Source organism: Ischnura elegans, chromosome 13 (assembly GCF_921293095.1).
Source record: "Ischnura elegans chromosome 13, ioIscEleg1.1, whole genome shotgun sequence".
Taxonomy (NCBI): domain Eukaryota; kingdom Metazoa; phylum Arthropoda; class Insecta; order Odonata; family Coenagrionidae; genus Ischnura; species Ischnura elegans.
In genome coordinates this window covers 16,414,086-16,558,264 of record NC_060258.1, presented here as the reverse complement: position 1 = coordinate 16,558,264, position 144,179 = coordinate 16,414,086, and the positions used below count along the sequence as shown (strand labels likewise).

Sequence of the window (144,179 nt, the reverse complement as noted above, 5' to 3'; positions counted from 1 at the left end):
ACAATTAGAAAAAAGGGGAAAGTTATGCGTACCACATAGTATCCAGGGGTTGGTCGAAATTTTGCAACGGGAACATACTGGGAATCTATTATAGAATTATGGAATTTCTTCTATTGTTAACAATGTTAAAGTTTATAAATACCTGCGCATAAGGTAAATGATGATTGAAAATTGGTAGTACGTCAACAAAACGTTGAAATTTTGGGTAATAAAACGTAATATTATAAAAAAATACCACCAGATAACAAATATTCTTTTTTCTAACAGCTCTAAAACTGAAATGTGTCGCTTTCATTGCTATTCTGAGTCAGAAGATGAAGATTTCTCATGTTCAAAAATATTGGTTTCTCATATCAGAAGTTTTTTCAACTAATCTGGTATTCTCTTTCCCTTCAGAGGAAAAACCCTTCAGAGCAATAAATAAAAGGATCTAATTTCAGCAGAGGCCTATCGTAAGGGTCATAGATTATGGTAAATTTGGACATTCAAGTGACATGTTTTTCACTTTATCTTCTTATTGTGCCATTGTGCCATTCTTACAGCGCCTCGTTGGAAAACATTCAAGTGGGATGATTCGCATTTTCACAATTCCCGATCCATGAATTATAACTTAATGAATAATTGGTGGCATGTGATACCATGGATACATTTTTACGTAGAGTTTTCCTGTTTTTAGGTATTAATCTGGTAAAAGCGCACCATTTACTTGAATTTCAGGGGATGCAGCTCTCAAAATTACTGAGAAGCGTGTTATAAGATCGTCCGGAATTCCTAGAAAATGATTTTGAACTCTATAAGGATTGTAGATTAGTAATTAATTACCAACTGGAAGATAAATTAACTCGGAGGCAGGAAGCCTCGTGGCTTGGCCATAAAGCCATGTAATTGGCTACTTCGACCAATTTTCTTATTACTATAAACTTCATAAATCTACCATTCACTCTGGTAATATGATCCCAATTCCGAAAATATTGACGAATCAACACTTTTCGAATTAAGGCCGCAAACAATTTTCTTTTATTTCTCTCCCCCTTCCAAAAAACGATTTTACGTGAAAACTCTAAAAAAATGATTCAATCTTCTTCAAGGACCCCATTCTAATTGCCAAGACCGTTAGATGTAAATCTTTCGTCAACTAGGTAACTGCACTGTGAAGGTTCCTGCGGTACATACTTCGAAAATGAACATTGAAGGGATACTGATGATGATTACTCTTATAGGAGTGAACGAACCAGTCGCTTAAGCATTAATCAAACTATCACTTTTCCCGTCGCGATAAGCGATCGCTCCAATGATCATTTTTCTGATTCACACGGTCCCTCCCGCCGTCGCCATTTCGCATCACTTTCAATATCACAGCTCGTTGCCATGGGACCCGCATAACGGAAATATAAATAGCGTGTTTATGTTTATCTACATCGTTCCCACGATTGTCAAACTACGCTGTGGTCGCTCCATACGGGCATGCGTTCTGATTGGCTGATATGTCGTTTTAGGGACGGTTTTATCGACGGAAAAAGCGACAAAGGACGAGTGATGAAAAATAGTGATGGGAATCCTCATCACGATCGCGAAAAACAATTGCCGGCGTTGTAATTATGGGGTAAACATTAAAAAATACAATAGTAAATAATTTGAAGCTCAAGATAACACAACGCGCTAGTGTCACAAATTCTTATCCTTGAGTCCGGAGCTCAAAATAAAAAAATATCAAAAGAATTTTTTTCAAATACCTATTGAATAAGATGATGATTAGAAATTTATAAGTGCATCAATATTGATAAAAAGGTAATAGATAAAATATTATCCACATGAATAACTTAGATAAGTGCACCAAATCACGTAGAAACATGTAGGAATTGAGATAATGTTATCTTATGATATAAAAAAGATGAAATTGTGGTTCTGCTTATATTAGGCAACACAGGTGGCCCGGCAAGGAGGAGGACGCCCCCATGTACCCCCCACATGAAATCACGGCCACTGAAAGGCGATACAAGTCTAAAATATTAAAAATTTTGGCTCTGGGACATAGTTTTTGCCTTAAAAAAAGGCACTTACGCATATCCAGCCACCAGTGTCGTATGTTATATCAGAAGGTATCATCGTAAGTGGTGTTATTAGAATTTCTTTACGTTTTTCCTCGCGCACTGGAGCTTTCGTGGTTGTTGGCTATTCAATGAATGGATGCCTTATCATCCCTATACCCAAAACAGCTGGCTATTGTCGTAATTCACTCCCTGCGCTCATACTTATAGTAGAGGAGTATAACATCAGACAATGACAAACAAAGCATTTAGAAGGGGGCTGAGTAGAATTCCGTCAACGGAAACAGCTCAAGTTAAGTGGGGCAACTTACAGGTACACCTTCTTACACGTTATTCACGCCTTGGAGATAAAAGATTCAAATCTCGAAGATTTTTACTCCTGGACGACGTTTTTGCCTCAAAAAAAAAAAAAAAAACATTTCGGAAGCCAGCTATTAGTGTCGCATGTTATGTCAGAAGGTATATTCGTAAATGGTGTCATTAGAATTTGTTTACGTTTTTCCTTGCTTACTGCAGCTTTCGCGAATGTTGAGCATTCAATTAACGGCTGCCTTATCATCACTCCCCACAACCGCTGGCTATAGTCGTAATGCCCCTGTCCTACGACAACGGCAACACCTCGAGTCAAGTAGGGCAAATTATAAGTATACCTTCTTAAACGTTATTATCGCCGTGGAGATCCAAACCTCAAATTTCGACGATTTTGACTCTGGGACATCAATTTTGCCTTACGAAAAGGCATTTCAGCTATAAGTGTCCCATGATATGTCAGAAGCTATCTTCGCAAATGGTTTCATTAGAATTTGTTTACGTTTTTCCTCTTGTTCTACAGCTTTCGTGGTTGTTGACTATTCACCTTATCGTCCATCCCTAAAACGGCTATGTAGTCGTAAATCACCCCTCGCTGAGTTCCACGCCAGACAATAGGAAGCTAAGCATTTAAAAGGAGGTTGAGTAGTCTTCCACCAACGACAACAGCTCAAGTCAAGAAGGGCAACTTACAAGTATACCTTTTTACACGTTATTCTCGCCGTGGAGATACAAGACACTAATCTGGAAGTTTTTGACTCCGGGACGTCTTTTTTATCTTAAAAAAAAGGAATTTCGGCTATTAGTGTCGTATGTAATAATATGGAAGGTATCTTCGTAAATTTCATTCATTGGAATTTGTTTACGTTTTTCCTCGCGTTCTTTAACTTTCGTGGTTGTTGACTGTTCGATGAACGGCTGCCTTATCGCCCCTTCCCACGACTGCTGGCTATAATACTAATGCACCGCCTTAGCTCATAGTTTTTTAACTGAGTACCACTCCAAAAAAACAAATCGATTTGCAGCAGACTGAGTAATGTAATGCCAATGGCAACAGCTCATGCCAAGTAGGGCTACTTATAAGGGTACCATAGTGAATAAGTGAAGAATGAGTGAATAAGACCACATTGTATCCACATTCTTGCCGCGTCGCCGTACTCTCCGTAGCTGCGGGCGAAGTCGACCGCACGATCGAAAAAACGATATAAAATTCGAGACTGCAAGTTAGTGCAAGGTTTTACTTTGGATCCACAATGCAGAAGCTTCATAGAACGGCGTGGTATTAGTCACTTGGCGGTAGTCCGTGGCAATATCTACTTTTTCTCTACGTTTATGCAAAACAAATGGGCTGAATACAGGCTCCGCCATTTTGTTATATATCTATGGTTATTGATGAATCGAAATCTTTAAAATCCTCTTAAATTGAAAAAAAAGAAGTGTCAATTAATATCGTATAACAGTTTTTTCGATAAAACTATTCGTGAAAACACTGCACGAGGATGAAGTTGGCAGTTTTCAGAAAAAATCGAGGGTGTACGTTTTTCTCTAAATTTGTTCAACTTTGACCTCACATAGAAGGTGGTATCCAAAGGTAGTAGGACTGATTTAAAAAAAATTGATTTATTAAACATTTTGATACATAGACTTAATGATCTTCAAAATAAGCCTTTTGGGCATCCACACACCGCTGGTAGCGAGTCTTCCAGGTCTTGAAGGCCTTCATGAAGTCTTTCTCTGGGATGCTGTTCAGCGCCCTCGCCCTCGTCCTCACCGCTTGGAGCGCTTCCACCGTGTCGAAACGATGCCCATTGAGCTGCCTCTTGATCCTGGGGAACAGGTAGAAGTCCGGCGGTGCCACATCAGGGCTGTAGAAGAAGGGTGAGGCAGCGTGGAAACGTCGAATTTGGCCAGGAGATCCCTCAAAATCCACGCGCCATGGCACGGTGCATTGTCCCAATTTTTATCGTTATGTAAATTGATAGTATTTGCTATTAATTGATACTAAGCACTATTATTAAGGTTATTTAAAATTCAGTTTATGTTGAATGGGAAGGTAATGCTTAACTTAAGTAGTACTTGAAGTACTTAACATATTAACGTATTAGAAATTAGCACTGAATGACTTGAGTTGATTGATTAATGTACATATTCATTCAGTCCTCAGTTAATGTTTAAATATTCAGCAATTATGCATGAATGGGTTATCACCTCGACCTGAATATTAGGAATATGACACTGATTTTGAAAATTATATGAAATACATTTCAATGCTTCAAGGCAGTCGATTAATAATTTTATGAATTATTTTAAATAAGTATCATCATGTTATGGCTAATTTTAATTTTCAAACATTCTAAACGTATTAATGTCCGATATTGTTACATGTATCTAAATGTACACGTTATAAGCATGTAAATACTTATGGCCGAAAAATATATCCTGGAACATTATTATGTAGCAAAGAAATTATAAAACATTATTGTATACCAGTCAATCTGCGTAGAATTTGAACGGGCCCGCAACAACTTACTTAAAAAAATGCAAACACTAAATATAATCCGTCTGTAATTCATCCCATAAATGATTATCTAAGCACAAAAATGCATTATTGAATAAACCTATTTAATTTTTTAAATATTATGTAAACTTATAGCTTAAAAGTCTTTATAAGGATATATAAAAAGTTAATAAACACAATTACATCACACATTATTATATAGTAGGTTTTCCACGTTGAATATGAAAAGAGTTGCGCACTAAGACTTATAAATTAATTCCCTATTAAATTAACACCCACACGTCGCACATTGGGGCCAAATGCTTAAAAGGTGGTCATAATTATTAAATATCATGTAATGTGTTTCAAATTTTGAATATAATAGTTTTCAAAGTCGCTAATTCCCAATATGATATTGAAATGGAGGAAAATTTTTGTTTTTTATACAATTCTATCCCACTTTGCAGCGTTTCGGACATTTTGAGTGCACAGGCGATCACTTACAGTTCTGATTACTTTTCTCTCTTCAAGCGGTATAAGTTTATCAGTAGATAACCAGCACCATCTCCAATAAGCAAGGGACGAGGGGGTGGGCAGCTGCCAATATCGTAAAAAAGCAGAAATCGCAAAAGTCTCTAAGCAAAATCAGTACTGAATTGAAAGAAAATATTCACCAAATTTTCTGTAAACAAACAAAAACTTATATAAATTATTATAAAAAAAGCGAATAAAATAAAACTATATTTTCAAGGATATAATTTCATAAATCCCATGGCTTGCTTTCTCCCAACCTAGTTATTATCCATGATACGCCAGTGTAGGCATTGTTGCTATGGGTACGCCTAAATTTCATTGAGGGTATTGTATAAACGTAATTCTTCAAAAGACACTGTCACACACACAGCACTATGGTTAATGGCTATCTTATAAGGAAGTTCATGTGCAACAGTTTAGGGGGCGGTAGCGGATAGAGAAAAAACTCCAGGGGGGGCGCAAAATATTTCTTGAGAACTTTTATGATTCGAGATAATGTTATTTTATGATATAAAAAAGTTACAATTGTGGTTCTGCTAAATTAGGAAATACAGGTGGCCCGGCACGGAGGGTGGTGCGCCCCCCTGCACCCTCTATATGTAATCACTGCCACTGATTGGGGAAACAAGTCTGAAATCTTACTGAAAGATTTTGGCTCTGGGACATTATTTTTTGCTTAAAAAAGGCATTTTGACACATCCAGTTATTAGTGTCGCATGATGTGTCAGAAGGTATATTCGTAAATGGTGTCATTAGAATTTGTTTACGCTCTTCTCTGCGTTCTTTAGCTTTCGTGATTGTTGACTGTTCACTGAACGGCTGCCTTATCATCCCTATACCCACAGCGGCTGGCTATAGTCGTAATGCCCCTGTCTTACGACAATGGCAACACCTCGAGTCAAGTAGGGCAACTTATAAGTATACCTTCTTAAACGTTATTACCGCCGTGGAGATACAAATCTCAAATTTCGAAGATTTGACGCTGGGATATCATTTTTGCCTTAATAAAACGCATTTCAGCTATTGGTGTCGTATGATATATCAGAAGGTATCTTCGTAAATGGCGTCATTAGATTTTGTTTACGTTTTTCCCAGAGTTCCTCATATTTCGTGGTTGTTGAATATTCACTGAACGGTTGCCTTGTCGTGTCTCCGCACAACGGATGGCTATTTGTCATAATGCTCAGCCTTAGCCCATCCTCCTTTAGCTGATTACAACGCCAGACAATGACAAACAAAGCATTTAGAAGGAGGCTGTGGAACCTTCCGCCAACGGTAACAGCTCAAGTCAACTAGGGAAACTGAAAGGCAGACCTTCTTACGTGTTATTCTTGCCGTGGGGATAAAAGCCAAAAATCTCGAAGAATAATGCTCCATGACGAAAATTATACCTTAAAAAAAAGGATTTTTGAATACAGCTATTAGTGTCGTATGTTATTTTAAAAAGTATCATCGTAAGTAGTTTCATTAGAATTTGTTTACGTTTTTATTCTCGTACTGGAGCTGTCTTGGTTGTTGACTATTCACTATTCTCCTTATCTTCCCTCCTCACAACTGCTGGCCACATTCGCAATGCAACCTGGGGCGGATCCAGGATATTGTTTCGGGGGGGGGGGGGGGGTGGAGGCACAAGGATACCACGTCATACAAAACGAACGAAATAATAATGGGACCGTATTAAAAATCTAGCGAATATTTAAGGGTCTGGGGGGGCACGTGCCCCCGTCCCCCCCCCCCTGGATCTGCCTATTTATGCACCCCCTACACTAATATTTTACTTAATCTATCTTGAATCTATCTAATTTATCTTTCAATGCTTAATTTTACGAATCGAAATTATTTTCCCCACTATTCGCTACCTCATACAATTAAAACTGGAATTTTATTAAATTATAACACGGGCAGTCGACTTGAACTTCTTTGCTCGTAATCAAAGCATTTCTCCGAAAAGCAACAAAGTCACCGAACAAATATGATTCACCACAATCGTTTATGCAATATCCATGAAAAAATATGCAATATTTATCATGTGGTATTTATTACAAATTGTTGACTCTATAGATAAGAAAGTTTTTCACTCAATTAAGATTCAGTTTATCGGCACATTTCAGGGTCTATCAAAAATTTCAGTGAACATATTAAAATCAGCTGATACGAAAACAATAATAAGTGAAAAAATAGCACTTTCCACATATTTCACTATTGTTAGATTCCCTTTTTAATAGATGTTCCATCCAGCCTCAAAATCACCATCAAGACCTCCCTCTGCTTTTTCCAAATCTGCAGCTGAAATATCGATACTATTCCATCAACATATATTAAATCACAGCTGTGACGTTGTCACCTTTTAATTTCCTTTACAAAGAACGATTTACTGAAGTCAGTGAATTATATAATTTAAAATCAGCATAAAAAACGAAAGCTTCTAGTTCATCCAGTGATTAATTAACTAAAAACAAACGGACTTCGAAGCTCCACACAATTACGAAAAAATGAAACATATTTAGGCTTAAATGATTTCTTCGTATCGTATATATCTCAAGTTAAACAACAGTTCGCATATAGGTAATTTATTAAAACATTTAGACCCGATAAATCGTCATTATAATAATGAAATTATGACCTATCCCACCTGTCTGAAGCCATTGTGAAAAATATCACAAACACAACAAACAGCTGATTTCTTAAATTAAATTTCCAAAGCGTATTACATAAATCCAAGGTTTTAATATCTTTTTTAAATTTTTTAAATGAAATTATTATTTATGATCGCAAGTCAATTATCCGTGGAATACAGAAAAATACATAAAATCTCTTCTCAATCAATGGTTGCGAAAAATGTCCAGAAAGTTATTCATACGGGAAGAGGCGGAGCTTCAAAAAAGCTCGTGCAATAAATACTACATGTGGTTGCGAGTTGATATTTCATGTAGTTAATTATTTCTTACATATATTCATATTTTAAATTGTTATTATTCTGAGTATTTGAATTCATGAATCACGATACTATAAGTTATGTAACATTCGGATTGAAATAAAGTATTCTACATATTTGTGTTATCAGTGGCTCAACTTGGGATATGTTTTGGGGGGTATAGAATGGCCTGAGGTAACTGTCCTCCGCCCCTGGCTTCGGGGGGCACCGGGAAAAGTTTTGAAAAATGATATGCCCGTAATGCATATTACATCATTTTGTCCAATGAAATTTAACATAAAGCCGATGCAGTTATTATAAGTCAAAACCAGAGAAAATCTTTAAATATTTTTTTTAATTTGTGGCTTTTGGGGTGGGATCTATCATCCATCATCCCATAGTTACGCCTCTTTGTGTTATAACATATTATAAAAATAGAAATTTACTCTTCTGTGAAATGTTTGGATGGATTTTTGTCCCTTGCTACAATTCTTAAGGAGAGCAGCTTTACTTTGGGCTAATATCCTATGAGCAAATGCCAAAAGTGAGGAATTGCGAAAGTTGGAAAATCATTACCAGGCGATTAAGATCTCAACGAAAATAGATACATACATATTGTCTATTTTCATCTATGAATAGAAGTATACCAAAAAGATGCCAAGTACACATCTATTAGAGGTGCAGGTGACGAGGATGCATCTCCGAAAGTGCGTTTCAAAACGCAATTCATGATCTATTGTAGCGATTTAACATTTGATTAAGGGTCAAATTTTCTGGTTCATTACTCGAGCGCTGGAGGAGTTGATACATTTTTTTGACGCGTCGAACGATGTCTGGCGACTTTGCCAACTGCATGACATCAGCAAACACACGTTCAACCCAGCTGCCGTACCCCCCTTGAAGATTTAAAGTTATTAGAGCTTAAGCCTAGGGATGGTCGGATCGGATACCTCGGATCCAAATATCCGCGGATATTGCCCTTCATCGGATACATCAGATCCAAAGTCGCGGAAGACATCGGATCTAGATCCGAAATTTTATATAATAGTTTCAGTGAATGCAACGCGCAATAAGGGTGGAAAGAGTTACGATTCTATATTCGAATGCGCCGTCGCATGCGATTCTTCTCCTACTGAGGAACCGTTTTCTTTGAAAGCTCTCGCAGAGGTTAATAGAGGTTAAAATTATGAGAAACAAGAGTGAGGAAAATTTGAAATTTGAATGCAGTCGATGGCAGTGGGCTAGTCTTGAATATCTCTAGAGGGGGTCCAAAACCAGAGGGGAACATTTTTAAAGAACAGGGTAAAAAGCAGAGGATTTGAACTAATTTTAACACCCTTCAATATCGAAAAAAGCTTCATTTTTCAAAAGAAATCTATTGTAAATTCATGATGATCCATTATTGCGTTTCCTTTCACGAAGGAAAAATAATTCTGTTTTTATATTTCGGGGGGTCCGGACCCCCCCGAACTTTTTCCTCTCTCTACGCCACTGATTTATCCGAAGATTTTTTCCAATTTCCATTTTATATCCCAAGCGTAACAGTAGAGGTTCTGAGCATTTAATTATGTTTTTAAAAAACATCTTTCAAAGATGATGTTTAATTCATAAAAATATTTTAATGTGTATGAAAATCTAATTCGCATTTCTTTGGTTCCATGTACCCAGAATAAACTTGAATAATTACTTCGTTTAATAGCAGGAATTTGAAAATGCATTTGGATATGAAAATATCCGATCCGAAAGATCCGGCTCCGAAATTGAAGGATCCGATCCGAATCCGGATCCGATAAAAATCCTGGATCCGTCCATCCCTACTGATACGCAAGATAACGAAAGTTGCAAAAGATTGTTCCTCTCCTAAAGTAAAAAAAATAATCTTATTACCCCAGCGGGAAACAGAAAAGCGTCACACGGTCATTTCCCAGCTTTCATACTTCTCCATCGCGTTTTCGCTCGCTTGAAAATTATCACTTTTCATTTAATAGTGAAAAGTATATATCATCAATTGAAAATCTAAAAACGTGAAATGCATACTCCAAGAGTTATACCCTTTCTATTCGGACATTTAAGAAATAATAGGAAAACACCCTATTTCTTATTTTTTTGCAATTTGGAACGTTAGACTGACTGCTTAACTCAGTGGTTTCGAACATTTTTTATTCTCTTGCGATCACATCCAGGTCTGATCAGCATTCTCTCTTCAAGGAGTAAAAGTTTACCAGTGGATCTCCAATAAGAAAATATTCAATTATAAAAATACTCAATAGCATAGGCGTACACGGGCTTACTCAGCGAGGGGCAGGGGGGAGCAGCTGCCAAAATCGTAAAAGCTAAGCAAAAATTGCAAAAGTCTCTAAGCAAAATCAGTACTGCATTGAAAGAAAATATTCAACGAATTTTCTCTAGACAAACGAAAAAATATATATATTAGTATAAGAAATGCTAATAAAATAAAACTATATTTTCAGGGAAACAATTTCATAAATCCCATGGCTAGCTTTCCCCCAACCTAGTTATTATCCTTGGTACGCCGGTGTAGGCATTGTTGCTATGGGTACGCCTAAATTTCATTGAGGATATTGGATTAACGTAAATCTTCAAAAGACACTGTCACACACGCAGCACTAGGGTTAATGACTATCTTATAAGGAAGTTCACGTGCAACAGTTTAGAGGCCGGTAGCGGATACAAAAAAAAAAACTCAAGGGGGGCGCAAAATATTTCTGAGAACTTTTATCGGAATGAAAAATAAGTCTCATGCGAAGTTCGAGAAAGTTTCATTTAAGCTGATTATATACATACACAAGATAATGTTATCTGACGATATAAAAAAGTTACAATTGTGGTTCTGCTTATATTAGGAAATACAGGTGGCCCGGCAAGGAGGGGGGTACCCCCCTGTACCCCCTTTATGTAATCACTACCACTGCGTGGGGATACAAATCCGAAATCTTAAAGATGTTGGCTCAGGGACGTCTCCTATGACTTAAAAAGAAAGGCTCTTTGGCACATCCAGTTATTAGTGTCGCATGTTATGTCAGAAGGTATATTCGTAAATGGTGTCATTAGAATTTGTTTACGTTTTTCCTTGCTTACTGCAGCTTTCGTGAATGTTGAGCATTCACTGAACGGCTGCCTTATCATCCCTCCCCACAGCGGCTGGCTATAGTCGTAATGCCCCTGTCTTACGACAACGGCAGCACCTCGAGTCAAGTAGGGCAACTTATAAGTATACCTTCTTAAGCGTTATTATCGCCGTGGAGATCCAAACCTCAAATTTCGACGATTTTGACTCTGGGACATCAATTTTGCCTTACGAAAAGGCATTTCAGCTATTAGTGTCGCATGATATGTCAGAAGGTATCTTCGTATATGGCGTCATTAGAATTTGTTTACGTTTTTCATCTTGTTCTACAGCTTTCGTGGTTGTTGACTATTAACCTTATCGCCCATCCTCACAGCGGCTATCTAGTCGTAAATCACCCCTCGCTGAGTTCCACGCCAGACAATAGGAAACTAAGCATTTAGAAGGAGGTTGAGTAGTCTTCCACCAACGACAACAGCTCAAGTCAAGAAGGGCAACTTACAAGTATAACTTCTTACACGTTATTCTCGCCGTGGATCTTCGTAAATGGTATCATTGGAATATGTTTACGTTTTTCCCTGCGTTCTTTAGCTTTCGTAGTTAAGGACCACGGCTGTTCAACAGTACAGGAGAAGTTTTTCTGCAAGCATTTGCGATATATTTTCTTATTAATGATGTTAAATATGATATTAGTAGCTATAAAAATGTATCATTCAGCCAAAACCTTCAAATTTACGCAATATTGCTTTTCCTTTGTTTTTATTTAAAGTCATTTTCTAGTGATTTATATTTTCGGTCGAGGTCTTTTCAGAAAAACAAATGAAGGTGACATACGGGTCCTTTCATGTGAACTGTGTGACTGTTTTTGCTTCGGAGTTCTATAATGAAATCGAAGAATTTCGGCATTTGCCAGCGTTTATGGCATCGTATTAATGGATCCTAAAAATTTGGAGTATCATAAGAAATGCTTGACTCTTGCACAGTTAAGGAATGCCCTGTCGAGGATTGAGGGTTCCTCTGTTATCCTCGTGCAGTACCTAGCAGGGGTGCCGATGTACAAAAAATATTGGGGGGGCCAAACCGGGGATCTTGTCCCAGGATATTTTATAAGTAGTAAGTTTTAAGTTTTTTTTAAGCATTTTAGAAGAGTCATATGATAAACATTAGAACCCTGATAACTCGAATCCTGATATCTGGACACCCCGGGGAAAATCGACAAGCATGACAAATTTTTTCCTCAAGCCCAAAGGTAATTTTTGAGGGGGTTCGGTCCCCCCTTTAGGCCCCATGGATTCGGCGCCAATGTACAGTAGCCACTTGAGTCACATTCATTTTTTAATTGCATCTCCATTCATATGTTGTGAAATACTTTTTTCAACAACGTCATTGTTGTTAATTTAAATTTGGATAGTCTAATCCAAATCGTTAGTAAAACAGTGAAATGCCAGTTTATTAAATCTCAAATGATAATGAGATGTCTTTCTCATTGAGTAATAATACGACTGTAGAGAACGATCCAAATGGAGTTCATTTGCTTGAAGCTATTATTATTAAATGTTAGGGATTGCGAGAAAGGAATGCATAGTTTATACTATGCTTAGTTTACATCCATTCTTAATTCGTCACATTAATTTTATGCTTCCATGGGCTTGCACGAAATATCCACAATCAGTGGTTTGAAGTTGCTATGCATTATGATTACTGTTTAAATCATTTTAATTAAGTCAAAATTTTGAAGTATCCCATTATCCATGCTAGTATTTTTGTCTCATAGGACTGATTTTTGAGGATACCGTCTAAAAAATATATTTGACAGTGCAATACTCAGTTATGGCCAATTCTGTCGTAGCTAATTTTGTTTTAAAGTCATCAATTCCTATCAAATCTCATTACCTTCCTGTGTTTTTCATAGGAAGGAGTAGTTTTCCTTTAATTTCTGAATATTTTCAAATGATGTGCTGTAATTGATAATCTTTCGGATACTTCTTTATCCAGGAGTTAATGAATAATTCTCTTGGCCTTCATAAAAAAATTATATAACACGGAACTGTTCGACTAAGCTTTGATATGCTAATGAATAATTTGTACTAGTTGACAATAAATATTAATTTTTTCATATATATTTGATTTTAATTTATGTTCAACAACCTTAAATAACCGATAACCTACTGCCCTGAGGCCTTCGTGGCGCTTCCCTTCAAATAAAAATGCCATGAAACTGCCCATTCCCTCCATAGAATCAGTTATATGATGCGAACAAGATTACAGGAATTGAACTGAAGCAAAAAGACTTTATATATATGAATGGAAACTGAGTTCGTGTTTGAGTGATTTTTATTTTGCGGCAAATGCTGTGCTGCCGACGCTACTGCCATCTGAACTTATCGCAGGCGAAACTCTTCCCTATCGATGACGTAATGCGTGAGCAGTGTTCACTCATGGCAGTTCTTGCATATTTCACCGCCGTTCACGCGTCAGGGTTAGAAATGTTACAGGACAACCATCTATGCTAAAGTGGAGGCTGAGAATTCCGACTGGCTTGCGAAAGATAATCCCATGGGAGCAAATCCCATCATTAGCGTAAGGAAAGTTGAAAGCCCGTATTGTTATTTAAGGAAATTTAATTTAGAGAAAAAATTATTTTCTGTTTGAAGTATATCTTCTCATTTCTTTAATAATTTTAACCATTCGTTTTCCCTCATTGACTTTTTGATAATTACACAAGCGACGTACTCGTCTAATTTGATTCAAGGAAACTAAAATTACCAATTTTCAGGCTTGCAAATAAATTTTATTTTAAGAGATTTATAGATGGATATCTACTACACATCTATCAGATAAAGTATAATCATCTAAGAGATCTCTGCATATAGATAAATAGTTATCTAATATACATTACCGTAGATATCTGTTAGACATGCTGCTATTTTTACAATAACACATCTAAAAGATATCTACGCTATAGTCTATTAGATAACTATTTATCTATATGTAATTATGTATTAGATATCTAATAAATATTTTATTTCTGGACTGGAGTAGAGGGCGCACAGTGGAGTTAAATCGAAAATAGCTGGACAAAAATTGGTGTAGAAGTAAACTTTAATAAATTGAGGAAATAATGATTTAGATTTGTGTGTTGTAAAGATGCAATGAAACCTATTAAGGATAATACAGTCCATAGTATTGTTTACGAGGCCGATAACAATTGGAAAAAAGGGGAAGGTTATGCGTGCCACATAGTAGCCAGGGGTAGGTCGAAATTTTGCAACGGGAACATAGAGGGAATCTATTATGGAATTATGGAAATTCTTCTATTCCTAACAATGTTAAAGTTTATACATACCTACGCATAAGGTAAATGACGATTGAAAATTGGTAGTGCGTCAACAAAAAGTTGAAATTTTGGGTAATAAAACGTAATATTATATAAAAATACCACCAGGTAAAAAATATTCTTATTGATGAAATCTTCTCGGGAAATCACCCGGCTGATTTCCCGAGAAGATTTCATCAACAGCATTCGCCGGGAAAGAACCAAATCCTTCTTCAAATATTCTTATTTCTAACAGCTCTAAAATTGAAATTTGTTGCTTTCATTGCTATTCTGAGTCAGAAGATGAAGATTACTCATGTTCAAAAATATTGGTTTCTCACATCAGAAGTTTTTTCAACTCCTCTGGTTTTCTCTTTCCCATAAGAGGAAAAACCCTTCAGAGGAAGAAATAAAAGGATCTGATTTCAGCAGAGGCCTATTGAAGAGATCATAGATTATGGTAATTTTGGACTCTTGTGTTACATGTTGTTCACTTCATCTTCTTATATACCATTCTGCCATTCTTACAGCGCCTTGTTGGAAAACATTCAAGTGGGATGATTCGCATTTTCACAATTCCCGATCCATGAATTATAACTTAATGAATAATTGGTGGCATGTGGTACCATGAGTACATTTTTACGTAGAGTTTTCCTGTTTTTAGGTATTAATCTGGTAAAACCGCACCCTTTACTCGAAGTTCAGGGGATACAGCTCTCAAAGTTACTGAGAAGAGTGTTATTAGGTCGTCCGGAACTCCTATAAAATGATTTTCCACTCTATTAGGATTGTAAATTCGTAATTAATTACCAACTGGAAGATGAATTAACACGAAGGCAGGAAGCCTCGTGGCTTGGCCATAAAGCCATGTAATTGGCTACTTCAACGAATTTTCTCATAACTTCATAATTCTACCATTCACTCTGGTAATATAATCCCAATTCCGAAAATATTGACGAATCAACACTTTTCGAATTAAGGCCGCAAACAAATTTCTTTAATTTCTCTCCTCCTTCCAAAAAACGATTTTACGTAAAAACTCTAAAAAAAATGATTTAATCTTCTTCAAGGACCCCATTCTAATTGCCAAGACCGTTAGATGTAAATCTTGGCGAGCAACTTTCGTCAATTAGGCAACTGCACTGTGAATATTCCTGCGGTACATACTTCGAAAATGAACACTGAAGGGATGCTGATGATGATCACTCGTATAGAAGTGAACTAGCCAGTCGCTTAAGCATTAATCTAACGATAAAATTTCCCGTTGCGATAAGCGATCGCTCCAATGATCATTTTTCTGATTCACACGGTCCCTCCCGCCGTCGCCATTTTGCATCACTTTCAATATCACAGCTCGTTGCCATGGGACCCGCATTTCGAAAATATACAGCGTGTATATGTTTATCTACGTCGGCTGTGGGACATATTTTTTGACTTTAAAAAAAGGCACTTACGAACATCCAGCCATCAGTGTCGTATGCTATGTCAGAAGGTATTATCGTAAGTGGTGTTATTAGAATTTCTTTACGTTTTTCCTCGCGCACTGGAGCTTTCGTGGTTATTGACTATTCACTGATCACCTTATCGTCGGTATACCCACAACAGCTGGCTATGGTCGTAATTCACTCCCTGCCCTCATCCTTATTTTAGATGAGTACAACGCCAGACAATGACAAACAAAGCATTTAGAAGGAGGTCGAGTAGAATTCCGTCAACGGCAACAGCTCAAGTTAAGTAGGACAACTTAAAAGTACACCTTCTAACACGTTATTCACGCCTTGGAGATAAAAGATTCAAATGTCGAAGATTTTTGACTCTAGGACGAATTTTTTGCCTTAAAATTAAGGCATTTCGGAAGCCAGCTATAAGCGTCGCATGTTAATGCAGAAGGTGTCTTCGTAAGCGGTTTCATTGTAATTTGTTTACGTTTTTCCTCGCGCACTGGAGCTTTCGTGGTTGTTGACTTTTCATTGAACGGCTGCCTTATCATCCCTATACCCTCAACGGCTGGCTATAGTCGTAATGCATCCCCTGCGATGTGTATCCTTCCGCCAGGGAAGCATTCCAAGTTAAGTGGGGCAACTTACAGGTATAACCAAGGGGGCGACAGAACTGCGATATATCGTATAGAAAACCTCTTTCGATTCGATTTTTCCGGAGCCCCAGTGGTCCAACGGCCTACCCAACATAGAGGCGCTGGTATAGCCTGTTTTTCTGAGCAGTAATGAACTGGGGGCTGCCATATTGAATCTCGATGTAAACAAACGTGATATTGAGGCTTATTGATAGTCATTAGTGTTAACTGCAGACTTTTTTTTATTGCTTACAGTGTCCCTTACGATTTTGGAATGTGCTCGATGAAGGATACGAGTCTCAATGATCTTGGTTATTGCTAAATTGCGTGGGTATGAAATGTATTTGGTGATGAAAATGTGAGTAATTCTGTTTCCTTCATTATTCCATTTTGATTTCAACCTTTGATTAGCTAACCTTTTCTCATGTTTTCAAAATTTTATGGTGTCTTGTATTCCTTATATTTCAATATGTTTTTCATTGTACTTGCAGTTTTTCTAGTGTTCAAACTACTCATTTATCGCTAGTGCTATGCTTTCGTTTGTTTAATGCTAATCATTTTGTTGGTTATGTATGTAATTTGCTATTTCAACTCTGTCCTTTTACTGTTTAATTGTCATTAATTGAGCATTATTCATTAAGTGTTCTACGATGTTTACATTTCTTAAAACTTTAATCTCTTTCATTTTGAAGTAAGAACTTAATTTCTACTACATTGGTATAAAATATTCTTCACTTTTCTCGTTTTCTACTTTTGGAATACTTTCTTTCGTATAAGTGATGGATATTAACTTATAAGAACCTTTCATTTTAAGACTCCTCTGCCAAGATATGTTGTATATCTTAATGGGTACTCATCATGAACAACTTCCTACGAAATAATGTCCTCCTTTCATAATTAAATAATTATCTTCCATGAAATGATATCCAAACTTGCATGCTTATTTCTAGTGAAGTATTGTTATGGTCTATGGTTTCAGGATTAGCATTATTTTCCCTGTACCAGAGCTATTGCAAGATACATCTACCTCAAGGAAAATTGGGTCACCCTCTTTGTCTGTGGAGTGTTTCCTTAAGTAATGGAATCTTTCTCCTATTACGCAAAGGCTGCTCATCTCATGTTGTCATTGATATTTGTTGCTTGTGCATCTCATGTGCTTGTAGAATGGTTAACTTCGTCAGATTTCATCTCTAGTATGTCATATTGAAATTGTTATTGTTGTATTTCTTTTGCCAGTTATTGTATCAATAAATACTAATGTCCACTGAAGTAAGTTTCCGAGATCATTATTCTTACCAACCACCAGTTGACTTTGTACATTAATCTTGTATTATGGTTACTGCTTTAGTAACCTGGGGAAGTTCTTCAGGAAGATTTTCCTACATTCACTGCTTTTAAGTTTCTCGCAATTGCAGTATCATTATTAGGCCTGGATAGCACGCTCTATCGTGACGCGTAAAAAAAATTGAAACACGCGCCGAGATGTGCATTCAAACTTCGCGGCAGCATTGGACCACTGGCATAGATGGCACTGATGTATCAAAACCTATACGTATTATCCTTATGGGTATGTCGCCCCCTTGGTATAACTTCTTACACGTTATTCACGCCTTGGAGATACAAGATTCAAATCTCGAAGGTATGGCAACATTACGTCACTTTTGTCTTGAAACAGGCATTGCAGCTATTAGCGTCGCATCTTATGTCAGAAGGTATCTTCGTAAGTGGTATCATTAGAATTTGTTTACGTTTTTCCTCGCGTTCTGCAGCTTTCGTCGTTGTTGACTGTTAACTAAGATCTTTTCGCTGAGTACCACGCCAGATAAAAGAAAACAAAGCATTTAGAAGGAGGGTGAGTATTTCGTCCGTCAACGGTATCAACTCTAGTCAAGTAGGGCATCTTACAGGTATACCTTCTAAGACGTTATTCACGCCTTGGAGAAGCAAACCTCAAATTTCGAAGATTTTGACTCTGGGGCGTCATTTATTTCTAAAAAAAAGCCATTTCAGCTATTAGTGTCGTATGATATGTCAGAAGGTATCTTCCTAATGGTATCGATAGAATTAATTTACGTTTTTCCTCGCGTTCTTTAACTTTCGTGGTTGTTGACTGTTCACTGAACGGCTGTCTTATCGCCCCTTCCCACGACTGCTGGCTACAGTCGTTATGCATCCCCTTTGCTCATAGTTTTTTAGCTGGGTACCACTCCATACAAACAAAGCAATTTGCAGCAGACTGTGTAATATTATGCCAATCGCAACATCTCAAGACAACTAGGACTACTTACAAGGATACCATAGAGAAAAATGAATAATGAGTGAATGAGACCACATTTCATCTGAACGCTTGCCGCGTCGCCGAACTCTCTGCCGCCGCGGGCCAGAACCGGAGTCGACCGCATGCTCGAAAAAACGATTTAAAATTCGGGGTTGCTAGTCGGTTTAAGGTTTTACTTTAGATCCACAATGTAGAAGCTTCATAGAACGGCGTGGTATCAGTCATTCGCCGGAAGTCCTTGGCAATATCTTCTTTTTTTCTACGTTTATGTAAAAAAAATGGGCTGAAAACAGGCTCCGCCATTTTTTTATACCTCTATGGTTATTGATTAAAGAAAATCTTTAAAATACCCACAAATGGAAGAAAAAGCAGTGTCAATTAAGATGGTACAACAGTTTTGTCAATAAAACTATTCATGAAACCACTGCACGAGGATGAAGTTGGCAGTATTCAGAAAAAAATCGAGGTTGGTCGTTTTTCGCTAAATTTGTTCAACTTTGATCTCACATACAGGGTGGTATTCAAAAGTAGTAGGACTGATTTAAAAAATTGATTAATTGAACGTTTTGATACATCGTCATAATAATCTTCAAAATAGGCCCTTTGTGCATCCACACACTTCTGGTAGCGAGTCTTCCAGGTCGTGAAGGCCATCCGGAAGTCGTGTTCTCCGGGATGCTGTTCAGCGCCCTCGCCGTCACCGCTTGGACCGTTTCCAACGAGTCGAAACGATGCCCCTTGAGCTGCATCTTGATCCTTGGGGAACAGGAAGAAGTCCGGTGGTGCCACATCAGGGCTGTAGAAGAAGGGTGAGGCAGCGTGGAAACGCGGAATTTGGCAAGATCCCTCAAAATTCACGCGCCGTGGCACGGTGCATTGTCCCAATTTTTATCGATATGTAAATGGATTTTATCTGCTACTAATTGATACTAATCACTATTATTAAGGTTGTTTAAAATTCAGTTTATGTTGAATGGGAAGGTAATGCTTAACTTAAGTAGTGCTTGAAGTACTTAACATCTGAACGTATTAGAAATTAGCACCGAAGGAGTTGAGTTGATTCATTAAGTCCTCATTTAATGTTTAAGTATTCAGCAATTATGGATGAATGTGTTATTACCTAGACCTGAATATTTAAAGATTTAATATCTGAGCGTTTTTGACAACGGTTCGGTCTGGTCGCACGCGTGTGATCCGATTTCATAGCCGTGTGAGCACTTCCACGTAAAATCTTGCATTTACAGTTTTTCCAGGAGGTACAAACTCTTTATGGACAATTCCACGGCGGTCGAAAAATGCAATCAACATCGATTCCACTTTCGATTTCGACATTCTTTCTTTTTACGGGGTGATTGTACGGCGTGCCACTCTTCGCCCTGCCGTTTCGTTTCCGGGTCGTATTGGAAGACCCAGGTTCCATCTCCGGTGACGACATTATCGAGAAATCTTTTGTCTCCTTACAAACAGTTGAGAATTTCTTGGGAAAACTCAACACGCAGTTATTTTTGCTCTCCACTTTCGGCACCATTTTGGCGCACACTCTTCTCACCGACAAATCCTCTGTGATGATGCGTTGGACTGTCCCGTACGAAAGATCCAGCTCTTCACTAATTAATTTAATACCAACGCGTCGCACATTGGGGCCAAATGCTTAAAAGGTGGTCATAATTATTAAATATCATGTAATGTGTTTGAAATTTGGAATATAACAGTTTTCATAGTCGCTTATTCCGAATATGATATTGAAATGTAAGGAAAATTTTTATTTTGCCAAAAAAGAGGAATAGGGAAATTGCATACTTTTTGTAGACAGTGTGCTGACATGCTACAGTAAATACTTATTACCGCAATATACTTTTTCCGCTTAAAATTCAGTTTATACACTAGAAAATGACTCCCAAAAGTCTCTCGAGTTTCGCGGGCTAAAAAATACCGCCCCCACTAATATTACGCCGTGACGTCATAATTCAGTATGAGTCCAAGATCCAAGCCTAGCAACGTCGTAGCTGCAGGTTCGGAAGAGAACTGAATTTTAAGCGGAAAAAAGTATATTGCGGTTATAAGTGTTCACTGTAGTATATCAGCATACTGTTTATAAAGAGTATGCAATTTCCCTATTCAGTATATACACTAGAAAATGACTCCCAAAAGTCTCCCGAGTTTCGCGGGCTAAAAAATACCGCCCCCACTAATCTTTGGCCGTGACGTCATAGTTCAGTAGGAGTCCAAGATCCAAGCCCAAACTCCAGGTTTGGAAGAGCCACGTTGCGTTTAAAGGAGAACGTGGGTGAAATAAGGAAAAATTACAAGTGGTGCATTGTTCCTCTGTGCAATAACACCCCAGAAAAAGATTTTCGTCTGCATTCCCACGGAGGAAATTAGAAGAAAAGCCTCGATGTCTGCCGCCTGTCGGGATGAGCGTTACGGAAAAATAAAAGTATAATAAACGGAATGATAAACCCGTGTGCTATGTGAGCGAAGATAACTCTTATATAAATAATATTTACATATTTCATCGACTGAATAACTTGAAACTGAGATTTTTCTATAATTCGGCCGCCGTAGAATAAAAACTTCGAGATACTTGTTTCTCGATGGGTACGATGCACTCGAATTATTTATGGCACTTGTTCAATTTCAGTTACGGAAGGACATAGAAAATTGCATGATGTTTAAAATCAAGGGAGGAAATATGAAAATAAAGAGCAACGTTGATCCTCATGCATTCGAGTGCCAGCCAAGAAGACAGCGTTTTCTCCTACCATCGGCGTCAAAATAATGTGCCGCTGTACTTTTCAAAGTTATATCTTGGCTAAAGGGATAAAGTAAGTATCCATTTAAAGGTTGTCAGGACATCGTATAAAGTAGGACTGAAGTGCACCACAGGGGAAATGGGGTGTTTGAGGAAAAGTCAACCCCAGGGGTGCCGACTTACAAAAAATATTGGGGGGCCCAAACCGGGGACATTTTTTCCTCATATCTGTAACGAATTTATGGGGGGGCTCGGGCCCCCTCAGGCCCCATGGAGTTGGCGCCACTGGTCAAACCCAAAGTTGCCCAAAGAATGTGCAGTTCTTTCATGTGTTGCTCTTTCCCCAGTTAAAACCAAATAGAAATTGGGTTGGGATGATATTTTCATCACGGATTCCAGTGATGGTGAGAGTGCAGCTGAAGGTTATCCCACTAGGATTTCCGATACGGAATTTTTAAGTGACAACGATCGCAATGACGATGAGCTCGTCTTGAGAGTAGGTTCCAGGATTGTGTTGGAAATTCGTGCATATTATCGCTACTAAATTGAAAATAAGTAATCTGGCTCGCTCAGATTCCAGTATTAAAGAGCTTCCTGTCGCCTTCCAGGCAAGGTATTGGTCGTCTGCATTCCCAGATTCTTTAAGTTGAAAGCATCATTGACTGCTTCCAGGTGAAAAATAAGTTCATCATAACACTCTCGACCGGACTGCCAAAAGAATACGCATTTCATATGAGTATACGCTTTCGCAAATATTACTTGCAAGTCTCACTTTTTTATGAACTATAAAACATTTCAGATGTACATCAGCTACCTTTTCATTTCTCGGCATCGACTTTCGGCGCCGACGAAGTCTACAGTTTCACTTAAATACCCTGCGGTATCATGATGGAATCAGTAACAGGAAGCTTGCTAGGATCAGCCTAAGATTAACCATATTCCTTCACCTTTACGCAATCTATCGCTTTCAATGGAGGAGAAATAGATCAAATAATAGCCCTGAAGTCACAATGAACGACTCCGATACGTCTGCACTTCAATAAATGAATCATAACCACGCCGTCGCATGTATTCAATTCAAGTACTATGGCCGTGCCGCCGTGCCTCCTCGTACTGAACTATGACGTCACTTTTCTACCAGCCAATCATCGGGCGTTTTCGCTCCTCACTTGCAATTGAAAATTCTCGTTAACTTTGATGCATTAGATATCGCAAACCACGTCATAAAATAATGAAAAAACTTTCACCGAGGTATACAAACATATATTTTTATATAATTTTGGAGCTATTGATTATATCTGAAATATATGCAAGTTCCCTATTCTTGTGGTAGAAATTGAATCACGACCCACCAACCTTTCAAGTTTCAAGTACCAAGGTTCAAGTTTACATGCCCACTAGCAATCATAGAGAGGAAGAAGTAGACGAGGTGTATGAACAGCTCGAAGAAATAATTAAAGACACACCGGGTAAGAAAAATCTGGTAGTGATGGGGGACTGGAACGCCTCAGTCGGTGAAGGGAGGGATGGAAACGAAATAGCAGAATTTGGATTAGGAATTCGGCACGACAGGGGAGAGAAAGCAACAGAATGTTGCAGGAGAAACAAATTATTCATCACAAACACGTGGTTCGATCATAAAGGGCGAAGGTACACGTGGAAAAGTCCAGGGGATGTGGGGAGATATCAAATAGACTACATTATGGTAAGACAGAGGTTTAGGAAAAGTGTGAAAAACTCGCGCAGCTTACCTGCAGCGGATGCGGATTCGGACCACAATCTAGTGCTCATGAAATGCAACGTAAGATTCAAAAGACTTATGAAAGTTAGGAAGGGGAAGAAATGGAACGTAGAAGCCCTGAAAGGGAGTATGAGGAGAGAATATCAGGAACTAGTGGACATTAGTATGCGGGACATTGACAGCACCAAGACTGTTGAGGAAAGATGGGATGATATTAAAACGGGAATAGTCAAAGCGGCGGAGAATTCAATTGGCTACATTGACAGCAGAAGGATAAAGAAGCCTTGGGTTACGGAGGCGATAGTAAAAGAAATGGAGGATAGGAGGAAGTGAAATAACGTGGACACAGAGCAGGGCAAATAAAATGTATAGGGGACTAAATAATCGATTACGACGTGAAACTAAGATGGCAAGGGAGGCTTGGTGGAAAATACAGTGTGAGTAAATGGAAAAGTTCCAGAAGGATGGAGAAGTAGGCGCGTTGTACGCCAAAGTTAAGTCGCTATCGGGCGGCAAAAGAGGGCAAGTCATGTCTAAAATTAGTGATAAAATGGAAGGATGCTAACCGAGTGAAAAGAGGTACAGAGTAGATGGAAGGAATACTTGGAGGATCTGATTGATTTAAGGACAGGCCGATAAGATTGACTTTAGAGGAGAAAAGTGCAGTGGAGGAGAATTATCTTGGGCCGGGGATATTAGATGCGGAAATAAAGAAAGCCATTTGTGATTTGAAGGCTACAGCCTATAGGAAAGTAGTATTATTCTTTAATAATTTGTACGACACTGATAGCTGAAACGCCTTTTTTTAAGCAAAAATGACGTCGCAGAGCCAAAATATTCGATATTTAATTATTTTGTCCCCACGGCGAGAATAATCTAAGCCTAAAAGTTTCCCTATTTGACTCAAGCTGTCGCCGTTTGTCGGACGACTATTCAGTCTCCTTCTAAATGCTTTGTTTACAAGGTGCTCTGCGAGAAGAGGATAAGCGCGCACCCGTTACCGCTACTCCGCCGTTGCGGATAGGGTCGCTAAGGTGATCGGTAAACAGTCAACAACCACGAAAGCTCCGGAACGCGAGGAAAAAAGATCAGAAAAGATTGCCAGAATGCTCAGAAAACACAACGTAATTACACGTTTCAATTGCGTGGCAAAGATATCAGACATGCTACCCGGAGCGAAGGACAAACTACCTATGGACCTTTATGAGGGTATATATCGAGTGCCTTGTTCGTGTGGTAAATATTACATTGGCGAGACCTGCTGATCAATGAAAGTCCGATTGCAGGAACATCGGAGGGCTACGAAAAACAAGCAGCACCAACTCTCAGCCATATCTGAGCATGCTTGGAGTGAACCTGGGCATAACATCCTCTTTGAAGACACCAGGATAATTGCTAAGGAGAATAAATACTTCCCTCGCTTTATCAGAGAAGCTATTGAGATAGCGAAAACGCCCGCAAATTTCAACAGAGATCAAGGCTACAGCTTGCATACTGCATGGAAGAGGATTCTCCGACCACCAACAATGAGAGATGGACAACCGGCCAATGAGAGAGCAGCAGCGGATCAGCAGCCGCCGCCGCCTATATAAGGCGGAAAATTTTATGCCTATAAAAGGCGGAAAAATTTTCCAAAAATTTTACCTTCGACCTGAAGACGCCGACTGTAATGCCGGCGAAACTGTTGTCTTCAAAAATACAACAAACGCGGTGAAGAAACCCGAATAGAATGGAAAGTTCATCTAACCAACGCCGCGAAAATCTTCGAACCTACAAAATTCTAATGATACCGTATACGAAGATACCTTCTGACACAACATACGACATTAATCGGCAAAAATGACGTCGCATACCCAAAATCTCCGAGATTTGGGTCTTGTGTCCCCAACGGCGAGAATAACATGTAAGAAGGTGTGCCTTTAAGTTGCGCTACTTGACTTGATCTGTTGCCGTTGACGGAAGACTACTCACCCTCCTTCTAAATGCTTTGTTCGTCATTGTTCGGCGAAGCACTCGGCGATCAGCGCAGTGGTTTCATTATGACCAGCTAGCTGTTGTGGGGACGGACGAATAGGCAGCCGTTCATTTAATAGTCAACAACCACGAAAGCTAAAGAACGCAGAGAAAAACGTAAACAAATTCTAATGCATGATACCATTTACGAAGATACCTTTGAGTTGACCAAACGATTACGTATATTCTCCGATGTTAGAAAACGCGGACTAACCATTTCGAGAGGGCGGAGTTTTCGTCTTAGCATGACTGCAGTCACGAATATTACAATAGTCCATTACAATGACAATGTCAATTAGACAATTAATGGAATCCGCTTGAATGCAGTACTGAGCCCCAAGAGACTCTTCTTTCTCTTGGTGCGGAGCATTTTTGGAGGAAATTCGTTAAGAAGGGTCTCGCGGAACCTTTTCCGACCACTCCCCACTGGGACTCGGCATTATCTCGGACTCTGAGAGTAGTTGTGCTCCCTCCTTTCTGGGTTTACGACCATACCTGCGACATTGGTTTGAGGTCAGGGGTGCCGACTTAGAAAAAAAATTGGGGGGGCCCAAACCAAGAATCTTGCCCCGGGAAATTTTATAAGTATTGGATTTTATGTTTTTTAAGCATTTTAGAAGAGTTATATGATCAACATTCGGACCCTGATAACTTTAAGCTCGCTATCTGGACACTCCGGGGAAAATTGACAAGCCTGACACATTTGTTTCTCACACCCATAACGAATTTTTGAGGGGGCTCGGGCCCCCTCAGGCCCCATGGAGTCGGCGCCACTGCTTGCGGTCAACTTATGTATTGCTTATATGTATTTAGCAAATGGATAATTGTTGCTTGCTCGTAAATTGCAGACTTTGAATTGAATTCCTCATTTTTTTCTGAGCATTGTAAAAGTTTAAACGAAGCTTGAAGGTCAATATTAACGCATTGAATGCAGCAACAATTTTCATATTGATGTTTATATAGAACTCGAGATATAAGTTAATATATATCGTAGAATTTCGTTTAAAAATTGTGAACACTGCTCAAAAGACAAAGAAATCAAATTTTAGTTTATATTTCTTGAGAAAAGAAGAAATATTTATTTCGTGAAATGACTGGATAAACAATTGTATGACCACTGTCCCTTACCAATAAGAGGGGTTATAATAGACGAGGGGTCCGGATACCTGCTCCCGGATTCCGAGGGTAAAGCCGAAACCCCGCAGCGTTGGGTTCCGAAACAAAGACGTCGTACACCCACGACCGTCATAAAAGAGGGAGCTAGGAAACGTATATATACGGCTTTCGTAGTCCTGGCCGGGATAGTCTCACACGTAAATATACGGCTTTCATCTCTCGGGTCAGGAAACGTCCTCACGTATATACACGTCTTTAGTAGGGTAAAAGGCTAATCATGACGATATTTTTTTCACACCCAAATTTTCACGCAAAATTAAAGCCGTTTTGCATTTCGATATTCCTGTGGTCTTACTTATATCGCGATATTTGATTCGTCCAGCATCATGTCTTGAATTTTGTCAATCACTTTAGCGTTATAGACACTTCCTCAGATCGTCAGGAACAATGTTTATTTTTTATGTATGGACACGTTTTCATTGATTAATTCAATATTAAATATATTCAAACACAGGAGCGGAATTTCCATGAGCTCTATTCAAGTTAATTTGATATTTTTCGGCGTCAATTCTTTCAAAATCAAGCGTTTGATCACCGCACAAAACTCAATTTTATTCATTTTTAAGAACAAATGAGAGCTGTTCACCACAATCAACAACAACAATGAAAGTATGTGATGGATACAGCTGAAACTTTAACAGGTGACTAGGCATGAGTGAGTCTTTATAGCCAATATTAATTTTATATACTAGGACAGTATTTCTTTGAGATTCTAAGGACTTATTGAAACACACTCGTACCTACTTACATAACATACGACACTAATAGGCGGCTTACGAAATTCCTTTTACAGGAGAATGACGTCCTAGAGTAAAAAATCTTCGAGATCTGAGTCTTTTATCCCCACGGCGAGAATAACTTTTAACACTAGAACCGCTGAACTTTCCAACCCCACCAAAACCGCGGCATGGGACTTTTTTGTCCCATTGACAAAATACGTTGATCCTGTCATGTTTTTTTGTGGTTTGTGTGAACAAAACACGTGTTTAGGTAATGTTTAAAACGTTTTATTCAGTATAACTAGGAATACAGTAAAGTTATTTTGACAGCAAAAGTGTTGTTTGTCAAGCTCAGACCCAGTGGCGGCTCGTGAGTCAAATGCTAGGGGGGGCGCACTCCACCGGGGGGTCATAATTTTTTAATATTTCGTGTATTTTATTAAGTTTTACGGCAATCTAGGAATTAAATTTTGTGATGCCATATGTTCCGTTTTTTTCAACAAAAATACCTAGTTTTCCTAATAAAGCTTGATTAATAAATACTAAATGCCATAGACTCTCGGTCATACGGATCGGCTTATTCCGGACTCTCGATTATACTGATCAATGATCTTGAAGAATAAAAATTTACTTGCTGCGATATTTTGCAAATACAAACGAAAATACGTAACTTTAGGTTTTATCGCATACATTCTTCGTGCGGATATGCCCGCAATACACTTCTGTTGTTCGTTTTGCAATCATAATACGTTATTTGTCAAATCTATACAACATTTGCAATGATTTGAGTAGCAATGACACTTGTAACACCTGAGGAGGGAGGGGAGTGTCACTGAATAGGGTGGTTTCCTATTATTTTTTTATTGCCTAAATCGAAAGATTATTACTCCTGGAGTACGTATTTCGCGCTTTTAGATTTTTAAATGACGATATCTATTTTTCGCGATTAAATGAAAAGTGAAAAATTACAAGCGCGCAAAAACGCGACGCGTAAGTAGGAAAGTCCGTGCGACGCATTTCTGGTTCCCCCTCTCTCCTTGTGAAGTGACCTTGATCGAGACTCTGAGCGCTGATAGGACGCAGGGTGCTAGCGGATAGCTGAGTACCTTGTTGAATGGTAGCGCTTGGCTTAAAAAAGGTTTATTAATACCTTATCAAACGAAGAAAACTTTCCGACCTTAGCCAGTTTTAATAGGTGATTATTAAGACATGTTTCCCTGAGCTCTGTGCCTCATGCATGCATTGGTAACCTCAGACGACGTATAACTCCTATCCTCTCGTGTAGAAACTAGGTCCCTGTGACGTCGCGCGGAGTGGAATCGCATGGGCGCCAATCTGGCCTTTTTCAAATGAGGATAAAATTTGACCCTTGCCATTCGTCTAAACCTATATTTCAAAAACCAAATAATTTGTGTATTATGAATACACTAATGGTGGGTAACGAATCGCAATCAATGCCTATCGTTTTGTTTGATGAAGGAAACTACCCTATTCCACTAGGCAACAAACACTACTAGAATGCGCGCGCTTTGCTATTGCAGATGTAAACTTTGATGGCGGTGTTCGCGATGATTCTTGAATACAGTATGATTTAAAATCAATAATTAAACATTTCTCACACATTTTTAACAAAATCTGAAATACTCACATGCCTTTAGTTATATTGCAGAAGTCTATCCTTCTTTCCTTTTGTCCAGCAAAGTGATCAATTACACGTTCGTTGAAATCAGCGCCGGACAACAATTTCTTTCCGATTGAACACATGGCAAGGGCCCTAGTCCATAAATAAACCAGGGACTTAATAAACAAGGGACGACACAAAATGGGCCGACGAAAAATACGACCAAAAAGAACAAGGTGCCTGTACACAGAATTGGGACAATTTTTCCCTAAATTTCCCTAAAAAAACGAGCACTGTTGATTAATTCAAAATTGTCTTCTTGAATGTACACACAGCACTAAGAAACTTCTTAATCGGCAATTACGCACAGTTAACTCCTCGAAAATGATGTCTGAACTATTTCACTCCGTTCTTTCCGAGAGTCTTGCCGTTACTATAAGGACGACTCAAGGGAGATAGAAGTCGTGGTCCACTAATGCTGATTCAGCTGAGGGACGAATTTAAGGTCAGCAAAGGCATTCAAGCAAACAAAATACGTCACGGACCATCTCCTTGAGTCTAAGATTCATATGTGGTAAACACACGAGACGCCAACGGGTCGCATTTGGAATAACCATGACTTCGAAATCATTGCCATGATATAATAATATATAAATTCTAGATCGTAAAAGAAGACGACTCTGAGCCACAGATGGGAGCTGTAAGGATCTCCGCACTGAACTCTTGAAGCCACATGAACTCTTCGAAGCCACTTAAATCAGACCCAAGTGGACATTTTCCGTCAGACAGCTACCGCTCTGCCGCTGATGAATTAGGTGAACATGAACTAATACAACAAGGACGGCTAGAAAAATGATGAACCTACACACAAAAGGTGCATTGTACGCGGCACTTCTTGACATTCATTGGATGACTCTATTTAAAGTCACGTTTTACGGTTTAAATCATGTTTAATCCTTCACCCTATCACGCACGCACCTATTTCTTAAATTATAAATCAGTGGGGATTGTTAACTGATTTTTCCTAATACTGCAGGTCTTATGATAAATTAATCTGAAAAATAGGTACCGCATTTCTAATCATCGGGAAGATATGAATACATTGTTAAGGCCTAAATATTATAATATTAGTTTCCCAACGGTTCTTGAAATTCGTAATAATAACAGAACTGTGGCAAATACTCGAGAATAGTTTTCCTTCGTCAATACGGCCTTTAACTGGTTGGATTTTATGTGTTCCGGAATTCAAACACCAAAAAACGCGAGCGTAATGGGATAATTTATTTACTGTAGCAATACCTACCAGCAATTAAAAATTAAAATCGTATAACTACACCCAGTACAGTGACCATTCTGATTCCGTAGGTCCCTTTTCTGTGGCAGCACCAAGTAGACGCCAGATTATACGCCCGCCGGCCTGCGCAGCGATGTCAACTCACTCGTCACTCTGCGCAATCTCGGACGACGTCCCAAGGCTTCCGTAAGGCACTATGTTAGACGCGTCATAGCACCAGCTGCCCCCACCACTACCACTCTCCATATAACTGCATGGGGATGGATTGGGACGTTCTGGCCAGCGCCCCACGGCTACAAATACGAACTTCTCGCGCTATTTCTTTTCGTTTTTTCCAACACTTTCGATGTATGGGACTGAAAAACACTTTCATTAATCAATGTATAATTATAAATTAATGGATATTTATTTTTTTTACTTTTTCAAATATTTGGGAGGGGCGGCGTCCGAGAGTCCTTATGGGCAAACCGCCACTGCTCAGACCTGCAGACGCGCCGGGCAGAGGTGACGCGGCTGGCGCTGTGTGAGTAGGCGGCCGGCGCAGTGCACAGATTATTCCCTTCTGCGCTTCTAACTGGCAGAATAACGGTATCTGTGCATTGATCCCCTTCTTAATAAACTGCTATTATGTTAAATACGAAATAAGTGTAGAAAAAAAAACTGAAATTGTATGTTTTCCCCACATGGGACAAAAAAGTCCCATCCCGAGGTTCTAGGTAAATCGTCGTTTTTCTCGCGAACCAAACATCGTACAATGTTTTCAACATAACCATTCGAAAGAGCATAAAAAGTGAGTAAAATTTAGTAAATTTTAAAGGGATTAAACCACTAGTACATGAATGGCAAACATTTGCAAAGGGCGATGGGAAAAAAGTCCCGTCCGCGGTTCTAGTGTTAAGAAGGTATTCCTGTAAGATGCCCCACTTGACTTGAGCTGTGCCGTTGTCGGATGACTACTCACCCTCCTTTTAAATGCTTCGTTTGCGAATGTTCGACTATTTACTCGGCGAAAAGAGGATGAGCGAAGAGAGTGCATTACGACTGTAGCTAGCCGTTGTGGGTAGGGACGATAAGGCAGCAGTTCAGTGAACAGTCTACAACCATGAAAGCTGCAGAAGGCGAGGAAAAACGTAAACAAATTCTAATGATACCATTTACAAAGATACCTTCTGACATAACATACGACACTAATGGGAAAAAATGTCGTCCCAGAGTAAAAATCTTCAAGTTTGTTGCATGATTCCCACGGAGAGAATAACGTGTAAGAAGGTATTCCTGTAAGATGCCCTACTTGACTTGAGCTCTGCCGTTGTCGGATGAGTACTCACCCTCCTTCTAAATGCTTTGTTTGCGAATGTTCGACTATTTACTCGGCGAAAAGAGGATGAGCAAAGAGAGTGCATTACGACTGTAGCCAGCCGTTGTGGGGAGGGGCGATAAGGCAGCCTTTCAGTGAATAGTCAACAACCACGAAAGCTAAAGAACGCAGAGAAAAACGTAAATAAATTCTAATGACACCTTGTACCAAGTTACCTTCGGACATAACATACGACTTTAATAAAAATCAGTTTGGATTTAGACATGGATTTGGAACTAAAGGTGCTCTAATGTAGCTTGTGACCGAAGTATACAAGTCAGTCAATTCAAACTTGCGAACTATTGGGTTATATCTAGACATAACCAAGGCATTTGATACACTCTTGCACAAATTACTGCTAATGAAACTGGAGCAAGCTGGAGTACGTGGATGATCATTGAAGTGGTTCGTAAGTTTTTTGTCGACGATATCACAATGTGTAAAAGTAAGTAATTGTTTCAGTGAATATGTTACTATGGAGACGGGAGTACCACAGGGCTCTGTTTTAGGACCTATTCTGTTTTTGATTTACGTAAACGTAAATTTATGTGAAAATAAATTCATTGGTGAACTCACATTCTTTGCTGATGATTTAGCACTGTGCTACTTAGCTCCCAATTGGAGTTATTCTGAAAAATTTGTTAAAGATCATCTACGTTTCTTGCGAAAATGGTTTGATTTCAATGGGTTAGAGTTGAGTGAAAAGACGAAGTTAATGTGCTATGACACATGCAATACAAGTATTTTTAATTTTAAACTTATATTTCATTATACAAATTGTTTCAATTGTGTCTGTAATGTCCAGTTAGTGATAGAGTGAATGAAATAAAATACTTGGGAGTAATTTTGGACAGTAATCTACGCTGGGATAAACATTTATTTACTGTTAATAAATGCCTTAGAAGTGCTTTTGTCCAAAGTTTACTAACTACGAAACAAATGTCCACTACCGGTCCAAAAAACCATTTATCATGCTGTTGTTCATTCTAAAATTTCATATGGTATAATCTGCGGGGTAGTGTATACATGAGCACGTTTAAGTGTGGACCGATTTTTCAAAAAAATAATTAGGGTAAAATTGTCTAAAAATAATTATGAGCACTCATTTCCGTTGTTTATGGCCCTAAAATGTTGCCACTAAGGCATTTGTATTTATCCAATGTGTTTAAATTGTTTTTTTTACCAGAAGTGGAAATATGCCGAGTGGATGTGATAAATATAAATATAATTTACGGAGCGAATCATTTCTAGTAGCAAACAGACCTAAGTCAACATAATATAATGCTGTTTACTTTACATGGGGCCTTAACAAGTTATTTCATTTACTTCCCGCTAGAATTAAAAAAAAATAAATCCTCAAATGCGATGTGAAGACTTGCTAAAGACTGTCTTTTCTCGCTAGAAATAATTGAAAACATTTTTTAAGTTAATTATTTGAAACACTCGTGTATCATCTACTGCATTGTTATTTTTTATCGGCATATATTTTGCTATTTGATGGTGAATGTAATTCTGCTCCTATTTGAACCTTGGAGACCACTTAAAGCTCCTTGTCTTTGTAATTTTTGTATTCAGATTTGAAGACAAAATTTAGGAGTAAATAAATTATTATTATTATAGCTAAAATGCCTTTTCTTAAAGGCAAAAATGACGTCCTAGAGCTAAAATCTTTAAGATTTTAGACTTGTATGTTCACGGCGAGAATAATGTGTAAGAAGGTATACCTGCATGTTGCCCTACTTGACTTGAGCTGTTGCCGTTGGAGGAGGACTATTCACCCTCCTTCTTGAATTAATTAAATTTGGCGAGATGCTTTATACACTACTACACAATATTCATGGCTACATCAAAGGACGAAAACACAAATGTGATATGGAAACACTTATTAGAAATTCTGCGCCAAGTAATCTACGAATATATTCCGCAAAAACTGGAATGTGATAAAAAGGAACCATGCTGGTACAATAAAGATGTCAGAAGTGAACTTAGGAAACAGAGAAAACTAAACAACGGATACAGAAAGTCCATTACGTAATGTAATAAATCGAAGGGTATCTTGAAGCTGAGGAATGTTACCTTGAATAACGCTAAATAACCAAGAAATAAATGTGAACTGCAATGCGAAAGTTAAAGAAAAAAGTACTTGGTGAATTACTCGAAGAAAATCCGAAATCTAGGGGCAAGCTCTGGTCTAGAAGGGGGAAAGCCATGGTCTATGGGGGGTGGCAAGCCAAGTTGTGACATTTTAGCATCGAAAAGGTGAATGAAACCAACATTTTAAGAATAGTGTAACAGCGCTTTATTAGTTTATGAAATTATTTCGTTGAAAAAATAGTCTTATTTTAGTTACATAACACATACTGATAGATACATATAATTTTTCGTGGGTTTAAAGAAAAGTTGTTAAATACTTTCTTTTCAATTCGGTACTGATTTTGCTTAAAAAATTTTGCGAATTTTTCTTTCTAAGGGGGGCAGCTGCCCCCCCTGCCCCCTCGGTGCGTACACCCATGCTTGAAACCAAATTAGATGAGTACGTCACTTGTCTAATACTCAATAGTCAAAGAGGGAAAACGAATGGTAAAACTTGTATAGCTTATAAAGAACAAAGAAGATGTAATTCAACAGAAATTTATGTTTTCCATGAGTCAAATTTCCTTAAATAACAATTTGGGCTGTTAAAGGGAACACCAATAGCACTATATCTGCTCAATCCATTTCTGCTGATCCTTCATCTCCTTCTGCTGTATCTTTCTTTCTCCTATAACCAAAGGAAACAATCCTCTGTACCTATTATTTCTACTGTATGGGTACCTTTTTCTCAACTTATAACCAAACTCTACAAATGAGGTACCAAAATGCACAGAATTTATCAGAGAACATGCGACGGCATATCTTACTTCCTAAATATTGCTATTGTTTCCTAAAATTAGTTTTAAAAAAATAATCGATTAAAAAATATCGTTTCCGACAAGGTGATTGTCCTCATCCCAAAAATACAGTTAACGCCGTCGGATCCCACCATGCCTTTTAATTCGACTCGCAGACAATTTTCCATTAAAGTTTCCTAAGCGATGACAATTAACAAGGCTTAGGGTCAGACTTTGCAAAGAGCTGGCTTATTCCTGTCTGACCCTGTATTCTCTTAGCCAACTTTATGTAGCATTCTCTAGGGTAAGATCTTTTCAAAATATTTTTGTAAATATTAAGGAAAACGATAAACAAGTATTAACAGAGGATAGTGTAATCACTTCCAATGTTGTGTTTAAAGAGGTCCTCTGACCTCAATTTCTACATGAACATTCCAATTAAATTCGTACATAAGACCCTGACTTTTTTTTCTAATTTTAAAATTAGAAACGCGCCTATCCCTCTGTGGACCTGCATTGAAAAGAGCGGGGGAAGCCCGCTGGGAGCGGGCGCATCACGCTCGTTTTGGATAAAAGATAACTATTTGATACTTCATTATAAATATTTATTTAATATACTAGAATTTATTTATACAATTACTCGTGGAATAACTGATATTTAATGGATTATTTATCTGATAAAATTTGTAATAGAATATTCCATTACATATGTACAGAAATATTCACTTCATCTAATAAAGGTCTGTTTTCGCTGGGGCGTCCCGGTCGCAAGACGGCTGCGGCCCGACAACATTGTTTTGAGCAGAAAATACATTTCAGTAGCTGTTTGCCTTTCGAGAGGTTGGCTTGGATCATGGTGGAAATGGACAACGATTTTCTCCGGATACATTGAGCCTTCGCAATTAACTTTGGGGATATTTTTTCAATTTTAAAGCCGTGATTTTCACGAAATGGCTAATTTCATCGTCTTCTTATGTCTTTTATTATTTCCAATCTCTTTCTTGTTCAATCTCTTTAAAATATTCAGCCATCCTTGAAGTAATTATTAGCTGCCTTTGAAGTCTTCCTCAATTCTGTGTATAATCGAAGTCTGGGGTTAGCGCTCTTGAATCGTCTGAATTTCGTCTCTTGTTCACAATTTTTCTAGCAATAATGGTTCAGAGGTATTTAGGCCTAATAGCTCAATGTCGATGCCATTTTGACGTTTTGACGGAAGCAGCAGAGCCTGTCCCGAGCTTTTGCTTTCGCTCATATTTTAAGTAATTGCCCCTTACATTCTTCCACCTTTTTCACAGTCATCCCCTTCATGATAAAAGAAAAAATATCAATTAGGCAACTAATAAAGGAACAATATATTTCAAGTGTCTAGCTACAGGAGAAACCTTTCGGTCACTCAGCTTTGCTTTTCGTATTTCGTACAGTTATTAAAGTGTGATACTTAAAGAAACACTAAAAGCATTGTGTAGCCGTTTAGTACCTTTGTATACTTCCTCACAAAATCATAAGACTTTGAAGAAGAATGCTTTGGATTTTTGGGAGAGATGGAACTTTCGAAATTGTGTGTGCCCCGTTGACGGAAAATACGTTAGAATATTCTGCCCAAAAGCCAGCGGATCATTGTTCTTTAACTACAAGGATTACTTTTCTATTGTGTTACTATCCATGGTTGACGCTAATTGTAATTTTGTTGCCGGAGATGTTGGATTATATGGAAAAGAAGGAGGCTGTGGAACATTCTATAAATCAAAATTTTCCCGCCAGATCAAAGACTTCCCGTGTGTCATAATCTTTTTGCCCCATGTTATCGTTGGAGATGAAGTGTTTAGATTACACAAACACGTAATGAAGCCATATAAAAAAGAACATCTCGGGCGGAGAGAGCCAAGATTGTATTAAATAACAGGTAAACTAGTGCTAGTAGGGCAATGAAAAATGCATTTGGGCTGCAAAGTCAAGCGTTTCTTGTGTTTTATCCACCAATATCGAATACATCTTAAATATGCGAAACATTGATAATAACAGAATACTTTCTGCATAATTTATTGAGGGATGGTTATTGGAGAAGCAACAGCGCCCACAATATGAGTTCGATGCTAATGTAGACCGACCAGCAAACATCGCCCTTCGGGAAGAACTGGGGGCTTCGCTGGATCAGAAGGTTTTGATCTGAGAGAGACATTTTAATGAAGTTTTTCAATGAAGAAGGAGCTTCAATCTGGCAGCAGGAACGTGTATATCGACTCATGAGCATTGACCGACCCATTGTATATGAACGAAGGAAGTGAATTATTTCAGTGCCAATGATATAAACCTATTAATAAATATAAAAGAAAAACATTTTCTTGCTTTTTCCCTAGTTTCTATGTAATCACAGGCCTGGTATTCTACTTTATCGCGTAATATTTCAAATATTTATCCTGATTGTCGTAAAGAGGTGCATATTTTCTTCATTATTCTATCAGGCTCTCGTCTCAGGCAGAAAATTTTGTAGCCATCGCTCAGCTCACGGCCTAGTGCACGACTGCCCGCAGCGACGTCTGCGTCTCGACTGCTTCACGAACAGTCGGGCCGCAGACGTCGGCGGCCAGACGTTGAACGCGACGGCCGAGCCGCGTCGAAGAAACCTCTACAATGTTAAAAGTACATATAATGAGTCAGTGGCGGCCGGCCGCAGCAGTCGGACGCAGCCGCGGGACGCACCAGCGAAACCAGACCTGGATGGGCGATAAGGTGAACAGTCAACAACCACGACAGCGGCAGAATAAGAGAAAAAACGTAAACAAATTCAAATGAAACCACTTACGATGAAACCTTCTAAAATAACATACGACACTAATAGCTGTATTCAGAAATCTTTTTTTTTTAAGGCATAATTGACGTCATAGAGCAAAATTCTTCCAGATTTTCGGCTTTTATCCCCACGGCAAGAATAACATGTAAGAAGGTCTGCCTTTAAGTTGCCCTACTTGACTTAGGCTGTTGCCATTGGCGGAAGGTTCCACAGCCTCCTTCTAAATGCTTTGTTTGTCATTGTCTGGCGTGTACTCAGCTTATAAAAGGATGACCTAAGGGGGTGCATTACGACTATAGACAGCCGTTGTGCGGAGACACGATAAGGCAGCCGTTCAGTGAATAGTCAACAACCACGAAATATGAGGAACCCTAGGAAAAACGTAAGCAAAGCTAATGACACCATATACGAAGATACCTTCTGACATAACATACGACACTAATAGCTGACATGCCTTTTCTTAAGGCAAAAATTATGTCCCAGAGTCAAAATCTTCGAAATTTGAGGTTTGTATCTCCACGGCGATCATAACGTTAAAGAAGCTAGTTTAAAGATTTACTTATAAGTTGCCCTACTTGACTCGAGGTGTTACCGTTGTCGGAAGACTACTTAAAATCCTTCTAAATGATATTTTTTTCATTTGGTGGTTCTCGGTTGAAAAAGCATGAGGGAAGGGGGTGCATTACGACAATAGCCAGCGGTTGTGGGGAGGGATGATAAGGCAGCAGTTCAGTGAATAGTCAACAACCAGGAAAGCTCTAGTACGCAAGGAAAAACGTAAACAAATTCTAATGAAACCTTTTACGAAGATACCTTCTGACATAACATGCGACACTGATGGCTGGATGTGTCCAAGTGCTTTTTTAAATGCAAAAATGATGTCCCAGAGCCTAAATGTTTAAGATTTCAGACTGGTATCACCACGCAGTTGCGGACACATATAGGGGCTGCAGGGGGGCGCCCCCCTCCTTGCCGGGCCACCTGTATTGCCTAACATAAGCACAACCACAATTGTAACTTTTTTTATATCATAAGATAACATCATCTCGAATATTTATATGATCAGCTTAAATGAAACTTTCTCGAACTTTGCATGCGACTTATTTTTCATTCCCATAAAAGTTCTCAAGAAATATTTTACGTCCACCCTTGAAGGTATTTTGTATCCGCTACCGCCCCCTAAACCGTTACACATGAACTTGCTTATAAGATAGCCATTAACCATAGTGTTGTGTGTGTGACAGTGTCTTTTAAAGATTTACGCTTATCGAAGATCCTCAAAGTAATAGGGAAATTGCATACTTTTTATAAACAGTATGCTGATATACTACAGTAAACACTTAGTACCGCAATATACTTTTTTCCGCTTAAAATTCAGTTTATACCCTAGAAAATGACTCCCAAAAGTCGCCCGAGTTTCGCGGGCTAAAAAATACCGCCCCCACTAATCTTTGGCTGTGACGTCATAGTTCAGTACGAGTCCAAGATCCAAGCCCAGTAACTGCAGGTTTGGAAGAGCCACGTTGCGTTTAAAGGAGAACGTGGGTGAAATAAGGAAAAATTACAAGTGGTGCATTGTTCCTCTGTGCAATAACACCCCAGAAAAAATTTTCGTCTGCATTCCCACGGAGGAAATTAGAAGAAAAGCCTCGATGCAAGCCGTCTGTCGGGATGAGCGTTACGGAAAAATAAGAGTATAATAAACGGAATGATAAACCCGTGTGCTATGTGAGCGAAGATAACTTTAATATAAATAATATTTCCATATTTCATTGACTGAATAACTTGAAACTGAGATTTTTTGATAATTCGGCCGCCCTAGAATAAAAACTCAACTTCACAACAAAAATCGAGATAGGTGTTTCTCGATGGTTACGATGGACTCAAATTATTAAGGTACTTGTTCAATTTCAGTTACGGAAGGACATAGAAAATTCCATGATGTTTAAAATCAAGGGAGGAAATATGAAAATATAGAGCAACGTTGATCCTCATGCATTCGAGTACCAGCCAAGAAGACAGCGTTTTCTTCTACTGTCGGCGTCAAAATGATGTGCCGCTGTACTTAGCAAATTTATATCCTGGCTTCACTACATGCTATAAAAATGAACTATACGTCATTTTAAAGGAAAATTTATCCTAAATTCCGATTTATTTTATTACAAAAAATTGAAAAATGTAGACACGGTCAGTGCAATAAATGACTCCGCGCACCGAAAAATTAGCCGTTTTGTCAATTTCATGAACTTTGCAACTCAACCTAAGGAAAACTACTACGTCTACAGCATTCATCTTCCACATTAATTTACACTCATCAGTGCGAATTAATAAAATGGCTTTTGGGTATTTTTATAACTTATATTTTGTTATAAATAAATGAAAATATTTAAACATTATCTTGTCCCATAGTTTACCCCGAAAGATAAAGGAAGTTGTAAATGGAAAAAGAATGGAATCCAGAGGTGGTCACAAAAAATGAATCGCAGCATTCTTTGATTTTATTCTGCGCCGTTGCTTGCTTTTCAAAAAAAAGTTGAGTCACAAGAGGAATGTTCCGCGGCCTTTGATTTGGAAATTATGGAGATAAGAATGGACATGTGTGGATCAGCAATTTCCATTTAGTTGGTTGTCAGGATAAACCAAGGATCCATTTAAAGGTTGTCAGGCCATCGTATAAAGATAGGACTGATGAGCACCACAGGGGAAATGGTGTGTTTGAGGGAAAGTCAAACCCAAAGTTGCCCAAAGAATGTGCAGTTCTATGTTGCTCTTTCCCCAGTTAAAACCAAATAGATATTGGATTGGGATGATATTTTCACCACGGGTTCCAGTGATAGTGAGAGTGCAGGTGATCACGGTCATCGTCGAAAGTCATCCCTCTAGGATTTCCGATACGGAATTTTTAAGTGACAACCGATCGCAATGACGATGAGCTCGCCTTTAGAGAAGGTTTCAGATATATCGTGAGAAAAGCTCCCAAAATGTATTAAAGACTCTGTTTGGAAAACATGCACATTTTAATGCTAATTTAGGAAGTATTTCATTTAAAAAGTAACTTATTAACACCTGAAGACGTTGTATTTATTATATTGATCGAAGTGCGATTGACCGATTCTTTCTGCAGAACAGGAAGTGGCTTCGGGGTTTTTAGTCACAAGATGGTAGATTGTGTTGGAAGTTCGTCTATATTATCGCTACTAAATTGAAACATTAATAGTCTGGCTTCCTCAGAGCTTCCTGTCGCCCTCCAGGCAAGGTATTTTTAAGTTGAAAGTATCATCGACAGCTTCGAAGTGGAAATAAGTTCACCATAAGACTCTACCGGACTGCCAAAAGAATACACATTTCACATGAGTATACGCTTTCGCCAATATTATACGCAAGTCTCACTTTGTTATGAACTATAAAACATTACAGATGCACATCAGCTACCTTTCCATTTCTCGGCATCGACTTTCCGAGCCGACGAAGTCTACAGTTTCACTAAAATACCCTGTTATCATGATGGAATCAGTAACAGGAAGCTTGCTAGGATCAGCCTAAGAATAACCATATGCCTTCATCTTTACGCAATCTATCGCTTTCCATGGAGGAGAAATAGATCAAATAATAGCCCTGAAGTCACAATGAACAACTCCGATAAGTCTGCACTTCAATAAATGAATCATAACCACGCCGTCGCATGTATTCAAGTATGCAACCTATACTATGGCCGTGCCGCCGTGCCTCGTACTGAACTATGACGTCACTTTTCTACCAGCCAATCATCGGGCGTTTTCGCTTCTCACTTGCATTTGAAAATTCTCGTGAACTTTGATGCATTAAATATCGCAAACCACGTCATAAAATAATAAAAAAACTTTCACCGAGGTATGCAAACATATATTTTTATATAATTTTGGGGCTATTGATTATATCTGAAATATATGCAAGTTCCCTAATGCCCCGTTCACATTACCATCTTTCTTAACCAGCGTAAGATGACGTCAGAACCAACGCGCGTTCACACTCAACCATGGTTAGACCGTGGCGACATCTGATGAGTGGTAGAGTAATTCCAAGTGAAAAATGAATTGACAAGAGCGAATAACTCAGAATAACTTGTTGGAAGGAAATATAGAATGTGCAGGGAAAAGTTCTTGTGTTAATTGCAATGATATTGATGATGAATTTAAACATATGTGCATATTATGAGCTGCTTATGAATTAAAAATTGCATTCCAGCGTCGACAATCATTGTTCCTTGCTACGTAGAAGGTAATTCAAATGTGTTCGTCCAACTAATCATTTCATCCATAGTGTGGCTTGCATTCTTCTACTGCTCTATTTAATACGAATGAAAGCGAATATTACTGATAATTAGGTTGATATCAACAACATATACTACTACTTGCCCTTGATTCGGATGTGTCGACAAATCATTGATGTAGGTGAAGAAAATCGAGGACCTAACCTTGAGACTCGAGCCTCAATTTGAGACACTTGTGATTTGGGATGGAGATACACTTTTCGCTGCATTACATTCTTAGCTATTATTGTTTTCTGACTTTGACAAAGGACATGATCCACTCTAATGCTATACCGTAAATTAAAACTCTTTTACCTCTTCTTCAAATGTGGACGAATAACTTGCAGAAATGTGACGATTGTTGAAATTTAACTTATGAAATATGAGAGAGAACGTGGTAATTTTTGCGATATGTGGTATCACCCGACGTTTCTAAATTTATTTTCTTTCGTTACATCTGACTAGCCGTTAGCCTGATACTTTATATTGATATGGGAAGAACTTTTGTTCAAGGATGAACATAAGTGATCTTTTTCAAACTGGGACAAAGAACTCTTACCAAAACATTAAAATCATTGTGACCTTCGGATTTCTATTATGGTAGTATCGCACATTTTACTTAATTCTAGCAAAATATTAATATAGATTATTCAATCTATCCGTAACAATTCAATACGAGCTAATAGCTAATTCACTACGAACTATAAAGTATATCGCATAACTTAAATCAGGTTTAAAATCTCATACTATACAACACATTACGGAATGAATCAATAGCACTTTCCTTTGAATTAATTCTGACGAATATAATTCAACAATAACGGCCGTCTCCTCTTCGAAACTTTATTTTCTGTTTTCTTTCCTCCTATCCCACTTCGTTGCTGCTTCGCCTTCTTCTTTTTCTAACCAGCTTTTAACCAACTTGCGTTCACACACGCATGAACTACCGCCAACCATGGTCGGAAAACGGTGGTCAGAATCCCAACCACGGTTAACGGGAACTTGCGTTCACACCTCGTTTTGTAACCATGGTCGGGGCTAACCGGCGTAAAAAGGACGTAGTGTGAACGGGGCATAATAGGAAGGGTGCGATTCATAGACGACACTGAAATTGCTCACTTTACAAAGTCTCACTTTACGGTAAAGTGAGACTTTAGCTAAAGTTCGTTTCAGAGTCGTCCCAAGGATCTCACTTTATAAAGTGGAACTTTAACTCCTAAAGTCTCGATCATGCATTGAAATTTTTGAGTGTTGGCAATGAACGCTGCGAAAAAGTGAAGAAAAAGATGACACACGATATTAAATGCGTACTTGTTTACATGTTTCTGGCGACTGGGTTTTCGTGTTGTATTTTGCTAAGATTTATTAAGCTGTATTTTCTCGTTTTCTCATTATGTGCAAATGTAAATGAATACTGCGTCATTGAAAGCTTTTCCCCATTAGCTTTTTTGTACGTTAATGACTGAGTTGGCTGAATAAAAGATCACTTTTAATTAGCTTCGTGCATTGGTAATGCCCTTCGATGTTCCCAGCGAAGTAAATATTCAAATGCTGATATTTTCACGTCATTTTATGATCATTTTCTATGATTAACTGCATACGGTTGTTTGGACTACATGTTAGTTGAAGTTTGATGGTGTACGTTCAATGAAGGTGGGTGAAATAGTGAAATTCTCTCGCGTTAACTTGAAACTACCAATTAATTTGAAGATTTACCGATCAGTGGTTGTCTCAGTTGGACGCATATTTTGAATGAGGTATGGGTGTTTGTTGAATTCTTTTGTGCTTACCAATATTTTAATTCTTGGAATGTTGACCTAAGGGGTTATATATTCTAGAGAAATGGACGAGAATGTACAGTCAAGAATATCTATATCATCGAAACCAATGAATGAATGGCCACGCAATGAAACATGTTGAATGTGAGAATGGACTTATATCAATAAATATCTCTTTGTCCACTTTAAAAAGATGCCTCGACATATGTGAATACCTAACCCGAGTATCCATTCACGAATTTTGCAGTAAAAAATGTCAGTGAAGTCTGTGATGCTGTGTAAATAACATTTCATAACAATCCTACATCCTCGAGAAAACATTGTTTTGCTGCTAATAATATGGCTATGAAGGAAAGTACGTTTTACTTTTTATTGCTGCCTTTCATGACGAGAACTTATATCATCATTGTAAACATGCAAATGCATAGTCGAAAAACGAAACAGAAACTCGACTCTAGTTTCACAGATACAATCACAGAAACATGTTAAGCGTGATATGGAGGTATACGGAAAGAGTACATTAAGCAAATATTGAATGAAAATGCTTAAAATGCAATGCAAGGTATAGAAACTAGTATTTGGCTGGCCAAACGATATGAAAATCAAGTCTTTGTTTACGAAGGCTATTGACGCCAATGTAAACAGAATTTTGCTATCATATTCAAGTAGCTTTAAGGAAAATTCTAGAATATGAACGTATAAATAACCTAAGAACTTAACAATTAACTTGTATATAAAATCAACATAAATTATGTCAACCTGTTCAACCACTTACTGTGTTGTAATTATCACACGACCGATAGAGTTAAACTTCAAAATATAAGAATTGGGTCATCTCCATCAATACCGACTCGATATATATTCAGGGAAAAGACATATATTACTTGTATGGTTATTTCTTGAAACGCGCCACTTTGCTGCTGTGTTATCACAAAAAAATTAGTTCATATTCATTTCCGTAACCCAAATATCTTCATATTTCAACTTCAATAACAGCCGGTGCAGCCATATTTATTCATCCGTAAAGGACACTTTAGCCCTAAAGTGAGCTCCGGTTGGGCACTTTACGGTAAAGTGACGATTCGGCCATTTTTCCTCTAAAGTGGCGTTTATGAAACGGAAAAAGCAGACTTTAGCCCGGCTAAAGTATACTTTAGCCTAAAGTGCTGTCTATGAATCGCACCCTATGACTAACTCAAATCAAATTTTTCCCTTCTATTAGATTTCTCCACAGAAAAATCCAATTCCATTCGTTCATCTCTATAATATTGCCTTTGGGCACTGATAATTACCATAATTAAATTGTTTACTCTTTTATGCAACAACCCATCGTAGATTCAATGACGCTATCCTTGAAAATTAGTTACAAATGTTATAGCCCGGCGTACCCAGGATAATATAAACTAGGGGGGGAGGGGTGCAAGCCATGGTATTTATGAGATTATTTCCTTGAAAAAAAAAGTTTTATTTTAGTTACATATCTTATATTATCATAAATCATTTTTCTTGGATTTAAAGAAATTTTCTTGAATACTTTCCTTTCAATTCAGTATTGATTTTGCTTTAAGACTTTTGCGATTTCTGCAATGCTTGGCAATGCTGGCGGCCCCACGAGGGGGGGGGGGGGGGGGGGGCGCCCCCTGTATCCACCACTGGATAGAGGTATATCTACTAGATGTCTAATAGGTATCTTTTAGGGTGCGATTCATAGACGGCACTTTAGGCTAAAGTATACTTTAGCCGGGCTAAAGTCTGCTTTTTCCGTTTCATAAACGCCACTTTAGAAGAAAAATGGCCGAATCGTCACTTTACCGTAAAGTGCCCAACCGGAGCTCACTTTAGGGCTAAAGTGTCCTTTACGGATAAATAAATATGGCGGCACCGGCTGTTATTGAAGTTGAAATATGAAGATATTTGGGTTACGGAAATGAATAGGAACTAATTTTTTGGTGAGAACACAGCAGCAGAGTGGCGTGTTTCAAGAAATAACCAGACACGTAATATATGTCTTTTCCCTGAAAATATATCGTGTCGGTATTGATGGAGATGACCCATTTCTTATGTTTCGAAGTTAAACTATCGGTCGTGTGATAATTACAACACAGTAAGTGGTTGGACATATTGGCATAATTTATGTTGCATTTGTACACAAGCTAATTGTTAAGTACTTCTGTTATTTATGCGTTTATGTTCCATGATTTTCCTAAGATACTTGAATATGATAGCAAAATTCTGTTTACATTGGCGTCAATAGCCTTCGTACGCGAAGAATTGATTTTCATGTCGTTTGGTCAGCCAAATGCTAGCTTCTATACCTTGAATTGCATTTTAAGCGTTTTTATTCAAATTTAGCTTAATGTACTCTTGCCGTATGCCTCCATATCACGTTTAACATGTTTCTGTGATTTTGAAACTATATTGAGTCGAGTTTCTGTTTCCTTTTTCGACTATGCATTTGAATGTTTATAATGATGATATAAGATCTCGTCATGAAAGGCAGCAAAAAAATTAAAACATACTTTCCTTCATAATCATATTATCTGCAGCAAAGCAATGTTTTCTCGAGGATGTAGGATTGTTATGAAATTTCATTTACACAGCATCACAGACTTCATTTACATTTTTTACTACAAAATTCGTGAATGGATACTCGGGTTAGGTATTCACATATGTCGAGGCATCATTTGAAGCAGACAAAGAGATATTTATTGATATAAATCCATTCTCACATTCAAAATGTTTCATTGTGTGGCCATTCATTCATTGGTTTTGATGATGTGGGTATTCTTGAATGTCCATTTCTCTAGTATAGTATATAACGCCTTAGCTCAACATTCTAAGAATTAAAATATTGGTAAGCAGAAAAGAATTCAGCAAACACCCATACCTCATTCAAAATATGCGTCCAACTGAGACAACCACTGATCGGTATATCTTCAAATAATTGGTACAGTTTGTGGTTAACGCGAGAGAATTCCACTATTTCACCCACCTTCAATGAAAGTACACCATCAAACTTCGCCTAGCATGTAGTCCTAACAACCGTTTGCAGTTAATCATAGAAAATGTCGTGAAAATATCATCATTTGAATATTTACATCGCTGGAAACATCGAAGGGCAATGCACGAAGCTAATTAAAAGTGAGCTTTTATTCAGCTAACTCAGTCATTAACGTACAAAAAAGGTAGTGGGGAAAAGCTTTCAATGATGAAGTATTCATGTACATTCGCACATAATATGAGAAAACGAGAAAATGCAGCTTAATAAAATCTTAGCTAAATACAACACGAAAACCCAGTCGCTAGAAACAATTGTAAACAAGTACGCATTTAAAATCGTGTGTCATCTTTTTCATCACTTTTTCGCAGCGCTCATTGCCAACACTCAAAATTTCAATGCATGATCGAGACTTTAGGAGCTAAAGTGCCACTTTATAAAGTGAGATCCTTGAAACGACTCTGCATCGAACTTTAGCTAAAGTCTCACTTTACCGTAAAGAGAGACTTTGTTAAGTGAGCAATTTCAGTGTCGTCTATGAATCGCACCCTTAGATATACATCTAGTCATAGATGAAAATAGACAATATATAGATATCTATTTTCCGTGTGGTCTCAGTCACCTTAAATGATTTTCTAACTTTCGCAATTCCTCAATTTTGGCATTTGCTCTAAGAGATTTACCCCAAGTAAAGCTGCTCTCCTTTGGAAACCCGATTCCTTGAATAACAGGAATATACTTCTCTTCAACATGAAAAATCGAATACAGTATTGCATACATATGTAGGTACTCGATTGGGATGGAATTTATCGTTTTATAAGATTAATTTCCATAAATTTCCTCAAAATGGCCTACTTGTAACGTCTTTAGATACTGCTAATATTTTAATTGACTTATGTGAGTGAAAATAAAATAAAGATGCTAATAAAATGAGAGACATTAAGGTACCCAGTTAAATCTATTTGAAAAACCGCCTTAGTACCAATCTTGTTACGGCCGGATTGTAACAGGGGCTATAAGCAAGCCCGCAGGTATTTGTATTTGAATTCCTTGCAACCTGTGTGTACTATGTAATTGAGATATACTTTTATTTCAATGTTATGATAGATTTCAAACTGTTAAATATAATTTGGTCTATAATTTAAAATTTCAAATGTTGATGCTCTGTCTTAAAAAACCTGAAGCTTCACGTTCATCATTTACAGGTTGGTACGATGCATGAAGTGAATTTGGCTCTAACTTGGGTTCCTGTAGTCTAGTCACGATTTATGTATGCACTGCTTATTAGAACAATTTTGCTTTGATTAAATCAATGAATGTCTTATTTGTGAACTGCAAAAATGGAGTCGACTTTCAAATACATACTGTGCAGACTATGCCTTTGTGAGAGTGCGTCATTAATGGATATATTCGAAGAGAGCTACGATCATGGCTTTGTTATCAGCGAAGTTATCGAAGATTTACTTCATTTTAAAGTAAGTTAGTAGACTCAGTCACTGAAACGGTAAGAGTTATAACATTTTTCTTTTGGCTCGTTGGGGCGAGAGGTGCCGTGGGTGAACACTTTTTCGTACATTCCGTGGTACTTAACGAGTCCTCGTCCTCGGCGAGATTACTTTTTACGTAATATAGGTGATACGAATGTTTCGTCACACGCTTAAATGTGAGCATGTATTAACTTTTTTCAAAAATTTTCCTCTTTGCTTGTATTCGTGACTGAAATGGCATGTCTAATGAGACAATTGCTACAAATTAAAGTAGCAGCCGTAATAGCTTTTTGGGATGTGTGAACAAATGAATTTGTCGGCATTTATCGGTGGATGTATGAAATTTACGTGTCATTAAATTTGACGTGACTTGTATCATTCGCTACGATCTATTTAAAAGCCATGCTCCATCCTGCCTCACTAATATATTCTTCATTTTAAGTGGGAGCCTACCTCATCGATATGAACGTAGTGTTGTAAATTCAAATACTGCTCGTGACATTTTTTTAGGTATGATTACTTAAGTCTACTTTTTAGGTTGCTTCGTAGTTGATGTCATCATGTTTTTTCTACGTTTTTTATGTCAAAGTCCACTTTATTTTTTGTAATTCAGTCTTCAACAGATAGTCATTGATAACTTTAGGCACCCTCTTAATGAAGGTTACACCACATAGTCACTATAGTGGGAAGTTTGGAGTTGAAATAATGTCTGGATACTCATGCATTGTGTTTGTCTTCCACAGGTAATGAAACTTCGTGGACTGCCTTGGTTAGTCTGTGCAAGATGCTTTGAGAAACTAAGAGAATTCCGTCTCTTCAAGATTCAGTGCATTGACTCCAAAGTTGCTTTTGAGAGCCGTTTCCTCATTGACGGGAAGCATGCCATCAACGACCAAGTATGTGCCCTGAGGAAGTGAGACATTGTATACAATTACACATTATATTAGCGATACTTTTACACAATATATTAACGATACTAATACACATTATATTAATGATACTAATACATATTATATAATAATAATAATAATTTTACAGGCTCAAGCCCTTTTACAAATTACAAATTAAAATACAAAATTTCACAATATCGGTACGAAAAATTTACATAATATCAAAAAGCGTACAAGAGTAAAACAGGATAAATGCATTACAAAATTAAAACAGATAGTCAAAAGTCAACCGACAATAAACCATCGCTACATACATACAGAAGCCCATACGAAGGAATGACACAGACTAGTCAATAGTAGGCAATAAAAAATGGGTCTGCAAGGAACTTCTAAATGAAAACTTTGACTGATGAAAGAGATCAACACCCGAGCATTCACCATTAAAATCTCTTACTATCCTGTACATTGGTAAATAAAATATGTAATTGCAACTACACCCATGTCTCGTATAGCGCAAGGGATGCGTTCCTTGGGGTCTTTGCGCTATACGAATTTGCGTTATACGAGAGCGTTTTTACATTGAGAAGATAGGGATGCGTTCCTGGTAGCATAGGTCTTGGGTATTGAATTTCCTCTAAAACATATATATTCCCATAAATAGCCTTAGAAAACATTAATTGTATAAATGTTTATAGTTTAAAACATCTTTAAAGATAGTATGCACGCATTTGAAGACTTTTATTCACGTTAAAAAAAATTCTTACGTGCTTTGAAATTCCCTCCTGTCGTGCGGGTGGGCTAACATCTGCTATCTCAGGGGATCGTAATGCATTGCCGGCAGTTGACGATTTTTCAAACCAGTCTAAAAACATCTATTGTGTCACCCAGGCCCTTTTGTCGCTCATCGAAATGACAGGCAAATGCTACTTTGAATGCCATTTCATAGCTAGCGGAGTTTAAGAATGATAAATCATTTTAATTTGAAGTCCTCCGAGTCATTAGCAGCTACGTGAAACAGTCTTTAAATGCCTTGAAACCTGACCCAGGTTTTCCTTCCCTGAAAATGAATGAAGAGATTGCATTCTTTTCCTAAACAATATCGTCTCGTCAACACTAAAAACTGGTTGAGGGGGAAAGGAGCCGCTTTCAATCACAGCTTGCAGTTCATCAGAAAATGTTGCAGTGACTGCGCTATCAACACTTGCAGATTCACCTGATATCGCCACACTGAAAATACCTGCTTCCCGTTTAAATTCTGGAACCAACCGGAGCGATTACCACTCTTGTCTTTTTGTACTGATTCACTATGAACTTTCCGTATGTGTAGACCGCTTGGTTAAAGTTGGTGCGGCTGAGGTCACTGATGTTTTAACTTTGTCTTAAGTCAGAATAAGGCATCGTGCGTTTAAACTTCCGCACAATATCGCTTTGACGTTCTCCATTTTTAAAGCAATTGACCTCTTTCAATTCCTCTTCTAGGTTTACAGTTTTTCTTGATAAATTCTTGATTTTTTCTATACGCATTCCTATTTTTTGCCATATTCTCTTGGTTTTTACTCTGACGTATGGCTCTATCGACATCACCTTCTACTGCTGAACTGTATTCTTGAGACGCAGAGGGCCTACGACTGCGGGGAGGGAACGAAGCTATTGTGTTTGAGACTCTACAGCGGACCCTCTTATATGTTGATGCTATTCATGCGCAACTCGGCCACCGCTCCATTTCTCCCCCGTGAATACCGATGACCTTGAAGGCTTTAGCGTAGACTCTCTACCTGGAAGTCAATCGCCCGATAACCTATGACGACAAAAATTACGTCTCAACCAGTATTGCTTAAAAAAACTCATTTCCACTAGCCCCACGCTTAATTAACGATCTAAATTAACTCATTCTGTTAAGGAGACGAGATAAATTACTTCGGTAGGCCGGCTATCTGGACCCAATGACGAGTATTACTTTTGGCCATTGCACAGCAATGGATTTCGATTAATATATAAACAAAAAAGAAGATTTGAGGCAAGTAATAATATTAATATGCGTAAAATGATAGAAATTTCGTGTGTATCTAGCGCAAGTTCACGTTTTATCACGAGAGAGTTTAAGATTTTTGATTAGGCTACACTGCGTTGCAATGTTTCCCTGAGGAACGACTTTTCGCTATATCGAAATTGCGCTAATCGAAATTGCGCAATACGAGACATGGGTGTACTATATGGGAGAGAGAATGAATTCTGAGATCTTGTGTGCAATGCAGGAACACTTATATCAATAATACCGAACAAATCAGCACATTGGACTTAGTTATTTAATAAAGCATGTAGGAACATTAAACCCAATTGTTTTCTCCTGTTATGAAGTGTATTGAGATTAAGTAAATTTAACAATTCATTGTATGATCCACTCTTTCTATCAATCCTAAATCTAAAAGCAACCAGTCTTAAAAATTTATTCTGGACCCTTTCAATAGCAGATTCACATTTCAAGTAGTATGGATTCCAAACCAATGAACAGTATTCGAGTATAGATCTAACTAAAGTGATATAAAACAATCGGTATACAAGAATATTGTTATTAACGATACTATCACACAATATACAGTAAAACCTCTATGTAGTGAACCTCTTTACATCATAAACCTCCATACATCTTACCACCCCTACGGTCCCGTCTGATTTATATGTAAATTTATTGGCAAACCTCTTTGTAGTGAACCTCTTTATATAATAAAACCTCTACTTATCATACCAAGGAGATACCCCCGAGACGGCCTAACTACCTCCGCAAATTGTACCGAGACAACAATAGACCATTAATTGCAGCTGCGATTACGTACGTGGAATGACATTTTCAGCAATAAATTTTTCACTCTTTTTTTTTCTTATATACCGTATTATACAGTAATTTTCATGTTAATCATTAGTTGTGGCCATTTTGTTCAATATGAGAGCATACCTAACAGTAAATAAGAAAAAAGGTATCCATCTATCCTAATCATTTTAAGTGACTGTTGAATTTAGAGAGATCACATCATTTCTCTCGAATCATGGTAAAATCACGCGATAGCGTTCGCTTTCTCTAATTATTAAATAATAAATATATGTTCACTGATGCATGCATGTGTGTTTAAACACATAAATATAATGGTTTGAAAGACGATAGTACCTTTCATTTCCAAAGGATATGAAAAAATGGTGCCTATCACTAAAACCTATCTATAGTGAACCTCCATGCATTGAATTGCCCAAATTTTGGTCCCCTCCATTACGATTTGAAGAGGTTTTACTGTATTAACCTTTTCGCTACGAATGACGAAATTGTGTGGCGTGACGTTTCTCAAAACCGGGAGACAAAAGCAGCAAATTTTCGTCGGAGAATTTTCTACGCATGCGATCAAATGCCAAAAATATGCGTTTCCTTGCTCTCAGCCTTTAACGACGGTCAAAGGAATGCAAAGTCTTAGTTTCGGAACCCAGCAAAGCGGGACTCGAAGCAGTACCCTCGAAATCTGGGAGCAGGTACCCGGACCCCTCGTCTTATATTACCCCTCTTTTTGGTCATCTAACTGTTCATTCAGTCAGTTTGCGAAATAAATACTTGTTCCTTTCTCAATAAATATAAACTAACAATTGAAATCTTTGTCTTTTGAGCAGCTTTTACAATTTTTAAACGAAACTCTACGATAAATGTTAACCTATATCTCAATTTCAGTATAAACATCGACATGGAAATTGTTGATGCATTAAATACACTAATATTGATGGTAGAACTTTGTTCCAAATTTTACAATTCTCAGAATAAAACGAGGAATTCAAATTCGAAGTCTGCAATTTACGTGCAGGCAACAGATATCCATATAAACGATTTTAATTTATCCTGGTGAATGCTTCGGACGAATATTTCTCGGTTTTGCAGCCAGGTTAATGCTTTTATACAAGCCGACGTTTTGGGAGACGACTTGTCTTCCATCCTCAAGGCTGTGTTACTTTATGGAAGTCCGATTTCACACTGAAAAAACATAAGGGTTGAACGCGAAGGATTTCAAAAGACCTACAGCCAATCGGACGACACCTGAGCCGCATTGTTGTCCTCGGTAAACGGTCGATCCAGTTCAGTGTGAAATTGGACTTCGATAAAGTATCAAGGCTTTGAGGATGGGAGGCAAGTCGTCTCCCAAAACGTAGGCTTGTATAAAAGCATTAACCTGGCTGCAAACCCGAGAAATATTCGTCAGTTATACATATGGCTAATTCATATTATAAACCCTGAAAGGAGGGAGGACAACTACCCTCGGAGTCCGAGATATTGCGGAGTCCCTGCTTATAGGAAGGGTCGAAAAAGGTTGGTGGTGAGAGTGCGTGAATATCCGCGATACCCTTCTTAACGAATGTCTAACATAAATGCTCCTTGCAGAGGGGACGGAAGAGTCTCTTGGAGCTCAGTACAGCAGTTATACATATGTACTAAGGAGAGAACACCACAGTCTTGTAAGGGCTAAGTGATATCACAGTGTATATTGTACATAAATTTATAACTTTGGTTGCATTTTGACAAAATTGTGACCATTCAGCTGTGCTTGACCAAACTAATGTGTAACCAAGTAACACTTATGCAATCTAATATATGTGTTAATTTATTCCATCGGATAACACCATTTTACATAGCTGATCAAATGAAGGATTCAGTAACGACTGAAACAATTAATCAAAACTAAATCTACAACAAGTAATTACTTCACAAAAAAAGTCTAAAATAATCAAGTGACATCATGTAAGAAGAACAAGTGCATGATGGCTGTGATTAGATGGATAACATGAGATTTGAAAATTTTTACGCATATTTATCAATCTTCCTGATTTTCAATCTTATGTTATGTATGCATAAAGCTTGTATGCTTTGCATTTATATTTTCCTCTCTTTCTCCGAATGTAGGTTGAAATCCGCCGAGTGCGCAAGGAGGACTTGGAGGCTGAGCACGAGAGGGCGTTGTACCCACAGGTAAGAACAGTTACGGTCTGGCGAGGTCGGCTGGGTGGCGATTGCCGAGAGCCCTGAGCTTATGGGGTACCCACAGCTCTCTAGTGCCTATTGAGAAGCTTATGTGGAGGGTGTAATGAAAAAAACACTCAGATTACTTGATACAAAGATAAGATAAGATAATGTTCGTACGCAGGTTTCCGCGGTGATTACTTGAGTTCAGCATTCTTTCGGGCTGCATCCGCGTCCGTTGTCGAAGAACCACAACAGTTTCGCCGGCTCTCCTGCCAGCGTCCTCAGGTGAAGGATGAAGTGGAGCTTTTAGTCCTCTCTTATATAGGCAATTTTTTGGCGCCAATTCGGTGGATTTCTTTCGACCAATCAGGGAACGTCCTCGTATTTGCGTCGAATATACCTTTTCCACGCGCTGTGCAAAGGATAGCCATCCTCCCTGTTAAAGTTCGCTGGTCTTTTGACTATCTCAATGGCCTCTCTTATTATTCTCGGGAAGTACTTGTCTTCTCTCGCAATTATTTTGGCGTCGTCAAATAGAATTGAATGTCCGGATTCACTCCAGGCGTGCTCCGCGATGGCAGAGGCTTTGAACTGTTTGTTTTTGGTCGCTCTTCGGTGTTCGCTCATACGGGTGTTCAGCGCTCTGCATGTTTCACCAATGTACCATTTACCGCAAGAGCATGGCACTTGGTACACGCCTTCGGAGAGTAGTGGTGAAATTCTGTCCTTGGGCCCGGGTAGGATGTCAGCTATCTTAGTGATGCAGTTGAACCTGGTCACTACATCATGCTTCCTCAATACTCTCGCGATTTTCTCAGACGTCCCTGCGATGAAGGGGATGGTGACATAAGCCTTCGGATCCGGCCTGGTGGCATCTTCCCGAGAATAATAAGAGAGGCCGAGTACTTCCCGAGAATAATAAGAGAGGCCATTGAGATAGTCAAAAGACCAGCGAACTTTAACAGGGAGGATGGCTATCCTTTGCACAGCGCGTGGAAAAGGTATATTCGACGCAAATACGAGGACGTTCCCTGATTGGTCGAAAGAAATCCACCGAATTGGCGCCAAAAAATTGCCTATATAAGAGAGGACTAAAAGCTTCACTTCATCCTTCACCTGAGGACGCTGGCAGGAGAGCCAGCGAAACTGTTGTGGTTCTTCGACAACGGACGCGGATGCAGCCCGAAAGAATGCTGAACTCAAGATAAGATAATATTTATTTGCCTTGCGATCAAAAATGTCGTGATCGACACGATCAAGGTGAGAGACTTGAGTGGCTGCGTCTCCCGGAATCGGGTTTAGGGCACCAAAGAATTGAAAACCACGCGAATCAGATCACAGATAAGTTTTATGACTGAGGTTGGAGGTGATTTTACAAATGTAACTGCGACGTGCAGGCACACCCCGTCGCTCTCGTGTCTACCCACAGACTCCCCCAAATTCCCGTGCTCGTGTCGTCAGGGCACAGGTCAACACCTCCAAGACCAGGGGAAGGGTGGCTTCACTCCACCCACCCTAGGAAATGAGCAACTCATCTTCGTCAGCGAGACAATGACCATATGTCCAGAACATTTAGACGTTTATGACTGGTCGATGAGACGCTGACTGCATATGCCTCGACGACCGATGGCCCAAATTTATGAGCGGGAACCCTTGCCTTCGACAAATTTGGTGACGAGACGACAGTACTCTGCTCAAAGGATCGTCTCGCAACCTTGGGACAAAGACATACAATGCACATTGGAAATATCTGAACCTTCGTCATACACATTACAAAAAATAAATACAAGGCAACCTCGATATAACGACACCCCACGGTGCACTAATAAACACTCGCTATAGCGAATTGTCGCTTTACCGGAGGTGGAGCAAATAATAGCCAATATACCTGTTGCGAACAGATATACAGGAACAGGAGTGGTGCGGCGACAGATAAACATCTATCCGATAAACGTAAGCATAAATCCAGACGAAAGGCGATGTTTTTTTGCATCACTAAATTTCCTTACTCAAATAACGACTAACTATTCAAACAATTTATAAGCGCCGCACTGAATAAAAATCATGCAAAGCATTGTTTCGTCAATCATTATATTTATCGAACGACGGTTTACCGCATAAATGTGAGACTGAGCACTCCATTAACTTCATTTCTAACAGATCGCTAGCAATTACAGAGGTTAAGGAGTCTTGATGAAAGTCTTCCGGCTGTGAAACCCTCGCTATGGCGAGAGCAAACACCGAAAGGGCCTCGTAAAAACGAATTTTTTAACACGCTTATTATAGGGTCAATTGACGGTGCATCGGCTATCTCTCGTAATAGCGGGGGTGTCGCTATAGCCCGTTCTCGCTTTAACGAGGTTCCACTGTACACAATATGACACGCAGTCATTACAAAAATGCAAAATGAAAGCAGTATGTACAATGATATAAGGAACGTCAAAATCAGGAAAAAAAAACAATAAGACTACCCATACAAAGATACATTCAGTTAAAAAAAAAGTAAAAACCATTAATTTAATTATGAGTGTACAGAAAGAGAAATTTAAGTTAATAGGAGTCACCGAAGAACTCATTCCCTGAGGAATACATTTTATCTAAAAGAAACATTTTTAGGCTACTTTTAAATTTTATTATCGACTCTGTTGGATGAAGCTCATTAGGAAGTTTGTTGAACAGATGGAGACCCACGTTAGGTGGCCCCAAGGCCAAAGTATTTTTGCGATTAGAAAATGAAATGTTTCCATTAGTCTCTTTTGTTTACCACATACTCAGTGTGAAAATATTATATAAAAATAGATGCAAGTGTGGAAGATGAAAGACTACCTGATGCTGTTTTGAAAAGGTTATTTTGTGTTTTTTTTTAATTTCAGTGCAGTTTCAAGGAACAAATTCGCTAAATAAAAGATGATCGAACCGTAATACATTTTTAAATTAAATCAGCTGTGAAATACTCATTTTTTAGATCATTTTTCTATATATTATTTAGATTTCTTAGATTATATATTACTAAAGAAATTTTTTATTAACTTTCATTGAGTTTTCAAGAGCCAGAATAGCGTCAATATCCATTTCCAGGAAATTGAAATTTCCTAAAATTTTCCCTCAGGTGATGAGGGCCCTTATTTACGCCAGACTGCCCCTGAGTAAGACTGTTGTTGTTTTGCATTTGGGCATTGTATTGTTTTGCTATAAATAAACTGTCAATGCAGTAAATATGCAATACATATTTAGAGTAAATGTAGTGTTGGTGGAAAGGAGAGTTGCGTGGAAATTTATCTGGATTTACTTTGGCAATAAATATCTCAGGATAAGACCGAAATGGAGGGCAGGCTAAGGATATGGGATTTGGTGAATGGTACATAGTTTTCCAGGGGTATGCATTGAAACTTCGTCTAGTATCAGTGGCTCTAGACTCAATGGGGCCTAATGGGGCCCGAGCCCCCCAAAAAATTCGTTACAGATGTGAGAAAAAAATGTGTCAGGCTTGTTGATTTTCCCCGGAGTGTCCAGATATCGAAATTCGAGTTATCAGGGCTCTAAGGTTGATCATATGACTCTTCTAAAATGCTTAAAAAACTAAAAACTCACTACATTACATTCCGTTTAATGGGTCCACCGGTTACTTGGGGCAGCCGCTTAATTGGGGCAGATCTTGAAGAACAGAACCCAATAGAGGAACATCCCAGAGTACCTATTCTCCGCTTAATTGGGACAGCATGCCGCTTTATTGGGCCATGAGTTTTCCTCCTTTGATTTACTCTTATTTTTCACAAATGTTCCTATTCTTGCCCCATTTTGAAAGCTCTTGTTGTTATACTATCCGCAAGAGGATAGGACTTTTCTTTAATAGGACCTGCGGCTGTGAAAAATATTTTTAACTAAATTGTTATAATTCTTAAAAATGATAATAAATTAACTAAACTCGTTGATTTTTTAACCCTTTCAACGCTGAGGCTATTTTTTGTAAGGCTTTCCCCTAACTGAATGCATTTTTTTGGGTTTTTCAGTAATACTGTACCTAAGAAACAATTATTCTTCAGGAATTAAAAAAAAAAAAATTTTTAATGCTAAAAATTTAAATTTTTTCAACGGACGTGAATTCACGTCCTCAGCCATACGCTTGAGCCCGCTCTGAGTTATGCAGGGTAGTATCAACGCCCCTTTACGACCATATATCTCTCCTAAGTTTTTAGCTACCCCTATTGCTGGGAAAAAATGCAAAGCCTTTCAAATATAGTAATGCAATATGAAGTCTTATTTTTATTTTGATTTAAAATTCCATAGTCATACTTTATCAATTTTGTAATTATTTTGCAAATGCTGAAATTTTTCTGCTAAAAATGCGATCTACTATAACGGTTACTACAACGGCTAAATAGCTATTTCTCGCACTCGTTCTTATGTTCTGTCAAATAATAGAATGAAATATGTTGTAAGCTATTTTGACATTTGAATCTAATATTTTTTTAAATTTCGTTACGAAATTTTGCAGCAAGAACTAACACTCCCCTTCGGCGGGGGACATCGATCATTTCGCCGCTATACTGCGAACTGATCATCAGTAATTCTCTCTTGTCTTTCCACTTCATGACGCAGACACCGTCATCAGTGTAGGCATTCACAACTTCCCCCTTCTTTAATTTTTTTGAATTAATTTGGGGAGGATTACCCTTCCGGTTAGTTCTCAAAGTTCCGGTACAATAGGTCTTCCGCTCCAGTAGTTGGTGGGCCAAATTGACACTGTTGTAATAATTATCCATAAATAATGAATGGCCAGCATTAAGGTGACCCTCCATTAGTTCATTCACAACAGTGTCAACGTGGCCTCGGCCTCCTACATCAGCGTCACTAGATCCTGTGTAAACGATAAATCTGAGAACTAAACCGGAAGGTTCCATTAGCATATAAATTTTGATTCCATATTTATGTTTCTTCCCCTTCAAAAACATTCGGAAAACAAGTCGCCCCCTCCAGAGAAGCATAGACTCATCAACGCAGAGTTTTTGCGTCGGAGTCACGGCATTACTTACTGAGTCATGAAAGAGGTCTATTAGGGGGCGAATTTTATATAGTCGGTCATTTGGCTGAGGCTGACCAGGTTCTGGGTTTTTCGCAAAGTGCAAACATTGCAAAATACCCGAGAACCTGTCACGGCTCATGCATCCCTGAAAGCAAGGAAAGTTAAATGGGAAGTCCTTGCTCCAGAAGTCCGATATCCTATTTAATCTGATTGTCCCCATGTGGTACAGGACGCCTAAAAATACAAGGAACTCCTCCTTCGTCAAGGATTTCCATTTAACAATCCTTGCTTTCGGGGCTACATTCTGCGCCTTCAGCTCGTCGGCAAATCTAATTGTCTCTCTCACAGTCAATTCGAAGATACTGTCAGTCAGTAAAAGATTAAAAAAGTCGGGGGGTTGGTCTCCTTGAGGTGAAGCAGTCATACCAGGGGTCTGGGTAAATGGAATGGGGTCTATTGTCGGTCTGTCAGAAGTCCAGGTGTAGGTGGTCTGTCTTAGTCTGGCAGTGGTGGCTTGCGAAGAGGTGCTCGGGAGGCCTGAATCTGGGGATAGCAAGTCATTACCCTGCGAGGGATCCTCTTCCTCCTCCGAATCATCGTCATCACTCCCGCTGTAATCCGTTTCATCGGAGAAGGTACTATCTTCTTCCTCACTGTCATCTTCCTCTTCTAGCAGCCTTCGGAGTTCCTCCGTGGAGGTTATTACTCCCGAAGCTGCCATTCTCCTCGACTTCGGTGGAGGAATGTCCTCCGGTGGAGGAATGTCCTCCGTATTATCCTGAGGATCAGGAGTACGCGGGGGACTGATTTGAGAAGTCGAGGGTTGAGGACTCTCCCTAAGGGTGGATTGCTCCACACCTCTTTTTTTTCCTCCCCGAGTTTTAACCATTCTGAAACATGATAAATGAAAGCATAGTATGATGGCATACTTTTATGGACTAAAAAAACATTTTGGATAATAATATAGTTTTCCACTATTTATAAGATCTCGATTAAAAAAGAAAGACCTGATTTTAGTAACATATTGGTTCAATGATGAATGAATAAATTAGCTAATATAGCAAAATCTTTGTTTATTTAAAAAAAAACTATGGCGAGTTTGGTGTCGTTTTCCATCATTTTAAAAAAAACTTTCTAAATATGGTATGTATAGCATTCATTAGAAAACATTTAGCTTGTATCGCTATGCTATTAAATGCCGAAGAATAACTCAGATCTACTCCACTCCCATTGTCATAGGCCGGGGTAGGGTGTTTGCCTGCGGAGGATCATAAGGGTCGGACCTGCAGGTACCCGGAGACCAGCGGCCGTCCCGTTTTACACAGAGCATGGGCAGAGCTATTTACCGCCGGGAGATGACATGCATTCCGAAATATTCTCAGAGGGAATCCCCGAGCCAGTCGGTAGACCATTGAACTCTGCTTCATAATAAGAAAATATCCTCTGACGCTGTCCTGCTTGAGGGTTCTTCCGCCCCAACACCCTCATCCCTAATGCTTTTCACGTGGCAATAAACCCTCTTTGTGTCTGCAAAACTTCCGAAAGCAGGGCCAAGAAAGTCGCGCGGCACCCCGGCAATTGATCAAACAAAAGAATATACGGAGAGAGTGAAAGGTATCTGAAAAGAGTGAAATGTCGAAGACTGCTAAAGATATTGCTAGCGACCACTTCAACTCCAACTTTCAAAACATCCTTTTCTGAACAGCCAAATCTCTAAAGGGAATGACAACACTCCCACAGATAATTCTTTTTCTTGATTTCCTGATTATGCAGATACCAAGAACACAAAGTTATTTTCATTCGCAATGAATAAAGATATTTTGTTACGCAGAAAGCGAGGACCGCAAAATTTTAACAAGAATACCAAAATGTTCTTTGATATCGTGTCTTATTTTTTATGTTTCCAGCATTATGACAGTGGTAATTAATTACAAATAACAGCAACAACACTTTCAACCTTCAGTAATGAAGGCAATATATGCTTATACTTACTAGTAATAGGTACGAGTTTACAAAGAAAAATTAACAATTTATGCATGAATTTGTAATGCACTGGTCCGAGGATTAAATATAAAAATTTAGGAGCGCATAACTGTCATGTGAAAAATAAAATAAATGAAAATGTTACTTGAGCAAAAATAAAAAATAGCTACGTTTCGCAAAAAAATATTTTGAAGCCAAACAAATATAACATAATTATGTAATCGTTAACTCACCCACATTGAAGAGAGACGAAGGAAACAAAGAAGATCAAAACACAGGATCGGGATGTTTACAGCTCCTGAATTCTGCAATAAATTCTTTGCTGCTGCAGTGTCTTGTGTAGGGAGTAATAAGAAGAAATAATGAATACACGGTACATGGGCGTTTAAAATAAAAATAGGATCTATGCACAATAAATGATAAAAAATGCATTCAATGCTTCATCGCCATATTTCATCGCTAGTTAGTGAAGAATATTCTAAGAATATTTTGGATAACGACAATTTATCGCCGTAAAAGTCGAAAAAAAAAAAAAAACTGAAAATTTTCATTTTCTTTTTACTTGAAAAACATAAACCTAGTTATCAAAATACATATCTATAACACATATATCAACGCACAATTAGGTAAATAAAATGCAAATCACGCATATTTACAACAGAAAATGAAATGGAACAAGGAAAAAAAAATGTTTACGTACCTCCAAGTGAAAGCGTCTTCGACCGTAATATTCACCCCAGCAAGAAGAACTGACCTTCCCCAAGCGATGGTAGGGCTGTAACTGATGGCTGTGAGCCTGCAAGAGCCCCTCCGAACGACTTGGACGCAGTGGTGCCGCTATTAAAGCCGCCGGGTATCGGACGTGAATTCACGTCGGGCCGCCATTAGCTAGGAATCGCTGGACGTGAATTCACGTCCAGCCGCATGGAAAGGGTTAATCAACTTAATAGTTTCATAAACTTATGTTGCATTATAAACATTCTTTAGTCTTCTTTCTATCATTTCAATGTTTTTTATGCCCTTATACAGGATAGTTTGCCTAATTGGGGTAGCTGCTTAATTGGGGCAAAGTGCACAAGTCCCGATATGTTCCAATTAACCGGAATTTACTGTACTTATAAAATTTACCGGGACAAGATCCCTGGTTTGGGCCCCCCCGATATTTTTTGTAAGTCAGCACCCCCATCTAGTACTGGGTAGTATGTAGACGTAATTTTTGACTTTCTTTCCTTCTTCTTTATTTGCAGGTTGAGTTGAGTCGCATCAAAGTGGAGAGGGGAGAGATAGAGTTGGAGCAGGAATTTTATCCACAGGTGGGTGGCGCACTTGCGTAATGAACCTGATGTTGAAATGAACATTGTGGCATGCCATCTTTTGCCCTTCTGTTCACCAGCATGTGTCCACAGACCCTAGAAAACTTCAAAACCCTTGACCATTATCCACGAATTTTTGAGAATAAAACACGATCTTGGGAGAAAAAATTTTATCCAATGTTGAATGAAATAAAATAACTTTGTTTTATTCCACACTTTATTGAAAATAGAACGACCCGGGTTTCAACATCTAGTGTTATCATCAGGTTCAATTAGATGGGTGGCATGCTCTTAAATAGGTAAACATGGGTGGAAGGGGGGGGGGATCAGAAAAGGGGCGGGCGGGAAGGAACATTGATGGCAGGTAAAGCTGCTTTTTGAAGAAAGGAGTGGGGGAGGCGTTGGGCTGGCTTGCATGGGATAAACGACAAGGATAAAGGGGGATAAAGGGGGGAGGGGTTCTCAAAGTGTTTTCAAAGACATGAGGGAATCAAGGTTGAGGGTCGTAGGGGGGTGGTAGTGTGACGTTTAGTAAAGGTGACTGGGAGGGGAACATATGGTCATTGCAAAGTTTAGTGGGGCAGTTCACAATTTCAAACTGTTCTAAAAAGTCCATTTTTCTCCCCTTGTCAATACAATGTAAAATCCTGGGTTCAAAATTACACCAATGGTACTCGTCACACAAATGTCTTGCTATTCCAGAGGATTCGTCATTATTTAAAAAATATCGTCGATGTTCTTTCATTCTCAACGTTAAAGTTTCTCCCAGTTTGTCCAATATATTTAATCTCACAGGTATCACACTTCAACTGATAAACACCACTTTTTTGGAGATCGTCATACTTGTCTTTTGTATTAAAAAGGATTTTACCCACTGTCACAGGATTATAAAGTGACACTTTTGCATTATGAATTACATTACACAATTTGTATGATACATGGGGTATGAAAGGTAGCTTGCACCAGCGTGAAGGATTTTCAGTATTAACTTGAAAGGAAGTTATAAGATTCATGGCTTGTTTTTTGTTACATCTTTCGAAAAAGTTTATCGATAAAATTTGGGTCGAAGCCATTTTGTTTAGCAATATACTTAATAGTATTTAATTCCTTCGATTAAAATTGTCTTGAGACATTGGGATACTTTTTAGCCTGTTCACCATTGATTTTAGCGAAGCTGTTTTATGAATACGGTGATGGTTAGAGGTCATTGGAATAATGGCATCCGTAAACGTAGGTTTACGGTAGATTGAAAACTCATGTCTTCCCGTGTCAATACAATGTAAAATCCTGGGTTTCGCCTGAGACCATGTCTTAAATTTTATCCAAATCGCAAAAAAAATTTTATTAACCCCTTTGCGCTGTCATGACGAGTCTCACTCCTGCATGCTTACGCTGCGATTAATCTAGGCAAAATGGGATTCATTTGTTTTCTTAATAAAAAATACAAATGGACACATAAATGCCTTTATTATCACATTCTAATATAAAACACGAGGCTTATTATTTCAATTAAAATTCCCTTTGTAAAACCTAATTGGTTTCTTTAGTTGTTGACAAGGAATGCTTCGTGTTTACTTGGTCGTCTGCTCCAGCATTTCAGACGACGATGAGCTGCGGGAAAAAACTCTCGATTAATTTTAGAAGATTACACAATGGGAAACAAATCGTAAATAAAGAAAAGTGTTGTTAACGATCGTCGATAGGGTATTTTCCTTCATCAAAGAAAACGAAAGGCATTGATTGCGATTCGTTACCCACCATTAGTGTATTCATAATATACAAATTATTTCGTTTTAGAAATACCGGTTTAGACGAAAGGCAATGGTCCATTTTTATCCTCATTTGAAAAAGGCCAGATTTACGCCCATGCAATGCTACTCCACGTGACGTCACAGGGACCTAGTTTCTATACGAGTAGATAGGAGTTATACATCGTCTGAGGTTACCAATGCATGCATGAGGCGTAGAGCTCAGGGAAACATGTCTTAATAATCACTTATTAAAACTGGCTAAGGTCGGAAAGTTTTCTTCATTTGATAAGGTATTAATAATCCTTATTTAAGCCAAGCACTACCAGCCAGCAGGGTACTCAGCTACCCGCTAGCAGCCTGCATCGTATCAGCGCTAAGCCTCGCCTCAAGGTCACCTCATAAGGCGGCAGCGGGAACCAGAAATACGTCACACGGAGAGATATCCCGGCATTCATACTTAAGCGTCGCATTTTCGCGCGCTTGAAAATTTTCACTTTTCATTTAATTGCGAAAAATAGGTATCGTCATTTAAAAATCTAAAAGCGTGGAATACATACTCCAGGAGAAATAATCTTTCGATTTAGGCAATAAAAAAATAATAGGAAACCACCCCATTGTATGTTTCATATTCAAATCACAAACGTGTAAGAGGCGGCTGTTGTATTCCTTGCTTTACCCCTTTGCGCTGTAATGACGAGTCAAGCTCGTCATGAACTTTCGACGCAAAACCGTGCAATGACGAGTGTATCTCGTCATCGGATTTCCATAACTTATGTTCAACTTCAACGAATGCGAAGCGCATGATGTAACACCGGAATCACTACGTCATCACTGCATAGAGTCTGCATAGAATAATTAACAATGCGGAAAGTTCATTTAGATTCCAAATCGCAAAGAACTGTGGGTGCATTTTTGAAAAATATTAAAAATGAAGTCGGGGAGGGCCTACGACTTTGAAAGTGCTTAGGGCCTACGATGACCTAAGCCCCGGCCGTATCTAATATAAAAACTTCTTTTAATTTCTGTGAACGCTTCGAATAATTCCCTTCATACCTTCTACGTGTGCCTTTCCTCGACATATCGCAGCAAAGGAACGGTTAGATCAGAATGCGAGGGCCGTTTCTTTTTTTTTCAACCTCTGATAGCTCAGCAAAAACATAAGACAAGCGACATGCGGGTACTGTGCACGTAGGACAACTAAGCGTCCTCCTAACCTCACGCTCAAGTAATTTCCGACCGTAAGTTGTTAGTTTGATGTTACTATAGCAACCTAATTAACCCCTTGCGCTGTATTGACGAGCGTATCTCGTCATCGAATTTTAATAATTTTATCACTATGTAGAGGAACAATATAATTATTTTGACAGCTAAAAAATTTTAAAACGTACATAGTATGCATGAATAATTAGTATTTCATGAAAAATTATGCATTGGATTGGATTTAAATGATTTTATTCCACTAGCGAAAGCTTTGTTCTCCATTTATAATAATCACATTTTATTCCATGGCTGTACGTTTATTTAAATTACAAAATATCATTCCGTAAACTACCATTTAAAAGCGTACCACAGGAAAAACTAAATAGGGAATAGGAGCACGATATAAGGAAAATTAATCATCGAACTGGAAGGGGTTATAAGTACACTACATCGATTGAATCTCCCGCCAGGCGTGCACTGTGGAGAGACAGACAGAAAACTCAGCAAATGGCTTCAGCGTTGACTTCCCTTGGCCTTTTTGCAATACTTTCCCGATTTGATTTCGGCGGAAAGTCCATTAACTACCGTTTAAAAGAGAACCACAGAAAAAAATAAATAGAGAATAGGGGTACGATATTCGGAAAATTAATTAATCATCGAATTGGAAGTGGTTAAAATCACAAATTCAAAATTCAAAATCCATCTCAAATTTTATTCAGCGAGGACACTTTTGCTACGCTACATAAATAAAATAATAAAACTTAAACACGATCTGGGTTTCAGCGACTTAGCACCATCATCAGGTGGTTACAAATGCACATACCGCAACTCCTTAACTACCCAATATGGTGGTTTCCTTTTATTTTTTTATTGCCTTAATCAAAAGACTATTAATTCTTGAGTACCGCATTTCACACTTTTAGATTTTTAAATGAATATATCTATTTTTCGCGATTAAATGAAAAGTGAAAATTTTCAAGTGCGCGAAAATGCGACGGCCAAGTATGAATGCCGGGAAAAGCCCGTGTTACGTCATTCTGGTTCCCGCTGCCGCAAAGTGAGGTGACCTTGGGGCGAGGACATGTGTGCCACTAGGTGCAGGCTGCTAGCAGGTAGCAGAGTACCCTGCTAGCAGGTAGCAGAGTACCCTGCTAGCAGGTAGCGTTTGGCTTAAATAAGGATTATTAATAACTTATCAAACGAGGAAAACTTTCCGACCTTAGCCAGTTTTAATATGTGATTATTAAGACATGTTTCCCTGAGCTCTGTGCCTCATGCATGCATTAGTAATCTCAGACGATGTAAAACTCCTACCCTCTCGTATAGAAACTAGGTCCCTGTGACGTCAAGTGGAGTGGCATTGCATGGGCGCCAATCTGGACTTTTTCAAATGAGTATAAAATTGACCATTGGCATTCGTCTAAACTGGTATTTCTAAAACCAAATAATTTGTATATTATGAATACACTAATAGTGGCTAACGAATTTCAATCAATGCCTTTTGTTTTCTTTTGATGAAGGAAACTGTACCCTATTGTTAGTGGTTGGGGGTCTTCCACTCTGTTCCCCCCCCCCCACCTCTTTGCATTACACCTCCCCCATCCACTTACAATTGTGCACTCATGGAGTAACGATAAGTTACAACAGAAACTTCGAGCCAAGCTCTTTGATTGGCTGTAAGTTTGCCCTGTTGACATATGCTCGGGGCTACTCTGTGACTTTGAATGCTTTACCTCAATTTGCCTTTACCTTTATCCAGAGCATTCGTTGACAGGGAAAACTCACAGCTAATCGGAGCGCTTGGCTTGAAGTCTCTGTAGTTTAAAAATGGTGCAAAATTTCGACCAAAACGTCATTGGTAGAGATGCGTGAAAATCACAAATGCGATAAATTCGACGTAGATGCGATGACAGGACTTGAATGATTTTTTTTGCAAATTTGCCTTTTCGACGGCAAAATTCGTACGTTTTTTGTGCCGAGCGCAGTTTTAAATGCTCCGCCGACACTCACCGCTTTAAAGCATGTGAGCGACTGGCCAGCTGCTAGTTGGCTGGCTGACTCTACGTGGCCACGAACTACAAGTGGGCACGGGCAAGCTACACCTCCGACACTATACGTCTTATTCCTTAATTTATTATTGTTCTACAACATAATTATTTAAAATATTCTGTATTTTTTTTGGTATAACTGTGGTATCACTACATTTTATTGTCATCTACCTCATTATGAAAATAAAGAAATAGGCACTAAAAAAATGCGATAAACTGTTATTGAAAGCACGATAAAATAAAAGTGAAAGTGCGATTTTCACGTACCTCTGCGTATTGAAGAAATATTTAATGGAAAATAACTATTATAGCCTGAAGGATTTTATGTTGGGCTCGGAGTAATCTTTGCCCATCAACCACTAAAATTGTAATTTTTTTTCTTTTATCTGTAAAAATTGTAAATGTTATATCACTTCAGTTATTTGTAACTATTACTTTAATTATTTACTTTATTTTGACGACTTCCAATGTCACCGGAACATTGATCTCTAGGAACAATAAAAAATTATTATTATTATTATTATTATTATTATTATTATCATATATGTTCATATCATTCGGGTATACTTCTCTGGATGACTCGGTAATTTAAATCTGTTGACAATGGTTGGGTATTACAGTAAAATCTCTTTACATCATAATGGAGGGGACCTAAATTTGGGCAATTTGATGTATGGAGGTTCACTATAGAGAGGTTTTAGTGATAGGCACCAGTTTTTCATATCCGTCAGAAATGAAAGGTACAACTGTCTTTTAAACCATTATATTTATGTGTTTAAACAAACATGCATGCATTAGTGAACATATATTTATCATCTAATGATTACAGAAAGCGGACGCTATCACGTGATTTTTACCATGATTCGAGAGAAAACGATGTGATCTCTCTAAATTCAACGGTCACTTAAAATGATTAGGATAGTTGGATACCTTTTTTGTTATTTTCTGTTAGGTATGCTCTCATATGGAACAAAATGGCCACAACTAATGATTAACATGAAAATTACTGTATAATACGGTATATAAGAAAAAAAAAGAGTGAAAAATTTATTGCTGAAAATGTCATTCCACGTACGTAATCGCAGCTGCAATTAATGGTCTATTGTTGTCTCGGTACAATTTGCGGAGGTAGTTAGGCCGTCTCGGGGGTATCTCCTTGGTATGATAAGTAGAGGTTTTACTATATAAAGAGGTTCACTACAAAGAGGTTTGCCAATAAATTTACATATAAATCAGACGGGACCGTAGGGGTGGTAAGATGTATGGAGGTTTATGATGTAAAGAGGTTCACTACATAGAGGTTTTACTTTATTATGCTTACTATTTTTGTCATGTAAAGTTAAATGACTTAGTTACGAACCGAAATCTTGAAACTAAAAAAATGAGTACAGGCAGTCCCCGACTTTCGTACACAATGCGTTCCCGAAAACTTGTACGAAAGTCGAATGTACGAAAGCCGAACCATTGACTTCCATACTAATTAGGGGTTACGTTCCAAAAGAGCGGAATATACGTACTAAAACCTTTTTTTTCACCGAATTCATTTAAATTGACTTAAAATTAATAATATGTTAATAAAACTCCTCAAATCATCTAATTCCTTTCGAAAATACGCAGAAAATGCAAATAAAAGTTTAAAAAACAAGAACTCTGTTGGCTATCGAGTGAAACTTCCTCTTGGCGTTTAAGTTGAGATTCCACTTATTACGTCCACTATAAATAAAAAGACATATCAAGAAGCATCACAAAATGTAGTTGTTGAACCCGCACTCTGGATACCTTTTAATTTTTACACCAAAATTTGACATTTGGCAGGTGACATTCGTGATCGCGTATGTTTCGCATGTTATTCAAAAAAGACAAAAGACAAACGGAATTTGGGTGATATTTCATGCAATATCGTTGCTGAAGGTGTACATGAATTAACAGCACTCAAACGGAAAAACACAATTAGAAAGAAGATCTTACTAGTTTTATTGAAAGCTATTTGCGATGATGTCTAGTCAACTTCTTTTGAAAAATATCTTCAATGAAGGCTTTCTTCTTCTCTTGGTAAAGGAGCCTGTAGCAGGCAGTCTCTCTCCCAAATAAATCACCTAGATTACAGTCAACTACCAACAATTCCCTTCATTATATACGTTCGTATTGTTCGCATATACTGCCATTTGAAACAATTGAATGTTGGGATGCGCAATAAATACCGCGGGAATTAAAAAAAAATTACAGACCAACGTCCGAAAGTCTGAATTTAGCGTACGAAAGTCAAGTAAAAGGTGTCAATTTTGAACGTACGAAAGTGCGAATTGTACGAAAGTCAAGTGTACGAAAGTCGAGGACCGCCTTTAATGGATTAAAATGCGAGGGTCGTTCGATAATTCCTTAGAATTTCCGAGAGATGGCACTCCTAATATCAGAAATTATTTTTTCACGTATCTCTAATCATTGGTAAATTTGGTTCCAATTGTCATCAGCTATCCAGAGTCTAAATTTGGTGATTCTCAATTTTTCTCCACTCTGTGTATGTAAGATAAAAGTGCATGTAACAATCCTGGTGTTTTAGCGTCCAATTTTATATGTAATAAAGATTTCAGAACACGTGTGGGAGGGTGAAATTCGCGATAATGTGCAACATGGATGATTGGGAGTTGAATGAAAATTGTGCCAATGAGGGAGTATGTGCACCCATGCACGACCACCGAGAGACAAGGCCTGAGTGCTGATGCCTTCTAATTGTCTGCTAACAGGGTAGTTTCCTTCATCAAAGAAAACGAAAGGCATTGATTGCGATTCGTTACCCACCATTAGTGTATTCATAATACACAAATTATTTGGTTTTTGAAATACCGGTTTAGACGAATGGCTAGGGTCAAATTTTATCCTCATTTGGAAAAGGCCAGATTGGCGCCCATGCGATTCCACTCCACGTGACGTCACAGGGACCTAGTTTCTACACGAGAGGATAGGAGTTATACATCGTCTGAGGTTGCCAATGCATGCATGAGGCACAGAGCTCAGGGAAACATGTCTTAATAATCACCTATTAAAACTGGCCAAGGTCGGAAAGTTTTCTTCGTTTGATAAGGTATTAATAAACCTTTTTTAAGCCAAGCGCTACCATTCAGCAAGGTACTCAGCTACCCGCTGGCATCCTGCGTCCTATCAGCGCTCAGAGCCTCGATCAAGGTCACCTCACAAGGCAGGAGGGGGAACCAGAAATGCGTTCCTACTTACGCGACGCGTTATTGCGCGCTTGAAATTTTTCACTTTTAATTTAATCGCGAAAAATATATATCGTCATTTAAAAATCTGAAAGCGTGAAATACGTACTCCAGGAGTAATAATCTTTCGATTTAGGCAATAAAAAAATAATAGGAAACCACCCTATTGTCTAATCGGCACTATCAATGGCAGTCTTCGCTACTCCCTCCGTCCGCCTACGACTCGTGACGTCACGATGGAGCGCTCAGGCCTTGTCTCTCGGTGGTCGTGACCCATGCCTCGTATAGCTCAATTGCGATTATTGCAATTTCGATATACATAGTGCAAATTCATACCTCCGGGAATCATCGCAACGCAATGCAGCCTAATGACAAAACATTAACGCTCTCATGATAAAAGGTGAACTTGCTCTAAGAACACACGATATTGGTATCATTTTACGCATGTTAATAGTATTGCTTGCTTCAAATCTTATTTTTTGTTTATATATTAATCATAATCCATTGCTATGCCATGGCCAGAAGCATTATTCGTCATTGGGTCCAGATAGCCGGCCTGCCGATGTAATTTATCTCGTCTCCTTGACAGAATGACAATAATTAAGATCATTAATTAAGCGTGGAGCTAGTGGAAATGAGTTTTTTTTAAGGATTATGGTTTGAGATGTAATTTTTGCCATCAATGGGAGGGAATTTTAAAAGCACGTACGAATTTTTTTTTAACGTGAATAAAAATCTTTAAATGCATGCCTCCTTTCTTTAAAGATATTTTAAACCTTAAACATTTATACAAATAAGGTTTTCTAAGGCTATTTATGGGAATATATATGGTTTGGAGGAAATTCGATACCCAACACCTTTTATACCAGGAATGTATGCCTATCTTCCCAATGTTAAAACGCTCTTGTGTAACGCTAATTCGTATAGCGCAAAGACCCCAAAGAACGCATCCCTTGCGCTACACAAGGCATGGGTGTATATATTCCAGGGTCCATGCTGAGTTCTTGTGTCTGTCTTTCAGGTAATACTGGAGACAGTTGAAGAGGGAGATGATGCCTTAGACAATCAGACGACGGCCACCGACGATGCTTCTCTCCTGCCCAAGGTAAAAAGGCTATTTCATACCTTGTTCCGTATAGAGCAACTCCAAATCGGCTCAATACGTTTTGGGTAGGCATCGGAGGACAGAGAGGGTCTCAGAAATGTTAACCATTTCGAGATGGTGGAGTTTTCGTCTTAGCACGACTGCTGTTCTGAGCCCCAAGAGACTCTTCTTTCTCGTGGTACGGAGCATTTTTGGAGGACATTCTTTAAGAAGGGTCTCGCGGAACTTTTTTCGACCCCTCCCTGCTGGCACTCCGTATTATCTCGGACTCCGAGAGTAGTTGTGCTCCCTCCTTTCCGGGTTTACGACCATACCTGCGGCATTGGTTCACGGTCAACTTATGGATTGCTCATATGTATTTAGCGCATGGATAATTGTTGCTTGCACATAAATTGCAGACTTTGAATTAAATTCCTCATTTATTTCTGAGAATTGTCAAATTTAAAAGAAAGTTCTACGGTCAATATTAACGCATTTAATGCAGCAAAAATTTCCATGTTGATGTTTATACAGAACTCAAGATATAAGATAATATTTATTGTAGAATTTCGTTTAAAAATTGTAAATGCAGCTCAAAAGATGAAGAATTCAATTCTTAGTTTATATTTCTTGAGATAAGAAGAAATGTTTATTTGGAAAACTGAATGAATGTACAATTGTATGACCGCTGTCCCATACCGCTAAGAGGGGTAATAAAAGACAAGGGGTCCGGGTACCTGCTCCCGGAATCCGAGGGTAAATCCTGAACCCCGCAGCGTCTGGTCCCGAGACAAAGACGACGTAAACCAACGACCATCCTAAAAGGGAGAGAGCTAGAAAATGTATATACACGGTTTTCGTTCTCTTGGTCAGGAAAATCTCAGATGGAAATATACGGCTTTCGTCTCCCGAGTCAAGAAACGTCCACTCGTATATTTACATCTTTAGTGGGGAAAAGGTTATTAAATACTGGGTTGGTAATCTTTGGAAAGTAGGAAAAAAAAACCGACTATGCGGTATGTATAAAATATACAAAGGGGATAAAGCATAGAGAGAACTAAGCAATAAAGTGGGAAAACCTAATGTCATTAGTAGGAACGATCATTAGTTCAAAATTAAATGCCAGGCGCAGAGGACTAATGTTAAAAAAAGTTCCTACCTCAGCAAAACAATTGTAGATTGGAACAGATTGCCTGCCGAGTTATTTTAGTCCTCTCCTGGTAATGTAAAAATATTTAAGAAAAAGCTGAAAAAGTGACTTATTTTTTTACTAATATTAATTGAATTTTTAAATTTTTTACACTGTCTAGTTTATATTTGACTTAGTGGATATTTTGTGTTTTCTTTTTTGGATGTACATGTTACCACCTGGCCAGTTGCCAAATTGTAACTGATTACGATAGTAATAATATGACCTTCATCACTCTCACTTAGATAGACAAGCTGAAAACATTTGAACTATCGTTGTTTGACGGATCGAGGATTTTTTCCGGATCCAGATACGGATCGGATCCTTGATTTTTGGAGCCGGATCTTTAGGATCGGATATTTTCGGATCCAAATGCATTTTCAAATTCCTGACGCTGAGATTCCCCCGATGATTGTTCAATCTCTTGGGAAGAGTCACACTATGTGCCAGTCGTATTTTGTCTTTTTTTATTCTCCACGGCTGAAATTCTACTACGTAACCTCTGCGAGAACTTTCAAACAAAATGGTTCATGAGCAGGACAAGAATTGCATGCGACGACGTGTTCGAAGACAGAATTGTAACTCTTTCCACCCTTATGGGGCATTCACTGAAGCTATTATTTAAAATTTCGGATCCAGATCCGAATTCTTCCGTGACTTTGGATATGATGTATCTGATGAAGGGCAATATCCGCGGATATTTGGATCCGATGTATGCGAGCCGACCATCCCTAATTCAAACTCAATTCATTTTTTAAATGAAGCTTTATTGTCGTGTTCCAGAAAGGACCCACGAACTAGGAACGTAGTTTAACTCAGATCAGTCGTTGGGATCTTTCATAACTCAGAGGTGGTCGCAATAAAGAAATACACACAAAGTTGGTTAAGTAAAGTCCATATAATAGGGTAGTTTCCTATTTTTTTATTACCTAAATCATAATCTTATTTCTTCTGGAGTGCGTATTTCACGCTTTTAGATTTTTAAATGACAATATCTATTTTTCACGATTAATTGAAAAGTGAAAATTTTCAAGCCCGTGAAAACGCGACAGCTAAGTATGAACGCTGGGAAAAGCCTGTGTGATGTCATCCTGGTTCCAGCTGCCACCATGTGAGGTGACCTTGGGGTGCGGCTATGAGCGCGGATACCTAGCAGGTAGCAGAGTAACCTGCTATCAGGTAGAACCAGTGATTTTTATGTGATTAATATCTCTTCCTAAAATGGCCTATCAAAAGACCGTGAATTTGAAGACATTTAGACCGTGAATACCTTGAAGAAAACCATGAATTCTATAATTTAGTCAGTGGGAAACCTGCTTTAAACCTATGGTTTGACACATATTGGTTGTCATGATGACTTGACGTTTAACTCTATGACATTTGACCAACATAAGTCACCTTCCATTTTCCCATTCACAATTCTCCCTAAATTTTTCTAATGATAGGCGATGTCTTAAGAGCACTTTCGTTGCTGCGTTAGCATTCCCGGCCTTTAACGTGTTTGCTAAATTTTTAGTTAATGTGCGGCCGGTTATTGTTACGTGATCAATATTTCTTCCTAAAATGGTTTATCTAAGACCGGGAATTTGATGCAATTTAGACGGTGAAAACCTGGAAAAAACAGTGAATTTTATGATTTAGTTTGAGTGGTAACCCTGACGGTGGACGTAATAGGAACTGGGAGTTATGATAACCTCGAACCTCTCGTGGGGAACACATATAAAGAATATTTGCGGCATAGTTCTGAAGAAATTAGGATTCGTCAAGCGTATTGTGGGGAGATTTTCGGATGAGAAAGTAAAAGAAAGGTGCTATTTTGCTCTTGTCCGACCGCACCTTGAATATGCAGCGAGCTTATGGGATCCCGTGCAGAAAAACTTAATCCGCGAACTGAATAAAATACAAAGGAAGGCTGTGCAGTTCGTCAAAAACTGCTACGGGCGTACAGACAGTGTTACCCAGATGTTAAGCGAATTAGGCTGGAGACTCGGAGGCTGCGTGCTGGGCTTAGATTGCTTTAACAATTGAGAATGGATATATTTAAGAGCGACACAGAGAACATAATATTAGAGCCACACTATATTTCCAGGTCCGATAGAAGCGATAAATTAAGAGAGATACTTTGCCGAACGGATAGATATGCGAATTCATTTTTCCCCCGAACCATAAAGGACTTTAACACATTGCATACGCATGGCGAGAATTCTTGTCATTTTTTTCCCGAATGTTCCGGACGGATGGCGAAGATTCTCGTCATTTAGGCGCGTCAACCTAAACAATTTTAAAGCGTACAATACGTACCCTCCATTTTCACGCTCATGACCATTAGCCGGACTTGAATTTTGCTGACCATAGGCGACTGCACTGCGTAGCTGCTTCTTTGCTGCTTTTGCATTCCCGGCGTTTGACGCGTTTGCTAAATTTTTAGTTAACATGCGGCCAGTGATTTTTATGTGACCAATATATCTTCCTAAAATGGTTTATCTACCGACCGTGAATTTGAAACAATTTAAACCGTGAAAACCTGGAAAAAAACCGTGAATTTTATGATTTAGTTAAGAGTGGGAACCCTGAAATTCCTTCCTAACCTTCATCAGAAATTTAATTAATCATATTCAGAAGAAGACTCATAAATTTATGCCACCTGTCAACTTATGCAAGAACGTAGTTGTTAACTCGATGAAAATGACAAAATACAGTGGAACCTCGTTAAAGCGAGTACGGGCTATAGCGACACCCCCGCTATTACGAGAGATAGCCGATGCACCGTCAATTGACCCTATAATAAGCGTGTTAAAAAATTCGTTTTTACGAGACCCTTTCGGTGTTGGCTCTCGCCATAGCGAGGGTTTCACCGCCGGAAGACTTTCATGAAGACTCCTTAACCCCTGTAATTGCTAGCGATCTGTTAGAAATGAAGTTAATGGAGTGCTCAGTCTCAAATTTATGTGGTAAACTGTCGTTCGATAAATATAATGATTGACGAAACAATGCTTTGCATGATTTTTATTCAGTGCGGCGCTAATTAATTGTTTGAATAGTTAGTCGTTATTTGAGTAAGGACATTTAGTGATGCAAAGAAACATCGCCTTTCGTCTGGATTTATGCTTACGTTTATCGGATAGATGTTTATCTGTCGCCGCACCACTCCTGTTCCTGTATATCTGTTTGCAACAGGTATATTGGCTATTATTTGCTCCACCTCCGGTAAAGCGACAATTCGCTATAGCGAGTGTTTATTAGTGCACCGTGGGGTGTCGTTATATCGAGGTTTCACTGTATAGAACTATGAATCTTTTTATGTCCCTGGGCTGAAGTTACTTAAGTTGACCGTACACGTTTTAGTGACACTAACCGTGCAAATTTAAGTGGTATTTTTAGTTAGTTTTAGTGGTTATAGTGACAATATAATACATATTTGGGTAAACTATTCTCGGGATTCCCACGGAGTTAATTCTTTATTAACGGCCAGCGTTTCAAGCTCCGTCTCTGCGCTCATCATCAGGGCTGAATGTTGGCTTATTTCAATTTCTGTCAACGGCTGGTGCCCTAACACCCCCTGCCACACGCCTTTTAGGCAGCTTGCGGGTATTATGTAGATGTAGATAGATTAGTCAGCCTGCGTTTGCATGTGTGCTCTCACAGGCTCACCAAGGAGGCAAATAGGGTGGTTTCCTATTATTTTTTTATTGCCTAAATCGAAAGATTATTACTCCTGGAGTATGTATTTCACGCTTTTAGATTTTTAAATGACGATATCTATTTTTCGCGATTAAATGAAAAGTGAAAATTTTCAAGCGTGCGAAAACGCGACGCTTAATTATGAATGTCGGGAAGTCTCTCCGCGTGACGTATTTCTGGTTCCCCCTCCCGCCCTGCGAGGTGACCTTGAGGCGAGGCTTAGCACTGATACGACGCAGGCTGCTAGCGGCTAGCCTAGTACCCTGCTGGCTGGTAGCGCTTGGCTTAAATAAGGATTATTAATAACTTATCAAACGAGGAAAACTTTCCGACCTTAGCCAGTTTTAATAAGTGATTGTTAAGACATGTTTCCCTGAGCTCTGCGCCTCATGCATGCAATGGTAACCTCAGACGACGTATAACTCCTATCTTCTCGTATAGAAACTAGTTCCCTGTGACGTCACGTGGAGTGGCATCGCATGGGCACCAATCTGGCCCTTTTCAAATGAGGATAAAAGTGGACCATTGCCATTCGTCTAACCCGGTATTTCTAAAACAAAATAATTTGTATATTATGAATACACTAATGGTGGGTAACGAATCGCAATCAATGCCTTTCGTTTTCTTTGATGAAGGAAACCACCCTATTGGCTGCCAAAGAAGAAGGAGGAGGAGGAGGAGCAGTTGGCGGAGGGTGCCTTGGTCCCCCTCTGGTCGTCCGTGCCTCGGTTCGTCACTTTGGCTGCCCGTGCTGCGGGAAGTCGTTTGTGAAGAGCAGCCACCTGACGAGGCACATCCGCACGCACACCAACGAGCGTCCGTTTGCGTGTGACCTCTGCGGCAAGCGCTACATCGAGAACAGCGACCTCACGTCGCACAAGATGAGCCACTCCGGCAGGAGGCCGTTCTCCTGTCCCGTCTGCGGGAAGGGCTTCTACCGCAACAGCCACCTCAACCGACACGTCAACACGCACCGTGCTGGCAGAGCCACCGTGGAGCAGCCAGCGACGATGGACAGTGCGGCTGTGGACGTAATTGGAGGTGAGTCAAGGCCACTTCGTAGCACAGTAAAACCTCTATGTAGTGAACCTCTTTACATCATGACATCCGTACTTCATACCACCCGTCAGATTTACCAAATTTCGTATTGTACCAGACAGTGGCGCAGCGAGGTTGGGGGTTTTGGGGGATAAAACCCCCCCAGAGCTCGGAGAAACTTTCAAGTTTAAACCACTTTACTTCATTTGATTAATGTACTTATAGAAAAGTGTAAGGATTAATAAAATATCACTCAGAAAGCCATAAAACTCACCATTTTGAACCATTTATTTTTAAAAATTTCTGGGGGAGGACCCCCACACCTCCTGCTTACCTGGTGGGTATACCACCCCACATAGCACAAAATATCTTCTAGATACATTAAAACCTCTTTGTAGTGAACCTCTTTACATCATGACATCTGTACTTCATGCCACCACTACTGTCCCGTCAGATTTACATGTAAATTTATAGCCAAACCTCTTTGTAGTGAACCTCTTTATCTCGTAAAACCTCCACTTATCATACCAAGGAGACACCCCATAGATGGCCTAACTACCACCGCAAATCATGCCGAGACAACAAGAGATCATTAATACAGCCGTGATTACGTGCATGGAATGATATTTTCAGCGATAAATGTTTCACTCTTTTTTTCTTATATACCTTTAAATTTGCTGTAATTTTCACGTTAACCATTAGTTATGGCCATTTTATTCCATTTGAGAGCATACCTAACAGTAAATAAGAAAAAAGGTATCCAACTATCCCAATCATTTAAAGTGACTGTTGAATTAAGAGAGATCACATCATTTTCTCTCAAATCATGGTAAAAATCATGTGATAGCACTTACTTTCTATAATTATTAAATAATAAAAATATCATCACTGATGCACGCATGTTTGTTTAAACACATAAATATAATGGTTTGAAAGACATTAGGGCTTTTCATTTCTGATGGATATGAAAAAATGGTGCCTATCACTAAAACCTAGCTCCATAGTGAACCTCCATACATCAAGTTGCCCAAATTTTGGTCCCCTCCATTACGATGTACAGAGGTTTTACTGTATCAATAACAGACACTTGGTTACTTTCACAAATTATTTATAACAAATTTTCTGTGACAGCTTTCTGCCATTACCATTGACACCATTACCAAATACAGAAAATGTAAAAAATATGATGAGGACAGGTTATATACAGGGTGTCCCATTTCTCTTGACCACCCGAAATAACTTTTTGTCCAGATGCAAATTCAAAAATGTGTCAAGCTAATGTTCATTAGCCGTCAGGGGGACATTAATCAGCATGATTGCCTTCCTTATAGCTTTGTTATTTACAAAGATATGAACAGGACGAGTTATAGGAGAGGAAATAAATTTCCGAATAAAAAATAAGTGGTGCCATTTAAAAAAGACATACCGCTGTTCATATCTTTGTAAATAACAAAGCTACAAGGAAGGCAATCATGCTGACTAATGTCCCCCTGACGGCTAAAGGACATTTGCTTGACACATTTTTGAATTTGCATCTTGACAAAAAGTTATTTCGGGTGATCAAGATTAATGGGACACCCTGTATAAGGCTAGTCAGGCACAGGCTGATTTCCTTGGTTTGAATTCCATAGTTGGAAGAGCTGTTTGAAAGATGAATCAGCTGGAGGATAGCTGTTGTTCCTATTATAAACCTGTGCTCCAAAGAAGCAATAACACATTAAATGCTATTAATTTCAGATGTGCAATGAACATTTGCTTGACACATTTTTGAATTTGTATCTGGACAAAAAGTTATTTCGGGTGGTCAAGATAAATGGGACACCCTGTATACTAAGTTTGTTAACTCTTTTAGTGCTATCCTTCTTACTTAGGGTACAGTCGAAAAATGCGGAGGGTATTTTAATAAAATGTAGCAACTAGGAAAAATAAAAATTACATAGTTAATTTTTTAGATATCTTTAAGCAGTTTTTTTAATAAATTAATGAGATTAAATTGGACAATAATCGCAACATTTTTATACGTTTACTGATATATAAGTTTTTTATTTCAATGTCCTCAAATTTAACTACAATAACGTAAAAGCCGATATATCGGCGCGCCACACTAAAAGGGTTAATGGAGTGGGGTAGACTCCAAGCTGAGGTGGGTAAATTCCTGGAAAGGAAGACAGGGGGAAAACAAAGTTTGTCATTCCAGTTGTGGGGGACTGGGGAGGGTGATGAGTGATTAGGGGGATGGGTTGGGAAAGGTTACATTGTTTTCAAGGTTTCCGTTTGTTGCAATCTCCAGAATTTCCAGTGCAAACATCCTCCTACCTTTCCCATTGAAATGCAGTATTTTTGGATCGAAAACTGCTTTGGTGCCCCATTTCCAAGAGGTGACGGACGAAAGCTGACGTATCGTCCTTGTTCTTCCTGCGTGCCTTGTGTTCCTTCATCCTTGTCTTGAAGTTTCGTCCTGTTCAGCCGATATAGCATGAATCAAAATTGTTACACTTTAATTAACCACTTCCTCTTCGATTTATTTTCCGAATATTTTTATATTTCGGGGGGCCCAGTGGGTCCGGACCCCCCCCAAATATAAAAACATAAATTTGAAAAAATTAATTTGAAATTTTAGGGGGGCGGGTGGGGGGGAACCGGACCCCCCAGACCAACCCACTCGCTATTCCTCTAATTGAGGCTCTGTAATACACACAATAAAACGATCATAATGATTAACTGTGTTTAAAATTCTTGCCTAATTTTAAACCATCTGGGTGAGGGGTACGTGCCCTCTTGCCCCCCCCCCCCCCATAAGTCCTCCTATGTTGGCTGGGATCATTAGCGAATCATTTACCCTGAATTTTCCCAATGGATCCAATTTGAATACGAATGTCTAGAAAATATCTTCTCAAAGATATCTCGTAGATATAGGAAAATCGGACATTTAGATATCTACAAATATCTAGAAGATATCTCAAGATATTTTCTAGACATTAGCTGAAGACATTCTAGATATTTTCTAGACATCTAGAAGATATTTTTTGCTGTGTGGATTGTGCTCCTATTATATATTTATTTTTTTCTGTGGTTCTCTTTTAAGTGATAGGTAATGAAATGATATTTTGTAATTTGTTCGACGTACAACCGTGAAATAAAATGTGATTATTAAACATGGAGAACACAGCTATCATTAACTCGAATAAAATCATTTTAATCCGTCCAATGACTCACGTTTCATAAAATATGAATTATTTATGTATAATATGTATGTTTTAACATTGTTAACCTTTCAAAATAAATATATTGTTCCTCTAAATAGTACTGAAATTATGAAATTCCAATGACGAGATACGCTTGTCATGCCGCAGTTTGGCGTCGAAAGTTCATGACGGGCTAGACTCGTCATTACAGCGCAAGGGGTTAATTGATTGAGGGAATACCAGATTTTAATTTGGGTTCAATGACATCTTTAGCATTATTTAGCATTCTTCTTAAGGTGTTGTTATTATGAAAAACGAGACATTTCGCCTAGCACCTCTTGGAAATGGGGCCACCAAAACAGTTTCGATCCAGAAATACAGTAAAACCTTTTCACATCGTAATGGAGGGGACCAAAATTTGGGCAATTTGAGGTATGGAGAGGTTCACTATAGAGAGGTTTCAGTGATAGGCACCATTTTTTCATATCCTTTGGAAATGAAAGGCACTACTGTCTTTTAAATCATTATATTTATGCATTTAAAAAAACATGCATGCATAAGTGAACATGTATTTGTTTTTTAATAATTACAGAAAGCGAGCTCTATCGCATGATTTTTACCATGATTCGAAAGAAAACGATGTGATCTTTCTTAATTCAACAGTCGCTTTAGTCGATTCAATTATTAGGATAGTTGGATATGATTTTTTCTTATTTACTTTTAGGTATGCTCTCATATGGAACAAAATGGCAGTAACTAATGATTAACGTGAAAATTACAGCATATTAAAGGAGTATAAGAAAAAAAAATAAGCGTGAAAGATTTATCGTTGAAAATTTCATTCCATGTACGTAATCATGGCTGCATTAATGGTCTCTAGTTGTCTCAGTACGATTTGCGGAGGTAGTTAGGCCGTCTCGGGGGTGTCTCCTTGGTATGATAAGTGGGGGTTTTAGGATATAAAGAGGTTCACTACGAAGAGGTTTGCTAATGTAAATGCAACATGTAACATGCAACATGTAAATCTGACGGGACCGTAGGCACAGAGTAGCTATATACAGAGGGGACATTAGGTGGCTGTACCATAGGTTTCTCTGTAATGAAACATGCGCACGGCGGCCATATTGAAAATAAGTAAAATTATGCGGTACATTCAAACCAAATAGTGCTAACGACTCACCATCCACCGAAAAAAGAGGGTTTAAAATTCAAAGTGGCCTAAATATTTCTTTACTAAAAAAGGTAGAGCAAGGAACGCCAAATCGCACACACAAATCTGGCAGTTACTATGTAAATAACTGATAGTCTTGTTTTCTAAGTCCGACCGACGACATCGAATCACCCACTCCTTGGACCTGCGCCAACACCACAAGTAACTTTTTCGACAATTTCATTTCGTATGCAAAACAATACTCTAAAATAAGTTTAGTTTCATCGATCAGCAATGTAACTCAGAAAAAATATGAAATTACTTACGTCACAGGGCCTTTAGGGAAACTGAAGAAACTCAACTTTGCTTCCTTCATGCCCGCATTGTTTTTGCAGTTAATGGCTGAACACCAAGCAAAACCTTTTCTTCTTGTCTTATTTACCACTTCCTTCATTTTCCACGTTTCTTGAAAACACTAGCACACTACGTGAAAGCATTGAAGAGTGGAGGGATAAAAAAAATTTGTGCGACAACACTCCACGCCAAGCGCAAATGATAGCAACGATAGCAACCAAATAGCAACTCAAGCCAAGTTTCCTTATTTAGAACATGGTGAAATGCGCAATGAGCTGATTACCGCCTTCAGCCGTTTTGTCCTCTCTGTATATCCCTACTCTGTGCCATAGGGGTGGTATGAAGTATGGAGGTTTATGATGTAAAGAGGTTCACTAGATAGTGGTTTTACTGCAATACATTTTACGGGTAAAGGAAGGAGGGTGGATAATGAGAGTCTACCGTATTACTCATTTTTAAGATTGAAGTTTGTATTTTTTGAAGTCTTTTTGTTAATTTTGAATATGTTTGCAAACATGTTGTTGTACATCCTTGCTAAGTTATGTGACTGGACAAAGTTTTGCTGGGTTCTCCAGTGCGCGTTGTTGCGTGAGTGTTGCTTCAGTTGTTGTTTCCGTGTTGCAGGTTTGAAGAGGGAGGAGGGGGAGCAGGATGCCAACGTGCACTTCATGGGACGACTTCTCGAGGGGAACAACGGCTGCCGTCCGTCTGTACACAACAACCATCTGCAGAGGTAAGCAGTAGCGAAACTAGCAGAGAGCTACTTAGTGACGTGCTTGGTTTTCAGGTTCCGTTCTTTCTCAGCCTTGGCTGAATTTCTTGTTGAAAATACGGCAGACTCACGATTATCCGGCTGCGGTTTATCTGTGTTGTGGATTATCCATGCATGATTTTTACTCATGCTCAATTTTTTCCGCGATCTTTATAAAAAATAAAATCGGACCCAAAATCATTGGAATTACTGCATTAATGCTAGGAAACACGGGGCTTTTTATTTCCGTTAGAATCCCCTTCGTAAAACGGAAACGATCATGCACTAGCGGCATTCACGGTAGCACTGTGTTCCTGTTTTCAAAGCCTCGAAGTGTGCGACTGCACTCCTTGATCACGGACACACGTCCCGCAGCAGTTGCAACCCGGGCAACTTGTGCAAGAAGCGACTACGTGGCGTGGTGACTGACAGTGTAGTTTCCGACGTCGAGCAGTGGTTTTGAAGCATTCGTGCAAGCCACTTTTCTGTATTCGTGATCACACAGCCACGGTTGCGTGGTTTTCGAAACCAGACCTTACATGGAGCATTAATAATACGAGTAATACCTTGTTGTCGCTGCTAAAAAGATCGCGAACTGGCGAAGAAAGTTCTCATTGAGTCTGGGAAGCACTCTTAAATAACAGAATAACTGCATAAATAATAATATATTGTTTGTTTTAGGTAAAATATGAACATTAAAAGTGAAAGTTTGGCTTATCCACGTTTTCCGTTATTATTCGTGCCATCTCCCCCCATCAGTAGCCCACTAGGATAATCGGGAGTGTACTGTAGATCCACAGGTACGTGAGTCGTCATTATGATTGTTGTCAATTTAAAATAATTTACCTTATTATTACTTTTTGTGGGATTATTTACTACCATATGATGACTTATTTGCTAAAAACTTAAATTCAATGGAAATAAATATTATTTTACGTGCGATTTAGCCCCCATAATGGAATTTTATAAACGTAGGTAAAAAATGAGTTGTGTTGTGCGGGTGGTCTACACTCTACTTTTGTTGTTAATTGATACACATTGTTTGAACCATAGATTTCGTCAAATAAACTTCAAATTTCATTTCCATAAACTATAAACATGTATCCACTCTTTAATATTATCCATTATCCAATATTTTCATATAAGTCGTCTTCACAGCCGTTTGATTCTAAAATCAGCCTGATTTTTCGCAAAATTTTAAACTTTACAGCTCGGGCGGCAGTGGTTAATATCATCCGATTTAAAAAAAAATTTGTCTGCGAGATCAGGTGCATTGTTAGGGCAATGGCTCATAGTAAATGAACAATCGGTGTCGTCCTCCAGGTCATGTCGGTACATTAATTATCACTACAAATACTCTCAAATCGAGCCAAAATTAGAATCTTATTGTTTACAAATTACTTCAAAAGCGGTGAGTGTGTACCAGATAGTGATAAATACAAGGCAAATGTGATCATTGACGTGAGAACTCGCATTGCCTCATCAGGGTTCGTCATCCGCATTAACCTTCCGTAGGTAAGTTTATTATGTGGCAAATAGCGGCATGTAAATATATTGTCTATGGTTGTACGTAAACGATTTTGGATTCTCAAAAGCGTACCAAGTGCCAAACGTGAAAAATATTAATATATATCTGCAGTAAAAAGGTGATGTACACCACTATATTGTACTTATTATACTTCAGTCAATTTTATTATTTATTTCACTTGATGAGTATAATGTGGTGGTATCATTACCTTTCCGCTGTGTTACTGTACATTTTAAAATGGTTTGTGTGAGCTCATCTCCCTTAATATCCATTGTAACGTAGATTATTTTATCGAAGTGATCAGCTGACATTTTAGACACAGATATTACACAGATTCACAGATATTTGGCCGCCATGTTTTTGTAGGGTGTAGGGCTGGTTCGGGTACCCTACATCAAGTCGGGTCCGTTTAGTTCCAAAAACGGCCATGTGTAGGGCTTGATGTGGCGTATGTAGGGTGAGATCGGTTTATGTAAGGGGCTGATGACGTATCCTGGGTTGGTTGGCCCTACAAGGTTGACTAATAATACGGCCTGAGGCTCTCAATGAAATGTGACTTCCCTGAAGTCTTGTCTTTCTAACATCTAGTCCAATGGGCCTCGGTGCAATAGCTATGGGAACTATAAAACCTGCATGTCGTAGTGATCTCCGGAAAGCCAAAGGTCCGTGGTTCGATTTCCAGTCCAGGAAAATTTTTTCTTGTGGCACTTCATGTATATATCTCACTTCCATTCACACGCGGCATGATTTGAAATATTATGCATCGTGCGAAGATAATCCAAAACACAAATAATCCACGCATGGATAATCAGGAGTTTACTATACGATATTTGCGGTATGTTTTAAATACGTGCAATTAGATATGGATAATGGATATTTCACTTTTACATAGCCAATGCTCAGCGAGAATTAGAACATCAGTACCTATTTCATTCAGTAGTAGTTCGAGCTCAAGGTTTTTATTTTTAAGACTCTGAATATTGACAAAAAGAAATTTTAAACCAGCATTTTTCACTTTTAAACCTATATCAAGACAAGAGTCATTCTGGGAATTATGGTTTTCTAGTCAAGAGCAGTTTGTAGCCGTTTTATAGTTTAAGTTTCCAGAGTTTGATCTCAAAACCCTCTCATTGCTTGGGGGCTTTGATAGTTTATTTATTGTTTGTTTATCAGATGTACTTGTTAGCCCAATATCGGCGTTGGGTAGATTAGTCAACTCGATCGATGCTTTACGATTGAAATGAAATCTACTAACTTTCGCACCATTCGGCCAAGTAGATTTTTGATACATAACATTAATCAGTGAATAATCAGTTCCAAGCTTGAAGGTACAGCCTATTTCATTCGTGGATATCACATCACAAGAAAATTCATGCTCAGGGAACTTGGATTTTAAGTACTTAACTATCTGTGAACTCGTCGTTCCCACCTTGATTCGGCTTAGATAGAACCACGCTCTTCGCGGCAAACCAAAAGAATTTTCCTTATCCTCGACGTTATTCCCGCACACAAAGAAAGTTTTTTTCTTGGATTTACTACGGCGACGTACAGTAATGTAGCCACTAGTATCGTCGTCAGCATGATCAGGTTTCACTTCCACGGCAGCTTTTACCGGAACTCCAGGATCGTGTGACAAAGAGTGGGACACCCCTGAATTTCCAAGTTCAGGATTGAGGATTCTTACATCTTCAAATTTTGTAACTGAAGAGTTTGGGGAAACACCTGTTGTGGTTTTTGGGTAATTTGCACCCTGTTTGGGTGTTGAGCACCGGGCAACAAGACTGCCGACTGATTGCATTGACTTATCAGACAAGGCACAATCACTCGCCACATTTTCTTCGTCAGCCTTCACTATATCAGAAAATTTCACTTTTTCTTGATTGAGGTTTTATCCAGGGCAATATCGTTTTTGAGAGCTTCAAATTCACATTTAAGTGTTTCAATATCGGCCACGATTTTTTCGATCGGGAACTTCCGTAGGCGACATAAAAAACACTTCCATTTCATGAAATGGTGATCGTTAAGCACTTTCAGACTAATATCATTAAGGCCGGTGCATTTGTGATGAAATATATTATCACACAAAACGCAGGGAATAATATTTCCCGATAATTCAGCCGGTAATTTGGAAGAACCACAAGTCAACGTACTGTGGCTGTCCGCCATCTTTTTGAAAGCTCCTCCTCCTTGGTATCCTCATATTCAGGCCATAATCAATAAAATTTCTGTGGGTACTTATATGATCAGGAAATTATCTCCTATTGTGTCATTTGAAACCCTGAAAATGGTTTATTATGCCAAAGTACATGCTCATATTTCCTATGGAATATTGCTTTGGGGAAATTCAACTGCTGCCAAAAAAGCCTTTTCTGCTCAGAAAAAGGCAATTAAGACTATGCATCAAGTTCCTATCCGCACCCCTGGCAAGCCCCTCTTTGCTGCATCAAAAATCCTAACACTCCCTTCTCTCTATATCCTGACGTGTGCCAACTTTATTAAAGCAAACCTTGATAAATTTCCTTCTAATGCCACCTTCCACCATCACCACACAAGATCAAGTAATAATATACACCACCAGCAGTACTCCAGCTCCCTCTGTTTAAAGGGTCCCAGGCATTCAGCCTCTGCTATATTTAACAAAATCCCTGACGAAATAAAAGATTGCACCTCAATTCATGTATTTAAGAACAAGCTGAAACTCCTTCTCTCTAAAAAGTAGTATTACAGCATTTCCGAATATATGGAAGATAATTTGTAAATATGATGATCTCCATGATGCTAGTTGTGACATCTTATTTTGTCCATACTATTGTATTGTACTTATTTATTTCATCAATTCTTATGTATTTAGAAAAATTATTTTTATTGTTTCCATGTAAATTGTAAATCTTGATGACACATCATCATTGTACAGTAAACTCTTGATTTTACGAAGTCAGTGGGACCGGAAAATTGGCACTTCGTAAAATCGAGTTTCGTAAATTCAAACCTTTTTCATAAGTCACGAAAAAAATGTTCGCTTTTGTTTCTCCCGCCGTTTTTTGTCTTTAGTGGTCTTATTTAAATGTTTTCGGTGGTTATTCTCGGTATAATTCACAGAAAAGGCTTTTTGCTATCGATTTATGATGTGATAAATCGTTAAATACCACCATATACCACCATAAAATTCCCATTTGTTGTTCATACTTCAACATCAACGATCGCTAAAGAAATTCCCGACCAGTTTAGAAAACGTACTCTAATAATGAATTGCAATGTTTATTATAAGAATTTAATGTTATAAATTTGTGGTTAGGAGCCAATAGCTACTATTAAGTATGCAAAAGATAGATATTTGTTTCTGACACCCACGGAATTTTAGCGGCAGCCGGCCTAACCGCCATTTATGTCGCCCTCTATCGCTCAGTCACGAGAAAAAAAGAAAAACAAGGGTCTTAGCCCGTTTCCAAAATAACCTTCGTAAGTTAATATTTCGAGTTACTTCGTATTTTCAGCAGAATGTGCTCTATTTTCACTGAGATTCAATTACGATCATAAATAACGTAGGATGTGATTATCTTCTGGCGAATATTTGAAGTAAATTCTGTTTGAGTTCTCCGTCCGACTACTGTGTTCCATCATCTTCGCAGACGTTGCCATAAAAGACTTAATTCTTCATCAGGATCATATTCTTCATACCGGGTGTGAGGTGACCTGTTCATATAGTATGTTTCTCTCCTTTTATGCCGACTGGAGCAAGGTTCCAACCGGAAAACGACAGGAGAAACATCTTTGTTTTCCTACAAGAGACGTTTTATCATTTATCAACGTGGTTAAGTATTAGTTCACTAGCGTGAATTCCCAAAAAATGACATGCAAAAACCTGTACCGTCACCTTATTTAGTTTTCGTGTTCCTTTCTCCGCCGTATTGAAAGTTATGCAAAGGATCATTGACATAGAGAAAAGATTTTCTTAGTTTTAGCACTAAAAAATAGTCGCGCCATAATCGTAAATAAATATAGAGTGGAAAGCGCAAAGAAAATAATTAAATTTCAATTTTGAAGTCAGCAGAGAAGAGAGAGACAATTTTATAAGCACGGCACCATTTCCCCGATAGTGGAAGATACTTCTCCAGCCTCTCTCCGGTTAAAAACTTACCCCCGTTGCCAGTAAAGATGAACCATGCCCTTCTCCATAATCGGGGAACGTTCCCAGTGGGTGGGGTGAATAAGAGTGGGATGGGGATTGCCTGAGGAAAGAAGTGGTCGGCATATGGTGGGGTGGAGGGGGCAGGAGAAAGAAGGGTGGGGAAATGGCCTTGAGCTCTGCCTCAGTCTACTTTTGGGGGCCGTATTTTTTTGCGACGCACACAAGCTCAGTCACCTTAGGGAGGGAGTGAATGGGAAATGCTGGGGAAGGAGGGGTTTGGGAAGCATAAGGTGGGTGTCAGCAAGATCAACCAAAGGCGGCAGGAGGGAGTAAACAATGGCTTTGGAAAGAAAGAACCCCAGCATGGGAGAACGGGGAAGCGTGTGAGAAGAAAGTTCATGGTTGGACTTGGAAGTGCGTCTTCATTACGAGAAGCTTGAAATATAAATTGGCGGTAAATGGAGCCCAATACTTAAGATATTTAAGTTGTTTATTCACAAAGGCCAATATATACACGAAAAGATATTATGGCGCGGATTGCATGTATCAACGTCCATTTCGGGATGTTATTAATATCTGTTCCCATTTATAAAAGTAGCAAATAGATTTGAAAGAATGATAATCATGAATAAAAATATCTAAATCGATATCCAAACGCACATGAGCAAAATAGATGAATGTATGCATACCGATCCATCGCAAGTAATACCGCACAAGCTTCTTCCGGTACAGGACTTTAGAATCCTGGATAATGCCTTGGTCCAAGGGCTGGGACTTGCTAGTCGAGTTCGGGGGTAAAAAGAGGACTCGAACATTAGCCAACTATAGATCTTCCACGTATTTATGGACGGTGGCATTATCCATTATTAAAACAATTTTGCGGTTCTCTCCAGCAATTTTTCTCTGTAGACGTATAACCATTTGCTGGAAAATTTCTCGGGTCATCCAGCTGTTTTTATTTGCATGGTAAAAAACTGGGAGGGCTTCCAATTTTACATGTTTTAAGCACCGTGGCCTTTCAAATTTCCCAATGACAACGGGCTTATTTTGTCCGTGCCCGTTTGGTTGACGCACAGCCCCACAGTAACACGCACTTTACTCTTTTTCACCCCATGGCACCTTTGCTCTTTGAAATCCAGGGTTGCGTCAGGTAATGCATTAAAAAATAGCCCAGTTTCAGGGGCCAGCGAGGGTGAGCTCGTCGAGGAAAGGGTCCCGGGTTAGGGACCCTTCAAAGTGCTTCGGCGAAAAGTAGTCAAGTAGTCTTCGAAGTACGTTCACAGCAGTGCAAAGGGTTAATTAGGGGTGTACGAAATACTCCGCGCGACCTTCCTGACATGTTAAACTACGAATTATTGTCGATGCGGGCACGTAAATAGGGGCATAATGTCAGCCGCGATATTTTAACTGAACTCCTAGTCCCCCTAAATTCCCTCAGTGAGGTTTTTGGCGACCCATTTCTCTCCAAAGTTGCATTATCATTTACGATTTCGCACTTTTGATGGACCACAGTTGAAAGCGCTGATTTTTTAGCTACTTACGCCGGCGTAACTAGTTTTGTTGACAAATTTTTTGCCGTAGTTCGTATAAACGAATGCCATTTGCTCCCAGGGACCGAGCCGAGGGTCGTAAATTCAAAAAATTTCGTATAATCGAAACTTCGTATAATCGAATAGCGCCATGTATTTAGCATAGGCTTTTCACCGGGACCGCAATATCACTTCGTATAATCGAAAACTTCGTAAAATCCTGCTTCGTAAAATCAAGAGTTTACTGTATTTTTATTTGATATTTGTATTAGCTTTTTTATTGACGTAGCCATGCAATTGTACTCTTGCCAATCGGTGAAATAAATTATTATTATTATTATTATTATTATTATTATTATGTTTTTTCTTAAATTTTCTTCAGTTTTCACTGAGTAGCTTTAGTGTTAAGAGCACGGGTTTTCACCAAGGTAACTCTTCACTATTGAATTGCGTTGAGAAATTTTCTCGTGATATGACAGGTTGAAATTATTACAGCCTTTTGCAGTTTGATGTAAGTATTTGGATGGAGGTTGAGTATTTTGAAACTATTTTGTATGTGTTTTGGGATGATACCGGTAGCTGAGATGACAATTGGAGCTATATAAACCTGTTCCATATTCCATATTCTTTTTATTTCTATTGCCAGATCTTGGTACTTGTTAATTTTTCCTGTAATTGTCTTTTCGATGTTATGCGACAGTGGCACGGCAATATCAACTATGTAGCAAGTTCTATATTTCTTGTCAATCAACACTATATCTGGTCTATTATTAACTATAGTTTTATCTGTTTGAATAGGCAGATCGTAATAGATTTTAAATTCGCCGTTTTCAAGCACTGTTTCCGGGTGGTACACATAATATGGGGTCTTAGTATCTATTAACTTGTGTTGGTAGGCCAGTTTTTGGTGGATAATTTTTGCAACTTGATTATGTCTACTTAAATATTCTGTATTAGCTAGCATCTTACAGCCAGATATAATGTGCTGGATTGTTTCAGGTACTTGAAAACACCTTCTACATTTGTCATCTGTTATGCTTTTATCACCAAGGATGTACTTTGCATAATTTTTAGTGCGGATGACCTGGTCTTGTATTGCAAGCATGAACCCTTCGGTTTCTCCATAAAGTTCACCCAATGACAACCATTTGTTTGATGAGATTTTATCAACATATGGTTGATTGAGGTCATTGATGTGTCGTCCATGTAATTCCTTCTGGGCCCATACTTCTACCTTTCTATTTAATAGAACAGCTCCTGTGTTGGTTGCTTCATCGGTCGTGCCATTTTTTAGATTTAATGGTGTTAATTTGTTGTCGGCATATACTATTGATTTGTGAAGCTTTGAACTGTTTGATTTATCGTAGAAGAAATGTTTTAGTCCATGAATTTGGTTTTTGAGGAGCTGTTGTAAATCTATTAACCCTCTACCTCCCATATAGCGAGGTAGCGTTAGCCTTTCTATTGCAGCCTTTGGGTGATGTAAATTAAATTTTGTGAATGTTGTACGTATTGATCTTTCTATGCCTGCTATTTCGGTTTTGGTCCAGTCAATCACTCCAAATGTATATGTCAACACAGGTACCGCAAACGTATTGATGGCTTTGATTACATTTCGTGCATTTAATTCTGTTTTAAGGATGGATGTTAGTCTTTTATGGAATTCAGTGGTTAATTCCTTCTTGATCAATTTATGTTGTATTGATTTTGCTTGCAGGAATCCAAGGTATTTGTAGTTCTCATTTGCTTCCATAGATATTATTGACTCGTCTTATTTATTATTATTATTATTCTTTATTCCACAAGATTTACTTGGAGGTCTGCCAGCGTCGGGCCTTGCCAAGACGCTGCCTCAAGTTACAATTCATTTAAAAACAATCTAACTGTTCTACATGTATCCAGTACTACAGATTTTTGAATGTTATATATTGTGTTTCTTTTAATTTTTAATTGTTCAATTCCAAAATTGAGTGATGAATGTATTATTCCTGTTGATGATATTACTATGGGGATGATGGTGACCACGTCCTGTTTCCAGATAGTTTTTATTTGCCTTGCGAGGTCTTGATATTTTTGTTTCTTTTCCTCGTATTTCTTCTTAAGGTTGTGGTCAGCCGGAACTGCTATTTCAATTATAAAGGTCTGCTTTTCTTTTTTTTTAATCCAGATTATGTCCGGTCTGTTATGCTGGACAGGTTTGTCTGTGTAAATTGTGTTGTCCCAGTATAATTTGTAATTTTCATTTTCTAGCACTGTAGCAGGGGTGAAAAGGTAATATGGTTCATGATCCACTTTTAATCCGGTAACATACGCTATTTCTAAATAAATAATTTTGCATACATTATTGTGTCTTTTGGTGTATTCTTTACCTACTAGATTCGTACATTCGCTAATTATGTGTTCTATCGTCTCACTCTTTGCATTACATTTGCGACATAAGTCATTTAATACGCTTCCGTCTTTGATTATATATTTCCTATAATTCTTCGTACCAATTACTCTGTCCTGAATGGCTACCATTGTCCCCTCCGTTTCCTTATATAGCTCACCTCTTTGTAACCAGGCATTTGATAGTGAGGTGTCTACGCATTCCTGATGAAGAAATTTGTGATGTATGCCATGTACTTGCTTGCTTCTCCATGTGTCTTCTAGCTCCTCTATTTTTTCTTCATCTATTGATTTGTCTCTGACATTAAGCTGGAGTGGTGTTGCCTTATCATCATTTTTTACGACTGACTTATAGAGGTTAGTCGTCTCGCCTTTCTGGAAAAAGTAATTTCGAAATTTATCTATAATTCTGTAATGTAGGCTCTTAATGCGTATTAAACCTCTACCACCATTTTTTCTTTTAATGTATAACCTTTCGACAGCAGCATTTGGATGATGTGATTTGTAATTTGTTAATGCTTTCCTTGTCAATCTATCTAGGTCTTCTAAATCCGTATTAGTCCAATGAATTACACCAAATGTATACGTTAAAGTTGGAACAGCAAATGTATTTATGGCTTTTGTTGTATTCCTGCTATTTAACTGCGTTTTAAGTATAAGTTGAAGCCTATTTTTATATTCTCTTGTGACTTTTTCCTTAATTTCTTTCTGTGGGATTTGAGTGTTCTGCAGTATGCCAAGATATTTATATTTTTCATGTTCTTCCATGTTTTCGATTTTTCCGCTGTCTAAAAGAATATCTTGCCCTTTAACGTATCTCCCTTTATTAATTTCTAATTTTCTGCATTTATCTATTCCAAACTTCATACATATGTCATTACTAAAGCTCTCCGTTAATTTCAACATATAATTTAACTCCTTCTGATTGTGGGCATATAGCTTTAGATCATCCATGTAGAACAGATGATTAATCATATGTGTCTGATTTCTATCAATTTTTAATTTGAATCCATATTTTGTTGAATTTAATATATTTGATAATGGGTTGACAGCTAGGCAGAACCATAATGGGCTCAGTGAATCCCCTTGAAATATTCCTTTTTTTATTCGGATAATACTACTTTGAATTTGACCTTGAGAGGTATTCAATACCAACTGAGTTTGCCACTTGCTCATTACTGCGTTTAGAAACTCCACAATTGAAATATCTATTTTGTAAATTTTTAAGATTTCTTTTAGCCAATAATGTGGAACCGAATCGTATGCCTTTTGGTAGTCTATGTATGCTATCAATAGATTTCTCTTGGCCTTTTTCGCAGTGTTCATTATTACACTGTCGATTATCAATTGCTCTTTACAGCCTTGTGATTTCTTTCTACATCCCTTTTGTTCCTCCGACAAGATGTCATGTGTCTCGATATGCTTGTAAATCTTTTTTGCCAAAATTGATGATAGTATTTTATAGATTGTGGGTAGACATGTAATTGGTCTATATTTATTTGGGTCCATTGTATTATCGGATTTCGGTTTTAGGTATGTTATTCCTTGTGTGAGGAAGTTTGGTGAGGATTCTGGGTTTTTAAGGATCTCGTTTAGACCAAACGCTAGACTTTTGTGGATGGATGTGAATTTTTTATACCAATAATTCTGGATTTTATCTGCCCCTGGTGCTTTCCAACTTTGTGTGTTTCTTACACTCTCCGATACATCATTTTCTGTAATTTGTATTGCACCCATTTCTTCAACTTCTTTCATCCTATTCCTCTCTTCTTTAATCCAACTTGCCCCTTCTATCCTTAGATCAGCATCGTCAGCCCATATACTCGCCCAATGGGATTCTAGGTCAGCAATGTTTGGGTGCTCCAAAATTTTTTCATTTGCTTTAATTAATTTCTGATAAAAAATTTTCTCATTGTTATGAAATGAGCTATTATCTGATCTTCTTTTGTAGCTCTGTAAGTATCTCTTTAGTCTAGAGCTGGTGACCATGAGCTGCTGTTTTTGTTTATCTAAGTACTTGGCGATTTTTTCCTGATGATCTTTTTCTTTATCCTTTGTGTCCAATTTTTGGAATACACCATTCAATCTATTAAGGAGTTTTCTTGTTCTTACTCCTTGATGATATTTTGTTAACCTTCCTATTTCTTCTCTTAAGCATGCAATCTTATATTGTAAGCGTTTCTGCCACGGGGGTATTCGTTCCTCGCAATGTTTTTTATTCCTTCCCGGTGAGTCAATTTTTTGGCAATGCAGACGCAGCACTGCAATAGCTGCACAGTAAATCATCGAATGTATTTCTTCTAGGCATGCATTATGCCTAACTTTCTTAGATATGAGGGAATTTACGGATTTTAGTATTTCTCCTGTTTGTTTGCTAGTCTTTAGCTTTGGTAACCGGGGCCTTGCTGTTGGATGAAGACCAAAGAATTCTATAATCGCCTTTTCAACTTCATTTTCAGCTTTCAGGTTCCTGTTTTCGTTTTCCCCCTCAAAAGCATTACAGACGTATGGTTCATTAACAGTGATGTCCGTGTCATTTGCAGGAGCATTACGTACAGATTGGTCTATAGCATTGATGTCCAAGGTCATGGCTTCGGCTGACATTCCCATTCCATTATCATTCTCATTACCACTATCAGCCTCCCTCTGGATATCCTCTTTTATTTGGTTTAATACTGTTTCTGGGATAAGGTTTCGTCTGATTATAGCTCTAACCTGATCAGAAAGTCTTTGTTCCGAGACGTTTGCCCAATGCGGGAATTGATTAACAAAGTTATTCCTGAGGCTACTGCGATAACCAGTTAGATCTGTTTCCAATGACGTTACCTGATAATATGTACGCATGATAAACGTGTTAATTTCTACAGTCCATTTTCGGCGTACTCTGGGTCGTCCTGCTTGCGTGGTCCCAAGACTGTTACCTTGGGAAGCACAGTAGGCAGTCGTGGCTACGAGTTCTTGGTTGCCACTTCTGTTTTCGGCTATCGGTTGTTCGGGTGACCCGATAGGGGCCTGCCTGTTCAGCCCACTATCACCACTGGCTCGTGTGCTGTCACTTCCAGCAGTGGCTCCAGAAGTGCCCTGGCGAACCCCAGGCAGCGACCTTTCATCCGAGGCTTTATGCCGTCTACTCATCTCCATAAAATGGGTGTTGCATTTTATACCTACTGCCAGGTGTTTTAACAGCCGCCCCTAACATGGGAACAGACACTGACCAGGATGCCGCCCAATTTGGGAACAGACGCGCCTGGATTTTGGGTTCCGTTTTGGTCCGCGGGTGGTATTTTATTTCCCACCTACCCTGCATATCTGCCGAGCATTCCCCTATCCGCCACCTGGGGACGCGCCCGATGGGGGACGGAAAACCCCACACGGGTTATTATTATTATTATTATTATTATTATTATTATTATTATTATAGAAAATAAGCATTTTTGGGTGGTGGGGATGTGTTCGGCCCAGTTTCTCTAAAATGAGCAATTTCACTATTGTTTCCCAGGTTGTCATGGCTCCGGGATGAGAGGTTGTTGCTGCATCCAAACGGTGGCAGTGGAGTGAAGACGGAGTTGATTGGCGATGTCCCTGCGGATGACTATTCACCAGAGTGTGGTCTTGCAGACGACGGGAGCCAAGGAGTTAACGGTGGGTGCATTCGTCATGGAACAGGGGGTCCAACGACCGGGAGAATCTGCAATGGGGAACATGCACGAAAAAGAACTCTATTGTAATGTAATTTTTGGTTTTTTCCCGGCGAACAATTGCAGTGAAGTTTTCTCGGGTTATACATATACACCCCGAGACTTTGAGGATTGGTATTGGATTCCTGAATCCCTGATGACGATGGGCGAATTGTCCATCGAAACGTTGGAAGGAGAAATGGAGGACCTGACCCAGTGTGAAACCCGAGAAAACTTCACTGCAACTCTATTGTATTCAATGAAAATTTTGCAGATGAATGAAGTTTTTTAACTGAGGTATGAGTCTTTAGAAATAACTCTTCATCGGCTGCCTGAAAATACAATGTCATCACGAGCGCTTGTGCGTGACGTCATGGCACGGTATCCACTGATGACACACTGAGGAAGTGGATAGAAAATTGGTCTATGCTGGGGCTTAAATGCAAATTTGGCGAAAATATTGCTGTTTTAACGTCAGACTGCAGATTGTGAATGTGTTGGGTTGCCTACGCATTGTTGGAACAAATAAGGGTGACGTCCAATAAACAAAACGTTTACGTGGTGCCAGTAAACTATTCGTCCCAGTTTTAGAAAAACCTATTAATCACTTGGTATCTTTTTGTCAGTACAATTTATTATCCAAGCTCTTGATTACTAGCGAACGAGATAGTCGATTTATTTTGTGTTCCATTTCAGTATTGTGGATTCTTGCCTCTCCATTACAGAGAAATCTTCATTAAAGTCAAGTTCAACAAATCACGCAAAACGACCGCGCGATACGGAGAAAGAGGCTGTGAGCTGCACGGCACAAGAGTCAGTGGCGCAGTGAAAATTTTCAGCGGATGGGATATTTTGCCGCAAATAGCTCGAGAAGTAGGCGACATATCAGAAAACCAAAAAATGCGAGTCTCTTTTTTTTAAAAACCCTATCGCAATCGACATTAATAAAAAAAAAACGGGGCAGTCGTGGGACTGGCCGACAGAAGTGAAGACTGAAATAATTATTATCCATTTATTTTTTGTATAGATTTAATATTATTAAAGAACTAATTTTTCCAGTAATACACATTTTTCAACAAAAATCGAAATTATTTTTTTCAGCAAACTGTTTATTATTAAATGTATATTAAAAATACGATGTGTATGAATAGAAAGTAACATCATTTATATATCAAAATATAATATGCTTTTTATTCTTTTATTTAATATGCATTAAACCTATAATCGTTCACTATGCGCATAAAAGAAACTGCCTTAAATTGTACTGACCTGTATTTTTATAGCGTGTACACTCTTCTGCACGTTCATGCACGAGTTCTATATATTTAATGAACTTATACAATATACACTATAGATTTTTATTTTCAATTTTATATTTAAAAAAAACTTTAACAGTCTCTATATTAACAAAGTTTATTTACTATTCCTAGTTGGCCTGCGTAGCAAAATATACATTTAAATTTTTTTAAAATTGTATGACATTGAGAAAAAAATGGGCCCCAGCGGGGAATCGAACCCCGGTCTCCCGCGTGACAGGCGGGGATACTGACCACTATGCTACCAAGGATGTGATACTAAGAGATGAATTTTAAGAGGCAAATGTATAACTCGCTGTAGCAATCGCGGTGTCGGGTCAGTGACGCTCATGCGAATTCTATGTTTTTTCCCCATCCCACAAAAGTGCTTAACGCCGCTAAAGAAGTTTTCACTTCAAAAACAGTGCACGAGTCCGCCACGAGGACTATGAAGATATTAAGATGGGTTTTTACACCGCTTTCGTTCGGAAAGTCACATATGCTGGTGAATGGTTTCCTATGATTGAACATTCGTGCATTACATATTTGTGCTTTGATTTTATCAACATAAATTTTATTTTAATTGAGAGATATTGAACTGCAATGTTAATCACCGAGATTATAGAAGATCACAGTTAAGTTTTGCAACGAGTGATACGGAGCTACGAGGTTTGTTCAGAATATATTTTAATCTAATAAATAAAAAATAAGATTGCAACATAGCAACTACCAAAAACATATATACTATTAAGTACATGAAAACTATGCCACATCAATTTTATAATTGTTTTTACTCAAAATCTATTCATTAAATTGCTTTATTGGATATATTTTGCGTATCCTGCAGTGTCGACAGCATACTCGCATGTGTGTTTTGCGTGATGTATACGCCGAAGGATAAAACAACCCATGCTCTCGCTTACGTCAGCTGTGTGTGGAGACGAACTCCAATCCACTTTGGAGGCACAACCAATTGCACTCGAAATCACTGTCCAGCAGTCAATCACTTCTTACTAGACGATGCAATTTTGATATTGCCAGCGAGCAGCCTAGTCAGATCCAGGACCAGGGGCCAGTGATTTTGAGTGGGCAAGCGTTTTATAGCCGCAATCAGAACTGACAATGTTGTGAAATTTCTTTAACTCACAGGCGCTTTGGTTGCGTTTAGTTATGTTCTGATTTCGTTGTACTGTATTGTTGTTATCGTGAATCATTCATGAATTTTTGCTCCAGCTGGGAATTTCAAAAGATTTTTCAAATTCATTTCACCTATCATTTTTTTGGTTCAACGCCCATTTTCTGGCCTAAAGTTGTGTTTTTCTTAATTACAAGGGCAGTAGCTTAATATATTTTTTTATGACTGCATTGAAACATGGAATATCAGGCAAACCAACAGAATGGAAATGTCTATCACTCTTTGACTCAAGTAAGATTCAAAAACACAAAGAATAGAATTATAGGTGGCTTCAACATCTACTTATGAGGTCTAAACAGTGTCTTAGCTTGCATTGAATAATTTTAAATTTTAAATACAACATTTGCCAACTAATGTATTCTTTGTCCTTTTGTATACAATTACATACTTAGGAGTATATGAGTAATTTTGGGTGTTTTAAATTCTCATCCATCGCAGTAATAACGTAGAATTAACTGGGAATGTTGTAAAATGTCTTTGTCTTACAGCCGCTTTGGTTGTGTGTATGGGTCATTCCATGTCAACTCAACCAATTTTTGGGGGATCCCACGCCCACCATCTCAGATTTTGATCATTTTTTCCCTGTTAATGTTAGTTTCAACTAGGGATGAGTCGATTCCACTTTTTTTCGATTCCGATTCCAATTCCGATTCCTTCAAATCGATTCCCGATTCTCGATTCCGATTCCATCGATTCTTATTCCTTCTAACAGGTGGGATTTTAATTTATCTGTAGCATTGCTATCATTAAAATTTAAGAATTGAATGGAATAAAATAACTAGGGATGGATGGATCCAGGATTTTTGGAGCCAGATCTTTCGAATCGGATATTTTTGAATCCAAAGGCATTTTCAAATTCCTGTCATTAAACAAAGTCATTTTTCAAGTTTATTCTGGATACATACAATCAATGGAATGATTTTTAGATTTTCATACACATTTTAATATTTTTATAAATTAAAAATAATTTTATGGGCTTTCAAGTTGTTTTTTAAAAACATCTTTACATACTCAGGGCCTAAACTGTTACGCTTGGGTTTGGAAATGAAAATAGGAAAAATCTTAGGATGAACCACTGACCAGTGGCGTAGCAAGAGGACCCCCCAAAATATAAAAACACAATTGCTTTCCTTCATAAAAGGAAACAAAATATTTAAAAATCATTAATTTACAAAAATGAAAAATGAAAGAAAAATGTATCTTTGCAAAATGATTTTTTTTTCTTTTATGAAGGGTGTTAAAATTAGTTTGAAACCCTCTCCTTTGTACCCTGTTGTTTAAAAATTTTCCCCCCTGGTTTTGGACCCCCCCTTAACAAAATTCCTGGCTACCCCCCTGCCATCGACTGAATTCAAATTTTCCTCACGCACGTTTCCCCCGAATTTTACTTTCTCAAACGCATACAGACTTGTGTGTCACCCGAAAATGCTTCAGTATGGTGAGGTGGATTTAGCACATCTTCGCGATAATTTACGCCACAGTGCACACACACGGTTCGGTTCGGAGTCAGATTTTGCTTCAGTGACGTCGTTGCCTTCAAAGCGAAGCCGGGCGCACTACGTGATATATGTAGTTGGCGTTTCCAATCCGTCTCTAATTGTTTGAGGGGTTAATGTTGCGCTTGTTTCTTTGAAAATTGTGCTGTTTGTACAATGTTGCATATTAGTAAAGTCTAATTGTAGAATTGTAGATAGAAAACTGAGCGGCATTCAATTAGAGCTGAAAAATAAACAGAAATATCGTCAGGAATGCGTCTCGTTTGGTCTAATTCTTTTTTAAATCTCGTGCATGTCATCTTATTGTCGAAGCTATCAAGATATCTTCGGGCCCAGAAGTCACTCTCCTAGCATTTTTCGTCTAGAAACGGAGAATTGAAGCAGGTTGGCCAAAAAAGGTCAGTTGGTGCGACGAGGTAGGGATGAAACACGCTTCAATTGTTTTCGTGTGATTTGATATTTTCCTTAGAAGACAATGATTTATGATCCGTTTGAATTCGGATACGAAAAAACAACAATAGAGGCACGGGCTGATGGACGGCCAAAGGTGGTTTTCTGAAATCCGCGACGTAGTTACTTTTGATGTGGTTATTACGTTATTATCCTACGGCGCTGAGATTCCCCCGATGATTGTTCAATCTCTTGGGAAGAGTCACACTATGTGCCAGTCGTATTTTGCCTTTTTTATTTTCTGGCTGAAAATCCTGGCCTCAGCTGAAATTCTACTCGTAACCTCTGCGAGAGCTTTCAAACAAAACGGTTCATGAGTAGGACAAGAATTGCATGCGACGGCGCATTCGAAGAGGGAATCGGAACTCTATCCACCCTGATGGGGCGTTGCATTCACTGAAGCTATTATTTAAAATTTCGGATCCAGATCCGATGTCTTCCGCGACTTTGGATCCGATGTATCCGATGAAGGGCAATATCCGCAGATATTTGGGTCCGAGGTATCCGATCCGACCATCCCTAAAAATAACAGTAGCCGCGGTGGCTAAACAATAATGTAGCGTTCATTCCGTCCACAATTCCTTCCATACATACCAGAGCAGCCTGGCGGGTGCGCGGTGGCGGCCGAAGGCAACCTGTCGAGTCCGCCCGGAGGCCGCGGCGGCTTATGCCAAGCAAGTATCAACTTTCTCAAGGGTTGCATTGATGAAACTGGGCTATACAAACGCGAATGTGTCTAAATTTTTTATTATTGACGCAGACGCGTGTTAGTCTAAAAAAAGTTACATATATAAAAAACCCGCTCTCAGCGCGTATTTATAAGAAACTTTTTTCACAGGAGAACTCGCTCTCTGCACGTTTTTATTATCATCAGACTTCCAATACCATTCAAAATTAAAAAAAACATATTTTGATGTATTATACTTTAAAATTGGTGGTCCAGATGAATAGGGTGGTTTCCTATTATTTTTTTATTGCCTAAATCGAAAGATTATTACTCCTGGAGTACGTATTTCGCGCTTTTAGATTTTTAAATGACGATATCTATTTTTCGCGATTAAATGAAAAGTGAAAAATTTCAAGCGCGCAAAAACGCGACGCGTAAGTAGGAAAGTCCGTGCGCCGCATTTCTGGTTCCCCCTCTCTCCTTGTGAAGTGACCTTGATCGAGGCTCTGAGCGCTGATAGGACGCAGGATGCTAGCGGATAGCTGAGTACCTTCCTGTCTGGTAGCGCATGGCTTAAAAAAGGTTTATTAATACCTTATCAAGTGAAGAAAACTTTCCGACCTTAGCCAGTTTTAATAGGTGATTATTAAGACATGTTTCCCTGAGCTCAGTGCCTCATGCATGCATTGGTAACCTCAGACGATGTATAACTCCTATCCTCTCGTGTAGAAACTAGGTCCCTGTGACGTCACGCGGAGCGGAATCGCATGGGCGCCAATCTGGCCTTTTTCAAATGAGGATAAAATTTGACCCTTGCCATTCGTCTAAACCGGTATTTCAAAAACCAAATAATTTGTGTATTATGAATACACTAATGGTGGGCAACGAATCGCAATCAATGCCTATCGTTTTCTTTGATGAAGGAAACTACCCTATTCTCCGAATGTGATTCATAATGCCACTCTTGCCGACATTTTCATGTTTCCGATGCCTCTTAGGCATGTTCGTCGCAGCACCCGCGTGCCGGGCGTATCCTCCGCGCGGGGAAGGCTGACACCGCGGCCGCTTAGGTGTGTGGCAGCCTTTATGCCCCAAACTTATAGTCTATGCTCAAAACATTTATCTTCCTGGAATCGATGGAATCGGAATCGACTTTAGGCGATCGATTCTCGATTCCGATTCCGTTCCCGAGAATCGGTGGAATCGAGAATCGAGATTTGGAATCGACTCATCCCTAGTTTCAACCTTAGTTAAGAAAAATCCAAAATATTAAAGACCCATTGCAAGTATTTTCCAAAATATGAGTGTTTGAAGTCAATGAGGCACACACAAAAATTCTGTGCACCAGTCAAATTATTCAAAACTACCATATTTGAGCCCCAGTAAAACCTAAACCAAATGAGTGAAGCTAGTAAAAATTTTAGAGGATGTAACAATGCTGCTATAGTTTTAAAAAATGTTATCAAAGTGATTTTCACTTGAAAACTTTTTTATCTATAAATGTTCAAAAATTGCACTTTTGACAAATTTTGACAAAAAAGTGACATTTTCAAACACATGTAAAAATCACATATATCACATGAAAGCCATAAAAATCTCTGTTAATACGGTAAAGACCAACAGCTTTACAATAGACTGAGGTTTTGGGCAATTTTGAATTTATTTGTTGATAAATCTTATGAAAATGATCATTCCGCTAATGTTTTTTGTTGAAAAATGCCTGATACCATACTTGCATGTTCTGATTTGGTTGTACACTTGGAAAGATGTACTTTGAGTCAGTGTATGTGAAATATATACATACTATGTTGGCATGCTTGTGTTGGAGTTTGGCCTGTGTCTTCACTCTTTGATGTGCGTTCATTGTCTTCCGAGAACAGGGCTCGGGGATGTGGCAGACGGGGATAGTGGCAAACATTGCGTGTGCTCGCATTGTGGTAAGGGATTTGGCAAGAGCAGTCAGCTGTTGTGCCACGCAAGGACGCACCACTCGGGGGAGCTCCCCTTTGCGTGCGGGGATTGCGGACGACGGTACGTCAAGGCGAGCGACCTGACCCAGCACGCAAAGAGCCACAGTGCCGTCAAACCGCACAGGTAAAGTCATGAACTGAAAGTCTCCTCTCGTGGAAAAAACTTCGAATTGGAGGTGGAAGGAATTCTAAATTTTCTATCGTCCAATTGGTGAGAGATTCTTAGATCTTTCCCTTCACTGAGGATGTCTGTTTACCTGTGAAGCTGTGATGTCGTGGAATCATGTGGGCCTTTTTGTCTTTTCAGTATACTCTGTGAATTTGATGATGAAAGGCCTGAAAAAAGTCTGCTTTTGTTGCTTGTAGCACCCTGCAAAAACTAGTCAACCATATTGAATTCGCGCGATGACTTGATTTGATATTTCACTTGACATTCATATTTCTGGGTCGAATTTGGCAAAGACATCCCCTTGATCTCCAACCCCACTGCTCTCATATACAAGTTTAATCAGTTACAGAGCCTGAAAATATTTACTTCACCCTCTGCCATAAGCCTATTGGGATGGCTTGCAGGGTAAAATGTTGATGCTGTAATTGAGATGTGTTGATGCTTTCCAGGTGATAATAATATTTCAGCAAGGGCGTACCCAGGATCTAAACTGGGGTAGGGGGGACAAGCCATGGTCTAGGGAAGGGGCAAACCAAGTTGCACAATTAGTTTATGAGATTATTTCCTAGAAAAAAATGGTTTTATTTTAGTTACATATCTTATACTAATATTTATCATTTTTTGTGGGTTTGAAGAAAATTTGTAGAATGCTTTCATTGCAATTCAGTACTGATAAGGCTTAAATACTTTTGCAATTTTTGCTTCTAGGGGGGGCAGCTCCCCCCCCTGCCCCTTGTTGCGTACGACCATGTATTTCAGTGCATCAGAACTCTTTCACAGGCTTTGGAAAAATTATAGGCACCACAATATTAAGGAATTTCTTCTTTTATTATGTTAACAATTCATTATTTCTGTCATGTAGTTTCTGTTCACCCAGCGTGACATTTCAATTTTGACACTGATGTTTATCCGTTCATAATAAAACCAATGAACTAAATAGGTAACAGCCTGAGTTTCCCTTTCAATGAAAGCGAAGAGAATTGTTGAGATTGCATTTTAATGCTTCAACTGTTTCTATAAATAACATGTTCATTGTTGTTGTTTTGCTTCTGAGTTACTTACCTAAATAAAAATGGAAAGCTTAATAATTGAATCAGTTTGAAAGTTCTTATACATACTCAAGTCCATAAAATCTACAAGAATTTATATAAATAGAATATATTCCTATAATGGAAAACCGACTGAAATTGAGAGTGACTTTTAGAAGTTGGAATAATTCATGCAGCTGTGATTTTTACTTGGTTATAATTTTTATAAAAGCCTGTTGACTTCACCCACTGCCATATACCTTATAGTGCAGCTTGCGCAGTAATATGTTAATGCTCTCCAGGTCTGTGCAGTGTGTTAAGTTGGTGAGTTCACGCACAATTGTAATGCACCTACTGCCATATGCCTTTTGGAATGGCTTGCGCAGTAATGTGTTCATGCTTTCCAGGTGCGTGCAGTGCGGCAAGGGCTTCACCAAGAGCAGCCACCTCAAGCGACACTGCATCACGCACACGGACGAGCGACCCTACTCTTGCGCGGTGTGCCGCAAGGGCTTTGTTGAGAGCAGCGACCTCAACCGCCACATGGCCGTGCACACTGGAACGGACGAGGGGGTCGGAGCCGTGGAGTACGCAACGCAGGAGGGACGCAGGGAATACGTGTGTCGTCTGTGCGGCAAGGGCTTTTCCTTCCGCAGCAACTTGGTGGCTCACGTGCGCACGCACAGCGGCAGCAAGCCTTTCGTGTGCGAGCACTGCGGGAGGGGCTTTGCGCAGAGCGGCAACCTGCGCACGCACTTGCGGGTGCACACGGGGGAGAGGCCCTTTGCGTGTGGCGTGTGCCACAAGCGCTTCTCGCAGAAGAGCACACTCAACCACCATGCAAAGACGCACTGAACGTTGTTCGTTGGGTGAGTGAAGGGTAATAATGATAATAATAATATGCCTTGCCTAAATAATAATAATAATAATAATACAGTAGATTCCAGTTAATTGGGACATATCGGGACTTGAGGACTTTGCCCCAATTAAGCGGCTGCCCTAATTAGACAAACTATCTTGTATATGGGCATAAACAAACGTTGAAATGATAGAAAGAAGACTAAAGAATGTTCATAATGCAACATAAGTTTATTATACTATTAATGTGACTAATAAATCGGCAAGTTTAATTAATTTATTTTCATTTTTGATGCTGAATGAATTTCTTTTACTAAGTCCTATCCTCTTGCGGATAGTATAACAACAAGAGCTTTCAAATTTGGGCAAGATTAGGAACATTTGTGAAAAATAAGAGGAAATCAAAGGATGAAAATAAAAAAAAATTGTATTCTGAAAACAAAAAAGTTGAATTTCGTCGCGAGTATAGAGTCTTATGTCGCAGACTCCTGGCCCAATAAAGCGATATGCTGTCCCAATGAAGCGGAGAATACTCTGGGATATTCCTCTATTGGGTTCTGTTCTTCAAGATCTGCCCCAATTAAGCAGCTGCCCCAAGTAACCGGTGGACCCATTAAACGGAATCTACTCTAATTGAAATGACTGACTCGCACAGTGTCCATCACTATACAGGGCAGATAAAAATTGTGATGTAAGTTTGAACGCTGGATAACTGATGTCTGTGGATGAGGACCTCAACGTTACTTAACACACCTGGGCTGCGACTTAGTACTCCTGCTGATGTGTCCGATCACCCATGGAGGGCATTAGAGGGGCGATTGGGAGCCTCCGTGGTGAGGGTCCCAAGGGTTATTCCAGCAGGGTTATTCCACTAATCGTATGGCCGGGCCATAAGTCGAAATCGACCATAACTACGGCCTCGAGACATACGTATGGCTTCGAGCGATTCTACTCTGAGCGAAAAGCCATAAGTCGGGCGGTAGCTATGGCCTAAAGGCCGTAATATTATGGCCTGCCTAGGAGGCGGTCATAACACGGGCCATACGAAATAACATTGCTCGCCTAAGGTGTTATAAAAGAAACTTACGAAGTGTCATCGATTACATAGCGATTGTTTCAAGAAATATATGAATATTGTGGGTGAGCACATACGGATTCAACGGGCATTGGCTAGATATATTTAAAAAAGACGTCGATTTCATAAGGAGGATACGGGATACGTGTAGGTAATCCGTTCGCATACGATGATGATATTTTCATTAACTATTTCCGTGCGTCAAAAGTTGTTACTTAATTTTTAAGTAGATATAGCGGATGAACTAAAAGTTCGCTTGTAGTTAAAAAGTTAGAAATACTTTTAACGGATGCTCTGTTAAAGTGAACAGAGAAACGGGCTTTTATTTGCTTTCTGTGCTACATTTGCTAGCAGATTTCTTATTTGTTTCGAAAAGCTGCAGGTAGTTTGAAATATCCGCTATTAAATGTTTTATATTTTAAGATTCTCGTAGCATTACGGTTCATGAGGGAGGATATCTAAGAAAGATAGGGCAAGACTTTTTTTTGGCAGTAAGGCAATCTTCAGTAAGTCGATGCGTAAAGGACAAATGTCGTCCACAAATTAAGGAAAGAATGATAGTCTTATATTGATGTTCTAATTTTATACAGCTACCGAAGCATAAGCCTCTGATAATAAAATTAATGAAACTTTAAGTTTCAATTTCATCTTTAGATTTCGTGCATTGGCTTGATTTATAAGGCTTTTGGGGGCAAATGATTGCAGCCATGAGACAATAGTTACACCATTGGAAGGAGAGGAAGGGGGTTAGAACTACGATAGGATGTCATGTTCTAACTCTATCCATTACATGCACGATTCACGAATATTATAATACTGCACGGTACAAATTTCTTCTGCTTCTTCTCGTCCGTGATTTGCGTTCTTCACTTTTTTTAAAGATCTTCAGCGTCTGCCGCTAGATTAGTGTTTAAAGAAAATCCAAATTTATCCTTTAATAAGAGTCCATTTCGGTTAAGGAACATATAATTAATTTTTTATTCACGTTGGAACAAACTTCCTTCTCAAAAAAAATGACTAGTGTATAAAAAAGTGAACCAAACTTATAGTACCAATTATAATTCTCATTCTCGCCTGCAGAAAGGGCGTTAAAACTTTTGGCCGGGCCATACGATATGGCCCCTCGAGAGTGGTATCGGTTTAGGCCGTAATTTCGGGTCAGACCATAAGAAATTTAAGGCCAGGCATACGTATGGCCCCGTTTAGTAGAATAGCCCTGCAGGACAAGTTTGTCCCTTAGGAACATATATGGTTATAAATATCATAGAGACATATTACAGGAATAAGTAAGTTTACGTTATACATCGATTTCACAGAATGCGTCTAAATATATGACAGAGTAGAACAAAAAAAATACATATCTATATATAATTAACAGCAAGACAAACGTATGGAGTCATAAATACATCTGATTATATTGAATGCGACTAAATATATGACTAAAGATGAGGGTAGGGTGGGAAGGGTTGAAGGGGATAGGGAATCTTAATGCTGCTGTCATTGGGGTGGAGAAACTGAGGTCATTTCTGGAGATGGGTCGAATAGTATTTCTCTCGAATTCAAATATCGAATTCGAATGTCTAATTTTTTTCCAAATATCTCAGTCAAATATCAAATACTGCATTTCTTAATACTAATCCATTTTTCCACCATGCAAACTTTACAATAGAAACGTCAATGAAAACGATGAAAACTTTGCGAGTCATTGTACTTCAATGCGGTTCAGAAACCCTAATGAAACTGTCTTAACCACGATTTCATCAAACTTGTTTGCATGGCAATTAATTATGCAATCATGCAATTTATTTGATTTTTATTATATGCGTATTGAAGGTTATATTACTGGCAATGCTTTACTGCTTTTATTGCAAACCTTATTGTAAATAAAGAATTGATGACTAATTTATAGTTAAAATGCGTAAAACATAAATTTTGTCATTTAACAGAGTGTCATGCTGGAAAAAGCCAATGTCGCGAGCATTTGAAATTTTCCATACGTTGTTCTTCATGTTGTTTCCATGGAGTCATCAGCATTTTGCATATTTTAATGCTTAATTTTAATGACAAGTTTTTGTGATCATAATGTGCAGGCCTTCATGTGAGATCCCACCATTGTCGACAGATTTAATTGGAATCGCGGATGATCTGTGCTATGTATTCGAAAGTCAAATGATTGATTACGTTGTGTCATCGAATATTGAAAAGTGTAAAAAGCCCATTATTTAAGGTATTCAGTGATTCGACTATTCGTACATCATATCCCTTGTAATTTCCTTTTTCAGAGACCAAAAGTTGGTCAGAAACAAGTCGCACATCTAAGACAACGAAATGGCTGTTCCCCAGTGTAATTAATGATCATTAAACATAGCATTCAAGGTTATTTTGACAGTTTAAAGTTTATCTAAAGAAATTTATGGTTCAGAAATTGGTGAGAATGAATGACAAATTTAGGGTGTATGCCTCCCACGTGCTGTTTAAAATGTTTGGCTTAGTGCGGTAACACTTCACATTTTGCCTTTTTGGAAGCTGAATTTTGTGGTGAATTTTCTACTTTTTCACATGGTATCCCTCTTCAAATACCTCAGTGTGGCTGTTCTTGTATTGCGTGAGATGGGCTGTGGTTATGACATACGTTCATGCGTAGTCAGGAAAGTTTTATTTTCACTTGCTCACCCTATCTGGTGGCGTAGCGAGGAATTTTGTTCAGGGGGAGGGGGGGAGTCCGAAGCCATCGGGGAAAATGTCTGAAAAACAGAGTACGAAGTAATGATTTTTCAACTAATTTCAACACTATTAATAATCGAAAAAACTTTATTTGTGAAAGAAATATTTTTTAAATTCATGATGTTTCAATATTTCGTTTTCTTTTATGAAGGAAAATAATTTTGTTTTTATATTTTGGGGTGTCCGGACCCCCTGGTTATGCCACTGATGCTATCACGATATGTGAGTGAATTGAATTACTACCTCCGTAAATGCAAAAATATACAATGAGCTGTCCGAAGGAAAATTATTATTATAGTATTCTACCGATTAAGGTAGGTTTCCATGGAGTACTGAAGAATTGATCTGGGAGCCTCCCTTTCCTTCCAGCACTGGCTTCTTTAATTCACTGTAAGGGCTACTCCCTTTCAATCTATCTAAAAATCCTATTCTTTTCCTTCCTCGTTTCCCTAACATTCTACCCTCTATAACACTGTTTTCAACATCCCCGCCCCGCTAAGCACTAACTCCATCCATACCTTCTGTCTCCTCCGTACCTCATCTAAAAGCTGCCTCTCCTCACCCACCATGTCCAGCACTTTGTCGTTCCTTTTCCTCTCCGTCCATTTCACCCTCTCCATTCTTCTCCATACCCACATCTCGAATGCTTCCAATCTTCTCTTGTCTTCTTTCCTCAATGTCCACGTTTCCGCACCGTAGAGAGCTACACTCCAAATCAAACTCTTCACTAACCTTTTCTTTAAACTCTTACTTAACGATCCTCTCAGAAGCTAGGGAAATAGACGTGATAAAAAGAATATAAGAACGGAATTAGAAATAAGCGTGAAAAATACGTCTAAGACCAACCCACTAATGTTCTAGGAAAAAATCAATGTTGAACAGTGTAAATACTGATGTTTATAATTTTCACGATTATTTTGACGAAGTTTAAAGTTTATCTAAAGACTTTATACAAATTTTTATAAGTAAATACTTAACACATGTCTGATAATCTTCATAGACCATTTGCTGATCAAAATTTTCCTTTCATTCCAGGTGAATTGTGGTTGTGTGTTTAGTCCAACTGATGCCAAAGAAGATGAGAAAATGCCTAAGATTAGATGGAGTGAAGACGCCATTAGCCATCTGGGCGTTGGTCCAGGAATTTGAAGTCTAGAAGATGAATAATCACTGGTCTGGAAGTTTTTATATATCGTCAATTCATATATATTGTTGTTGGTCTGCGAATTTATAATTATTATTGCAAATTTTTTATTAAGTTTTGTCGTGGTTTTTTAGGCTAGTTCTGATTACATTGTCAGCTTTCTGTTGCAATTTTCCTCTGGGTCCTTACATTTAAGATCGTATTTTTACGATCTGTCACCTTCTCCTTGAGCTATTTATGATGGAAATTCGATGGCCTTAATCTTGTTTTTTTGAGGAAACGTTGATGACCTCATTCCGAATTGGTCACTGTTCGTCAGCTACTCCTTGTACTAGTTGTGGTTGATTGTCGTTTTCACTTGTATGTGAGATCCCTTCCCTCAATTATGGTTAATCATTGAGCAAGTTGACGTATCGTACAACTCTTGATGGCACCAATGCATGAGCAGTGGGAGGTATCATTTTTGTTTTGTGTGTTCTTGTTTTATTTTTAAATTATGAGAGAATGGCTGAACAAGGAAGATTTGTTGTAGTATAGTGAGTCCTCGTTTAATGTCACTTACCATTCCTGAAAAATGTGACGGTAAACGAATCAACGTTATGTGTGAATGTGACGTTAATCAAAGCATAATACCCCATAAGAAACAATTTAAAAAGTGAATATCGGCTCCTAGACCTCACAATTCCTACGCGAAAAAAATGTTAGGGTATCATATTTGGGCCATTTTTTACGATGGGAATGCCAAACTATGGCATAAATACGAGTCCCTGTCTTCATCGATGGCAATACCAGCAGCGACGTAAATCCTTCTACATTTTTGTATCTACTCGCATTTGCTTTTCAGCTTCGCTATGGTGGTCGCCCGGGCGAGCGTCGCCTGGGCATCATCATCGCTGAAACATCATCGCAGTTACAGGAACCAAAATTATTGTGAACACGGCGAAAAAAGTGACGACAAAAACTTGAGTTCTACATGGAAAAACGCCTTGAAATGACTTTTTAGGTTCCTGAAAACCATTATGTCAAGTGAAACCTTAAGTGACGTAGAACGAGGACTCACTGTCTATTATCTCTCATTCTAATCTAACAAATCATTTAAATGATAGCAGAAAAATGTTTGTATGATCCACAGAATTTTATTATTTTTCAACCCAAGTTTCAGCAACTTACATTTTCTAGGCTTTTCAACCTTTCATTCTATTTCAACAACATTTTTTAGCCTTCGAAACTTAAATGTGAGAGAAGTTGTCCAAGTTGTCGGTTAATAATTAAATTCTGTGGACCATAAAAACATTTTCCAGTCACTTATGCTACCTGTTATGCCCAGGTTTAATTAGATGTACCTCAAACATCATTGCCTCAGATTAAGCAAGCATCCTCCATTCAATTACCTTGTCAGAAACAAGATGGTTCCTTTGGGGTACACCGGGGTAATTTTTACCCAGGGAGTGCGCAGTAAGCTTAAACTGAAGATTATATATTCACCTAACTAACCACACTTTGCCTTCGCTCCAGTTATAATTAAGGTTAGCAAATCTCAAGTAATGCAAAGCCTTCATTTACCAGCAACGAATTCATTTACACAAACTTTTCCTCGGTAAATGTATTGTATAATCTCTCAGTTGCCTCCTTCAGATATAGTGCCATAAAGTACAAAGGAACAGTGCAAGTATTGTCAGTAACGGACTATTTGTTACTTCCACAAAATATTTATAAAAATTTCTATGACCGGTTTAGGCTTTTACACCATTATCAAATACAGAAAATATGAAAAATGTGGTGTGCTTTGGTTTACACGTGCTATATGCTATATAAACGGCTATGGTATATACTATAAACCTGCCCCTGCCATATTTTTTATATTTTCTGTTTTTGAATCTGATTTTGTTTTATGATATATTTTGGAACTAACAAAGTGTCTGTTATTGATAATATTAATTTGTTACACAATTGATTTTTGCGCTCATTACAATGATGCGGATTACCAATACTTTTTTAAATCACTCATCTGATCAATGCTCTTTCCCTTACACCACGTACAAGCTTCAAGTTTCAATTTTTTACAGTGCAAGTGTTAGCAATTGACAAGTCTATAATGGATGTGGTGTATTTTTTTGCTCAAGCCACCAATGCTGAATGTTTTGTGAGATATTACTGACGGAAAGTACCATAGAATTAATTCATTAAATTTATGCATCCCAAAGCACAATAATACACTGTCTGTGCTCCTCATCCCAGCAACGGTACATAAGTGTCTGTTGTTGTTCTACATGTGGCATAAAATTAGATGTTTCCTTGTGCTTTTCATCGTTAATTTCTCAAAAAATTTTGAGTGTTAAGTGGCTGATACCAAAACCACACGGTCTGATGGCTATCCGTTTCCTATCACCTTGCAAAATTTTAATGTGATCTGGTCATGAACCTTGAGGTACCTCCCTTGTTAGTCTGGGTCGAGCTCTACCATCAACTATCCTGAAGCCTGAATCGCACGATCATTGTTTTCATCTTTTTTGAGTGATCACTCGGAAACGATCATCATGCGCAACTGTTTTTCGCAGTCACTTCAACGATTAGGATTCCCATCACTTTTTTAAATCACTTGTCTGGTCAATGCTTTTTCCATCACTGAAACCGTCACTAAAATCCCATATCAGCCTATCAGAAGGCATGTCCGTATGGAGCAATTGCAGGGCAACGTTTGAAAATCGTGGAAACGACATAAGTTAACATAAACATGCTACACCCATGTCTCTTATAGCGCAAGGGATGCGTTCCTTGGGGTCTTTGCGCCATACGAATTTGCGTTATACGAGAGCGTTTTAACATTGGGAAGATAGGGATGCGTTCCTGGTAGCAAAGGTCTTGGGCATTGAATTTCCTCTAAAAAATATATATTCCCATAAATAGCCTTAGAAAACATTATTTATACAAATGTTTATAGTTTAAAATATCTTTAAAGGTAGTATGCATGCATTGAAAGACTTTTATTCACGTTAAAAAAATTCATTCGTGCTTTTGAAATTCCCTCCTGTCGTGCGGGTGGGCTAACATATGCTCTCTCAGGGGTTCGTAATGCTTTGCCGGCAGTTGACGATTTTTCAAACCAGTCTAAAAAGAACTATATATTGTGTCACCCAGGCCCTTTTGTCGCTCGTTGAAATGACAGGAAAATGCTACTTTGAATGCCATTTCATAGCTAGCGGAGTTTATGAATGATAAATCATTTTAATTTGAAGTCTTCCGAGGCATTAGTGGCTACGTGAAACAGTCTTAATTAAGCTCCACGCTTAATAAATGATCTAAATTAAGAATTGTCATTCTGTTAAGGAGACGAGATAAATTACTTCGGTAGGCCGGTTATCTGGACCCAATGATGAGTAATGATCTTGGCCATATCACAGCAATGGATTTCGATTAATATATAAACAAAAAAGAAGATTTGAGGCGAACAATAATATAAATATGCGTAAAATGATAGCAATTTCGTGTGTACTTAGCGCAAGTTCACGTTTTATCATGAGAGCGTTTAAGATTTTTGATTAGGCTACACTGCGTTGCAATGTTTCCCTGAGGAACGGATTTGCGCTATAATCGAAATTGCACTAATCGAAATCGCGCTATACGAGACATGGGTGTATATATATTTACGTGTTGCGGGTCCTATGACAACGAGCTGTGATGTTGGAAATGATGCAAAAAGCGACGGCGGGAGTGAACGTGCGATTCAGAAAAATGATCCCTTTAGCGATCACTTTTCCGGTTGCGAAAAGCGATCGCTCGAATGATCACCAAGAAGAGCGAAACAAATCATTGTGTGATTCAGGCATAACCAACACTTGGGCATCAGGTATTGTCAATGTCTTTGAGTGAATGCATTACAGTTTATGTTCTGTTAGCAACTCTGAAAAAAAATGTAATTTCTAACTCACTTCCTGATCTATTGATAAGTTTTTTAAGTTGTGGCAACCCTTTGCGTGTTTCTTGGTGTGGCATTAACAATGGCTGTTTCTCGACAGTTTGTGTGTTAAATTTTTGTCTTGTTGAACCAAGCGTTCGTTGTCACTTATTCGTGTCAAAATTGAACTCCCTCGGATAAAACCGATCATTCAGGGTAAGAAAGTGGATTGATTACTATTGACGGAAGTGTAATGTCAATGTATGTAGTATGCAATTCTTTGGGACCATTGAGAAATATTTTGGTTTTCAAAGATAAACTTTATTCTTAGTAATATCCATGCCATAATACTTGTGAACAGTGCGTAAACCAAAGATTTAAAGTTTGTTGTTACGATCCCAAGCAGAAATCAATATCCTTACAACATGGAGACAATATTGTTGGCATTAAAATATGACGTCTGTGCAATATCTAGGATAATCCATTAAGCGTGGTATAGATATCTGTCAAATATCCTGAGGTAAAGCCAAGTAATGTTGCAGCGATGTCAAACAGTGGACGCATTTAGGTCCATATTGCAACATCTCAAAGTATATTCACAACATCGAATGAATAGATAAAGGATTGGTTTATAATGGTTTTTATAAACTCCAAACATATAAACAAAACACTTGTGATCTTCAATTCTATACAGAGCTTATGCTATCGATGGATACTATTTGGAAATACAATTTTTTAATATCACGGATATTACTACTTGGATATCTATGGACGTTATTTTTACAATTTGTCACAAATGTTACAAATACACATCTGCTGTGTAACACTGTTGAAACATCCATCATGTAATAACAAAATTTTTTGGATATACATATCATCCTTATTTAGACATCTGATGGATATCATCTGCTGCTTGGGATGGAAATCTTTTCACTGTTTTTATGTATCATTTCAGGGATAATTATTTTAAAAAATTGCGTTGTGCTGCAGAATCAAAAGTTGTGCTCATAGAATTCGAGTTGAGTTGTCTGCGCATCACCGTATACAAAGTCTTACTATCTCATTATGATTGTTGACATTTTTTAAATGAATTTATTTGTTATTTATGAGGTTGATGATTTTATGGTGACATTCATTGCTTTATTGGATGTTTTCCTCCTTAAGATGTTTTAAATTTAAGATACATACTAGATTTCATCAACGATGAAGTGTGTTTTCTGGCATTTTAAGAGTTTTTTTTTTTAATGGGTTTGAATGGCTGATGATAACCTGGATAAGTAAGTGCTCAAGCTGTCTTTTTTTTAGTAAGATTCTTCAATGTGTAATATTTATCATTTTAATTACTTTCGTTTCTAAGTTTTACAATCTCAATGTTGAGAAATATGAGGAGATGATTTAACTGTCTGCCCATTGCAGTAACCAAAGCACTTGTTATGCTTCAAAAAGGAGTCTTTATTGTTTAAAAAGCAACTATTTTATGCTGGGAAAATTATCTTATGGAAAAGGATGGAATTTTCTTAAGTTTGGGATAGATTTGAGCGCCGACAGTACGTATTTGACGATGGTAGCATCTTAGTCAGTGCTCTTTGCAGCACAAAGTCGTCACAAAGAATCAACAATAGAGTTTTAAGATTGAGCTTATTGGAAGATTTCTTGTATTTTATCTATAATAATGTTTATTTTTTGAACCCAAAAATTTAACAAATTGAGCATGTTTTCATTGAGTCATAGCATGTATCATACTTACTTACTCAAGAGCAATGTTAAAATGGTATGTTTGATTATGTGGTCATCTGCTTTACATATCTATAAACATATATAAAAGAGGACGCCTGTTTGTCTGTCTGCTATGCGTTTCCATTCAGCTGCGTGGATTATGACCAAAGTTAGTGGATAGTGGTGTATCTAATGGTCCTGAACTCTGTAGTGCTAATTTTGGTTGCTCGTGTCCTTTGCGTTGTTGACTCATTACGGATTTTTTATGTCACGTCACACAACTTCTAAGGTTCGACGTCCTCCTGGAGAAGTTGGCACGCTCGAAGAGAAATTAAAAATATCTTTCTATTTTACCATAAATTCCAAGTTCCAATCTCTTTCTCTATCAACACTCCATGACCTGCTAGTATTTTAACAATACATATTTACATTTGTCGTTTTAAGCCAAAAAATAAAATGAATTCTGTGTGTTTTCAGCAAATCATATCATGTATGCATGCATACTTAAATAACACGAGAGGAATGTAAAAGCAGTATGTTAGATTATATATGGTCATCTGCTATATTGCATGTAATTTTAACTATGTACTAACAATCAGGGAAAAAGATTACATATGCTCACTACTTCCCTTTCAATTGAGGATATATTCATCATTATTATTCAATTTTTTATTTAACAGGTATCATTTGAGTTTCATGGACAATTGAATATTTTTTTCAAATTATCTGGTAAAAATATACTGATATCATGATATCCTTATGAAAAGGATAACTTTCAACACTTTATTCTTGCTGTCTGAAAATAACATGTAATCGAGTCAATTTTGATGGCCTCCTTAGTAACTCACATCATCTTTTATTCTCAATACTATTATTTTTATAAGAGAATGGATGAATGAAAAAGATGTTAGTTATTTCTTAACCCTTTAGAGATGGCAGAGTTTTTGTCTTAGCACGACTGCTGTACTGAGCCCCAAGAGACTCTTCTTTCTCGTGGTATGGAGCATTTTTGGAGGACTTTCGTTAAGAAGGGTCTCGCTGAACCTTTTTCGACCCCTCCACGCTGGGACTCCGCATCACCTCGGAATCCAAGAGTAGTTGTGCTCCCTCCTTTCCGGGTTTACGACCATACCTGCGGCATTGGTTCATGGTGAACTTATGTATTGCTTATATTTATTTAGCAAATGGATAATTGTTGCTTTCATGTAAATTGCAGACTTTGAATTGAATTCCTCATTTTTTGCTGAGCATTGTCAAATTTTAAACAAAGGCCAATATTAATGCATTTAATTCAGCAACAATTTCTATGTTGATGTTTATACATAACTTGAGATATTAGTTAATATTTATCGTAGAATTTCGTTTAAAAATTGTAAATGCAGCTCAAAAGATGAAGAATTCAATTCTTAGTTTATATTTCTTGAGAAAAGAACAAATATTTATTTCGAAAACTGACTGGATAAACAATTGTATGACTTTGGTCCCTTACCGCTAAGAAGGGTAATGAAAGACAAGGGGTCAGGGTACCTGCTCCCGGATTCCGAGGGTAAATCCTAAACCCTGCAGCGTTTGGTCCTGAAACAAAGATGTCGTACACCCACGATCGTCATAAAAGGGGGAGAGCTAGGAAAAATATAAATTCAGCATTTGTGCACTTGTGTAAGAAAATCTCAGACGGAAACATGCGGCTTTCGTCTCCCGGGTCAGGAAACGTCCACGCGTATATTTATGTCTTTACCAGGGAAAAGGTTAAGTTATCTTTCCCTTATGTTCTCGAATCGTGTCAAGGAATTCAGTTCCGATTGAATGACCCTATTGGTCGCTGAAGATTAAAACTGGAATTCCTGTGTAATACTAAGCTTGACACTCCGCAGTCAGAAAAAATTGTGAGGAAGTGACTGAATTCACTTGGCCCCAACACTTTCCTACCTTTTTACCAAAGAAAAAATCTATCTTCGCTCTGAAAATTGAGATTGTGTCCTCTATGTGATGCATATCATAATTGAATGTGATTAACTATCTGACGGAGTGCAATTTTTTAAGTTGAACTGATTATATAAATGCCATACTCTGTGATTATTCTAAGTGTATTGATGCACTTGTTAAATTTTTACATTCAATCGGAATTTTTATAAACCTCTTATGATTTTACATTTTATCTTGGTTAATTTCTTGCAGGCAAAACATGTTTTAGAAATTTTAATGGCATAAGGTGCAAAATGACCTCTGCTGTCAACTCACGTTTAAACAAAAAACTGCTGCTACTCGAGTTCCAAGACTATTAATTAAATTAATATTAAATATTGATCATAATTTGCTAGTACTGAGTACATTTTCGGAGATTTTTGACGTCTCAATTTCAGCAAATTTTGCGTCGGCACTTGGGCGAGCTGATAGTGAGGGTACGTGTTGCGTGGCGTCTAGCCTGGGAAGTCATAGAATGCCAGGGTAAAATAAAAATCAATCTAGGTCACCACCTGAAACAATGCGCAGTCATGTCTGAAGCCAAATAGAGTTTATAAGTATTTATTTTGAATGAAAGTAGCCTAACTTTACGATACCAAAGCAGAATGATTAAATTGAAATGTGCCTATTGAATTTTCCTATAGGAGTTGATGCTTGACTTAACTGACCAAAGAAATGCTAATACATAATTTATTTAATAATTTATATAAATACTTATAGCGGCATATTGACCTTGTGAGTGGAAAATTTAGACCAGCTTATGAAAATATGAGCCATGAATTAACTAGCGTGAAATTTCAGTACCAATAAAAGACTATTGGATTCATAGAAAAAATATTGTTGAACCTGGCTGAGTTAATTTGGAAATTAGTGTTGGGTTTGGTGGATTTTTTATCGAAGTTGACGTGAAAGGTTTGGAATGCACGTGGTCACCACGACTCTGTATTTTTTACTATGCTTTTTTTCTTTGATTTTGTTACTAAAGACTAATTCAAGAAGTAGGAGTTGAAATGTAAATATTCACAGATATTTTTCCTTTAAATGAACTCTATCTTCTTCTTCAATATTCTATTTAATTCAATCTCAAAATGACTGCCCTACCAACTATAACAATGGGTGTTGGAGACCACCCATAATTTTTCTTATCATAGTTATAGAACTGCGATGACTTTTGTGTACCTAGTTTCAAAATCAGAAAAAAGAAAGCTTCGAACGTAGACTTTCGCAGCAAAATTCATAGATGTCACCTGAGTATTGCTGCTGTTTATTGCGCTTTGTCACGAGCAAAGCTCGCATGTTTTTTTTTTTTAGTTTATTTTTAAATTGTTAGGTGTAAAAATAAAGTCGTTCTTATACTGGAGAGAGTAGTGTTATATCCCAAGCATATTTTTCCAAAGGGTATAATATATTTGTTTTTTTTTTTGAGCTTTATTTGAAATGTATTTTATTTGAATGGGATATGAATGATTATAGAGGATGTCTTTGGTTATCAAAATGAAAACCATTTTGTGAAGGCCGTTTTACATGGGGGCACGCCCTTGCACAATCTGATGTGCGTACGAAGGCACCATCAAAATTGCATCGTGTAAAAGCGGTGAATTGCTAGAACACATGGCGAGAATGCGTGGACGTGAGATGGCGAAATAGCCCCTGTTCTAATTTCGTTCATGCATTTGCACATTTCCACGCCATTTTAGAAATCAATGCAGTTCTAACCTGCGCGATTCCGTGCCCCCGTGTAAAACAGCCTTTGATAGGACTTTGTAGATTTATTCCACGCTACATAATTTTTAAAATTGGTAACGTATGTGGTCTATTAACCCCTTTAATGGGGAAATTGCCAAAACGATTATAAACTAGACACTGATGAAATATTCTATGAAAATGCCAAAAAACAAACACCGAGAATGGGAGCACACGCAAGATGAAAAATTCCGGAGGAGGAAAGTACTCGGTGGGATTGTCAAATAATGGATAAAACACGTTTGAAAGCTGTGCAAAAGAAAGAAACCTGAATATAGAAACTTATAAAGCACCGAAAACACTGTAGCAAATTGAATTGCCACTAAAAACAAGCGACATTCAAAGAAATTTCGAATGTTCGAAATTTCCTCGTAACTGTACACACCAAAAATAATATAAAAAAACACTGCTAAATGAAACACGTCTGTCCACAAAAACATGCGTGCTAAAACTAAACTCTTCTCTGTAAGAAATGTGACAAGGGGTAAGTGCAATGAAAAGAACCGTTAGGGGCTCTTTGGGCCCAAAAATACCATAAAACCTTCACCCAAATGAAGCATGTATGTACCCTTGCAGATATGAGAACCGAGTTTTAAAAAAATCACGCTAGATGTCAGACCCATGCGGAGCATAGGCAAGAAAGAATTGCGTTTCTAGACGCTCTGCCCACTGAAGGAAAAATCTTTTTCTACAGTGCGTCTTCAGACGTGCTCCCCGTTTCACGAACGTCCTCGGTGCATGTCTAGAGATGCGCTCCCCGGTAAAGGGGTTAAGTTATTTCACAGATGACTTTATAGCATTAAATCTTCCTCCCAGCATGTAATAGTCCGTTCATTTCACTCAAATTCAATCTGAAATTGTATCTCATCTCTAATCGCACTCAAAATTCTTTTGTTGTTCAGTGTACAGTAAACTCTCGATTATATGAAGTCAGTGGGACCGGAAATTGGCACTTCGTAAAATCGAGTTTCGTAATTTCAAAATATTTCGTTAAATCGAAACTTCGTATAATCGAATAGCGCCATGTATTTTCCATAGGCTTTTCGCAATATCACTTCGTAAAATCCTGCTTCGTATAATCAAGAGTTTACTGTATTTCGATTAAACAGAGCTTGGCTGCTCTAGAGCATGTATGGCTCCATCATGTAACTATCCCTCCAACCTCTTAAACTTACAAATGTGTGTAAGTCAATGAAGCCAAGTGTTTTATGGACTCCTAATGGGCAGACAGTGCTTAATATCGTAGAAAAATTTAAGGTATCCCAAATTTCTGAAGTGCTGTTTATTCGGTTTCCAGGGTAACACTGTTTTTAGCGAGAATTCTATGCTGCTAGTCAAATGAAAGAGTGATAATGGATTTCAAAAGCCATTCATTGCCTTGTGAGAAATCAATGTATATTTTTTCATCTCTTTGTCAAATGTGTGGTGTGTGTGTTTTTTACAGTCCTGCGTGTGGAAAATTATATTGTGAAGTTGGTGATTGCTAAATAAACAAGTATTTCGAATGTGTACGTATAGGAATCATTTTTTCTGTTACCTACCCGAAATCCTTTCACATATTATGTACTTACATTGTGTATCATTTGTTTTTAATATGCTGTAGAAAATGATTTATTTTTCATTGCACAGCTGAAATTAATAGCATTTAATGTGTTATTGCTTCTTGGGAGCACAGGTTTTTTTAATGGGAAGGACTGCTATCCTCTACCTAATTCATCTTTCTAACAGCTCTTCCAACTATGGAATTCAAACCCAGAAAATCAGCGTGTGCCTCACTAGCCTAATAAAGGGTGTTCTAATGTTCATTAGCCGTCAGGGGGACATTAATCAGCATGATTGCCTTCCTTGTAGCTTTGTTATTTACAAAGATATGAACAGCGGTATGTCTTTTTTAAATGGCACCCTATACTTTTTATTCGGCAATCCATTTCTTCTCCTAAAGACTAATTCAAAAATATTCTTCATCCCTACATGTGCCTTCTCGATCGCTAAAGGCCCTTCTGAGGGCCGAAGGTATCTCCCCCTTGTTGTATAGCCATGCATTCAGGCGGAAAGTCCATCCCTAAGAAGATCGGTTTTGTCCACGCTATTCCACCGACCCGCTCAGCGGAGGATATTCCAGGAATATCCCATTTTGATCCCCTATATTCCTATTTCGTCCCAGGGATATTGCGAACCAGGGGGATAAACCCCTCCCACCCCAGAGCTCAGAGAAATTTTTAAGTTAAATCTATTTTACCAGTGGTGCAGTGAGGGGGGTTCTGGGGGATAAACCCCCCCCCCCAGAGGTCAGAGAAATTTTTAAGTTAAATCTATTTTACTCAATTGGATTTCTATCGCTTATAAAATAGTGTGATGATTAACAAAATATCCCTCAGAAGGCCGTAAAAATCAACATTTTGAACCATTTATCTTAATTTTTTTCTGGCGGAGGGCCCCCCGCAATTCCGGATTACCCTGGAGGGTATGCTACACCCCAATGCACCCCAGTATTAGGTTTGCCTGAAACCCCCACCTTGCCTTAAAACGCTGCGCCCCTGTTGCCAATCATTATGGGATATTCGTGGAATATTTTTTGACAACGGACTTTTGTGTATGTAATAACTGAGTCACAGGTGTTGCTAAATGATATTTAAAAAAATAATAATAATAACTACTTAACCCTTTCGAGACGGCGGAGTTTTCGTCTTAGCATGACTGCTGTACGTGCTGAGACCCAAGAGACCCTCTTTCTCGTGGTACGGAGCAGGGGCGCAGCTAGGAATTAAGGCTGGTTGGGGGGTATAGGTGCAACTACAGTAGATTCCGTTTAATGGGTCCACCGGTTACTTGGGGCAGCCGCTTAATTGTGGCAGATCTTGAAGAACAGAACCCAATAGAGAGGAATATCCCCGAGTATTCTCCGCTTAATTGGGACAGCATGCCACTTTATTGGGCCATGAGTCGGCGACATACGACTCTATACTCACAACGAAATTAAAATATTTTGTTTTCATAATACTATTTTTTTATATTTCCCTCCTTTGATTTACTCTTATTTTTCACAAATGTCCCTATTCTTGCCCTATTTTGAAAGCTCTTGTTTTTATACTATCCACAAGAGGATAGGACTTTTCTTTAATAGGACTTACTTAGTAAAAGACATTCATTCATCGTCTTCCGAGGCTGTGAAAAGTATTTTTAACTAAATTTTTATAATTATTAAAAATGATACTATATTAACTAAACTCGCTGATTTATTAATCAAATTAATAGTTTAACAAACTTATGTAGCATTATAAACATTCTTTATTCTTCTTTCTATCATTTCAACGTTTGTTTATGCCCATATACATGATATTGCACAAGTCCCGATATGTCCCAATTAACCGGAATCTATTGTAATGCCGGAGTGTGTGGGGGTATGGAATACCCACCAGGATAAGCGGTAGGTGCGAGATTAATATACATTGCGGAATTTTAAGATAAACGAGCGTGATGCGCCCGCTCCCAGCGGGCTTCCCCCGCTCTTTTCAATGCAGGTCCACAGAGGGTTAGGCGCGTTTTCAATTTTAAAATGCAAAAATAAAAAGGCAGGGTCTTATGAACAAATTTAATCGGAATGTTCACGTACAAATTGAGGTCAGATGACCTCTTTAAACACAACATTGGAAGTAATTACACTATCCTCTGTTAAACGCACATGATGACTCATACTTACGTATCAACAGGAGACTTGAATGTGGAATCAGCCGCATTTTGATGAAAGTTATTTAAAGAATGCGATATATTGTTGCAAATGAACAAATGTATCAGTTTGTGCGCCGTTAACGCCAGGAATATTTACAGTTTTTTGTTTCTTTTTTTAATTATTTAGAAAACCAATTTTAGGAAACAATAGCAATACATAGGAAGTAAGATATGCTGTCGCATGTTCTCTGATAAATTCTGTGCATTTTGCTACCTCATTTGTAGAGTTTGGTTGCGTATATGTTGAGAAAAAGGTATCTATACAGTAGAAATAATATAGAAGACGGTTCAAAATGGTGAGTTTTACAAATTTCCGAGGGATATTTTCGAACTCGAGCGATCGGGCCGTATCTGGCTCTGATAATCTAGCACAGGAGATTATTTAAAAAGACTTTCCGCCGAAATCAAATCGGGAAAGTATTGGGTGCATCCAGGGGGAGCTCCGCTCACTGAGCGGAAGGTGAGCGAACCACCGCTCTCCCCCTGGATGCGACCGCTCACCATCCGATCACTAGTGAGCGGCCGCCATGTTTGTGAGCGTACTCCCGGGTATGATCACTGATCACCGATCAGTGAGCGGCGGCGCGAGTTCAAAATGGTGCTGAAGAACTGTCGAGTCGAGCAGCCGTATTAATTATACATTGTAGCGTATCGAACGCTGGATGACTTATATGTAATGTAGGCATGTGAAATGCGATTGGCGGAAGCCCTTTTGTTATGTATTTATTCACTAAATTAGGTAGCCAAAACATTATTCTGCGGTGGAATTTTGTCGTAAGCCAGGTAAAGTTCAGATGTAGTCTTCGCTGAAAAATGGATTTTCGAGTTGATATGTGTTTTTAATTCTTTATAAATATTTAATATGCTTCAGATAAATTGAAATATATCTATATACGTAAATCGCGGGGTATTACTTGTACGGTTAGTCAAAAAATAAGGCGTGAGTATAATTTTTCTCCCGGGTTAACTATAAGTAATCGCTTCAACATTTCCTTCATGCCGTTTTACACGGGGGACGTCATTGCGCAATAGCTGAAGTATGTATGAAGTTAAAATCAAAATTGCATCGTGTAAAGCGGTGAATTTCTATAACACACGCGAGATAATGAGCGTACATAAGGTACATTTATAAATATTGGTCTTCTGGTAGAGAAACATATTACAGTGATATCAGGCTTAAGAGTAAAACCTTTCATGTGACCTTTGACAAAGTGAGTGGCATACATAAAGTAGACAGAACTAGAAATATTGAAGGTTAGAGGCTAAATCTATTATGTCAATAAAAAGTTGGCATCAACCAAGTTGTTCAGCGATTTTAAAAACCCTTAAAACTACTCGTTGGCGAACGACAAGAAGAGATAACAAAAATTTGTTTGTCATCAGCAGGAACATTAACATTAACCCGAGCACATTCAAAGTCCATTCCTCAATTAGAAGCTCATGTGGCACATAGCTCACTTCAAAAGTAATGTCAGATTTGGTTAGTACGATATCACCAGCATTTTTTTAATTTGACCTGTTTACCAGCACTTCCTCAAAACATCCGCAACACTACGTCCCGTAATGCTGAGATATAACTTCATCATTAGTCACCCAATTTTCACAGTTTATTGTGATAATAATAACAACGTCTACTGACGTCCTCGATCAATTATTAAATCTTATTCAAGTAACTATAAGACGAAGCGGATTTCACGGTATTAGCAAATGTGAAAGTATTTCTTTCTAAACATGGAAAATACGTCCATTTTAGTTCAACGACTTCTTTTTTCAAGACTTCAATGTCAGCCACCAGATTCCCAACGAAATGTTTGGACGATTGACACTAAAGGCATTTCCAACAAATATCACGCGACTCGTAAAGAACTGTTAGCGATACATCCTTAAGGTCCGTACATTAAGAGTGATATATATTCGGTACAGAGTCACAAGATATGAACTTATCACAGGAATTAAAGGATATTTCGCAGCCGCTACACGAAAGTAAACACAAGCGCTGGGCGCCATATTGAATGTTTTGCATTTCAAGTTCCCCACCAAAGCGCTCACTGAGCATTCACCCGTAGCCTACGTTATATACAAGGCCGTCCAACGTCGGGAAAAAGCTGGGACAGCGCACGTAGTTGAGTCTTCGGCCGGTAGAGGCGCTCTTTTGAGAACATGAATTACATGAGATCTTACGGGAAATAGCAACGGAACTGATGAAATTACGTTATTTTTATCTTAAGAGAGGCTCTAAATTCTTTCTAATACTTGTAAATCTACATAATACCCAGCAAGCCACCTTTAGGTTGTTTGGCAGGGGAAAATAATGAAGTATGAGAAAAAGCGAGGATATTTATTTTAACGAGGTCTCGAGAAAATTAGTCCTAAGGCGATTGATTTTGGACCCTATTGCAAAACATTTTTCGATGGAAATGATTACTCACTAACCAAAACTTATCAAATATACAAGAATTGCCATGAGAAAAAAATCTCCTGTACCGGGGATCGAACTGCGGTCATACCGCCATGCGCGTCTTTAGGGCAGGATTGAGACTCTTAACCGGTCGTGAAGGGGCCAGAACTAGGACTTTTGTCAGGGGGTGCAACGATCAGTTTGCCACTATCCCTCCCGTGATCCCTTTCTCTCTTCCACCCCTAAAATATAATACCTCTGTAATCCATTTTTTTATGGTGCGTTAGTTGAAATTACTCGCCGTATGTATGCTATGAAGAACTTTTATTAATATTAGTTTAAAATGATTTTTAATTATTTTGGCTAACTAATTTAATTATGAAAGTTAAATAACTTTTGTAATAAATGTTTCAAAATTTTCTGCTCCCCTCTCTGAAATCTTCGCCAGAGGCACACGCCCCCCTGCAACGCCCAAGCTCTAGTCTTGGGTTGCGGCTTCATTGAAGTCCTTTTTTCCCGCGTTGACATCCTTGACGAACCACAAGGGTTTAAAATCTAGCAGTGACGGATATAGATCTGCACCAACTAGGTGGGGGGCCTATCTTCGTGAATTAGTACACAACCACGGGAATTTCCCCCTAGGCGAAGGGGGGTTCGGGGATTTTGAAAGTAAGGATTTTCCAGACTCAAAAACGGCTGTTTTAGACTAATTCTTTGATGAAAAAGACACTATATTATGCAGGTGTAGTAGATCGTTTTATCAGTTCCAAAGCGTTAAAATAGGCCCTATAAGGTTAAAAATAATTTGTATTTTGACTCGTTATAGTTGGTAAATATACCGGAAAATTTAGCTATATGCTTTACGTCAAAGTAGTGACATATGAAAATTTCAATTTTTATCTATAGCGTATGTTACGACTCCTAAGCGTCTCCCCTCCCCATAGATCCGCCACTCTCATCTTGTACCACGAGCCTCGGAACAATTGCCATGGGAATCAAAGAAAGTCTGCGCAGTGGCCTGGAAATCCAAGATCACAGCCTCGATTCCCGGTTCAGGGGAATATATTCTCATGGCAAATTCATGGATATATCACCGCCGTTCACGCAGCAGGTTTCGATATACTACATGACGTACCACTATAAAAGGAAAGAAAGCATGCCACAAGAAAAGAAAGCAAGGTGTGACATTGTGGGTTAAAAAACCGCTTTTTCTTGTTTTCGGATTTTGTTATGTAAACTGTCGTACCAATTCAGGGGCGGATCCAGGATTTCTTTCTGGGAGGGGCACAAGCAAGGCCGTATCCAGGATTTTGTTCAAGGGGGGGGGGGGGGGGCACAAGGATACCTCGTCATACAAAACAAACGAAATGATATTGGGACCGTATTAAAAATCTAGCATATTTTAAAGGATCTGAGGGGGCACGTGCCCCTGTGACCCCCCTGGATCCGCCTATGCGTACCACTCTATGTGTAAGGGGTACTCATTGATTGCGTGAATCGTTCAGGGGCAAGGGGATCGAACCGATTCTCACCCAATCTCACGTGGAGGGGAGGGGGGTCCTGGCAAGTATCACGTCATTTTTTTCCGCAAGAAACAGCGTAAAATTGTAATAAAACTGGGTGGAATTGAGCAAAACGTGTTCCTCTATTAAACTAGTTAAATTACATTTTTTGTGGGAATTTTCACAGATGGCCAAAGAGTAAACACCAGTACGTTCGAATTGATGAGTGGAAGAAAGGATTCATTTGCGTTCATTCAGAAGACAGTATTCCATTGCGCGCCTTGTGGCCCCATTTCGGCCTCTATTCCTTAGCTACGATTTTAGTCACACCCTTGAGAACATGAGAAATCAGTTTCTTGACCGTAGACTGACATCTGACGGAGTAAACGTTTCCAGTGACTACGTCAAGTTACTCTACCGACAGCAGGAAAACAGTGAAAACATGCCAAGAACTTGAATTTAAAACTGTCTACCTCTCTGCGATAGAGTAAATGACTCTGGAGATGGCAAATCACTGTTGCTTATCAGGAAACTCAATAGCATTTCTAAGGGCCATGAAACTCCTGCAACGGAACCGGAAGATCTTCTCGAGATATTAAGTAGACCTATTCCAGGTAAGGTTACTGAAAACGTGTTTGTCGACAGATTAATTATTTGATAGTTAATTAATTATTATTAACAAATTTCCCCAAGTGATCATCGCTTATATATATGAGAGAAGCTGCAATAGCTTTCGTGGCGGGTTACCTAGTCCGAATCGCAGAGGAGAGAACTGAATGTATAGGGTGTCTGGAACCTCTCGCCGCATGTCAAAAAAGTGCTCCCTCACTGTTATTAGTGAACCATTTGAATAGATCATAGATAGATCGTTATCCTAGCAAAAACTTTATATATTTCTCAGTGTAAGCAGTGCGCAAACTTGACAGCAAAATTTTATATTCGGGCAATACTCTTTCTGCAACGCCAGCTACTTGAAGAGCAATTACTGACATTCATTTTACCAAGATTTCTGAAGGAATTTGCTTGTAAGCAATGCACAAACCCGGTATTGCTTCGTGTAATATTACAAAAAATTTTGAGGCCACTTCTGGACAATTATGCTAAAAAAGAAACGAACACTGCAACAGGACCTGCGTTTAGGAAAATATCACTTTGTCGGAAATGCCTATAATTTTGAAAACATTATTCCGTGAAAAATACCAAAAAATAAAGGCCAAAATTAAATAAATATGGTAAATGTTAGCATAATCACGAAAAGAGAACTAATTTTGACAAAAATCGCGTCTGTTTCAAATGTTCGCCATTCATTCCCATACGAATTTTGTTCTCAAAACAGCGCCAGCGGCGACAACTGGAACTAACTCCAGACATGCTCATTCTGCCCGTTTACAGCTCACGTTGGACGGCCTTATGAATAACGTAGGCTACGATTCACCATCCAGGGAGGGATGTGATCGCTCAGTGAGCGCTGACGTCACAGTCCGCTCACTGATCAAGGAGCGATCACTCCCCCTGAATGCACCCATTGCAAAAAGGCCAAGGGAAGTCAACGCTGAAGCCATTTGCTGAGTTTTCTGTCTGTCTCTCCGCAGTGCACGCTTGGCGGGAGATTCAATCGATGCAGTGTACTTATAACCCCTTCCAGTTCGATGATTAATTTTCCGAATATCGTGCTCCTAATCCGTATTTATTTTCTGTGGTTCTCTTTCGAATGGTAGGTATTGGAATGATATTTTGTAATTTGTTATCAACGTAGAACCGTGAAATAAAATGCTATCATTAATCATGGAGAAAACAGCTATCGCTACTCGAATGAAATCATTTAAATCCAATCCAATGCATAATTTTTCATGAAATACTAATTATTCATGCATACTATGTACGTTTTAAAATTTTTTAGCTTTCAAAATAATTATATTGTTCCTCTAAATAGTACTAAAATTATGAAAATTCGATGACAAGCTAGACTCTTCCTTATGCCTCGTTCACATTACGATCGTCCGAGCCGTCGTCGGAACTATCGTGCATTCACACAACGATGGTTAAAACCTGTGCTGCCCTCAAGTGGTGACATCTAAAGTGAACGGGAAATTGAATGTTAGCAAAGCTGTTGAGGTATGCATGGACAAGATATTACTGTGTTTAACGTGTATTTACCGAATAATTTTTCTTCCGCTCATATTCTTCCTTCCAAGGACAAATCCATGAAATGTCCATGAAAAAAATAGAGCTTCACGAGCTTTTCGTCTTTCTCTTGTCGCTTCCGTTTCCGGTCTCCCAGCGCCTAACCATCGTAAAGTGGCAACGTTCGGAACTACGTCAACTATAGTCAGAACTTGCATTCACACGGCTAGTTCGGTCAACTATCGTTAGGACGACGGCTCGGACGATCGTAATGTGAATGAGGCATTACAGCGCTATGGGTTAATTAGATTGTTATAGTAACCTTAAACAAACAACTTACGGTCGGAAACGACTTGAGCGTGTGGTGAGGAAGACGTGCAGTTGTCCTACCTGCGCAGTACCCGCCTGTCGCTTGTATTCTGTTTTTGCTGAGCTATCGGAGGTTGAAAAAAAAAGAAACGGCGCTCGCATTCTGATCTAACCGTTCCTTTGCTGCGATACCCAGTCAACACAGTATTCGTAATGAGGTCTTATATGAACTCATACGTTGGACTCCTTTGAGATTCCACATTAAGAGACATGAAAGGGCCTTTAAGACCTCACACTTCATGAGGTCACATGAATGATGTCTTTAAGACCGCATACTTCATGAAGTCTTGAAGACCTCACACTTCATGGGGTCTTCAAGATCACACACACATGAGGCCTGAAAAATCAAGTCATGTATATGTAAATGAATTATAATTTCAATCGTAATTATATATTTCTGCGTGTATAATATTTTTTCTTCCTTCAATTAACTCTTTATATTAAGAGATGGGTTCGTAAACTTCTCCCTCCGATTCTATTAAATAAGCTGACACTTCCACTTTCCGCTAGGTCCGCCATTGTGTTGTCATGTTATTCTACTGCCTTGAGCTCAGACGTCTAGTTTATGATGAATATCGTGTGTACTCCATGGCCTAGTTCTTGCTCGTGTTTTTCCTTGTGTCTACGAACGTGAATCAGGATCCCATCGGATCTGAGATCGGCACGAACCTTGTGGACATCATGATGTGTTACGTGCACGGAGACTTGGAAGGTAAGTTTCAATGATTTTATGTGTCCGATTCTTTATCCACTTGTTAATGAGAAAATCCATTAATTATACTATTTTCAAAGCTGGTTAAGTTCATGCTTATCATTGATTATCGGTAAATATATCCATGTAAAATATTTAGGTGGAACACGTTTTGTAACGTGCCTTTGTTGTTGTTCATGTTTCATTTCATTCATTCATCGTATCCTTATAAATTTGCTGTTATCGCATTTTAAATTATCTCCGCTAATATACACTATCTCGATCATATCTAGTACGTGTTCAAGCAATGTTTTTATTATCTCGGGTTCACAAAACAGTTTTCCCTAAGATCATTGAAGTTAATAAACTTCTCTGTTCTCAAAATCATGACGTAAACAAACAAAAGTGCTAACCGATTTATAATTTGCTTGATTTGACTTCGTAATGTAACTTATGGAACGATAAAGCATGGAAATAACGTTCACCATGTATTTAAGTTAACTTCTAAGAGCATTCTAATGCAATAGGAATGTAATTAAGTGTAAGAGTTAATCAAAAGTAGTTCACTAATTCGGTTACTCTTTAAATTAACCAAGTTAAAACGGTCATCTTCGGTGCTAAAACCGGCTCTGGGAGTATTTGGGGACTGTTAATGAGATAAATAGTCTTTATCTGGTTTATTTGATGTTATCATGTTATCAATTATAACTCTCAACAAACTTAAGTTCAATGTTTTTTTGCAGCCTCTCTTATGAAATGGAACCCGACATCAGCAAGTAGTGTCGCCTTGGAGAGAGTGGAGAGGCAGTGGCTGTATCAAGCGGAGACCGCGTAAAGTATGCAGAGAGGAAGAATTCAAAAACTCGTGATGTTTGTTTATTGACTTAATATTATGAAGAATAAATTTATAAATATCATGAAGTTGTCTGTTCCATTTTGTTTTTCTGCCGTATTTCCACCTATGGTTCTCATTAAATGTATTATTTTGCTTTATGTTAATTGGATACGTCGGGTACTTATGTCATCGGAGAGTTTTCTTAAATAAAGGAGCGTAAAGTATTTTGAAATCTTAATTAATGGGCTGGTAGGGGCCCCGGCGTTTTTGTAGGCTATTTCAAAGCCATCTCGGAATTATTACGAAGTGGGTAATTTTTCTGGTTCTCCAGGTAGTTCCATTATCAAACACGTGGAGGCGCCACATTTGCGCCTATATCATATTGGAACTGTTATAGGAGTCCTATAAGACCTCTTGACTGAGGTCCTTCACAGTCGAGTGAGACCGCGAAAAGAGTTCCCATACGAGTGCATATGACCTCACGGAGACATCATTATGAGGCCATTTGGGACTCTTTTGTAGGAGTCCTACAAATTCGTCAGACTTCTTTACGACCTCATGCATGAGTCATACGTGTTTACTGGGTATTTCGAGGAAAGGTACACGTAGAAGGTATTAAGAGAAATATTCGAAGCGTTCACAGAAATTAAAAGAAGTTTTTATATTAGATACGGCCGGGGCCGTCTTAAGGTCATCGTAGGCACTTTCAATGTCGCAGGCCCTCCCCGACTTTAAATTCTTTTACTTTAAATTTTTTTAAGAAAAAAGAAGCACACGATTAAAGATAATCGTGTGCTTCTTTCTTCTTAAAAAAATTTAAAGTAAGTTTCCTTTTCTAAACTCAAATTGATAAAAGCGTATCTTCGGTCAACGATGGGACAATACACGACTATCATCCCTGGCATTACTTTCAATTGAAAAGGATTTGATGAGGGAAATAACATTTGAGTTGCTAAGTGACTTTGCTAAGACAAGGAGCCGTAAAGTTATCATACTGTAATTTACAGATCTACTACAGCACTGCAGCTTGACTTGTTCAGGTGCTCATCTCACACGGTTATATATATGTAGTTACTTTGATACAAACATGATTCAATTTTACTGGCATGCTGAACTTGTTTTCCCTTTACGTGCTGGCTTTCGTAGGCCCTATAGGCTCAGTGCCTACTGTGCCTAATTGATGAAGCGGCCCTGGATACGGTGATACTTCATAGAAGAAAGGAAACAATTCATCAGATGCTACGTATAATGGAGCATGTTTCTCTATGGAAGGGAGGCTTGGACGTTGACAGCATCAGAAAAGTAAAGTTACTATATCGCCCTAATATACGTATATACGAAATACAATTATAATTTTTGGCCAAAATGTTACCATTTTTTATCATACCTCTACGGTTAACAGTGGTGGCGGAAATAAAAAAAAAACCTTCACAAAACCGTAAATTTTCTCATTTTTTTTTGGAAAGCAAAAATGGTTTAGTCTGATGATATAATTTCTAAAGATTAAGGAACTATGGCTATTTAAATATTGAGTTCATCCATAAAATCACCAGAAGCCGTTAAAAAATGAGAAGAAATAATAGAAAAAATTCCAATCGGAATTTACGCAAAAATCGAGTCTTTTACTTTCGCTAGTGAGTCGATAATCTTGTTTTCTATAAATTTTTAAGCATAATTTCTGAAAGAATTAACGTATCTTAAGAATTATGCGTAAAAATATATTGATTTTAATAACTTATTCATATAATAAATAATTAAACATCGAAAGGTTTTCTATTTTTTTACTATCTTTTTCATGAAGTGGAAAAAAAATCTTTATGAGGGCGACGAGACGCGATCGAAAAATACGTATATGGCAAGAAAAGTCTGAATCTTTACTGTACGTTTCAGAATAGAAATCTAGCGCGAACTCCTATATTTAATATATATCGTATATATTTTGTGCCTTTTTGTGTGAGTTTTGTGTCCTTTTAAGTTCAAAAGACTGAGTTACGAATCAACATCTTGTGAATCAAAAATGAGTGACGGATTACATAGTATATCTATCGGAGAATAGAATTTGTTATATTGTTGTGATCCGATTGTTTGAGTTTATAGTGATCCCAATCCAATGAAGAAGTTTGTTTGTTTGCCAAGAAAGACCTAAATCTTTGCTATATATTTCAGAAGGCAAATCTTTCGCGAACTTGCACCTTTTCCTTTATGGATGGGATATAGCATAGTGGCAGCTGCCCGACCAGATAATAAGCCACGGGAGTTTACTGATTTGGTAGTGTCTCGACTTGAAAGCAAATAAACTTTCCACCGATTTGATTTTCAGTCCAATTATTAGAAAAGGTGCTGAATTCAAAAGTAAAGGCTAATATTTGGCCACCAATGCAATAACACTCAACAAAATTCACTAACTCTTGATTAACCTTGTGCTATTCCATTATAAATTTTCCTGGATATCAAACAATTACTCATACCTCTTCTTAGTTACAGAGCACGACCCGGGTTTCAATGAGTTATCATATCATCTTCAGGCGCAAATTATGATTTGTTTATCTTATTCTTGTTACCTAGTTACTTGATGAATTTCATAACGGACGCCAGATTAGGGGAAAAGGATGGGTAAATATATTCATTCATAAGAGTACTGTCCTGAATTTCGATAATTTTTAAAATTTCTAACTACTCTGTGTAGAGTCCAATTCGTGGCGGTCATTGCAAAATTTTAAAATATTCATTTTAAAATCGTTCCTATGGCAGTTGCATATTAAGTGTTAAGCAAAATTACTTTTTTCATCCTTTTTATTTTTGTAAGCACTTGAATGTTCTTTCTTCCTGATTTCAAAACTTCTTCCTGTCTGCAACACGCATACGCCATTAAAATCGCTGCATTTCAATGAATGCACTCCACATCTATCCGATTGGTCCATCTGTTCCTTACATTAAACAATCAATCTGTCCAGGTTCGCGCTCTGTAAAAAAATAAGTGTTATTAGTAAAAGGGTAGTTTCCTTCATCAAAGAAAACGAAAGGCATTGATTGCGATTCGTTACCCACAATTAGTGTATTCATAATATATACAAATTATTTGGTTCTAGAAATCCCAGTTCAGACGAATGGCAAGGGTCAAATTTTATCCTCATTTGAAAATGGCCACATTGGCGCCCATGCGATTCCACTCCGCGTGACGTCACAGGGACCTAGTTTCTATACGAGTAGATAGGAGTTTTACATCGTCTGAGATTACCAATACATGCATGAGGCACAGATTTCAGGGAAACATGTCTTAATAATCACCTATTAAAACTGGCTAAGGTCGGAAAGTTTTCTTCGTTCGATAAGGTATTAATAAACCTTTTTTAAGCCAAGCGCTACCAGCCAGCAAGGTACTCAGCTACCCGCTAGCATCCTGCGTCCTATCAGCGCTCAGAGCCTCGATCAAGGTCACCTCACAAGGCGGGAGGGGGAACCAGAAATGCGTCGCACGGACTTTTTCCCATCATTCCTACTTACGCGTCTCGTTTTCGCGCGCTTGAAATTTTTCACTTTTCATTTAATCGCGAAAAATAGATATCGTCATTTAAAAATCTAAAAGCGTGAAATACGTACTTCAGGAGTAATAATCTTTCGATTTAAGCAATAAAAAAATAATAGGAAACCACCCTGTTGTGTTATATGCAAGAGAACCAATAACACTTTTTATGGCAATTTTGAAAGTGGAAAGTTCGCCGTGGCGTAGCAATGAGTTAACTTTTACGGAGGCTTCCGCAGTGATTAAATTGATGAAGGTTTTTTATGGCAGGGGTGCCGACTTAAAAAAAATATTGGGAAGACCCAAACCGGGGATCTTTCCCCGGTAAATTTAATAAGTAGTGAGTTTTAATTTTTTTTTAGCATTTTAGAAGAGTCATATGATCACCATTAGAACCCTGATCACTCGAATCTCGATATCTGGACACTCCGGGGAAAATCGACAAGCCTGACACATTTTTTCCTCACACCCATAAAGAATTTTTGAGGGGGCTCGGGCCCCCTAAAGGCCCCATGTAGTCGGCGCTACTGTTTTATGGTTAATATAATTAATCATTAAAAAGATTCTTTCCTCCTAAAATGAGTCCACGCGGAATTATCGCGAAGAAAAAATCGTCAATGAGTTTACGATTGAAATGGAGGCCACTGATGTTCGCAGGTGAAAATTTATTATTTCGGGATTTCTTTCGCAGAGTTTTTATAATCCTACCGTTCTTGTTGTTTTTTTACGAAAGCCTGAATAACACAATCATTTTTTTCCATCCTATTCGAGGGACAGGCTAAAATGATAGCTCCAATGATCGCATCAGTGATAGTGGAAAAATGACAGTTTCGCCTAATTAAAAAAAAAATTATTTCACCCCTTTGCGCAGTAATGAAGAGTTTAGCTCGTCATGAACTTGTGATGCCACCTCGAGTGAATCCCTTCATCGGATTTTCATAAGTTTAGCACTATTTTGAGGAAAAATAAAATCATTTTGAAACTTAAAAGCGTTAAAAAATTCATAGCAGGGGCGGATCCAGGATTTCTTTCTGGGAGGGGCACAAGCAAGGCCGTATCCAGGATTTTGTTCAGGGGGGGGCACAAGGATACCTTGTTATACAAAACGAACGAAATTATAATGGGACCGTATTAAAAATTTATCATATTTTTAAGGGTCTGGGGGGGGCACGTGCCCCCGTGCCCCCTCCCCTGGATCCGCCTATGATTCATAGCATACATAAATAACTTCATATTTCATGAAGCATCACATGCATTGGAAGGATTAAAATGATTTTATTCGAGTAGCGATATCTGTGTTCTCCATGTTTAATGATCACATTTTATTTCACGGTTATACGTTTATTACAAATTACAAAATATCATTCCATTAAATACCATTTGAAAGAGAACCACAGAAAAAAATAAATATATGATAGGAGCACGATCCACATAGCAAAAAATATCTTATAGGTGTCCAGAAAATATCTAGAATGTCTTCAGCTAATGTCTAGAAAATATCTTTTAGATATCTTCTAGATATTTGTAGTTATCTAAATGTCCGATTTTCCTATATCTACGAGATATCTTTGAGAAGATATTTTCTAGACATTCATATTCAAATTGGATCCATTGGGAAAATTCAGGGTAATTGATTCGCTAATAATCCCAGCCAACATAGGAGGATTTATGGGGGGGGGGCAAGGGGGCACGTACCCCTCACCCAGATGGTTTAAAATTAGGCAAGAATTTTAAGCACAGTTAATCATTATGATCGTTTTATTGTGTGTATTACAGAGCCTCAATTAGAGGAATAGCGAGTGGGTGGGTCTGGGGGGTCCGGTTCCCCCCCACTTCCCCTCCTAAAATTTCAAATTAATTTTTTCAAATTTATGTTTTTATAATTGGGGGGGGGGGGGGTCCGGACCCACTGGGCCCCCCGAAATATAAAAATTGATGACTTTTACAAATTTTCCTTTTATGAGGCAAAGTGAATGTGTTTTTATATTTCGGATTTCGGGGGGGGGGGGGGGTACCGAAGGGACCCCCCTCCCCCCCGACGCAATATAAAAATTGATGATTTTTCATTTTTTTTTCTTTTATGAAGCAAAGTAAATGTGTTTTTATATTTCAGGGGGCGTTTAGGACTCCTGGACCCCCCCCCCCACAAATTTAAAAATTAATGATTTATTTTTCTTTTGTGAACAAAGTAAACGTCTTTTAATATTTCGAGGGGGGTAGGGGAGGTGCGAACTCCCTGGTCCCCACTGTGCGACACAAGAATATTCTAGGCATGATAAAGAAATATATATTATTTAAAGTATTCAAGACATATAAGATATTTTCTAGACATGTAGAAGATGTTTAAAATACCCAAGACATTGAAGATATTTTCTAGACATCTAGAAGATGTTTAAAATACCCAAGACATTGAAGATATTTTCTAGACATCTAGAAGATATTTAGTGCTATGTGGGATATTCGGAAAATTAATCGAAGGGGTTTAAAGCTATACGCTACAGCTGATGGTGAAATGTGGCGATCGCTGTTCAATTGTTTGTATATATGAGTCCTTGTCTCTCATTTATGCTTTTGAATTTGAGTCTACGCTATCGCATGCCGCAGCGAGGTCTGACATTTCATCCTTCGCTCCATATTGTAACTATTTGCCAATGCGCTCAAAGAGAAAGATTTCTCTGGATTCTGTATACGTAGACATCGTGAATAGCCTCAGTCGTTCAGCTCGCTGTGTCGTCCAAGAAAAATCCGTTCGTGAATTTTATATTCTCTGCATGAAAGCGGCATTACGCCGGCGATTTCGAATTTGTGTTTGTTTGTGGGGAGCTTATAGGCATGCAAATATGGCGAAATGGTTCTAATGGGAGTGTTGAATGCTATTTATTCCATTATTCACTATTATTTCGAAGTTTAAAGCATGGATATTTCGAATCTTTACTAAGCATGAGGTAAATGTTAACCCTAGAATACAGGGGCGGATCCAGGATTTCTTTCTGGGAGGGGCACAAGCGAGGCCGTATCCAGGATTTTGTTCAGGGGGGGGCACAAGGATACTTCGTCATACAAAACGAACGAAATGATAATGGGACCGTATTAAAAATCTAGCATATTTTTAAGGATCTGGGGGGGGCACGTGCCCCCGTGCCCCCCCCTCCCCCTGGATCCGCCTATGCTAGAATAGATTACAATCACTGAGGTGCGTAGATTAGCATTAAATATACCCAAAGAATCACTGTGGATCCCGTACGAAGTCATTGCTAATGATAGCTAATTTTATTCACTCTCGCGGTTAACATGATGGAATCACTGCCGTTCGGCTGACCGCATTTTATTCAACGCTTGCGGGCTTAAATTGCAGTGAACTGTGGTCACGTACAAACCGTAGGAAGAGATCGTGAGTCTTTATGCCTTCGGCATGACGCAATTCAGAGAAAAAATATCGCATCGACTATGCGAAGCGACTCTGAATATCGTTCAGTTGCTGGGTTACCGTGTGACGAGAGTGTTGACTTCTATTCCCGAGTGTTCCTTTTCTGTCTAGTGAAGAAATTATTCCCGTGTTCTGATAAAATGAAGGAAGTGTTTTACACTTTTATAAGATGTTAATCTTTCGTGGTGCAAAGTGAATAAGTGCATTGGTGAATGTGGATTTATAAAATAATGCGAATTTGGAAATCACTGGATTAGCGCATGGTGTCGAGTGTCAAGTGTGTTCCATGGTGTACGTGTGGAAGCACTTTGTGGTGATTGTGTTGTATTGTGTAGCTTGTTGTGTTAACAAATAAGTTACCGAAGAAAAGTATCAAACGATTATCGGATCTTACGAGATGGCTTCTTTCTTGTGGAAAGCGTCTAATGACTCCAAATATAAATAAATAAGCAAGTAAGGATAATTTTCATCTTTTAAAACTAATTATATTATATTTATCTATACTATTGCTTGTGCGAATAAAATTTTATTAACCAAAATGAGTGTATTTAGAATTCTTTATCGCCAAGGTGTAGCATAATTATACTATAAAATCCACGTCTGACCACTGACTTACTGATTTATACTAATGTTTGGTGTGAACGGGACTAGATACGAAAAAAAATCATGGAATCTACCCCTTCCGAAATTCTAGGAAAATTTTTAGGGACACTATATTTTCTATCTAATTTTAATCAAGCGAAAGTAAGGTATCACCTAAACAAATCCTTATTGTTAGACCAATAGAAATCCTCTTCCTGCATCCCCTCCGTGGCGAAATCGGCTAGTGCGTTCAGCTCTCAAGCGAAAGGTTGGTGGTTCGAGCCAATCCGGGGGCGTTATTTCATTTTATTATTCGCTTCGTTTATAGTTTTGTTTTATTTCTGTTTGGTCAATGAAACGAAGTCGCAAATGCGCAATGTTAATTTTTTTTATTTTTTGATAGCACTTATTGTCAACACGCGGATCACCTGTTGCTATGCCTCAATTGAGGAAAATGTCCTCTTGATGTGTAATTTCCCGTTCTGAATTATTAGAGTTTATGGCGTCTATTGACATACAGGTTTGCAACTCTTTCCGCCTAAGATATTAAGAATAAAATCAACTGATTTGGGCGTCACTTGATGGAACCACCAATGTGTAGATTGCAATATCAAATGAAAATTCCATTTTTTTACTCACGTGTTTACAATTATTTCCCGAGAATTTCTGCTCCGATGCCATATTCGTACCAAATGCCGACACCATCCTTGCTTATTTCTCATATCTTTGACAGCAGCCCAGACGAACACCAGGATCAATGCCCAGGAAAACGATTGGTACAGCGCCACTGCAAAATCACACCAAAGAATAAATACAGCATTAGAAAGGTTTTTGGATGTAGACATAAGTATTAAACCTTGCACGAAACCGGTAGCTGGATTAAATTTCATAGAATTATCGTTATCTACATCACTTGCTAGAAATATATTCATAAGATGATTAAACAAAGTAATGGTAATGTAAAATGTTAATAAGTGAGTACATTTTTTACGTGGAATAAATATTGCTGAGATTCAGGAAGGTAATCCGATAAATTGAATAAAGTACTTGTAATATATTATGGGACTGAATTGTGAAAAACAATTTCGTTAATCCATACAATGCAACTCGATAAGTTTATGACATATTAATGAGGTATGACTATTGACATAGCAGCTCATAGTGCGGCATTGAATTGTTGCGGTGGGGCATAGAACTATATTTGAGGGAGATTACGAGAGTATAATTATAATGTCATCGATCTCTCAAACGCTGCCTCAAACGGAAGGTTGCCATGGATAGACGTAAACATGGAGAGGACATACCTGCACTAAAACATTCCGTACTCCCATTCTCTGCAAGACGTAAAGCAGATCAACCTTAGGATCATTTCCCGAAAAAAGCGGCAATGAAGACTTCACCTGAAAAAATACACACACGAGATTGACACTTACAGCCTGTTTACACGGAACATCAACCATTACGACTTACCGTCTGAATGTATTTGAACGCGTGAATGAACACGAAAATGCACCGGATAAACACCCAACTTAAACAAATGCATGTACTGAATAAAGAACCTGTTCTAATTTGGTTCATTCATTTGTGAATGTTCCTTTCATATGGACCGAATTCGTTCATGCATTCACACGTTAACGCGTGCGTGTTAATGTACCGTTTAAATATGCCTTAAGAAAGAAATAGCGTTAGAAGGGAAACCGATTTTCCCGCTGATAAAACGCAGGGCGGCCAGATATTTGTGATGAGTTGTCGAGTCAAAAAGTGCAGCAAATTGAATCATAAGATCCCATCAGTTGACCGTATTGATGTGTTTTGGTGGATATAAGACAAACAACGACGAATCAAGGATGAAATGCATATTATACGATGGCAATTATAATATTAATACACATTAATAATAATATTCTACTCACGGACCCAAACACTGCCAATCACGTTAATGTCGTCCCACCAAGCCGCTCTTTGCACCAGGTTTTCTTCCAACTCTGACCTCTCATGCACACGTTATTTCACTGTTTTTGAATTTCTCCAGCAAACTCTGCGTGCACGAAGAATAGTCACGTCGCTGCATGCGTGCATCCATTGGGTCGTAATACAGATGTCAATGGAGTTAGAAACAGTTGTCCGTTGATGTAGCCAGGAGATGGGGAGGATTTGAAATTGGAATGAGGAGTTGACAAGAGCATTTAAAAACCGTCGGAGAGTCAAATTGGGCACAGACACTGAATATACCCAACTTGTTGCGCCACACAAGGAAAGCAGACGTGACGTCAGGAAAACAAAAGCCAATCGGTGTTCGAAATCGTTGATCAAAAAGTGGCGTAATAGTTTTTCAACTTATATAAAATAAATTTATTCAAAAATATTACATTTAAAAATTAATTTAAATTGAATATCACTTATTTGCTGAACACTGGTACTCTAATTTTATATTTTTCTCGAAATAAATGAGACTCAAATTTTCGTGACGTCATAAATGTCCTTCACTCAGGTGACGAATCGCAGCCTCGGAGCTCCAATCCTTCTCAGTTTCCTGCTAACCGCCGTGGAGTTAAGACGTAAGTAAGCAAGCCATTAATAAGTTTTTAGTGTCCCCGTGTTTTTCATGTCATTGCTATATCATTTTAGTGTTTAAGATATCAGTGAATCTGCTTTTATCAGTGCTTATGATAATTCGTGATTTTCTCTGCTTTATTGTGATTTATCCCGCCTATGATTATTTTTATTACCCTTGGCAAAGAACCTCAAAGGTTTGAAGGTAGCGTATTCGTGATTTATTCGCCAGTGATTTGTGTGTTTCCATGGTTCCTGCCAAACGAGAGGACTTTATTGGGGATATATTTTCTTTTTTCGATTTCCAATTTTTCCCTTACATTCACCGCCTATTCGCTTTCACGAGTTCGATTGCTATTGCAAAAGGAGATACGTCTGAATTGTTCATAAATTGAGTTCGATGTCTAGTGATCTAGTTTCAGTAATGCTGCCAGAATGTCTCGCGTATCAGATGTTCGTAGATAGTCCGTTGCTGCGATCCATTGGTCATATTGCGATCTTATTTTCACTAAGGCGGATTCTTATTGATTAGTCCTGATTGCGATAATATGTGAATTGCTTACGAAGTGCTTTCCCCCAAGGCTATACGTACTTACTAATCCGGTGATTTCTTTAAGAGGTTTTGAGAACAGCTTACGTGAAGGAATTCGTCCCCCATCGTTTGGTATTCGTGATTTTTATTATCTAGCATTCTTGTTTTCGAAGCTATTGCCGCAAGAATATTCCGAGTTTTTATGGGGCTTGTCACCGACGTGATGGAATTGTCGCAAGGCTGCCCCATTTGACCGCCGACTGCTACACCCAGATGTGTTCAGTCACGAGATATTATGAGGAGATCTCACTTGACTCATTACAAAATATATTTCGCGTTGATATTTGAAGTAGACGTCTCTTTCCTTTGTGTCGTCGGAAAGCAGTTGTGATCGCTTAAATTTATCGTAGTAATTCGGATATTTCGTTTGAATTCAACCGACAAAAGACTTCTCAAGTTTTCTTCGCTAACTTTCTCTTCTTTACCGGTGAATCACACGACTGTTGCAATTAATAAGAATTAAAATGAATAATTACGTGGATTAACTATCATTTTTCACTAATTTTTAATTTCCAATATAAACTTTTCCGTGTTCACAATAGCCGGACGTTGCTGCGATAATATTTAATCATTCGGATCTTGTACTCTTGGATTTTGCTTGATGATAGCATTATGTTAATATGTGTCTATTTGTTATTATTTCCAGTAAATTGTTTCCGTGTGAAAATAGTGCAGTGTCAGTTATACGAGTGGAATTTCTGGGAATTATATGACGTCGAAGAGAGATCCTGAGGGGAGAAATGGTAAGTGGATTTCATTTATTTTTAACTATTACACAATGCTTCATTATGTTATATGCGAAAAAGTTGCCAATGGTGTGCTAATATTTACTTGAAATTGAAGCAATTGTTTTTTATTTGCACGGGATTGTATGCTTTTGTCTACGAACTGAAGATTTTATTTTTCTTTGGCTTGTTCCTCCGTAAATGGAATTATTAGAAACTATAACAGGGAAAATAATAAATAAGATCGATAGATCGTTTTATGCGTTTAGGTTTTTTTTGTGTAGATCTCAAGATGGAGGTGACGGTTTTTTTTTTCAATTTCCCATTGCATAGTTAATTTGTTTCAAAATTAATCATTTTACCACTTAGTGGCTTCTAGAACTTTATCCACACTTGAGTATTCGTCGTTGATATCTTATGGATGGGCTTTATGATTGATCTTCTGGGTGTTATTTCACTTGGTGAAGGATTGGCCATTTTCATTTCGCTGTTGTTATTATTTGTGGACAGTGGATTGTTTCCTTGGTGACATTTAACTCGTTTATGCGTCAATGCTACTTATTGATTCGCCTGCTGTTATTCGATGAAATTTTAAATAGTGATAAAGTAATTGAAATAGTCTTGTCTAGTTGGCATTTACTGAAAACCTACTCGTTCGCCCTTAATGAACTCCCTTCTTTGCAACGGATGTACATTTTGAAAAGATCTTGCGTCGACCTCTACTGCATGTTTGAAAGCATGGCGAAGGCTACTAACATAACTTTTCCTTCTTCCGAATGCATTGTTATTAAATAAGTTAAGGATTCTTTGTCATTAGGAGATCCTTGCTATAGATATACAAGGTTAACTCCTAAAGAACCTATTCAGCTGTTTATATTTACACTGCGAGACACCTAACGTCACTTTATATTTTTACGAAGTCATTGTAACGGGCATTCTTGCGTCGCAAACTCCAGATTTGGAGTTTTATTCCTCCGCAATAAAAAAAAAGTCAACATAATGTTCAGCAAAATAGATGGTTGAGAGTACGAGGGAATGAAGATAGCTTGTCTGCTTACTACTTTACGAAATAGAGAGACGATGACCTTCAGATGTCTTGGCTTGAATTTTACTCATTCGCAAAGCTTCGTCGATTCAAAACACTAGTTGGTTTAAGTTCCTCTTCTTTTGAGGGTTGACCTTGTTGCTGCGGACTTGACTCCAAACTTAACTGCATTTTCAACCATTTCTTTCGTTTTTGAATCATTGTTGGATTATAATCTCATTTCTATCGCAAACACTTTTACGCGTGGAATTCTCAATCGTATTTTTTTTATTTTTTCTACGAATTATTTCTTTGGTAGTACTCTGCATGAACAGGTACAGTCTCAGTAAGTGACAGATGAATTTTCCTTTCTCTTAGACTATTATTCTTTCTTTTGTCATGCAAAACAGGCGTGTGGCAGGGGGTGTTAGGACACCAGCCGTTTACACAAACAAAGAAAATGCTGTAACGAAATTACGACTAGCCTTAATTAAAATCCTTAATGGTTCGTGAGAAAAACGAATTCCCATAACTATCCGTTCGGCAAAACATCTCCTTTAATTTATCGCTTCTATCGGACCCTGGAAATATAGTGTGGCTCTAATATTATGTTCTCTGTGTCGCTCTTAAAGATGTCCATTATCAATTGTTGAAAGAAATCTAAGCCTAGCGC

At 38.4% G+C, this 144,179-nt stretch overlaps 1 protein-coding gene across 1 annotated transcript; it reads left to right on the top strand.

Moving 5' to 3' along the window:
- Nucleotides 1–47,685: 47,685 nt before the first annotated feature.
- Nucleotides 47,686–110,798, top strand: LOC124170275 (zinc finger protein 436-like). Its single transcript, XM_046548987.1, has 11 exons — nt 47,686–47,931; nt 48,687–48,839; nt 53,764–53,829; nt 62,077–62,142; nt 71,381–71,464; nt 76,949–77,354; nt 82,665–82,773; nt 95,865–96,007; nt 103,026–103,239; nt 104,720–105,181; nt 110,005–110,798. Exons 1-10 carry the CDS (start codon nt 47,797–47,799, stop codon nt 105,165–105,167), a joined length of 1,824 nt encoding a protein of 607 aa, XP_046404943.1. The 5' UTR covers nt 47,686–47,796; the 3' UTR covers nt 105,168–105,181; nt 110,005–110,798.
- Nucleotides 110,799–144,179: the final 33,381 nt, after the last annotated feature.

Bases quoted from the DNA above. Each gene is read 5' to 3' on its own strand.
- LOC124170275 (XM_046548987.1), top strand. From the start codon at position 47,797: ATGGAGTCGACTTTCAAATACATACTGTGCAGACTATGCCTTTGTGAG. The intron at 53,830-62,076 runs GTAAGAACAGTT...CTTTATTTGCAG, and splicing joins AGAGGGCGTTGTACCCACAG to GTTGAGTTGAGTCGCATCAA. The intron at 71,465-76,948 runs GTAAAAAGGCTA...TCTTTGATGAAG, and splicing joins ATGCTTCTCTCCTGCCCAAG to GAAACCACCCTATTGGCTGC.